The 144,179-nt window shown below is 39.1% G+C and overlaps 1 protein-coding gene and 1 long non-coding RNA gene across 3 annotated transcripts; one reads left to right on the top strand and one right to left on the bottom strand.

Annotated features, from left to right (window-relative positions):
* The first annotated feature begins 29,426 nt into the window (after positions 1 to 29,426).
* Positions 29,427 to 44,060, top strand: LOC134299555 (uncharacterized). The gene is made up of 2 exons (XR_010006774.1): positions 29,427 to 29,545; positions 41,692 to 44,060. It is a non-coding gene; the product is annotated as an uncharacterized LOC134299555 (long non-coding RNA).
* A 6,849-nt stretch (positions 44,061 to 50,909) lies between these two features.
* On the bottom strand, positions 50,910 to 136,485 carry LOC134299554 (uncharacterized). 2 transcript variants are annotated; one of them, XM_062982720.1, is made up of 5 exons: positions 135,985 to 136,485; positions 65,099 to 65,195; positions 63,218 to 63,402; positions 60,433 to 60,565; positions 50,910 to 54,291 (listed from the first exon to the last, which is right to left on the bottom strand). In XM_062982720.1, the coding sequence occupies exons 1-5, from the start codon at positions 136,070 to 136,072 to the stop codon at positions 54,285 to 54,287; spliced, it is 510 nt and encodes a 169-aa protein (XP_062838790.1). In that variant the 5' UTR covers positions 136,073 to 136,485; the 3' UTR covers positions 50,910 to 54,284. The 2 variants fall into 2 exon arrangements, with proteins under 2 accessions (XP_062838790.1, XP_062838789.1); XM_062982719.1 differs by lacking the exons at positions 50,910 to 54,291; positions 60,433 to 60,565 and having other exon boundaries at positions 61,518 to 63,402.
* Positions 136,486 to 144,179: the final 7,694 nt, after the last annotated feature.

Below are 144,179 nucleotides of genomic sequence, written 5' to 3'. Positions count from 1 at the left end.
TGGCGACAGGTCAGGTCTGCTGAGGGTTCTCGGCTGACCAAACCATTCCAGATGATCAGTAGAGCTTTAAGCTCCGTTCTCCCCATGGATCAAAGTGGGGGTAGTCGCAAAGCCGGCTATTTCCCTTTGAAGACCCCAAAGATCGCCATCCCTCAAGGGTGGGGGTTAGGAGGATCTGAAGGGTTGCAGCAAGCAACAGAATTGGAATGAACTAAGGACAACTTTATTAATTGTTATCCACTTAAATGTTTCTTGGTGGTGGTCAAAATGAATCCCCAGCTTCTCCTGGGTGAAACACCAAAGCCCCTGAGAGATACCAGAAGACTAGCTAGAGCAGTGGTTCTCAACCTGTGAGTCCCCAGATGTTTTGGCCTACAACAGCCAGTTTACCAGCTGTTAGGATTTCTAGGAGTTAAAGGCCAAAACGTCTGGGGATTGAGAACCACTGAGCTAAAGGGTATAATCCCCTAAACCTCATTGGCGCCTGGTGAGGGCAAAGACCCAGAAATCAGCCCCAAAGACAGGAGATTCTTCCCAATCCCCAGATTGCTCAATACTCAGCATATCCACAGGATCATTAATCATGTATTCATTTATCTATGTCTGACTAAATATGTCGTCTCAAGGCATTTTCTCAGTTCTCCAGCATGACTCTATAGTATTTGTGGCCAGAGTCCTTTTTTTCTTTTTTTCTTCTTCTTTTCTTTGTGTTCTGCTCTTTGCCTGCCCTGTCTGGCACATAGGACCTTATCACATTTGCCACCAAATGGAGGGGCAGTGGGACAAATCAGTCACTCTGTGTGCTGCTCCCTCACTGCAATGTTTCCCCATCACATGGGGGAAGCGTCGCTGAAGCTGTGCAGTAATGCTTCCACTCAGATTGTGGGTGGGGTCTCCACCAGACGTCCAGCCATGTCATATGTTGGGCAGCATGCCCATCCATCGCTGGACTGGCAGGGAAGGATTCTAGGATTCTAACCCCCCCCCCCAATGTGATGAAGTGATTGTTCAGCACGAAATGAACAGAATGCGTCAGCCTTCTTTACACCTCGTACTAGAAGTGGAAACATTTGCACTTCACCCTACCCCATTCCCTAAAATCTTTGCATTTCCTACAGGCTCTGTTTTTATGTGCAGGGGGATCCAAATACTTTTAAAAAGATGTCTAAATATGTTTAGTTGTTCTTTTAGACTCTCATGTAGATCAAATTCTTGCCCCATGAAATCCACTTTTCAGTGTTGATAATACAAACACAATTTTGAATGATGCAGAGGAGAAAATATTTGCATGTTAATAAGGCATCCTGACTCTCTGATGTATGGAATCTCCTGTGGTGAGAGTAACTGAGCAAGTTGGTCTATTAATCTTCATGAACAAACACAGAGGCCAAACAAACGTTTTGGATGCATTCATTATTCATCGGCCATGATCAATGCATTCCATCTGGGAAAAAGATTCTTGTTTTATCATAGTCACTTCCTTGTTGTACCTAAACCAAAGAACTTAAAATGTGCATGATGCATATGTATGATGAATTATAATTGCTCAGTTCATTGTTATATGGTTATCTCTCCATGGGAGATTATCTGAAACTGTCACTGAGGGTCACATTGTATCTCTAGCCAAATCCTTTTTTTCTCTCTTTCTTTTAAAAGAACAATTTTTCAATTTTGTTACTAGATGTAGTGATACATTTTTCTGAAAAGTATTTGTGTTTTGTTATGGAAGATATAGTTATTTACTATGTTGAATCAGTTTTTTCCAGGAAAGTTCATAGATTTGTGTAACTACAATCACAGTGAGCATCTATTGACAGTCTACTATGTGAAAGTGGACACTGGAATATCCATTGAACATTTATGGGAGAGACCAGTTTGCAAGTCCTGACCAGGTGCTGTAGGCTATATTTCAGAGGAAAATATTTTTGTGAGAGGAAACTTGCAAAACTATATTTAAGTAATTCTTGCCTAAAAAATTCAAATCTCTATGACATTCATGAGATCACCATCAACCAATAGGTGATTTGAACTTTTATTCAACTTTTCAAATCTATATGAAATGGAGATCTTCTGTATTTGAGGCAAAAGCTAGGCTTGTGCAATTCAACCAAAAGGCCAGCCATTTCGAGGTCCATTTTCAGCTATCCTCTCATTCTGTTTACTGGGACGTTATTCGAATTGGGAGGAGTGTTGCTATTTTCATTTGGCAAAAATTTGGCCCATTGGTTACAATGGAAAACTTCAAAGGCTCAGCCCTCAATCATAATTGTAAAACCTATCTACATGAAACCTACCTCAGTTTTAAACCCCATTTACAACTGCAGGCATGCCATGTTTCAGAACAATTCACCAATCTATTGATTTTTAAAGAATTATTTTAAGTTTTTACCATAGCATTTTTTAAAATACAACAAACTGCAAGAGAGAGTTCTGGGAATTATAGCTGCCAGTTGTGCCCATTCTCAGCCAATTAGAGTATGGATAAAACCAGGCCTTTTATTGGCTGAGATACAGAGAGAGAGAGAGAGAGAGAGAGAGAGAGAGAAACTTGGATATGGACCAAACCAGGATAAAACCAGGCCTTTTATTGGCTGAGATACAGAGAGAGAGAGAGAGAGAGAGAGAAACTTCAACTCCCATCATGCTCTTAGAGGAACTCAGATACTTTTCAATGCCCACCCCATGCAAGTGGTGCTGGGAAAACAAGTTCCCAGCACAGCCCTCTCTGGAGGAGGAGTCTAGGAAACATTTCCAAAAGAAATGGACATTTCGCTGCTGGGGAGGGAGAAAAGACACTGGAAGTAATCCCATCTTCTCCAGGAGCCCCACTGCAGACCCCTGCCTCAGGTATATTGCAGACTAAACTCCATCCTCTCCAGTAGCTGATAAATCCGGCTCTCTTGGTCCGTTTTTTCCAGCATTTTGGTTCCCTCCTCCCCATTCTATTTTCAGGGATTACACTTAATGGACCACCAAATATTACAAATCAATTGTGGTCAAACTGATCTCTGCCTAAGCCTAGTAAATGTGGTAAAGACAGCAACACTACACTTGAGAAATTACAAATGGCCATGGTTATTTTTCAGAAGTATAAGTTGACTCCAAATGGGCAGGTTAAGGAGTATATGAAAATATTCAGTTGTTCCAGTAATTCTTATACAGCAGTGTTGCACTGAATGCTTCAGAAGAGATTAGCCCAAGAGTTAAAGAAAAAGAAGGCACTTTAAACTACTAGAGTTTCTATTTAGAAGTTCATCAATTAAAAAGGATTAAAATAGAGTAAAATAGAATAAAAATAAGTCTTCCCAAAATAAAAAATATCCTTCTGAATTTTCTAAATTTAAAGGAAAGAACAGCACCAAAAATATATGTGCTAGTTTTGTTAATTATTTATTTTATGCAAAAGATGTCTCATTATATATTCATACCCATTTGTACACATGACAAAATAGACACATGTGCTTGTTATATGAGATAATAATAACATAATATCATTATACAAAAATACTATTAAAATTAGAATAAAAAAGTTTTATTAGCAAAATATATTTCTCTAAGAATTCTAGCATATTAATCATGTTACTCTTCCTCTCATTTTTATTTATGGCATGTTCTTCCCAGGGAATTATACCCAGAAAATTCTTGTTTTTTATGCGTAGTGGAATTCCATAAAGTACCAATATCGGTGATGTATTCCTAGTGCAAGAGTCTATCATATTTATATTGTTGATGGCAGTCTCAGTCAGTTTTATCAATTTTGATGAGATGCTGTTTTTATTTTCCCATAGTGATTTGTGTAGCCGGCCAAATTCTTGGATTAAAAAACTAATGTATCCAGCCTCCCAAAGGACAACAGAAGGCTTTTGAAAAACCTTCATGAAAGAATGAAACAAATTTGCAAATTTATTAAACAGTCAAGAACAAAAATGGAAAGCTCAAGATTTTGCGAGTGCAGAAATTAAGCAGACTAAATAAGTTAATGAAGGGCAGGAACCCGTGTTTCTGCCATGATCAACTCTTCCCTTTGCCTCCTGCAGCATGTACCCAATCTGAAATGCTATTGTATAGAGCTAGGAGAAAGTTTATTATTCCATGGGGGGTGTGCAACAAGGTGGTGGGGAGAAGGTTTCTGTTCCACTGGCAGTGGAAGCTGAAGCACTCCATTGAGTCATGATGAGCAGAAATATGCTGCAGACCAAAACCTTGTCATGTAGCTTGTTTTCAACAGTGGCAAATCAGATACCTACAGGAAACAAACAAGCAAGACATGAGGGCAGTAACCTTCACCTAGAATTCTTTTACATCAAATGGTATTAAAAAAACATTCTACTGCTGATTCTGAAGGTAGCATATAACCCTTTTGACTGATATTTCTAACCCAATTCTGAAGACATCTAAGTTGCCACTCCCATATATTATGCTAGGGAATTTCAGTGTAAAAGTACTTCTTTTTGCCCAGTAGAACACCTTTAAATGGTATGGGATGCTAATGCAACACAAGTATTATTCACAATTCAACTTCTTTGAATGAGGTTGGAACTCAGTATAATGCAAGAGAAAAAAGTATGGGCCTGTTTTTTGGGTCATCCTACCGTACATTAAACTCAAAGCCCACAGGCCAGGTCTGGGCACTATGTAAAGAAATTATAGTTGGCCCTCTGTATCCACTGATTCTCCATCCATGGATTCAACAGCCCTTTGAGGGCAACCTTAAGGCTGATTTGGCCCTCAATGAAAGTCAGTTTGACACCCCTGGATTTCCCCCTCCCTCTCCCCTCCCTCCCTTCCTCTCTCTCTCTTTGCAGATCCGCAACGCTGCCTTTTCTCTGCCGACCGCGGTTAAACATGTCTGCTGCACATATTTGTTGACAGTTTCAATAAGATACTAAAGAATTATTGTTGTAAAATCCATGAAGATATTCCGCAAGGTTTGCTGTTCTGTATATTTGATATTGGAAAGTGTTTTCTATCAGTTTTTGGAACAAAAATTAAATGTAAAATCCTGCAGTCCACCTGGTTCTTGTTTTTTTAAAAAAAAAACCCCCTAGTGATCTATTTGCTGCTTTCCAGTCCTTTGATACAAAAACCACCAGAACAAGTAACTTCTTTGTTAGAAAATCAGGAATTTCACATATGAGTTCATTTAAGAATTATTTCATGAATATTGTTTGATGAGATGGGATTTTTTTTTCATTTATTGCTAAGGTCTATACCATGTCACTACTGTTTGCCTCAGTTTAGACTCTCTTCTCTGAAAATATATATCATAAGCTCATATACTTATCCTTATTTCTCAGTCAAGAAAGATACAACAAATTCAAAAAGTTGTTCTGCAACTTCCTTATTCTCCTTTGTCACACCTTTAACTAACTGTTTTCCAGGCAGTTTGCAATTGTTGATGTATTTGTAAGATTGATATTGTTAGTATTTTTACAAAGCTGGTGGTGCTGAACAAAGCTGTCTGGCCTACTGTAGCTTCCTTGACTCTGCACATTAACCACGATTGATTGTACATGCTATTTGTAAGAAGTATGCATGAACCATTGCTGTCCCTTTATACTGAAGACTCTGTAAACCCCATTTTCTCCCTTCACTGAGGCAACAGTCATCTTTTTTTACTTTTCATCTAGGCAAGCAGAGACCACATCATTTTTCATACTGGGAGCCATAGAAACATTTCTTCTCTCTATCATATAGTCCATTCCAATTTAGAGACATAACAATGTTTTTCTTGAAGTTTCTAGATAAAAAAGAAAAATTAAAGTGAAGTATGGTCAACTTTAATCTGCAGTGGATGACTTGAGAGTGCCAATACAAATGATTTATCTCAAGGAAAACATTTCTAGTTGGGTGGAGCTTTCACATTCAGATTGGTCAGGGCAAGCTGCTTTTATGAAATATAGGTTTCTTTTAGAACTTAACTGACAACAACAAAAAATAGGTAATAGCTGGATCTTCAGCTATTTGTTAATTTTGATGTTATGCTGCCACTTAGATAAAATTGAGGAAATAAGAGGCGCAGTGGTTTTAAGGGCTATTCATTCATAATCATTGCCTTCATTTCATATTCAAACAATTGATTGTATGATTGATTTGACTTAACAGTTAGATATGACCATATCTATTTATATATGGGGAACACACATTTACACCATGGTATTCCCAACTACGAATAATGTTCCTTCATTAATACAAGTTCAATTAAAGCCATTCTAATTTAAAGAAAAGTATAAATGGAAGCTATTCATTTGTCCAGTATCTCATCCCAGATTCTGAATTTTCAAACCCAAAAACTGAGACCTTGAAGCAGACCCTGAACAAAGCATCTAGTCCAACCCAATTCAAAAGGTTAAAAATTGAAAATTGAAAAAAAAATCAAAATTAAAAATCCTACAAATGTGGCAACTTTCATTCTGAAATCTGTATTTTTTGAAAGTTCAAAGTCATCTGAAGCTGAGAGAGTGTGACTTGCCCAAGGTGTTTAAATTGAAAAAAATCCTAAAAATCAGTGAGTGACCAAATCTTTCTGAAACTTTGCAGGAATTATCCCCTATTATTGTTTTATTACTGTGGAGAAATACAAAAGTATACCTTTTTTGTTTTTTTAAAAATATATTTGTAAACAATTAAAAAGTTTCTTTAAAATCATTGGATGAATGAAACATTCTGAAATTTGGCGAGCTAACAGTCATAAATATTTGCTACATTTGTCCCCAGTTTCAGCCTAATAGCCATAAAAATGATGGAGAAATGAGCCTATAAAGTTTCTCCATTGCCACCAATGGAACAAAACTAACGAAACAATAACAAAACTTCAGAAATTCAGATTCAAAATAATTCCCCCCTTCCCATTTTTCAAATTGAAACAGGAGCCATCAAAATTTCAAAACAAAATTTGAAATATTTCTGCCATTTATCACATCCTAGTGTGTGTGTACACACACATACACACACACACACATGTACTAGGGGTATGTGAAACAGCAATACTAGGTATGTATCTTGCCTACATATTTCCTAGCGTCATCTTGTTATTCAAAAAGTAGCCACAGTAGGTAACCAGTCAAGCACACCATACATTAATTTACAATCACTTTGAAATTGTTACCAAAGTAAATGGAATGACATCATTTACAATTGATTTCTGGGAGTTATCTGATGTTTAAATTCCAACAAAATTCCAACAGAAAATCAAAAAGTGATCTATTGTATTAGATGCTACACATCCAACTACTCAAAAAGCAATATTATTAAAAGAACCATATGATATTTATTCAAATCAAGAGAAAACATTAGTTCTACAACATATAATATTTAATAGTTTATAAACAAACACTAATTATAATGAAATAAGATTGTACAGGGCAACATAAACAGGATCCTTATATAGACCTCATAAATGAAAGCCAGATTCTGAAAAAATCCTCTGTTTTAAAATATTTGACAGAGAAAACCTTATATAATTGGGCTAACATTTGTTTTTCCTTTGGGAAGTGGTGGTGGTTATAGATATGCAACCAAGTTTACATGAGGTGAAGTCCGCAATATGAGGAATACTGTATACTGTCCTCCATTGTTAGAATGGTATGAGTGCAATGGAAAAATTTCACCTTAGGCAGAAAATCATTTCTTATGGAACAAGGGGACAATTAGGACATAAGGTGGTTTCAAGACCCTCCAAGTGCTATGAAAAAGCAGGACTAACAACACTCTACAATAGTGTTTCTCAAACTCATTTGATATTTATTTATTATTTATTGTTTTATTTGATATTTATTTAATAAACCAACTAAAAAGAAATATATTTTTAAAATAGTTTAAAAACCACACACAGTTAAATCATCATTAGACATTACTAGTAAAAGTAGCTGTATCAAGCTTTAATGCATATTGGTTCAGTGTCAGTATCTGGCTGTTTAACAAGTCTCAATTCATTGTTGATACTTCACATTTCATATTTGGAGTCTGAAGATTTAATTCTTGGCTCTAGCTTTATGCATTTATCAAGAGTATGCAACATGCTAAATCCGTTTTATAATCCTCCAACTAATTATTGTTTAAACCAGAAAGTACAGTTATGATACTATTGTAGTGGAATTTATTCTGAATACAAATATTCCATTTCTCAAAGGAAGAAAAAATCCAATGAAATTGGCTTGAAAAATTCATGCTAATGTAGAATGTGATATGGGACAGAGAGAGCCAATATGTTGTGATGCTCTCTAGGGGTCTGCAATGAGCACTGCTGAGTAACAGTATCTCACCAATATCAGTATGGAGTCTCACCCTCCACTTCCCTAAACAGTGGGTTCTTAAGTTCAGAACTATACTTTCTCACACAATGGTAAACACTGGGATGCTTCAGAATCTAGTATTGTGAACAGAATTTGATTATCCCATGCCACTATTTTCCTCTGCGGCTCCAAAGCTCTCTAAATGAATGTTTTATCATGAAATTTGATGCATGCATTTTGCATTTCAAAGGAGCTCCCAGCAAGACAGTTTAATAGGGGGCCAGTGTACATCATTTAGTAAGACATTCCAGCATTCCAGCACTACAGTAGAAAAAGCCCAGACACATTACTTTTCCAAACAAAAACTACAAGTCAGCAAAAGGTTACTAGATCTGAGCCTGGATCGTCTGTGTTCTTTAAAAAGGAACTAGTAGTTACCATTTTAGTAGCACTTCTTAAATTGTAAGGCTTTACATTCTTGATTCACAAAAGTAATTAGAGCAGTTATTTTTAGTTAGTTAATAACACACTATTAAATGCTACAAGGTGCTGATCTGTGATTCAAACCATAGTCTTCATCTTCTCAGTGCCAATGATGGGTCATGAGTCAGTAAAATGAGACATATTACAACATGAGTGAGTTCTTCAGCTTTGTGACAATCATCCTCCATCATATGTGGCAGCTCCATCTCCACTGAAATAATTTTTGTGACAGTCCTCCACCATTTCTGCTGTCTGAAATCATATTTGAAATATACATAGACTAATGGGATGCAGTAAAGAATTTCAGAGGCAAATCAGCCTATGCTTTATAGATATGACTCCATTTCATTGTGTAGATCAGTGTGGTCCAACCTTTAGTTACCCAAAGGCCAATCAAACTTTAGTATAGGAATGTGAGGGCCAGATACATTCCAGCAAGAAAATGAATTAAATTTTGTAAATCAGTAAGAAGAGTAAATGATTCTTTTCCAAATGTTAAATTAAAATATTTTTTCCAGTAAGAAGGGCAAGGATCAACAAAAGTGAATTGGTGAGCTGCAGGTCGGACCACACTGGTGCAGATCATAACAAAAAACCTATGGGTTGCTCTTAAAGAAATAGAAATTTATTTTCTTTATGTATGGCTTATAGTCTGGAGAAGAAAATGCTGTCAGGATGGAATATATAAAATACCCAAAATGGTTTCCAGTTAACAAGGGATTTAGACAAGGCTAAAATTGGAGAAAGGAAAATCAATGTTTCAAGATGTATTGATGACATTATATTACTAGGGGATAAGAAAGAAAATTAAGAAAGAAATAGCAACTGAATATTGAGAGAACAAAAACAACCTGAGTGAATTAGTGAGTAATTATTGAATAAGTCAGTGAAATAGTGAAAGATTCCAAGTTTTAGCAGGGATTTTCTAGTTATTTTCAGGATTTCACCCATATTATAACCATATAGCACATGAAAGTGTGACAGAAGGTATATCAGTATCTACACTTAACTTAATGCAATTTGAAGGCAGCTTGACAGTGTGGTTATACATCTATATATAAAAGAGTGATGGCATCAGGGCAGCGGACAAAACAACAAAACTACAGGCCCCCCAACCTCGAAATTTGACAACACAACCCATCACCCATGGCTCTAGGTTGATACAACAAAAAGAAAAGAAAAATAAAGTCATAATTAGAGGGAGAGGAATAATTGTTTTTATCCAATTGCTGTCAGTTAGAGGGCTAAGCTCCGCCCACTTGGTCTCCTAGCAACGCACTCAGCCCAGGGGACAGGCACAAGAGTTTGGAGAGACCCCTAGGGGCCATCCAGCCCAAACCTTTCTACTATGCAGCAGGACACAATCCAAGCATTCACAACACATGGACAACGTATAAATACTATACAGTACTACACAGGGACATAGACCCCCTCTACCCTCATCACTTTCACAGTATAGAAACAACCAAATGCATACTAAACATAAAGGCAACCATACAACAGACATTCAATACCACCACTATCTCAACAAGTTCTCACCAACACCACCAGACAACGCCACAGCAACGCGTGGCCAGGCATAGCTAGTGCTTTATAATATACTGTAGATCCTGAAACATTTCAAGGCCAGTCTCTGCAGTGTATATAAGTACCATCTAGGCCTCATACTGGTTCCAAAGTGTGCTTCCTTTTCATTTTTACATTGACCTAAATGGTGAATGTAGATATACCCTGAATCTTCAGTCTATTAACCCACAGCTAGTAAACTGTGAAAAGGTTCAATTGACCTCCAAAGATGAGCACTTAATTAGGTTTTATTTCAGATACTATTGAATGTATGCTTAATATTTTTGGCATAAAAGAGGAATAAATAAGTTTCTGATGATTGCTTTAGTGCTTTTTTTCGTAGAAACATCTGTGCAGAGGGACATTTCAAAGTTCTGAGTGGGGGAGCAATTTTGGCAGTTATGGTCAATTTCCAAGTAGAGCAATAAATAAAGAAATGAAAATAAGTGCAGCTTAAGTGGTTGCTTGCTGTTTGGTTTTCTCTGTAACTAATCAGAAAACACTTTATCAGAGCACCTGTGTTCCGTGGTTCATTTTTCTATTTTTCTCCTTTCCTAATAGAAATATTTATATAAAGAAATATTTGCAATTTCTTATTAGTGTCCCTCCACCTTGATCAGATTTAAACTTGTGTATATGGAATTCATGATCCCTATTGCCTAATATCAAGTCTGTGTAGTTCTGCTGGCTGTATGCTTGCTTGGAAAGTGTATCCATCTCAGCCTATTGGGCAGATCCATTTCATTCTCGAATTTTTCTTCAGAGACATCCTGTTGTCTAATTGTGGTCTTTTAAATTTTGGTGGTCCGTTACTAAAGCATATCAAAAGGTCCATAACCCAAAGAAACATTCAGAGAGGAGAACATAAAGGAGAAATACTATCTACTAGATTTCTCTTTCTCACTGATCACTCTATAAAAGCATTGAGTTCTCATTGCGTTGATGAATATTCAGAATCAGTCCCTACAAAACTGCTCTCCATACCTAGAATAGCCCCAGTGATACTTCTGGGCGGTATCCCTAGGTCTGCAGAATTACTCAGGAGGATGAAGGAGCCAGACAAGTTATGGGTCATGAGAGGAAGTTTTTCTCCATTCCCACCCATTTCTACACACTTCAAAGATGGATTCCCATGGAGCTCATTAAACAACACAGGGCTGCTTCTGGTGGTTATTCATAGGACTCTGTTTCTATAGCATGTAGAAATGGGAGAATTTCAAATAAGGGCAGAAATCAATTCCACTTCTTTCCTTGCATATAGAAACACTTAAAATGAGATATTTTTTTCTTTGTGATGGGAAGTGGTGGATTAGTCTGATTACTTTATAACATTCATTGTGGGTGTTTGCTGTTCATGTGGGTGATCTGTTAATGATCCGTCTGTTTCCATTTAAAGATGGTGTGGGTCCCATTGATAAAGGGGTTTTTTTTTTTTAAAAAAAAGTGTGTATGTCTCCTTTAGTGTAAGGGTTTAAGGGGAATGATCCCATGGAAAGTGGTGTTTCAAAAAGAAAAGAATGCCTGTCTCATTTAATGTACGAGCTTAAGGGGAATAATCCTATGGAAAGTGGTGTTTAAAAAAATAATGCTTGTTTTAAAAAGTGAGCTGGTATTCTTGAAATGGTTGAGTTAAAAAGTGGAGGAGGCAATCCTGTATGATGCAGGGGGATAAATTCTATTTCTTCTAAAAGACGGAACCCCATGAAATGCTACAGAAAGAAGATGATTCCACCCACTCCCCCCCCCTTGTTTGATGAATCCTAAGTCTCTCTGGAAGAAATTGAGAGACCCATCTGTTCTATTAAGTAATCATTTATTGGTCAGGTCATGGGAGGGGTTAGTTTGCTGATCTTCAATACAATTACCTTCCTTTTTGTTTACTGTTACACGTTTTGTTATGAGTTTCCAATTCTTTTCTTGCCGAGAATAGAGCACCTGAGGAGAGTTAGCTCAGGGAACAGAACAGTCATTTTTGGCTATTCAACTAGAATATTATCTGTTGAACAGTGTTTTTTATTTACATGGGAAGTATGATACACGCAATATGGAATCTACCTTGTTCGTAACTCAGGGACTTTCTGTTGTTCAGACTCTAGTGAGAGTTGTATATTGTACAGTGTTAAATTCAAGGCATTAAGTGTTTGGCAAAAAAAAACCTCTTACTGTATGGTAGCTATTTTTGCAATTATGAATTTCAGAACAGTTTCATAACATGCAGTAAAATGAAGCACTTCATATTTTTATTCTGTTTTACTCTTTGATCTCAATATTCATCCCTATTGTATTGCCTTTCATTTTCAGACACAGAGTCAGGCAGATCAAATCATACAGAAATGAGCTACAAAAGGCTTGCCAGCATTGTCTGCACATTGCAGTATATATATTTTGGCTACATAAACTGATTTTTCAAACGATTTCATGTAAAACTGAGCTTACATGAATCAGTTAATGACTGCACCGTTATTGTTGTCAAGTTCAAAGTCTTTCAGTGTTTGATAGATGCTGATGTCAGTATTTTAAACAAAGCATTTACAATGGAATTTAACAGAATAATTTCAGATGGCATGTGCCCTGAATTTATGGAAAATTTCACTTGGTTGAGAATCAAATACATAGGTCTTTCTAAGATAATGCACATATATACACATAGAAATGCAGTTGTCATTTTGTGGTCAGGACCTGTACAGTTCGCCTTCACTGACGTGACTGCATCAATATTTTAAGTGTTCTCTCCCGTTACAGTGATGAACTACTCATTATTTCCATGTGGGTAGGGCAATGTTCCAATGAGCCCTGTTGCTGCTGTTGTTGTCCCATCAATTCTTATTCAACCTATGGTGACTCTATGCATGAAGAACCTGCAAAGCCATGAGTCAGAACTAGCCCTACTCATGTCTTGCAAACTCAGGCCTGTGGCTTCCTTGATCAACTCAAACCATCTTTAATGTGGTTTTCCTACTGTATTCTATTTTTCCTAGCATTATCATCATCTTTTCATCTCATGATATGTGCAAAGTATGATACTTTCAGTTTGGTCCTTTTGGCTTTGAGTGAGAAGTAGAACATGATTTGTTTTCACAACCATTAGTTGGCTTGTTGGTGTAATTCACCATATCTATAAAACTGCAATCCTTCATTACTACATTTTACGTGAGTAAATCTATCTCCAGACAGCTTTCTTTTTTAAATGTTTTTTTTATTGTAAACACGGGTAGAATAATATCAAAATCCATCACCATTTCAATATACATATCGAATGATATATTCTTAGTAACATTATCCTTGCTAATTCCACCTTTATCTCCCACTTGTGACTTTTGGTTTCCCCCGCCCCCCTGGGAACAGTACTTTCTTTCATTTAGATTTTATTTTAATTGATCAATTTAAAAAAGAGAATGGTTCAGTTCTTTATATTTTCCTTTTCCTTTGACTTTATCTATCAATCTTCCCCATTTCAGATCCCATTTCTTTTTTATTCGGCCTGATGTAATCCTGGAGCATAAAATCAGCTAGGTATCCATTTTTAACTTCCCACTTTCTTTGTTCTTTTCAACCCAAGGCAACAGTTGCTTGAGTGGCCACTATCATGTATTTTATAATTTCCCCCCAATCTTTAGTGTTTTCTTTCTTGTCTAATTCACTGGTGAAGAAGTCTTTATTTTTCAATACCAATTTGTATCCTATTAAATCTTCAATTTCCTTCTTTACCTTGTTATAAAATTTTACTTTTCACATTCCCACCACATATGCATATATGAGCTAATTTTTCCACATCCATGTCAACACAATTTTGTGGTTGATTTAGTTATATGAGCTAATTGAATTGGGGTTCTAAACCATTTAGTCAATATTTTCCTTTGTGTTTCTCTAATCCTTATGCGTTTGATTTTTTTAATTGAATTGATCCAGTATTCAGTGTCTGAGTCATTGATATTCAAGTCCTCTTTCCATATCTCAGACAATGTTTGTTTCAATTTATATTGTTTTTCAATTAATTTCTTATATATAAAACCCATCAGGCCTTTCTCCTTTTCTAATTTCCACTTTAAAATTTGGTCAAAACCTGTTTCTGGACCTTCCTTTTTCTTCCAGTTCATAATCCTTTGTTTCAGTCCATTTCAAAGAAGCCAGTTACTTTGACCACAATTGTCTTTTATTGTTTCCCAATCCTTAATTGTCCCATTTGGGGTTAGGAGATCTCTTATCAATTTCATTCCATTTTGTTTTAAATTTGTTATCACTTTACGAAATATCTGTTCTTTTTTATTGTCTAATAATCCTATTGGGAGCAAATCTACTTTATTTATTGGTAATTTACCTTGCCATTTTTCCAGCACTCCATGGATGAGATCATTGGTCCCCTCTTGATTTCTTTTAGAGTTTTATTGTCCACACATCCTTTTAAACATAGACAATTATGCTGTCTGTTTATTGTTTTTTTCAATTCTGGCCCATTTTCTTGAGTCATCAAAATCTAATTCTAACTATCTTGTTAATTGGCAGGCTTCAAAATTATCTTGTAGATTAGGTGCTCCCCATCTTCCATTTTGTTCTGGGGAGTAAAATACTGAATTGGCAATTTTATTTTTATTTCCTCCTGCTATCCAAGTTTTTATTGAATTGTCCCTTTTCATAATTATGTTGCTGGGGATACTATACAGAAGGACTTGGAACAGGAATAAATTTTTTGGGAGAACCATCATTTTGACTATCTTAATTTTGTTTGACATGTCCCTGTTCCAATTATTTCAATTGTGCATTTGATTATTTACTTTTTTCCATAAGTGGTTATAATTTGATTGAATTATATTGTTTAAAATTTTGGGAATATAAACACCTAAATATTTTAACTTTTTCTCACCTAATTTTATCCCAGAAATGATGTGTATTTCTTTTAACTCTTTCAAAGTTAGATTTTTATGTGAAATATCTGATATTTGAATGTTAATGACCAACCCTGATAGATTATCAAATTTTAATGGTATGAATAACTTCTTTTATAGTGTCCTTTGGTGATTCCATTAGAACCATGGCATCATCCGCAAATAAATTAATTTTGATTAATTCCCTGCCAATTTTAAAGCCTTTAATTTTGTCATTATTCCTAATAAAATTTGCTAAAGGTTCTATTGCCAATGCAAACAGGATAGGGGTGAGTGGGCAACCTTGTTTAGTCCCACTTTTAATCTTAATTGTTCTTGTTCTGGTTCCATTGATAAGTAATTGCACTTGATTATCTTTATAAAGTTCCTTAATTACTTCACAGAACTCTCTCCCCAAATTACATTCTTCAAACACTTGATGGAGATATTGATAGTTGACTATGTCAAATGCTTTGTAAACATCCAATTTTAATAACATTAGATTTTCTTTTTCTCTTGTAGCTTGATTAATTGCATTGAGTATAATTCTGATTGGGTCTGCAAGTCTTCTATTTTTAATAATACCGTATTGGTCTTCCCTTATTAATTTTGGGATTATTTCTGTTAATCCAGTCAGCTTTCTTCATTGCCCAGCATTCACAAACATTTGTTCATATTGGGAATATTATTACATAAATGAACCTTTGATATTTAATGATCTATTAAAAATTTTAAAAATATATCATTCAATGTGTTCTGGTTGAAGCAATATATCACCTGGTCTTCTAGAAATATTTATACAAATAACAACAATAGAAGTTACTTTTTTGGATCACAGTTCCCTGAACCACCCCTCCCCCTTTTGATGGCCCTGTTTCTTGAGGACCAACAACAAATTTCCTTTCATTCTTCCTTCATAACATTAAATGGATTTGTACCAGAGTTTAGATATGTCTGCTTTTTTATGCTATTAGGCAATGAATGCCTGACAGAAGTATATAAATGTTGAACATCCCTCATTTGGAATTCCAAAATTTGAAATGTTTCAAAATTCCAAAGTGTCCATATGGGGTGACATTGTGACAACTTTGTTTTCTGCTGGTTCAATGTACACAAGGTTTATTTCGTGCAATGCACAAAATTATTTAAAATTATTGTGCATAAAACTACCTTCAGGTTATGCATATAAGAAATATAAAATATTTTTTTCTTTAGATTTGGATCCTGTCTCCAAGGTATCTTATTGCAGGTACTTCAAAAACTAATAATAATAATAATAATAATAATAATAATAATAATAATAATATGAAATACAAAACATTTCTGGTCACAAGTATTTCAGATAAAGGATACTCAACCTGTATTCAGATTTTGTAGCACTGCGTTTATAGCAAAATAAGCATGTCTGGGCCTATTAATGTCATGCATCATTCAGACAAATTTCTCAATTTCTGATAGAGAAAGATTTATAGAAATTTCTTGTTCAGAAGTTCTAGGTAATAGAGATAATAGGTAATAGAAGTAATAGAGAGGAGAAGCATAACAACTATTGGCATATATATTATGAAGGAGCTCAGCTTTTGCTTATAATTTTTATTGTCTGATGCTATACCAATGGCCATGGAAGGTTCTCAGATAAAGAAATTCAGGAAATCTGTTCAGGTATGGAGTCAGCACCTTGAAGTTCCTTTTCAAGTTTAGACTAAAATCCTGAGTGGATTCTCTTCTACACTGACATGAAAACCACTAGCAAATTTTATCTTTTAAAATTTGAAACATAAAAAATAAGGAATGTTGCTATTTTAGTAGGCGCAGGAAATATAGTTTCTCCATGGTCCAAATTCATAAGCAGCATTCTAATTCTATCTGGTTTACATTCAACTGGTTACCAGAAAACTTTGTTCAAATTAAAAAATACAAAAAATAATAAAATATTTTTAAAAGGATAATTATTGAAATGAAATAATGTAAAAGAAGATTATAAACTTCCCATTGGTTCAGTTTGATTTGGCTAGGGTTCTGGATCCAAAGGAGGCACTAGTAGGAGTTGTAGTCCAGAAATGTTCACATGATCTGTTCCAGACTAAAGCTGGACAACTGTTTGCTAAACATCCAAAGATGGTTCGCTTTGTATGGCTTCTTTGCCTTTTTCACAGTATCTCTGTCTAGTCACCTCCATTCTGCTTCTTCTTTCAATCATTCCGCTTCCAAACTTGTTTGCCTCCTAGTTTTTTCTATCTTCCTGCCCACGTTCTCATTCCAACTATTCTTGGGACATCTTTAATCAGAAGACCCAGCATGAACTTAACTATGTCCCCAGTTTGACCCTCACATTCATATATAATCATACACTTTCTAGCTGACAATATTCACATTTCAACTCCTCATGTGCTTAGTATAATACCTCCCAGAGCCGAAATTAACACAAAAGAAAATACATGACAGTTCAAAAAACTAAGGTAATTTTCAGTGTCAAACAAATTGCACATTCCTAGATTTAACATATACAAAGCAATGGGAAATAAAATGGGAAAGGAAGCCTTGGGAAAGATACATGGCTAGATCTTGAAACATATTCCATTACAACAATAATGACAGATACCTTTTAACATGAAATGCCAGCTGGGAATAGAATTTCCAATTACATATTTAATTCAGATCAATTTTTGTAGCCTTACCAAGCTAAAACAAGTCAATAAATCTTTCTGAATTTTGACCCTTTCAGGTTGCTGTCTAATCATGCAAGAAAAAGTGTCTACACTAAAATGCAATTACAGGGTCACCTCATTCTTCTGTTAAGCTCAGAGGGAATTAAAATCCCTGAAAAGTACCATTAAGCAATCAATTATTTAGGCAAAGGATGACACTCAGCAAGTATTTATTATTTTATAAGTGTCTGTAAACTAAAGGGCAACTGCAGAAATTATCATGATAGTATCTATTTTTCTCTCTCTCTGACAATACCATGCTGGATCTGAATTTAAAGCGAGATTTTATTCCTGTAAACTTACACTTTGTAATTGCTAATTCTTTAGCATGGTTTCTTACTCTTTTGGTTTTCAAAATATGCTGTGGTGTTCCTACTGTCTAAATGGCTGTCATCGCATTTATTTTGTTTTGTTTTACATATCACCTTTCTTCCAGTATGAGATTCAAGATGGCATACACCTTAAAAGCACAATACAGCTCTGTATATGAATATTAAACTACAATTTGACTGGGTTAAAACACAACTTAAAAGCACAATTTAAACAGTAGTAAAAGGTGTTTAGACACCAACACTAAAAACAACACTGTCATCATCAGATGTCTTCTCAAATAAACATGTTTTCACCTGCTGATGGAAAGAGAGCAGGGAGAGGGCCAAGCAGATCTCTCATTGAAATGAGTTCCATAGCCTGGGAACAGATACATAGAAGACTCAGTATGAAGCATTCACAAACCACAACTGTGAAGGTGGTAGGCTTGGGAGAAAGCAACATAGTATGACACAGCAAACAAGATAGATATGCTGGATTTCGTATCACAAAACACAAGTCGAACATTTCCCAAGCGTTTAGGACTGTGTGATGTATTTTTGGATGATGCGCACAGATCCCAGTAGGGTGGCCTTTTGCAGTTGGCAGATTGTAATTTTGTCAATGTCTATTGTTTCCAAATGCCGGCTGAGATCTTTAGGCACAGCACCCAATATGCCGATCACCACCGGGACCACCTGTACTGGTTCCTGCCAGAGTCTTTGAAATTCAATCTTGGGGTCCTGATAGCGGCTGAGTTTTTCCTGTTGTTTTTCATCAATATTGATTTTTTTTGTCTGCTGTGCTTTATTATTACTGTACTTAGAGAAAGTTGTAGTAGTCCAAATGGGCTGTAATCTATGGATGTCTCCCTGTAACCAGATCTGATGTTTTAATGCAGTGATGTTCCTCCAGGTTTTTTGGATTTCAGCTCCCAGAAATCCAAATCAGTTTAGCTGCTGTTAGGAAGTGTGGGAGCTGAAGTCCAAAACATCTGGAGGAGCACAGTGAGAAACTCTGTCTTAAAGAAAACCTGGTGTACATGTTTTAACTGTGAAAATGCGCTCCTGAACACAGGTAAAATTTGGGCATCCATGCTCAGATGTGAGTCCAGGAGCACACTTGAGCTTTGAGCCTGTGATTCTAGAAAGAGTATGACTCCATCCAGGATAACATTAATTTCTCCCAGCTTTGTCCACTTGGGGTTTTTGTGAAGCACCAGGTAAGTTCTGGAGGGAGGAAGACTTGCAGTGGTCTGTCAGAATTCTCTCTCCTCAGCAGGTGCCCTGTCTCACAATCTGCTAGGTTTGAATATGTATACTTAAACGTGGGTAATCAGGACACTCGGGATTCTTTTGGTGTACTGTTACTCCTGTTGCTCAGTAATGTGCCTTTCTGAGCTGGCTGACTGGTTTTAGTGGAGGCATTAAACTCTTTTTGTCTCGCTATAAGACTTGAAGACTTCAAAGTGGAGAGTGTGATGTCTCCACTTGGCACTCCAGGATCTTGAGCTTATTCAGATTACCATCTTGATAACTATAGGAAAACCCAACCAATGCTTGCATTCAGTCCACAATCAAAAACCTCATATGTGCCAACCTGAAAAATCAGCTTTGGTTCATTTAGTTAAATGTTCAAAAAGTAACTGTTGTGGAAGCATAGCAAAATGTGAATCCTTCATAAAAGTGAATATCACCCTAATCTGTGGTAGTGACTGATATACAGGTCATCTGACCACGAGGAGGAAGCTTTCAATGATCTGTTTCATAGTTACTGTGGGTACAGTAGTTGTTGATTAAACTTTAGGGGCAGAGGCTAGTAGTGTTTTTTTCTAGCATAAGCTACTTCTGTTGGCATTCAGTCTCTTGTATGACCTAAAAGTCCTGTGGTGGGTTCTGGAAATCAATCTAGAATAGGTTTTGACAAAACCAAGTGAAGGAACTGGGAAGAAAGTCTTGCCACTACACCTAGCATCACATTTTATTTGGCCCGAGCTATTTCTAGGGAAAGTGCAGTCTAAATAACTACACTCTATAAATGGGTTTTGTCTGATATTGATAGCTTTTACAATTACAAGAGTATCCTTTTTCTAAAATTTAAAGGAATTCAATGCACATGCTGCCTGGGAGGAAACAAGATGCATGAGAAGTCTTACCAGGCAATCAATCCTCTACTTCGGTTTAGATCATCATGTGCATGCACACATGGAGAGAGAAAGACTGTGAATGTGATTTTTAATGATCAGAAGTCAATAGCTTAAGCATAAGGATCGTGACCAGACTGTGAGGAGGTCAAAGCAGCTAACCCCTGCTGACAAGAAGTTTGCAGCTCTTTAGAGGAACCCGTATGCAATGTTTTTTCCCAGCTAGTGACAGGAAACACATCTAAGTCTGAAAGGATCAACAGTTAAGATTTCTGAGACACCATGGGTTAAAATTAAAGATTTCATGGAAAAGCAGATAATGATCAAAACAGGTAGTTTTAAAAAAATTAAACATGATATGTCAAAAATATTTGCTGACAAACCAGATAAATAAAGAGACCAAACAACGGTCAGTAGGGGCAATTTTTATTGATTAGCTACCTATTTGTGCTGTTTCTTGAGGATAGTCAAGTGAAATAAACTTCACACATCTGTGTGTATAGCAACAAAATGAAGAGCAGAGCAAACAACAATTTTAAAAGCCCCATCTTTGTTGCTATTATTCTGCATGTTGAATCCACATCCATTTACCCCTCAATTTTTTCCCCTTTCTAACAAAGAGACCATTATTTTTTGGAAATTACTTTTTGATTTGCTATCCATTCTCTTCTTGCAAGCTTGGTTTTTCTGTTGAACTATAGTGACAAGGGGTCCTCTGGTAACACAGTGGGTTAAACTACCTGAACTCTGACTAGAAACAAAGATAGTTAGGATGCCAAACCTTGTACATATCATAAGATGACATCACTTCCTGGAAAAAATAACAATGCTTGCTAAAGTGGAAGGCTGCTGAATTTGCTGACCAAAAGGTCGGTGGTTTGAATCCAGGGAGCAGTGTGAGCTGCCGCTGTTAGCCCCAGCATCTTCCAACCTAGCAGTTTGAAAACATGTAAATGTGAGTAGAATAATAGGTACCGCTCCAGCAAAAGAGAATGGCACTCCATACAGTCATGACAGCCACATGACCTTGGAGGTGTTTACAGACAACACCGGCTCTTAAGGCTTAGAGATTAGCACCAATCCCTAGAGTCAGACATGACTAGACTTAATGTCAGGGGAAAACCTTTACCTTTTCTAAAGTTTCAAGTGTGACAATTAAGTGGGGTGGCCAAACTGGAGAACAAAAATGAGACTGTAAATTCACACTTTTTTCAGTATTTTCACATTGTGTGGTTTAAAAGAACTTATTTCCCTAAATTCTACACCCATTCTTCTCAAAAGGTGTGTATGTATTTGCCTTGGAACACAAGTGTGATGTGCGTCATTTCCATACGAATTTCCATAGTACTGAGGGGGGGTGGGGGGAAGCAAATCATCCACCTCCTATAAGTTTTTTTTAACTTCTTTTCCAAATAAAGTATTAACCTAATATTTCTGAACTTTTTACAGTTTTCTGCTTAGGGCTACTTCGAGGTTGTCCATCATTTTCTGAATAAATGGTCCTCAAGGAACCTGGGGAGAAAAGTGAGGCATTTCAGAGGAGTGGGAAATAGCTTCCTGATATGAAGGCTGCTCTTGAACAAACATCCCTGAAGCTATGCATCTGAAAGTTGGCAGTGTTGATTTCTCTGAAGAAAAAACAATGCCTACCCATTCCTTCCATTTCTGCCAAGCTTTTTTTTTTAAAATACATTTTGGCAGTCCTTTTTTTAGTTTACAAAGAAAAATTACAAAGCATGTAGCAACTTCCTCCTTGTACTTTTATTTTGCCCCCAGTTTAGCAGTTGTAAATTCGCCCAATTGTGCCTGCAAATTTTATCCAGGTCTGACAAACAGGGGAAAAAGTATAAACAGTTATTTGATGTTTAGCCTGCATCCAAAGAAATTTTGGATTTCTCAAGTTTTTTTTTCCAGGTTCAAAACATCAACTGAACAGGCAGCCTTTGAATGAGTCCTGGATGTACTGCAGCCATTTCAAGTGCCTGATCCAAATCCAACTTTAACATGGTAGTGCACTCCCCTTAATTTTTCAGTATGCAGTTAGCCTAGACCATGATAGGATTAGAAAATTACTGGTAATTAAATCCACCCAATGTAATTGTTGAGGCAAAGTTCATAGGGAAGTTTTTCTTTTCTGCTGGTGTTTGAACCTAGGAAAAGCTGTCTCTTGCCTTGCTTTTTGCCCCCTCTTTTTTTCTGTGGCATTGACTGAATACTCCCAGCTGCTTGCCTCTTCTGCCTTTTATCTTAGGAAAGAGGAAGCTTTCAGGGAACCTGTTGCTTGATCAGAGCACATTTCCTCCTCTGGGTCATGTGTAGAAGTAGGTGTCACACTGCTTTTGTAAACATTCTAGTGAAGTCATCGGGGATGCTAGAAACAGACTGGGCTGCTGCAGCTGTTTCTTCTACAATTGTTGTTTCTTTGATATTTCCAGCTTGAGTGCCAAGAGGTTTGCTTTGAGTATTGACCAAACTTCTTTATGCTCTGCTTCAGCTACAACCTGAAATGAAACAGCTCTAGGTCATGGCTGATGATATGTATAACACTATCATTTTCTTTTAGTCCTATTTATAATTACAAATATATATCATTTTCACCCAAAATAAGTTCCTTGGTTCTTTACTTCCCACTTTTCATAAGACAAAGGATGCAATATTTACAGAGCAAAATAACTGTTTGAATTCCCATCATGAAATAAAGAGACGAAATACAAAATGTGGACTAAAGGGCCATTTCTTGACCTATTTATTGATTTGTTAGAACATCTGTGAGAACCTGTAAACTGAGTTCACTATTTGTTGTCAGCCACCTGGGGAAATGTCCTTTGGCCAGATGTCATCTCATTTGACCATGTCAAAGGACCATCCTTGTACTAGCAGCAAGATGCCAAGGGTTACCCCACATTCTGTGGCTGCATACCTTGGCCCATCTTAAGTGGAAGGCCATATTGAGGATGTTCCTTACCAAACCTCAAAGTTTTTTTTATATATAGTGATAAGCCCTCATTCCAGACCCACTCACAAAGGTGGGTGCCATGGTGCTTACCAGTACTATGGAACGTTTAAAATTCTGTGACAGTCTATTTAAATGATCCACCCTAAGCCAATTACCACACCCAGCCTAAACAGTTTGGGTAGATGAAAAAACCTATAAGGAATACTGGTATGTGTGTGTGTGGGGGGGGGGGGGATTCTTACCTGGCCCTAAAGCAACTAGTTTGCACTCACACTGTCCACAAATGGAGTGAAGGAAGGTACTGGCCTTATATAGGCTCAGCTCTTCCTCATGCCATGTGATTGGGGCTGGCAAATGTTAGATAGAAATGGCACAGCATTTCTAGTAATAGAAAAGTACTTTTTGGTGGGCATGTGGAATATTGGAAGGACCTGGGTAATGACTGTGAATGTCATGATGCAATACCTAGGAGTTTGTGGTAATGGCTGAGTCATAACCATATGAGGCATTCCTTTTTGATGCAGGTGACTATATAAGAGGAAAGAAAGGTTCCATCTTTCTCTTTCCTGCATGACTCATTGTGAGTATTGGTTTATTCTGTGCATGACTCTCTGAGGTTCTGTTTGTTTGCAAGGAAAAGCCTGAAAGTGGATCTGCGTATTCTGATTGCACATTTGTATATATTGCAATGGTGAAGATTAAAGCCTCCAGATATTTTGGATGAAAACCTGAATCTGTGAGTTACTAAACAGTGTGTAGATAAGGTCAGATGCTTGCAGCTGGATTCAGCTGATAGATGGGCTAAAGCATGTTTTGCTGTGAAAGGACTCGGCTGTATTTTGCTTGCTTCTGGGACACTTGCTATCCGGAGTGCAGCGGTTCAGGGTGGTCATGATTTGTAAACTATAAATAATTTCACGAACCCACCCTGCAACAGTGAAGCTAACCAGCCATAACCAAAACTGGCCTCCTTCATGGGGTGCTTCAACTGCCCCCTCCCTGGTGCCTCATGGGCTTGCCCTTTGGCAGTGGGTGGGGTTTATGTCTACACCTTGAATGTGGCCATAAAATTCCTTTACACACTGCCCACCTCAAAATATATCAGAGGCTTCCTGAAACTGAAATGCATGCTTCCTTGTAATAGAAATGATCATCCTGCAATTAAAATCAGACAGAAGAAAAATACAACCAATGTGCTTGTCCTGCAGAGTAATGTAGGAGAAATAAAGAGCTTCAAATCAGCAGGCTTTCTCAAAAGTACACTGTTTCTAGCCTTCCTGCCAAACTAACAAGTTTACAAGATTTCCCCCCTCATTTATTATTTTTAATTTTGTTTATTTGATTATATTAGGTTATCTTATGAACATAGATCATTATTAAAACTATACTAATGTTTTTAATAATGTATAGGCGCTCTTAAACTAACTGCTCAAGACAGGTCATGGGGAGAGAAAACTATTTAAAATTCAGTAACAACAAAAAGAGTGAAAGTTGTGGGAAGTTGTTTTGTTTACTTGTTCATTTTAGAAAAACAGATTCACTTTAAGTCTCATCTATATGGCCTGGAAAAAGTAAAAAATAGTTCTTCTGACCTCAAAAACATTAAATATTTACCAGATGAATAAACAAGTTGGATACTCTGACGCTAAATCACTAATGGCCTTAAAAGTCAGAAAGAGTCAGTGTTAAAGCAACTGGTCACAAATGAAAGTCTGCCATAAGAAATGAAGTGGTTATTTTCAGTAGATGAATATATTATTAATATGGGCGGCAACCAGGCAGAAACCCATATAACATAGTAGCAGGTGCACAAGGATAACAAATGTAATCATGTATAAGTCAACTTCATGTATAACTTGAAGGCAAAATTTAGGGCCAAAATTATGCATTTTGATATGATTCATGAGTAAGTTGAGTCATTCTGTGAAGAGGGGAAAGCACCAATAGTGATTCAAGGGTCAAACCTCTGGCCACAGCTCCCACCATATCCTCAATTGATCTCAAGCCCATAATTGAACTATGCTGATTTACCACGTTATCACACTGGGGCTTTAACGTGGGCAGCCCCATTCTTCCACTGCCTTCAGAATTCTGGGAAATGTAGTTTAGACCACGGCTTTTTAAAATTCACATCTATAGAGGTCCTTGCCTTCCCAAAGTACATTTCCCAGAATTCTGCAGGCGGCAGAAGAATGGAGCTGCCTGTGTTAAAGCCCTAGTGTGATAATGTAGTAAGACAGATTCAGAAGAATTGAAGGGAAATGTCAATTTAATTAAAGTGGGATTTCTTCCAAGCAGAGCAGATCTGAATTTGTACATTGTTATCAGTTAAGATTTTTAAATATAATAAACAGCCTGATAAATTGGCAGATTTGTTCATCGACACTCCATACTAAAAACAAATATAAGGTTGCTTACAATATTGAGATTAGCTATAACTTCTAACCACTGTGAGTAGAAGTTTCTCCAGCATTACTGGAAGAGAGATGCTGGGCCAGTAAATTGTTTTTACAACTTTTGTATGCCAAGAAGCGAAAGGTTGTAGGATTAGCATTTTGCTTGGAAATTGCCTGATGTTCCAGTACTTTTAGCTCTATTGCTCTACATGTCACTGCTACTATTTATTCTATCTTGTTATACTTCCTGTGACTCAGTTGTCAACTGATCCAAACCAAGTCATCAACATATTGTACTCAATCATAAAAATCCACTGGGTGACCCTGGACATGACACACACTGTAAGCCCGAAAAGTCTTGTTATAGGTTCATTTTAGCATTGCCATATGCTAGAAACAATTTGAAGGCCACAACAACTCCTAGTTCCTATACCTATCCTTCTTCAGTTGTCAAGAACTCTTGCCTTGGGGTACCTTTATAACACATACCTATTTTCTACAAAATTATAAAAGGAGAAAGGATAAAGAGAGCAGAAGGAAAGGGAAATCCCCCACTAGACAATTTTTTTCTACTTCAAACCTATAGCTATCTCTATGAAAAAAGTCATGTGTTTTGACTAGAGTTGCTATACATTTGTTTTCAAAGCCATTTTCAGATAAAATGCTTACAAAATCCAAGAAAGATAAATGCATTCTCATTGGAAACTGCCAATTTGCAGCAACTATTCTGCAAATTGCTCCCTTACAATGGATAATTGCCAGAGACAATTACATCCAGTTCCATGACAATTTTTAAAATGAGAATTTTTTCTTTGAACAAAATTTGAAAAAAGGATCTATTCATGTGCGATATGCTGTCTTAATCTCCTTATAAAGAACACCTAGGCCTGTACATTTATTTCAGTTATGGCAGTCAGAAACAAATGTTATAACAATTTGCTGATTCCTAAAAATAATTAACAAGGAATATGAACTAGGAGAGATTTCAATTTCTAAACTGAAATTTAGAATTGGATCAATGTTGAATTCATGGCTTCCAAATCAAATTTTCAAATGAAATCATGCAATTTTCTGGTTTATCAGGCTGCAAATCAGGCTGCAAATCAGTTTTTGTGATTGGTGTTAACTGTTTGGATTTCTTCACACGCACCGCCGGAATCATTGAGATCCCGGCAGCACCAGTGTCTTGCTCCAACCCGGCACCCTCCCTGCCTCATCATATGAAGGGAAGCCTTCTTTAGCTGGATTGACCCATTTTTCCTAATGGAAAGACGGGAAGCTTCCTGTCAACAACCGCTGGCAATTTTGCAGCGGCAGGGTGTTTGCAGTAGTTCAGCCACAGAGCTGCCCCATAAGTACTTTTCCAGGATGTGATGGGAGTCATTGGGCTCAGTGGCTGAAGTAAAAAAAAAAAAGCAGCTGCCAAATTTTGGATCATGTGAAGAGGTCCCTAGATTACAATATGAGAGGTGTAGGAGAACAAGTGGAGTCACATTTGACAGGCAATTTCAAGGACAGCTTAGGACATTATTTTCTTAATCTATATATATAAATTTCGGCCTAGGACAAAACAACAAAACTACACATCCCAGAAACACTACACTTGGCAGCGCAACCCGTCATCCATGCCTCTATGTTCATACAACAAAAAGAAAACAAAAATAAAGTCCTAATTAGAAGGAGAAGAGTAATTGTTTTTATGCAATTGCTGCCAGTTAGAAGGCTAAGTTCCGCCCACTAGGTCTCCTAGCAACCCACTCAGCCCAGGGGACAGGCAGAGTTAGGCCTCACTTAGGCCTCTTCCACACTAGCTATAAAATACAGATTATCTGATTTTAACTGGATTATATGGCAGTGTAGACTCAAGGCCCTTCCACACAGCTATATAACCCATTTATAATGGACTTAATGTAAGGTAAAACCTTTACCCTTTACCTTAACTACCACCAATTCCTCAATAGTTTATTTCCCATACCACCATACTTCGCCACTGCAACGCGTGGCCGTGCACAGTTAGTGTTCTATAAATATAAAGTCCACAGCCAGCCTAACCAGGAGATACTGATTGCCCACCAGTTCTTACACTCAAAACACATCGCCAAACTCTTGACTGAAATCAACCATCAATTTCCTCCATCAGAACTCCAATTAGCATTACCATGCCCCTCTTATAATAATGGCCCCATTCCCTTACTTCCCGTTTTCTCTTTTGCTCTGCTGAATTTCAAGATGGTTTTCAAGCAGTTCCTTTGAAAAGCAGTTTGACATGTCTTGCATTGTGGTAACCATTAAAAGATGTGTATGTGTGGCAGGGAATGGGGCAGGATGTACATGACCTGCTGTGCATGATAATTTAGTTGTGTACCTCCCTTGCAATTCTATACATTTATTTGTGTTCTGTACAAAGATTTTCAGTTTCAATGCTATTTGTAGAGGTGCAGAAGACAGTAGCATTTATACAATTAATTTTCAAACTATGTGCAAGTATTTCAGAATAGTCTTTCAAATACAGATTGAAACTTGAAATGTATTTTCTTTTAAACAATACTACATTCATCTCACTCCCAACCTTTGTTTCATGACTAGAATGGAGACTGAAATACTAATGTTCTTCCAGCAGATTTATCATTCCTTCGCTTTTAAAATATTTTTTCATTTTTAGAAGGGGAGGGGGACTAATATCTAGAGCATCATATTAAAGTACATGGATAATCTTTTTTTTTGTTAAAAACCATGGAGGTAAACATTCTTCATCAATGATTGACACCAGTGTAAACCTATTTCTAAAACAGAATCACACAAAGAAGCAGCCTGTTTTTTTGTTTTTTTTGTTTTTGCAGTTTCCAAATATTCACTGCAGCACTTAGAAACAAAACAGATTTGACAACAAAATGCATGAAATATTTTCTTTTAAATAAAGATTCATTAAAACAAATAGCAGGTGTTTTATTTCCTCCTACTTCTCAAGCAATTTGAGCAACTAACCTTTGGTTCATAAAATTTGCATGAATATGAATTGAATTTCTATCTATACAGTAAATTGACTCCAAGCTTAAGAGTAACCTAACTGCAAGAGCAGCAGGAAAGTACGGGGGTGGGGTGGTGCACAAGTTATCAAATACAATTCAGCGCTAAGTGCACACCTTTTAAAAAAGAGATTGACCCCTTCAGGGGTTGTTAAATACCTTATCAAAATATATTTATGATTATCACCTATTTTTTCCATTCTTGAAAATTGGTACTGAGCCAATTAATCCATTTTCATGTTTGCTTTGTTGACAGTCCCTTGTTGCCATATGGAATTTTAATGCACTTTTCCAGGACTACACCTTTGTTGAGTCTGGTAGCGCTGGGAAGAATACTAAAGTTGGAAGAGATTCAACTCCAATTGGTTTTAACCAGTGAATATATTTATGTGGTGCTATGTCAGGGATTGGTAATCTGTTAAAAGTCCACTTAGAGCTTATTCACATCACATAATTATAGTAGTCATATAGCACTTTAACTGTCATGGCTCCATTCTAGCATATCCCAAAATACGAAGCTTGGTGGGGTGCTCAGAATCCTTAGCTGGAAAATTCTAATGCTGTACTTTAAAGATATGGAACAAGGAAAGTGCACAACATGCTTTTCTGAATCTTTGGGTTTGTTTTCAGTAATAAATTGTTCTGAGAAATAAAAAAGAGATGTAGAACAGAACAATGGTTCTTATTCTATCCAATAGGACTTCGCATTCCAGAATCCTTGACCATTCCCAATCTGATAAGAGCTTCTAGGAAGTTCACTGGGAGATCCTACTGAACTGATCACAATGCCTCAGAAACACCTCAGCTTGGGCTCAGCCAAGCACATACGATTGATTTGTGAGGTCACATTAATCAATTAAAGGTCAGAAATCAGAATCGCCAGCAGTTACAAGATCATGAGTATATATCTCACAAGTACTGAATGGGGTGCCAGACTATATTTTTAAAGTAATTTTTGAAATGAGGTATCATCAAAGGTATAAGAGAAAGATCATTCCAGTACAATTGCTTTATCAAAATCATATTAACTAAGGATAATTTCAGCTGAAATTACTCCATCATCATCAAGGGGGATCACTCATGGCCAAGTACGATTGTCTTCCAGAGGTGGAGTCTTGGTTGTGTATCCATAAATGACTGAAGAACTATTCTAGATTCCCAGTGTCTTTCACGTTAAGGACTTAGATTTCCAAATGGAAAGTGGTCATGACAAAGATTTGCTTGATGTGTCTTCCCCTTGGCATGTTTCTCCCCTTGGCCCTCTATTCATGCCTTTTCAAACTTCATAACACCATTGGTAAGCTGATCTCTAGTTCTAATAGTTGAAGTGCCAAGGCTTCCCAATTCTTGGTGTAGTTTATAGCACTTAAAAAAGTTTTGAGTCCATCTTTAAATCTCTTTTGTTGTCCACTGACATTCTATTTTCCATTCTTAAGTTGAGAATAAAGTATTTGCTTTGGGAGTTAGTTATTGGACATTGAGATAATGTGGCCAGTCCAGCGAATTTGACAGGAGAGAATCATTATTTCATTTCTGGTGGTCTTTTTTTCTTTCAGAATGCTGATATTTGTTCTTATCTTTAGAAACATAGAAATATAGAGTTGAAAGAGGCTACAGGGGCTCTGCAGTACAACTCCCTGCCATGCAGGAATCAAAACACTCCTGATAGTTATCTGATGAAAGATCTCCAAAGATGGAGACTTCACCATACTCCAAGACAACATATTCCATAACTGAATAGGTCTTAGGTGATGTTTCTCTGACATGCATTCTACAATCTTACTTTTTGCCTCATATAAGCCTCTATAAAATGTTAATGGGCTAGTCTAATGCTTAATCATTTTTCTATTTATCCATCTAAATATTTCCCATTTGGAAATATTGAGATACAATTTCCTCTTACACAGTTACAGTTTCAATATAGCATGGCAGTAAATTTTGCTTTTTTATTGAAATACCTTTACTATGTAGGCAAAAGAAGAATTGTTATAGCTATAATTCTGCCTGGAATAATAACATATGAAAATTGACTGCAAGCATTCTGATATCAATTCTGAATTCATAATTGTCATGACAGAATGTGAATACAGTAATTCATAATGCAAAAGAATTATTATAATATTTTAACTATATCAGAAAATGGAAAATTTATCATTAGTCTGCTTAAGAACATTTAACTTGTGCAACCACTGGTGTGTTTTAGTTTTTCTGCCAGCACTTTCTGTTTAAAATGATCCTAGTTGGGCCAATTTTTTGTCAAATGCTTAATGATCATGCAAGACAATTTTGCTGCTCTTATCAATACTAAATCTTTATTACCCATCTCTTTAATCTCTGAACAATTCCATTTCCATAAAGCCACTGCAAATTGTTATTACCTTTTAAAAAGAATAATTAGATTTAAACCTGTTAGAAAAGAGGTGTACTTTGCTAAAGGGGTCTTTCTTTCATGCTGCGGCATTTTAGATTTTTTTCAAATCATATTGTCCCCCAACTTCCAAAATAACAAGACCACACAACAGTATGGGATAAATATGGGCAACTTTTATTAATGTTACCTATTTAACTTTTGTAACCTGCAAACCAATTCTAAATGGTATGATCGTAATGTGTTATAAACTGTGTCAGTGGACATCTAAGACCTGTACCTCAGCTAACTTGTACAAGACACCTGGGTCCCCAGATATAGTAAACTGTTTCCAAGGCAACTAATCAGGAAAATGGCATGGAGAGTTCTTCCCCAACTCCTGGAGATTTATCAAGGCCAGAACTCTCCCTGCTCCAAGGATATTTCTGTTCACCCTCACTTTGGTTGTTTAAACCACAGGTGGGTTTTCCGTTCCTGTCCTACATCACAAAAGGGTGCCTTAGGTGTACACCAAGATGTGAGCCCATCCCTGTTTCCTGCATGATGGCCTATTTAAACAACCCACAAACCAAATCAGCCCATATAGAAACAGTATAGGGTAGGCGAAAAAAATCCCCTAGAACATAGAGGGGGAAATTCCTACCCAGTTCTGAAGGTGACCCAAAAAGGATACTGTTAAGTGGGCAGGAGAGTGGGTCACCATCAAAATCAGAATGAATTCTTGAGGCAGACAGCAATCTTGAGCAGGCCCTGCCCCTGAAAATTGTTCCATTCAAATCTATTTTCAGAATGGTCTCACTCATTGGAGGTGGCAAATGCCTTCCAGCCCCAGTAAGTGAAGGTGGAAAGCTGATTAATTTTTTTGATAGCAACCCCACATATTGTATGGGAATGTTAGAAGTTGATGTCCAGAAAAGTAACTTTTCCAAGCACTAGGGTCATCACCTGGATTGGGTTGTTAGGAAATTTCCTGTACTGTTTTTCATACGAATGTATAGGATATATATGTAGAACAGAAGTTACTGCTGAACATCACAATGATTCACTGTGATATCCCCACAGGGTCATCATCACACCATACTTACACCACACCAGAATTAATTTTAGTTGCTTTTTCAATAGGATTCACAAATATCAATGTGTGGAATGTGATTCTTGTTACAAAAAATCTAAAATGTCATAGGAAAAAAATTCCCTTCAGCAAAGTACTCTTCTTTTCTAGCTGGTTCAAATTTAATGAGCCTTTAAAGAAATAACCTGCATTAAATAAATGGAAATGCAATTGGCCAAAGCTGGGAATGATGACTAGTACAGATTTGATATTGATAAGGGCAGAAAAAAATTGCCTTGAGTGATCATTAGTCTTTAAGCATTTGACGAGAAAGTGGCCCAGCTAGGAGCATTTTAGGTAGAAAGCAGTGACAGATTTAGGATTTTAAATCCATTGTTAAAGTATACAACCGCAGCAGAGCAATTGTTGTACATGTTAACTATCCCTAAGCAAACTAATGAGCAATTTTCAAATAGAGTTAGAATAATTCCTTGACATTATGAGTCAATATCTTTTCGTTCTGCCATTACAATTCTGAATTCTGAATTGATATCTGAATGCTCGCAGTCAATTTTCATATATTGCTATTCCAGACAGAACTACAGCCTTGACAATTCTCCTTTGGCCCCTGTTGTAAATGCATTTCAATAAGAAATGCAATATTCTACTGCTATGTCATACTGAATCTCTAACTGTGAATCATTTATTCCTTATAGAAAATGTTTAACATTCAAGTCATGAATTTGTGTTAGTTAATATAGCAGTTAATATATGCTGATTTTCTCTATCCAGTAAAAAAATTGCTTTGGAGAACTTTTTTTTTCCACTATGGGTTCACCATAGTTGGTTAGCTTGAATACAATAGAATTTAAATTTATCGCAGTTTAGGAGATATAAGGAACTCAGGAATATGACTTTTACACAATCAAATCATTGGCATTTCCAGCCAATATTCTTCCAGGAAAAATTATTTCCTAGCTGTACCAGGCAATCTTCACAATTCCCTTATGATTACCCACTGAAGGGCAAACTAGGGCTGACTCTGCTTGACTTCTACAAGTAAAATAAGATGGTATTCGGTTTAGTATGGTAAGGTATTTTGATAGATGTACTGACGAACTACAGTTACCTTATATTGGGCAATTTCCATTGCGTTCCTCTTTTCTTGTGTACAACAGTGGAGGGGATAGGCAGCAATGCATGTGACCGAGGGCAAGAGTCAGTCAGTCAGTCATTCAACCTTTCTGAAGGAAATGACTTTGCTTTGGAAAGAAGGAAGGAAGGAAGGAGGGAGGGAAAGAGGAGCACCAGGAGAAGTATTAATTACCACGTAAAAAAGAGACAACTGAAATCCAATCCTCACAATAAGATTGCCCTATGTACTACTTTGGAAGCGATATAAACAAGGCTGTGAAGTCTTGGCTCTGCCTTTCCTCTAACTGGAGCAAATTACAGGGCGCATTCTACTCCCCTGTTCAAGGAGCTCCATTGGCTGCCGTTTATTTTCTGAGTCCAATTCAAGGTGCAGGTCATTACCTACAAAGCCCTAAACGGTTTGGGACCGTATTTCCCCCTATGAACCTGCACAATCTCTTTGCTCATCGGGAGAGGCCCTCCTCTCGCTCCCACCAGCCTTGCAGTCGTGGTTGGTGGGGACGAGGGAGAGGGCCTTCTCCGTCGTGGCCCCCCAGCTCTGGAACTTGCTTCCCAGGGAGATCAGGCAGGCCGCTACCCTCCTCTCCTTTCAGAAGAGCCTGAAAACATGGCTCTTCCAGCAGGCCTTCGATAACTGATCCAGTAAGTCTGACCTGTTGCATTTCCAATAATAGTCCTGTATTTACGCCTCTTCCAGCACCTTGAAGGTGACAACAATTTGGATAATCCAGCCCTTCCTGATGATTTTGACAAACTAGCACTTTGGCCCAGGTTCCTCCAGATTTTATCCAAGATTTTATCTTTTGTCCTTGTATGTGATTTTTTATGACTTGTTTTTATTGTTATTTGATCTGTTTTATTGCTTTGTTTTATTGTTATGGACTGGGCCTGGCCCCATGTAAGCCGCCCCGAGTCCCTTCGGGGAGATGGGGTGGGGTATAAAAATAAAATTATTATTATTATTATTATTATTATTATTATTATTATTATTATTATCATTATTAGTTCAGTCCATTTGCCTCACAGAGCCTTCTTGCTAGGCCTTCCTTTCTTTCTGTATTAGAGCTACAGAGTTTGAGGCCTGGATATTGTCTGGAATTTTTAGGCCCCAGCAATTCAAACGGGCATTCTTACCACATACAGTACACACTGCATATACTACCAGTCCCAGTGACACCAGAAACTTGTAGCTAGTCCAAGTTTCACAAAGAGGAGACCAAGTCCTTTGCATCAGAGATTTCCAGAATCCCAGAAAGATGACTGCATTCAACAAATTCTCCATTTGTAATGTATTGTTTTAAGTTATCTTTCCATAGTCCTGGGTGGAATTAGCCCTTTCATCTTTCTACTTCCAGTAAACTTGTTTTGGTTAACTTTCATCCTGCCTAAAGTGCCTTTATGTTAAGGGACCTGATCTCAACAGAAGGTATTCAGATAGCCCCCGAGTAAAACCATACACCATAGTTCTCTCAAAGGCTCGGGCGTGCCATCACAAAGGCTGTCCCTCCTTTTTGTTCTTTGCATTATGTTTTCCACAGTGGCTTCTGAAACTTACATCAACTGTTCTCACTTTGGGTTTTGTTTGGCCATTTCAGACAGGTACTGATAAGCATTTTGGCGGTATGCAGTATGCTTCAAAGTTGGATGGAAACCCAGTTACCTAAGTCTCTGTAGAAAACTGAAGAGAGGAGCTGGACAATGTTTTCTATGGCTTTTTACTGGATATAAATGCCAGTTTGGATTACAGGAACCACAGATGTGAGACACTGGCCTTCTCCTCCCCTCCCACTTCACACATTAGGGAGTAGATCCAAGTTACACATGTATTCCTCATTTAGTCCAGGAACGCATTCAGCTGTACTCTTCCTAAAATGTCACATGAGTGTGTTGATTTCGCATCATTATTGGAGTGAATTTTCTAGCATTAGATTTCTCCAGTCAAGAGTTTTAACAGTCTTCTCCCATTAACTCAAATGCTTTTTGTCAGTGAATAGATCATTGATGATAATAAAAGTGCTATACATTCTACTATTAGCATTTTATAAGAATGTGTATGTGTGTTTCCAGAAGAAATGTATCCATTTATTCCCAGAGGGCCATATTTTTCAGTGGACTGAGAGCAAGGGGGATACTAACTGACATAACATTATAATATATTGCAATAACCTCTGTAGTTTCCTTGGTTTCTTTTGTGTTCTACCAAGAGTTTGTGGGTAATGTTTGGTACACTCCCTTTGGAGATCACAGATCATATATTTTCATTTCCTTGACATTTTATTCATTATATTTTTCTCCTTGCTCCATTGCAGGTTTATATATTTGCAAATAAACTTTTTGAAAAATGATGAATAAAAACTAAAGAAAAGCCATGCAATACAAAGGAACAGCTACTTGAATTCGAGGTCACACACCAGAAATGTACTTCATGTATCAAACTGATGATCCTACCCCCATAAAAATGATAAAAATAAAAATAGAGTTCATTTTTCAGCAAGTAGAACTCTAAAAAATTGTGCAAAATTGTCCAGCTGGTTTATATTCAATGAAGTCTACCTTGTTTGCCCAAGCTCATTGAACCCTTATACCTATCTATGTGCTTAGGTTCTTTCCCCATATTTATCCAACAAAACGTTGAGACAAAATCTTAAGCAGTCACTGACCATGAATGTTATCCTTACTGTCCTAAAATTTGCTGGGTTTTTTTTTCCCTTTCCCCTACTTTCTTTACATGTAGACATTTACCTAATGTTTGAGAGGAACTCTACTCTTCTTATAATATGGCATGAGGATTTTCTGCCTTTAATCCTTTGGTCTCTTCTATTTTGTTTTATTACTACTGTAGTTCCCAATAATCAGAAATTTTGAGCCATACACACACTCCACCCTTTTTGCCCACAGAGATCATTTATCTCTAATCAGGTGTTCCAACAGATCTGCAGATATGCAAAAAAGAGAAGTATTACAGCTCCGATCCCCCTTATTGTTGCTTGTGCGACTCTTCTTGTCTGAATAATCTCTGAGGAGGAGAGCTCTTTCTGTGCATGGAGATTATCTATGAAATAAAAATACTGATATTCCAGTGTTCTGACTCATGCAGAGAGTGTTCAGAAATAAAGTGTTTCTTGTTATACAAAGACCAACAAGCTTAAGACATCATGGAAGTACCCCCAGTCAAAGCATTGGCACCTCTTAGACTGCATAATTATATGTGCCAGAGACTGCCGCGATGTGCTTCTCACAAGAGCCACGACTGGTGCTGATAACTCCTGTACAGACCACAGGTTAATTTGATCCATGAAGGCCATCAAGATCGCCCCCAATTGCAGACTCCAAGGAAGAAAGATAAGGCATAAAATGAACACCCAAGCCCTTCAAGAGCCCTCCAAACGAGCCCTTCTTCAGATAACACTAAAGTATCATCTACCCATAGAACACCATGAAAATGTTGAGGAACATTGAAATAAAGACCTCCATCATCACAGCCTTGGAAGAAACCATTGGATGCCAAACTAAAAAACATCAAGACTGGTTTGATAAAAATGATAATGAGATCCAACAGTTAATTGATAAGAAAAGGAAAGCCTTCCAAATATGACAGAGAGACACCAACTGTACTGCTAAGAAAATGTTCTATGCCAGTGTAAAAGCCGAGGCCCAAAGAAGCACCAGAGAATTCAAGAACATCTGATAGACAAAAAAGGCTCAAGAAATCCAACATTCTGCATGTGTCCATGATGCACAGGGATTCTTTAACATCACAAATGTTATCCATGGCCTAGCAAATCATGGAATACACCATCTACATTTATCAGATGGAATCAAACTTCTGAAAGATAAATCAATTGCACTACATTGGAAAGAGCACTGCCATAACCTCCTTAACCACGGCTCCCACTTGGCCAAAGATGTTCTCTTGCAAATCCTACCAAAAAAAAAAAAAGGATGAGTTTGCAGCACTGCCTAGTTTGAAGAAAGTCAGCAAAGCCATCAGCCAACTAAAAATTAAAAAGCCAGTGAATCTGATGGGATCCCTGCTGAAATATTTAAAGAGAGTGGACCTACACTGACACAACAACCCCACCAGCTCATTGAAAAAGTGTGGGCAATTGAGAAAATCCCAGCAGATTTCAAGGATACCACCATCATTACCCTTTTCAAAAAGGGGAACAGAACACACTGTGGAAACTATGGAGGTATCTCCCTTCTAACCTCTGCTGGGAAAATTCTGGCAAGAATCCTTGCAAACCTCCTTCTACCTATCTCAGAAGACACCCTCCCAGAATCCCAGAATGGCTTCCACCCCTCCAGAGGAACAGTAGATATGATCTTCACTGCGCAACAGCTCCAAGAAAAATGCGGGGTACAAAATCAACCTCTGTATATGGCATTCATTGACCTTGCAAAGGCATTTGACACAGTGAATCACAGTGCTTTTTGAACCATCCTCCAAAATATCAGATGCCCTGACGAATTTGTGAACATCCTGTGGCTCCTCCATGATGACATAATGGCAACAGTCTTGGACAGTAATGGCTTCCAAAGTGGCCTATTTAAGGTGGAATAAGTTGTCAAACAGGTGTGTTATTGCCCCAACCTTATTCTACATCTTCATCGCTATGATACTGCACATTGTTGATGGGAAGCTACCCACTAGTGTAGAAAACATTTATCGGACAGATGGCAAACCATTTACGTTCAGCAGACTGAAAGCTAAAACCAAGGTCACAACAACATCTGTTATAGAACTCCAATATGCTGATGATAATGTAGTCTATGTTCATTCAGAAGAAGACCTACAAGCCACTCTAAACACCTTTGCAGAAGCATACAAAAAGCTTGATTTCTTACTGTACATTGGGAAAACCGAAGTGCTCTTTCAGCAGGCACCAGCCAATTCCTCTACAATGTCAAAAATACAGCATAATGGCATAACATTATAAAAATTTGACCATTTCTGCTACCTTGGCAGCTACTTCTCCCCAAAAGTCAACATCGACACTGAAATACAGCACCGTCTGAGCTCTCCAAGTGCAGCATTTTTCCAAATGAAGCAGAAAAAGTTTGAGGATTGGGACATTTGTAGCGATACCAAGATGCTTGTTTATAAAGCTATTTTCCTCCCAATCCTGTTATGCAGCTGTGAAACGTGGACCATCTACAGTTGTCACACTCAATTTTTGGAACAATTCCACCAGCTTTGCCTCTGAAAAATCCTGCAAATCTCTTGGGAAGGCAAGCGGACAAATGTCAACATTCTGGAATAAGCAAAGACCACCAGCATTGAAGCAATGATCCTTGATGATATACTTCGGACTGTCCAAGTGGTCCAAATGCCCGATCACTGTCTCCCAAAGCAGTTACTATACTCAACTCAAGAAGAGACAATGGAATGTTGGCGGACAGAAAAAGAGATTTAAAGATGGCTTAAAGCTAACCTTAAAAACTGTAGCATAGACATCAAGAACTGGGAAGTCCTGGCCCTTGAGTGTTCTAATGGAGGTCAGCTGTTACCAACAGTGCTGTAGTCATGAATGGAAGGTGAAACATTTCAAGAGGAAGGCATATCAAGCCAATCCTGACCGGGACCACCTTCCACCTGGAAACCAGTGACCTCACTGTGGAAGAACATGCAGATCAAGAATAGGTCTCTACAGTGATCTACGGACCCTTCACTTGGAAGGCAATCATAGTCACGAGGGATTGCTGATGATGAATGGGTGCATCAGTGGTGCCCATTTGTTGGTATAAGGATAGGATATGATATTTTTCCCTGCATATTCAATATTTTGTTATATTGGTGCAAAGGATTTATACAAACCACCCTATTTGTCCAAACAGGCATAACTCTGGCTCTGATTACACAGCCAGATTTTTCAATTTTGTATTATGTAAAACTTCTCTCTCTCTCTCTCTCTCTCTCTGTTGTGCAAATGGTTAGGTTAAGGAAGGTCATGTGGTATAATGACAGTTTTCTGATCTTAAATAATCCAGACAATTTGTTTTAACAGTAACAAATGAAGCTGACAATATCCTAGGTATTAATTCACCTTTTCATAGTTTCCAGGACTTCTCCTTTGCTTAACTAGGACCATTTGTTCACAGGTAATGACAGAGAACTGACAAATGTTAAGTGACAGACACATGGTACAAGTTAAAAGAATTAAGATGTATGCCTCTTCATTAATCATTTCACATCTTTCCAGCTACAGAATGTATATGTCAGAAGATATCACACACACTCACATGCACACATGCACGCGAACACACAGAAAGAAAACAGGCTGTCACATTTACCAAATTATTTGCTTTTTCATATAGAAGAAAATCTTAGGAAAGCATTTCACCATCATATTTCTCTGTCCAATTGAGTTCAGTTATAAAGCTGAAACTGAGTTGAAACTTGATAGTGCAGGTCAAGGAAAGTAATTAATTCATATTTTATTTTATTTTATTGTAGTAAAAACAACCCAAAAAACAGCAACCTCAACAGCCAGTATTGTTTAAAAGCTCTAAAGAAGGAATAAGTTCAGTCCTCCAACTGTTAGATGATAATGGCTGAAAATTTTCACCAGTGTCTATGATTTCTGTAGCTGCTAGGAATTACAATTAAATTACATCTGGAAACCTGAAATTTGACCACTCCTAAACTGATGAAGCATTATTATTATTATTTTATTATGACACAGCAAACAAGATAGATCCGCTGGATTTCGTTTCACAAAATCACAAGTTGAACACTTCCCAAGTGTCTAGGACTGTGTGATGTATTTTCGGATGATGCACGCAGATCCCAGTAGGGTGGCCTTTTGCAGTTGGCAGATCGTAATTTTGTCAATGTCTATTGTTTCCAAATGCCGGCTGAGATCTTTTGGCACGGCACCCAATGTGCCGATCACCACCGGGACCACCTGCACTGGTTTCTGCCAGAGTCTTTGAAGTTCAATCTTGAGGTCCTGAGTTTTTCCTGCTGTTTTTTGTAAATAATAATAATAATAATAATAATAATAATAATAATATCTGTTTCTTTAACTCTGACATTTTGAATTTTCCTTTAAAACTAGTTTAAATTGGTTGTCCTCCAGCATCATATTAGGAACCTTTCAGTTGTTGCAATTGCAGTATAGCAACGTGAACAATATTGGCATTCGTCTGAGGTCTGCCAGGGATCATGTGACAGAAGACTAATCTTCATTTCCCACATTACACCAACCTAATCTGGCTGGATTCTATCATGTTCAACAGCTCCATGTGTGATTCGCCCACATACATTTACTGCACATACAATAACTGTATGTTAATTTGCAGCTTGATTATGTCCTGTAGTCAGGATGTGACCTTGTGTGCCTGTCTTTCAGGCATTCATAACATGACGGAATTGATGGAGGTTCCTCTTACTATGCACGCCATTATGACTGTGGTGGCTTGTTTCTCCCGCCATGCCCCTTCAGGAAAGGACCTAGGCATTCTACTCTACTCTACTTACCTGTCTTCCTCTCTACTGCACCACAGAGAAGTGCTATATTTACTGTGGATTCTCATAAGAGCTGGCTATGTAGCAATATAATTATCTTCCAAAAAAGGTTCCCTACTGGAAGGGAAGTGACCTTCAGGTAAACATAAAATATTGCTTTGATACCTCAAGGTCAGCTGCTTGACGCACCTGTATGATCTTTTGCAATTCATTGAAAATGCCACAATTATGGCTAGTGCCAAATTTGCATTTTTCTGTGACACATGATAGTCTGATCCCATTCCCACAACTGTGTAACTCCAGAAAAACCTCAGACTTTAATACTGTACTCCATCAGTACATCTAATTGAGTGGATTGAAATCCATGGAAGCTCATGCTAAAATAAATCAGGGAAAGGTGTTACAAGATACCTTCTCCCTTCCTTTTCCTTTTATGCTGAATTGTTGCGATAAACTTTGATGACAAAGTCAACACTTACCTTGAAATTTAATTGGTGCTGGTGGTAGCTATCTCATAGCTTTTTGTGAAGAATTTCTAATGTTATGAGTCATGTATCCACTCCTGCACACATGAAAATTAAATATACAAAGAAGGTTCTCAGTAGGAAAGGAAAGGAATTAAAACTAAATGTTATTGGTAAGCCTTGCATTATTTTGATTAAGCTTTCACCTATCTTCCATCTTTCTGGGCTGCTATCATAGATCGATATATTTAAAATGAGGATTCTTTGGAGATATGTTAGTGGCCTAAAGCAACCTAGAAAGGTAAAAGTACTACATTTCTGAATATACTATGTATATACTATGTATATTTACATTTAAAACTCACATTTGTTAATTCTTGCAATAAATGTGCAGATGGACTATGCTGGCTGCTTTGACACAATTATCTGTCTTTCATCTATTTTTTAACTTGGTTTTCTTAAGATGAATTCTAATTGGGGATCTCTCTACTTATTACAGGCATGATCTGCCTGGATGAATCTGCTAACAATAGGCATCAACTGGAAGAAGCTTTCAGCATTTGAACCCAAATAAGGAACACCTGCTGGTGTCTGTTATTTTTTTTTTTAATCCAGTGATACAAAAGGAAATCCATTTAAAAAAAACCAAATACCATATTTTACACTACAATATAACAGCAGGGTTTTATTAAACTGAAGGTCACAATAGGGTTGTTATTAATCATAGCAGTGCAATTTAAAGAAACTTTATATTTCCAGATGTTACTGTTTGCCATATAATGTTCAAAACAGACCTCTGCCTGGTAAAGCAAGAACTAGCAGAATCTCACAATCATAATGGGGCCAGAGCAAACAGGGGAAGCTGGGAAAACATTTCCATCTTTTCTTCTGTGCCATCAGCTGGAGGCCCCTCCTCCAGTGACACGCTATGCCCGGCCACACGTTGTATGGTGGTATGGGAAATAAAGTATTGAGGAATTGGTGGTAGTTAAGGTTTTCTCCTGACATTAAGTCCATTATAAATGGGTTATATAGCTGTGTGGAAGGGCCTTGAATCTACACTGCCATATAATCCAGTGCAAATTAGATAATCTGTGAAAGAGACCTAAGTGAGGCCTAACTCGGCCTGTCCCCTGGGCTGAGTGGGTTGCTAGGAGACCAAGTGGGCAGAGATTAGTCCTCTAACTGGCAGCAATTGGATAAAAACAATTATTCCTTTCCCTCTAATTAGGACTTTACTTTTCTTTTCTTTTTGTTGTATCAACCTAGAGGCGTGGATGATGGGTTGTGTTGTCAAATTTCGAGGTTGGGGGGCCTGTTGTTTTGTTGTTTTGTTGGTCACCGTGATGCCATCACTCATTTATATATATAGATTTGTTATTTATAAATTACATTTTCTTATTTTAAAACATGTGACAAAAATTGAGGAGGTTCAGAGGCTAGAATGGATTAATAGCTTTTCAATGCATTCAGTTCAAAATTTGCATTGAGATAAAAGCAATTTGAGTTAAGAGCTCAGTCACAGAATGAAGTGAATTCTTAACTCAAGGTATCACTGTACTTTGTGTTCATCAACTTTCATTACTTTCTTATATTTATGTAATTTCTATGCTATCATTCTTGGAAATGACCAACAGCCTTAGTCATTTTGACCTGGGCTTGCATTGCTGTCCTTTTGTCTTACCCTTTAATCAAGGGAGAGATTATTATTGTTAGTAAAGATGATAGTGGTAGTATTGTTTATATTCTTAGAAAAACCAATTTTAATTAGAGCTTCATTCAACCCAAGACAAGCACATCCACAATGAGAAGGGAGATCAATATCAGAAGTCAATTCATAGAAGATCTGCTCAAAGCACCCAGAAAAATAGTACAGAAAATATGATATAGAAGAAATGAAGGATTTTTTTAAAAAAAGTAATTAAGTTTATGTAATGAAACTGTTGACATTATAATGTATTTAATATAATGATTAAAAAGTGTGATATAATTTTCATGATATGTATTAGGTATTAAAATAATGTAAATGTGAAGAAATATAACATTTGAATAGGAAATACTTGAGAGCAGCCTTGGGTCTCACTTTAGGATAAAGGTGGCATAGTAAATAAAAACATAAATTAACTAACTATAATGACTCCCCTGAATTGTCAGTCAATTAAGGGAAGTATAGTCAATGCTAGCAAAAAACTTAAGCAGGTAAGGTAGTGAAATGTGATCTGTCACATTTCACTATCTGTGTTTAATATCAGCCAGTCACATTGCAATAGAAAGCTGACTTGTAGCTGACATGATCACAGTTCAAAATAACCCACAGCTAACTTCAGGTCAGTGAAAACCAGCTGCTTGATAAGAATTTTTTGATAAGAAGTCATTCAGTTTGCTGAAACTATGGCAGGGTTGCCATAGGTAAACAGGTGAAGTAAATGTTTTGATCCATACATTAAACAACGTTGTGGCATATTTTATCATTTTAGAAGAACTCAAAAACCGATGTCTGATTTTGGACTATTATAGGATGTGTGTGTGTGTGTGTGACTGAGTGTGTGTTTGAATGGGTATTATTTATCTTCTTCTTCACCAGAAATAATAATATAATAATAACTTTATTCTTATAACCCGCCTCCATCTGTCTGAAGGGACTTGGGGTGGCTTACATTGGGACCAAGCCCAGTAAACAAGAAATACATGGTACAAAATTAAAACATATTACAAAATCAGCATAATTAAAATAATTAAAACCAAGACAATAAAAACATCATAAAATACATCAATCAGCCTCACAGAACCAAAAATGAGCCTACTGAGAATTGCAAATGAGGGGAAGGACAGGGCTTGTGCAAAAACGCAGAACATTAGAACCAAGACTGGGAGTAAAGTGCTAGAAACTGGAGCAATAAATAAGTTAGGACTGGGCAGAGATTGTTACAACTAACATGTTATTTGAAGACACATAGAAACACCTATGTTTTCATGTCTTTATGGAGTGTAGCCAAGGTGAGGGTTAATGTGATTTCCCTGGGGAGAGAGTTCCAAAGCCATCGCCGAGAAGGCCCTCTCCTTCGTCCCCACCAACCGTGTTTGTGATCTCAGAGCCTGTGTTGGTTCGTAGGGAGAGATGCGGTGGCAAAGATAAGGAGGACATGAACTGAAAGAAGTTATTTGAACAAATGTATCAATTTTATGTGTCTCACCAAAAATCTTTGTCTACATGTATATTTGCATTTTATAGGGAGCAAATCCTGTATCAAATAATATCGGGAAGATTCTGAACATGTCCATTTTCAGACTTTCTGATGTCCCATATTGTAAGCTATTTGCTTCCAATGGAAACAAATGTCTACTAAGTTGTAAAAATATTGGCTTTAGTCTGAACATTGAATGGTCTGTTATACATATTTAGGGTATGGGATTAGCACTTTCAAAAGCTTCTTTCAAATTTGTACTAAACATGAGAACAGATTCTTCACTATTCATTTATGGAAGGCACCACTCACCATTGCAAATTTCTTCCCCAGAGCTACATTATACAAATTACATCTGTATATTTGCTGGTTGTGGCAAGAGATTAGATTGGCTGAGTGTTGTGCTGATCCTATGTTCTTGTGAAAATTAAAAGCAAATTTTGGCCTGAGATTTAAAATAGCTTTAATAATAATATAAAGTTTTCCCTGTTAACATTTGTTCTTATATTTCAGAAAATGAGAAAGCAATTAATTCAATTACAGCATACATTATTTTTAAATTTAAAGTCTTATGGATATCATCCACCCATATTTGTCATATGATAAATTAAAACAATAACCTCATCATTTTATCCAAGATAATAAAAACTGAAGGCTAGATTTGTCTGGATTGTTTTAATTGTGTATTCTGCATGGCAGTGGTTTGTATAGTATGGCCCTGGTGATCTCTTCGAACTCTGTGATTCTATGATTCTTTCATCTCCCCGTCTCAGAATCAACAATTAAAGAGTTTGAAAGCATTTACTGTTCGTTTTAATAGAGCCATTATGAATTGAAAGGACAATTAACTGAAATAAATTGAAGAAGATGATCCAGTTATCACATGAACAAGCCAGGATATGATATGTTCCTCTAAGTCAGTGATTCCCAAAGTGGGCACTACCGCCCCCTGGTGGGCACTGCAGCAATCCAGGGGAGCAGTGATGGCCACAGGTACATTTATCTTTCTGTTTAATTGCTATTAAAATTAAAAAAAAATAATTTCCAGAACACTGAGTAATATTTTTTCTGGAAAGGGGGCAGTAGGCCAAAGAAGTTTGGGAACCACTGCTCTAAGTGTTAGACCACCTCATCCCAGTCACATTAAACAGGTGTTTCTAACAAGAGTTGCATTATCTTTCCAACTAGTTTTCTGAACTTCTCAATAGGAATGAGGTGATCTAGTATGTTTAGTTTTTACTTTGTTATTTTCCTTCCCTTGACAATATAAATATTTAACCACAGTACTTATGTGCTTCTGTATTTATGCTGGAAGAAAATTGCAAACCTCTTTCTCTGGCAGTATTTTGAACTTTCATAGGCTAAGTTGTGATAATCAGATGAGAGGTTGGTTGGAGGAAACAGTTAAACATTGCACTTAGAGAATACTGTTGGCAGTTGCCATCGGTCCCCCCCCCCCCCCCCGAAAGGAATATAATTAGAGATACTGGTAGTAATGTCTAATTTCAGGAACAGGAAGCCAATTTCCATCCTTTCCTAACAGCCAAAAGAGGGGCAGTAAATATTTAATATTTTAATTTTTAAACATTGTATTTATTTTTCACATTTTGAACTGACATAGAGATTGGTTTTGTTTCTCACTTTAACATTTTACTTCCACTCTGTGTTAGATATAATGTGAGCCAAAATGAAACAATAAACCCATAAAACAATCTTTAATTAAAACATTGTTTTCAAATGCAGTTAGTAATGTGGATATAATGAGCAATATTACTTGAGATCAGGTTTCTCTCAAATGCATTTTTAAAAGACGAATCAACAGAGAAAAGTGCAGTAATGAGCAGTATCTTGGTGTCCTCATGCTTGCGGAACACATCAGATTTGGAAACAAGTATGTGAAATGCGGCCACATGAACCTGGAACAAAACTAGGACTATGTGATGGGGAAAAGCCAACTGCTATTTCAGAGCTGTTATGAAAATGTGCAGAATTGGCCCACCTAGCCACTATCAGGACTACTCACAAGTGCCAGTAACCTGGACAATATCTTTTGGACAGGTCACAAAAGCACTAAAAGGATATAGTAAGCCATTGTCTGAGTGTGTCACGGTGTGCTAGCCTGGGACATGTTCCTCAGAGATGTCATTTTTATCTCTCTCCAAATGCATTCATTCCCAAATAGTTGTGTTTTTATAATTAATCATCCTTTTGTATCAAGATAAAAAGCAACCATATGAACTTCCTTTCCCTTTTTCTGCTGTGAAAATTTGTGCCCAAGAAAGAAGGAGAGAAAGAAATTCAACTATAATATTGACTGCTTGGTTTTCGCTGATAAATGTGAAGTGCAACAGAATCTTAGTAATCTAATAACATCTATGGAAAAAAAACATAAGTGATATCCATGCTTGGACAGTTTTCTTCATTAAAATTTTCATGAGCATGGAGCCAAATTCAGGTATTAGAGACAATAAGCAGATACTGTAAATGTGCAGGAATAAAATAGTCCTCATATCTACACAAACTGAAAGTTTTGCAGACTGACAGTTATTGGCATGCCTTACACTATATTTAAGTTTTTCTTGTTTGGAACTAAATTAACTTTCTCTGGAACATGATTAATTTCATTACATGCTTTAGATTTGTGACATTTACAAGCAATTCCACCTCAAGCAACACATTTATCAACTCATTTGCTCAGTTGCATCACATTCCATTAATTGCAATTTGCATTTGTTAGTAATGTTTCCAAGTAAGGAGTTTGATAAGATTTGCTATAAGCAATGTTTAAATCAGTACAAGAAGTTTTTTCAAAAACCAGAAAAGATATAGACTGGCATCCTTAGTAGCACTCAGGTAAATCTTCATTCCTGTATCGGCTGTCCATATGGGACAAGGAAGGGCATTTTTCCAAGTTAGAAGTCCCAAGGTAGTCATCCCTATTTGCAAAAGTGAGGATAAAATGTAGCTCATGACTGAAGATATTAGTGGAGATTTATTTCCTTGCATCATGTATTTCTCTCTTGTCTTGTGAGGTTTGCTGGAGTCAATAAGAAGCAGTATTATATCAAGCACTTTACTGCAACCCTTCATGGACCAGCTCCTGTCTACGCATAAACTTGGAGCATGTGCTTCTCCTGCTTCTTTTGGTAGGGTCTCAAGAGTCTAATTTGTCAGTGTTCTGGAAGAAGCAAAGACCATCAGCATTGAAGTGATGATCCTCCAACATCAACTTTGCTGGACTAACCATGCAAACCATGTTGTCTGAATTCTCAATCACCATCTCCCAAAGCAGTTACTATATTCTCAACTCAAGAACAGAAAATGGAATGTTGATGGACAGAAAAAGAGAGATTTACCACCTTGTCACATGGATCATTTTTGCCCCATTTTTCTGCCTTGTTGCACGGCAAGCATGGGGCCTGCTGTGTACCATCACACGACACATGGCAGGCCCCACACACATTCCCCCCAAAATGGGGTGGAAGTGCCGAAATATCCAGGGCTGTTCTCAAGAATGCTTTACTCTCAAGCCTTTCACCTCATGCAGACAGTCTCAGCCTCCAATTTGGGCAAATCTTTATTTGAATGAGATGATAAATAATTAATAGAGATGACGAAGCAGAATCAAAACAGGTAGTAGCTGATACCTGTACTGCTGTTCTTTCAGAAACCAGGCCTGCTTTTATATACTGTATTTGTTATTTTTATTGTTTATACTGTGATATAGTTTTTGCTTATTTAACATTGATTGTCAAATGATAAGTCAGTGCTTTGTTTGCTCCCATTTTTTCCATGCATCTTCTCTAATTAGGATTAGCAGTTTACTTTGTGTCATAGAATGCATTTATGTCCTTCTTTATAATTTCCAGAATTAATATGTGTGTCTTTGATCAACCAGTTTGAAGCAGTTTGTTCTTCAATAACTGCATTAATTGATACTTTGATGACATTCCTTCTTTCCTCTCTTGTTCTCAAGGCCTGGTATTCTGAGGAAAAGTCTCCTATCTGCTAAAAACTTACATAACTTAACTTTTTAAATGTCCTAAAAGTTTAATTTCCTTCTCAGCCAGGGTTGGTTGAATTTTTAAATGATTATAAATAAACAAGCTGCAGAAATTACACTGGTTGACACACTGAACTAATTTGAAAACAAAATACTATTCCACATTGAAGTATTTTAAAATTCAAGGCTGTTTAAAGTGTACTAAATTAAAGGTGCATGATTACAAAAGAATAATTTAGCAAAACCAATATAAACTAGCAACAAAAATGAATAGCGTAAACAATATTGTGTAAAGCTTCACTGTCAATCTTGTGAGACAAGGCTGAAAGAAATGGCAGAAAAAGGGAAAAGGATAAATAAATATTGCAATGTGGTATGTGGTCTTGAGTGTTCTTGACACATCCCAACAATAGCAAAAATGTTCAGAAGTACCCTCCACATTGGTGTGTGGCAGGCACTTTCAGAATAAATTTGAATTTTTATTTAGGATACAACATGTTGTCTTGATTTGAGGAAAATATGTTTTATTTCATTCACCATAGACAGCCATGGGAAACATGTTATATTTAGGTTCTCAAATACAAATATTTCTTTTATTTACTTAAATTCTATAAATTACGGTAATGGATCAATGGAATACCTGCTGATGCAGAGTTTGAATGATTTGCGAGCCATATGTTGAGGTCAAAGCAAGTTGATACAGCAATGCTACCGAAGAAGAGCAGTGTAATATCCCCTTTTTTTCTCCATTATATGTAAATAAAACGTATGATCTCACAAACTTGCTTCTTTCACTTCAGTTACTTTTAGTGGTAGAAAATTATAAGTGTAATAAAAGGAGTATAAATCTATTATCTTAGAAGCTGATAAATCATGTAGGGAAGCTTTCTTTCAATTCCCCTGTTCCACAAGAAGCTGTTACAATGTGATCCAAATAATTGTATAGATCACTCAGGCAGTTTTGGGGGTGGACGGATGGCTGCAAGGAAAGTGGGAAAACAGTGCTCTCCAAGTTTAGCTGACTGTGAAACAAGCATGTTGGAGTTGGGGGATTATGCCACTTTCTATTAGTGAAGAAGGGATAAGGAGGACATATAATGTAGAGTTGGATTCAGGGAATGGGGAAGGCAGGATTGCAACACTGGCCTATGTGAACAGCAGGGGCTGTTCCAAATAAGTTGCAAATGTGAGGTTGCTCTGGGGCTTCATGCAAGTTACTGAGTAGTCCTTGACTTTCCTTAACATGGAGCACAATCATATTAAGCAGCTATGCCTCATATTAGGGGCATGGTAGCTTCATACATCATATTAATGCCACAAAATTTATTCTCACCAACTTTGTGATATAGTATCCATGTAGATGAACCATTGTTTCTGTTCTAAAATAAAGGCATTACTTTAGTAAAGATTTTTATGAATAAATCTCCAGAAATGTCTAATTCTAGGCTTTGTTTATCTCTGGCAAGTCAAGTAGAAGTGATGAACTCAGAAATATACTGAAACACTCATCTCTTGGAGCAAGATTGAGCCCAGTGCCATCAACTATCACTTATAATATCACAAGGCCACAATTCATCATAGAGATATTTGAACTTTTGACAGCCTCTGGATCATGCTCACAAGTTGATATTGTAGACATGTTATCTTGTATCACCAAAAAGAATCATAATGGAAACAAAAACAATTGCAAAGTCATTTCACTGGTATACTGTGAAGGGGAGTGTTTATTTGTGCCATAAATAAGAGATGGGGGAATGGGGGTGGGGGTGGGGGAATGGGGGGTGGGGGGAGAAGAGAAGGGATCTACGTTAATTGCTGCAATAACATTTCATGCGTATGTTTATGTTTGATGTTTTTATAGTTTTAATGGTTTAATCTACAGTTATATGTTTTTGATTTAGATATGTGGTATATTTTTATACATATGTGAGGCATTGAATTTTGCCATTCATTAAGTTGTAAACTGCTTTGAGTCCCCCCAGGGGTGAGAAAAGCAGTATAGAAATGCAGATAATCATCATCATCATCATCATCTAAATGTTTTCATCCACATAGTGAGGTGGTATAGTTGAATTGTTAACAGCATGGAAACAGCTACCAATAGAGTTGAATGTTTTGGGTTTGGAAGGTGTTTATCACAAAAAGTTCCTTCTTAGTTTATTTATTTTTTGGACGTAACTCAAGTAAACAAATTGAATATGTCTATGTTTGAGAAAGGGGCACATAAAATTGGATTTGAGATTTGGAAAGAGCTTGAATAAGTTGTTTTGTTTTTTAAATACAATTCCCAGAAACCTCACGTGAGTTTTGGAGCCTGTCCCTTGAGCATTGTGGCATGTTAGGCTTCCACTTTGATTTTAAAAAGCCTACTTTATAAATTTGCTTACAGTTTTGCTATGTGTAGATCCTAGTCTTTAGCTTTCATTTGGTTATCAAGAATTCAACCACTGGATGTTTTAAGATCTTTTGTTTTACTACAGATAGTCTAGAACAATCATAAAATACAAAGATTTTTCTCATCCTACATACCAAACTTGGAATGCAGACATGAGCCCATTAGAGGTTAATTTCCATCATCTGGTTTATTTTTGTGAATAATTACATGTAAAGCATTTTTACACAGTTCCAACTATTCCTAATGAAAAATAAACTAACATATTGTCTGAATGGCTTTTAGCTTCATTTCTGTGTTATCTATAATGCATTACTTTTCTCCAACAAATTTGCCGGATAATATTTTGCCAAATATATATTTTAGGAAGAAATCAGTTAGTGTAATCTTAAAATCATTCCTTAAAAAGATCTCTAGTATTTATTTTACTAAAAACAAATGACCAATGTACTAGTAAAATGTTATATTTAATTAAGTGCCTACAACATTGTAATAATAATTATTCTCCTTTGGGTTCTGGTATTAGCTTTTATTACAGTCCTAACTTTTATTCCATTTCCCCATCATTACCGGAGGATTTAGCTGAATCATGTCTATACAGACTGGGCTTCTTATATTAGACAGGTGTTTACAATTTTATTCTTTATGTGCTTTTTGTAATGATATGAAAGGATGTGCCTAGATTCTACATGGTGTTCAAGCATGGATATTGAGGAAGGAAGAAGTAAAGGGATGTCCATCACAAAATTGTTAGCCAAGAAAACACAATAATATAAAAAATCTGGAATCAGGGGCCAGGCTGGTTAGTTTACACTTGGGCCCCTTCCACACAGCTTTATAAAATCCATATTAAACTGGAATATATGAATAGAATAGCTTTATTTGTCATTGTGCTATTCCACAACAAAATTACATGCCTTCCCGCACACACATCACAAAACAACACATCCATCCCTCTATAAACTCACCACCACTACATAGCCCCCAATACTATATCAATGTAAAACCACAGAATTAAACATAGCAACAGCTGTAGGATAAAAAACTATCCTTTGGTCTGTTTGTCCTTGTCTTTGTCACCCTGTACGATCTGTCAGATGGCAATCATTCAAAAACAGAATATGCCGGGTGAGATGGATCCCCAAGAATGTTCTGAGCTTTCTTAAGGCAGTGGGAATTATAAAGTTATTCCAAAGAGGAAAGAGGTCAACCAATGATTCGCTGTGCAGAAGTGGTGACTCTTTGGAGCGCCGTCAATGTGCAGCTACCTAGCCATGCACAGATGCAGTAGGTTAGGACACTCTATAGTGCAGTAGTAGAAAGTCATCAGCAGTTTTTCATTTAGTTGGTGATTCTTTAGGAGTCTCAGGTAGTACAGTCTCTGCTGGGCCCTCTTAATTAATGATGCCATATGGGTGCCCCAGGTCGGATCCTCCTTCTCAGTGACATCCAGAAACTTAAAACTGGCAACCTGCTCCACTTAGTCTCCATTTATGACCAAGGGCTGGATGTCGGGTCTGTTCTTCCTATAATCTACTATGAGCTCCTTGGTCTTGTTGACATTAAAAACTAGATGATTGTCCCTGGACTACGAGAGCAGCCACAATGGCAATGTGGACTCATATAACCCAGTTCAAAACAGATATTGTAGATTATCTGCCTTGATATTCTGGATTATATGGCTGTGTAGAAGGGCTCTTGCATATGTACTTCTATGTATGCTGGTCAGAGAGGTATCAATTACCTCCTTGCACTATGTTCCTCCCCCCCCCCCAAAACACAGCATGAACCTACTACGGTGTGACCACTTTGTGGTCAAGAGTGTGAGAAGATTTGACAGGCCCTGTGTTCAGGGTTACAATCTAAATAAGGCATTATTCACAAGGAAAAAAAGATGGCATTAGGGGATTGGGTTTAATTAATCTTATGTTAAGATCTTATAAAATAAAATGATCCTTTGGTTACAACTGAGGTTTGTTTTAGGATTCCCCATGGATACCAAAATCCATGGATGCTTGAGTTCCAATATATACAGTGGCATAGTAAAATGGTATTCTTTGTATAAAATGGTAAAATCAACATTTGCTTTTTGGTTAAAAAATAGAATATTTTCAAGTTGTGAGTGGTGGAATTTATAAGTATAGATGACTGACTGTATAAGGATAATAGGCTACAAAAGAGTGATGTCTTTATCTGGGTGTCATAGTTTTATGTAACTTGCAAAACTATGATTTCTCAGGTTGCACTATTACTCTACTCTTTTTACTGAAGCTGTGTGTTTTGCCCAGTGAAAACAATTTGAACTTTGTGGCTCAACTAACTTTGAACAGATTGATTAATGTTCAGGTTGTTTAATGAAACTAGAGAAACATCAATACTCAAATAGAACATACTTCATTAGAACATACAGAAATAAACTAAGGCCTTCTAAAAAAAATTCCCTTAGGTAAAGGGAGGGAGTACAAGTTTTTAAAAAACAGCTCACGATGTTCAGGTAATGATGGCATGGATAAAAGGCTGTATTTCCCTCTGGATGAACATAAAGAGCAAAAGGCTGAAATTCTCCATGATAATGTTTAAACAAGTCTCAGAGTTCATCTTTTCAGATTTGTGTAGAACGATTTTGAAAACTCATAGTTTAGAATTGCAGAACATGGTAATTTTCTGGCAAAGTAAGGCTTATTGGTAGTCCCAAATAGAATAAATGCATTGAATCGGTGAGATGAGCCAATGATTCAGTAGCTCTACCAGCTGAATCTAGACCAACATGTCTAGTATTTTATTGAGACTAAATTTACAGTTTTAGTATCTGGACCATAACCTTTTCAAATGTGATTCTGAAATCCATATTCACTCATATTTGGCTGGTAAAGTGTGTGGGGGAGGGTTAGTTTTAGGTCCGCCAGCATTTGCTTTTGATGTGCTAAATTTACTTTTTCTTCCATAGCCAAAGGGTAAGGTAGATGTGTTCTTTTCACACTTTAACGTACTGCTAATATATTATCATGTTCTGTTGGGAAAGAAGGAAGAAAAAAATCATATAAATTAATTTGAAACCTTGAGATTCAAAAGAAAGAGATATCAAGGGAAAGGAAAATCAGCAGAGAAGACATATTTCCTGTATGGTTCCTATTGGCATTTTAGTTGTTTATAACAGAAAAAGGTAGAAAGAAGGCAAAACAGATGTATGTCTGTTGCAATCTTTAAACCATGATAACAACTGAGGATGTGAAGAAAGAGATGCTTGCCTCTCAGATAAGAAACATCTGTCTTCGATTGCCGAGAAGGAGCTTGTATAAAGGCAACATATTAGTGAGACATGGACATTTATTATTTATGGCTTCCCAGTATTGAAAATAAGCGGTAAGTGAACTTTGAAACTTTTAAGCTGTCTCTGCATGACATCATATCAAAGTTGAAGTATTTCATGTATTCCCCCCCCTCTGAAATTTCAACAGGATCTGCTGTCAGGAGGCAATTTTGAACAACTTCAACTTCTGCAAGGCCAGACTTCATTTCCTGTTAAAATGAGAGAAAATAACAAGTTAATATAAAGTGGTCAAATAACATATGATGCTGTTGTTAAAGAATAGTGGTATTAGAGTGCTGTGGTGGTGAGGAGTTCAATTGTGTTTTGTCTTTGTCATTGCCTGGGAGTACTTCTCTTCACAATAAAGTTGAAGGTTCATAAATTTCACACTGTAAACAGTAAACAAAATACATTCATTCTGATATATACATATCTGAGAGATTTCTGTTTCCCTTGCCCATGAACTTAGAACTTCATCAGATGACCCAACTCCTGATAGGGGTCTTCTGGCCCCTTTTCCATGCACTTCCCATAAAAGTCCCACAGAGGTCATCAGATGACGTAAGAGCACTTCTGGTGGGACTCCGTGGTCCAAGCGCATGGAAACGGAACCAGAAGACCTCTATCAGAAGTCAGGTGTCAATCAACTCCTGATAGAGAAAGATTGTGCAAAGAAGAGGAAAGACAGGGAATACAGTGAAATGATGTGGGATGGATGGCTATTCCAGAAGATGGGGAAAAACATTAAACTCTGCTTTCCCCTCAATCGCCTGATAAAGTCTTTAGATGCATGACATTTAACCATTCCTCACGATCATTCACACTTGAAAAGGAAATATCAGCACTTGTCTCTTTAAAACCATATAGTGTTGAATGTTCATACAGTGATACCTTGAGTTAAGAGTTTAATTCATTCCATGACCAAACTCTTAACGCATATCGCTCTTATCTCAAAGTGAATTTTCTACTGAAATGCTATTAATCCATTTGCTCCCTATTTTTGTTATGTGTTTTAAAATAAGAAAATGCAGTTTATATATAACAAATAATGAATAAATAAATAAATGTGGCTGAAACAATAAAAAAACGAAGCACAAAGTTGTTGCAAGGAAGCACATTTGAGGCAACAAAATATGTGTTGGCCAGTGTAAAAGTAAGGCAAAACCTGCACATTCACATGGATCAATGAAAAAAGAAAATCAGCTTTCAAATGGTAGGAGCACAACGTTGTGGCAAGGAAGCACACAGCACAAAACAAAGAGGGAGAAGCATTATTTTCTTAATACTGTACTCATTCCAGCCTCCCTCCCTCTCTTGTTCTCTCCCTCTCTCTCTTCATAAAGCCAAACATATCAGGAATAAAAACACAAAATCAACCAACCCAAAGTTCCTTAAAGTGGTCAAGAGCAAAGTGGACAGCAATCTCCCAAAGTGGACAATAGCAAAGCAGACAGCAATCTCTCAAAGTGCACATGAGCATGAGGCATGGAGGCCCTAAAGCCCTGTACTCTTTCGCTAGCTTTCTCTCTGGGGCTAGCTCTTAACTAAAAACTGTGATTGTATGTCAATGTGGAACCCAGGCCAAGTGATAGCTCAACTCAAAATGCTCTTAAGTTGAGATGCTCTTGAGGTTTGACTGCAAATCATGAAGGCATTTTAAAGTAATCAGTAGTCCTATTTAGATATTCTAAAAGTAGGCCAAAGAAACATCTGAGGAAAGTAATTTTCTGAACGGAGCATCCTCCTGTATATGTAGAGAATATCCACATGATTTTAAACACTTTCATGTTCAATATGAAATGAGTAGACTCCATGGATGCAGGAAGTTCTCCTTTTCAAAAGGACCAGAGGGTACATACACAGAGGATGATGAAAGTGAAGAATGTGGTCTTGTTTACATGGAACAAATAAAGTGAATTCACCTTGGACCATCCACATGTTTTATGGCTGCTTCTGAAACAGTAGACCTGCTTCTGGCATAAAGGGTATCTGACACAGGGAGATCTACAAGTTGCTAGAGAGCTTCCAGAAAACTAAAAAGTTACATTTTGAAGTGTAGATAGTTGTATTGGGCTTTATTCTATGCATTCCAGTGTTCACATGTCAAAAAGACCCACAACTGAGTTGCTGGCCAGAAGCTGCTCCATGCTAGACCCTGGCAGAACTTTGATGGCAATGTCATTAAAGGTGATCACATGTTTGGGCTCCCTGCTGTGACCTCAGAAGTGACATTGCCAGAAAGGCTACCCAGATAGTGGTTTTTGGCAGGTGAAACAGGGCCCTTTCATTATTGGCAAAATCTGGATTTTGCCGAATTTTTGAGGCCACATCCAGGGTCAAACCCCTACCTCATTGCCAGGGTGGTGGTGGCCATACATCTTCACTGCACCAATGCATTCTTTGCATGGGTGGGCATGACCAGTACCACCCTCCCCTTCACGTGCTCCATTTTGTGCCCAAAAGAAAAGGGAAGCCTGCTTACTGTTCCTGGAGGCTTCACTATTGTTGTATATTGTTGTTGTTGTTGTTGTTGTTTATTTATACCCTGCTTCTTCTCTTCACTCAAGTATAGCACTCTGTGATTATACCACAGAAGGTATCTAAGCCTGAGGAATATGGGATGGCAGTGGAGATGCCTGCGGATGGAAGATCTGGATGTTTGCAAATATTTTGTTAACACAGGTTTAAATTGGATTAAATGGTTTACCCTGGGTTAACCCGCATTTGCCTGGGTGCTTCATTTGGACAGCCCAGACTAATATGCCACCTACACTGGATTATCTAGATCCCTACCCCATGGCCAAAGGAGGGCAGTGGCTAAGTAACCTTATCCTAGATAACTGGCATAGCATAAAATAACTGAACACTGGATGGATTTATTTCAACGACCGTGTTCCCACTGTGTGAAATGCAGCCACACAGAATATTTTGGTGGTCTTCACATGGAATATAGTTTAAATTTGCTCAAATAATTCTTGAGTAGTGGAAGAATTTACCTGTATCTGATGTTCCAGTAAAAGTGTCCCCTTGTGATAAAATGCCAACTTTGTACTTGAAAAACAATTTCATAATACAAACCTCAAAGGAGAGAGCTTAAAGCTCCCCCTTCCCCCAATTTGCATGCAACTATCAGAGAAGCTCAAGGTGTTAAGATGACTTGCCTCAGTAATCATTTGGGCCCTGTCCAAGTCTCAATCTATAATTATTCTGCATGTTTTATGCAAAACAGATTCTTTCTTCATATAATATGCGTGGTCAGGTAATTCTTTAGCATGACAGTGCTAACACTCTCAACGAGTTAACAATGAACTGAAGATAAATGAGTCTTTTCTCTCCTCCCTCCCTTTCTTACTCTGCTGCTAATTGGTGCAACAAGAGATAGCCCATTAATCTTTCAGTTTAATCCCCCAGTGGTTTTCATGTTCTCAATTCACAGAAAATGTATTCAAAATTGTAAGTGAATTTGTATTGACATGGTATGCATGAGCTCACTTGTGCTGAAAAAGACAATTTGCTTGTTGTAAGTAAAGCCATTATTGTGATGTTATTCCTATTGAACCTTCTATTTCTGTCATGCTAGAAGGTAAAGTTACAGCTTTTGTTTCCGTTGCTTATATTTTTCACCCAAAAGTCAACTGCATTGTTTTTGGAAAGATTGATTCAATTGTATTTCTCGCAATATATTGTGACTTGCATGATGGAGAGTTCAAATGCTCAAGCATTTAAAATCATACACAAGAAGAATGATAACGCACAAGCTGGGATTTTTAAAAAAAAGGTATTTGAAAAAACAGTGCATGGAATTTGTAACTCAAAATAACAGTTCTAGAATATCCAGAATGAATCACAAGAAATATTACACATAGCATTAGTACATTAAAAATGGTTGAGATAAAAAAGAAGTGGCCTGTTCATGCTTCTACTGGAAGCTGCTGTTCTCAGGTTTGTTGGACATTTGTTGGTCTTATAATGGATGAAGTTATTAAAACCATTGGATGAATAGTAACCGCTAATTATTCCCATTATGCTAATGGGAGAGTTTGAGTCAGTTCTCAGAGCTCAATTTATCTTCAAGTAGGGCTATACATTAATATTAAGAAAACAAAGAATAGACCCTCCTTCTCCCAGGTCACACAAGTGCCATTGCTGATGTCAGCAAAGGTGCCTAGTGACTTTGGAAGTGTGTTTTATTGGTATGTTTATATGTGGCATTGAATCTTCCCATAGTTTGTGAGTCATAGTTTGTGAGAAAGGCGGAGTATAAATGAAGTAAATAAATAAATAAATACCAGGGCAATAGCGTCAACACATCCCTTATTTATCCCCCTTTCCTGATGCTGTCAAGGGGATGGCAGTGCTGGCCCATATGGTTTTGTACTGGAGCCAATCTGCTGTTCACACTCTTTTGGGGAAACTCTGGAACATTCCCCAACTTTAGTTGATGGGGGCTAAAGTGATTCAGCATGCATTTATTTTAAGACACACACACACATGTAATGGATTTATCAAGTCTAAGTGGGGAAAACAATTCAGGTGAACTCTAAATACTTGAACCCTATCCTACTTCTGCCAGGTTCTTTAAAAAAATAAGCAAATGCAATGTATGAAGGGAAAAGATAAAAAAGATAGGTATCTAAACACTAATTTAAACATTGTAGCAGCCTGTAGAAATCTCTCTGCATCATATAAATTCTTAACATTTATTGCCCTGGTTCTACATTGAATAGTTCAGCAATATGCGTATTACTTAAAAGGAGCAGTAGTTTGATTAAGTTGTTTCTGTGAGTTATAATACTTGTGCCCAATGTTCTTACCTTTCAGAATCCAATTTAAAATGAGATAAATGACATATTTTTTCCAATTTGAATCTAGAATTCTTCATTTTATAGGTTTGCCTAAAAAATTATGCATGATATTGCTATGTCTCCATGGTGTCATTCACAAGGTTGGATGAATTAATCTGGAATAAATGCTATCTACATTTCTAGACTTGAAATCAATAATGAAGATTAAAAAACACTATACAGATTTCTCAAGGCCTTTAACATTTAACTATTCCCCAAGAGTCAGAGTAGTGAAATTGCAATAACATGATGGATTTTTTTCAGAGAAGGTTTATATTAATCTATGTTGTGTGTGTGTGTGTGTGTGTGTGTGTGTGTGTACTGATTTCCTCTTCACAAAAAATATGGCTATGTAGTAAAGCTCCACATCTTTTTAAATCTATGAATGTTGGGAAACTTGTACATTTTTATAAAATATATCAAATTTGGCAGGATGAGGTATATCTCCGTCATTTTAAATGTGTGAGGAAAGGACCCATTAAAGTGTTCTAAATTATATTATCCAGATTAAATAATTTTGCAAATAGCAAAACTGAATATTATTCTGCTCACAATAATGGCAGGAACGTGATGTTCTTCATGGCCAAATTCTATTGTTGTATTATACATATGTATATTTTATCTGATGGAAGGACTTCATTAAGAAGTGCTCTGAGTTCAATGTTGGAAGCAGAGTTGTGGATATGGATTTTCCTTGCACTTGGAAGGGGTGTTTTATATGTATATTTCCATATCTGTTTTCATAATAATACTGAAAACCAATTGGGATCATGGCCAAAACAATTATCCTTCCTATTAGGCAAAGAGAGGGACAGACCTTCAATGGGAAAGCTTGAGAAGTAGTGAAACATGCACAGGTACCCACTCACCACACACACACACACACACACACACACACACACACACACACACACATGAAAGGGAGTTACTTATCCAGAAAATGTTGCAAAGGCAATGTAACATTTCCAGAGTTGGCCAGGCATCTCACAATGCATACTAGGGGTGTGAAATTCAATTAAACCCCATTTGGTTTTCAGTATCCGGATTTATGTGAACCTCCAGATCCATTTTTTGGGAGCCTCCTGAATCCGTTTTTCCAATTGGCAGCTGAAAGATCCAGGAAGATCCATCCCATTGGCAGTAACGGGGAACTTACGAGGCTCCCCTTTCTGTCATTTTTAGGGCATCAAGCTTAAGAAACACTTTCTGGGATAGTTTCTCCTTATATCCTTCAATAAGAGCAGGGTTTAGGAGACACCAGGCTTAAGAAACCATTTTTTCAGGGATCCTTTTCTCTAATATCCTTCAACTAGACCTGTGGAGGAATTGAATTTTCCCCGTGGGGACTCAAGCGAGTCCGGCTATCCCCTCCCTTCAGTAAACCACCCCAATATTTAAACAAACACCCTCTTAAATGCCTTTTCATAGCCCATAAATGAAATTGCCAAAGGAAAAGATTGGGATTTAGTCCAAAAGCAAGATCCTAAGAGCAGCAAAGGCACTTACATAGAACACAGAGCCGGTAAGGGGCTTTCTTCTTCTGATTGGCCCAGGTAGACTGCAGGGCTCTCAGCCTCACAGGGAAACTCCGTGTATAGGTGTGGCTGCTTCTCTGCACTCCATGTATAGCTGGAAGAAACTGAAAGCAGAAGTTTTTGGCAGCCACATGGTCTGCCAAAAATGGTGGTGGTGCCCATGCCATTACACCTGGCCAAAAGAGCCAGAACAGCCAAAACAGGTGGAGTCCATCTGTGCACCACCCTAATGCATACTAATTCAAGCTGAGTTTCAAGTGAACCTTGAAACTATTTAATGAACTACAATATGATCTTAATTACAGAAAAATTAGGTGAAGCCCATTTCACTACCCACAGAAAGTACTGTATAAAGCAGGGGTCCCCAAACTAAGGCCCGGGGGCCGGATGCGGCCCTCCAAGGTCATTTACCTGGCCCCCGCCCTCAGTTTTATAATATAATATATTGTATTTACATATAATATTGATAATAATATTATAATGTAATACGATATAACACTAATAATAATACCATATAATAATATTAATTATATATTCTATATTACATATAATATTACTAATAATATTACAGTATAGTGGTATAGTTCAATATAGTAATATATAATGCTAATATTGTGCTATGCTAATAATATAATATATTATATGTACACATAATTTGTAAGCCACTCTGAGTCCCCTTTGGGGTGAGAAGGGTGTGATACAAATGTAGTAAATAAATGCAGTAAATAATAAATAAATAAATAAATAAATAAATAAATTTTAGACTTAGGTTCACCCAAAGTCTGAAATGACTTGAAGACAAACAACAACAACAACAACAACAACCCTAATTAACTTGACTATCTCATTGGCCAGAAGCAGGGCCACGCTTCCCATTGAAATCCTGATAAATGTATGTTGGTTAAAATTGTTTTTGTTTTTAAATATTGTATTGTTCTTTCATTGTTATTGTTCTTGTTGTTGTTGTTGTTGTTGTTTTTGCACTACAAATAAGACTTATGGAGTGTGCATCGGATTTGATTGTATTTTTTTCAAATGATAATCCGGCCCCTTAACAGTCTGAAATATTGTTTTTAAGCCCTCGGCTTAAAAAGTTTGGGGACCCCTGGTATAAAGTATGGATTTACATGTAAAAGCCCTCTTGGTGGGCTTGAAAAGAATTTACCTACATCTGTGAGAACAATGAGTGATATGGTTCATTTTAAGACAATTAAGTCCTGAAAATTATACTAACAACCTGACCCAATTCATGTAAACTTGGCCAAAAGGCACAGAGATCAATTGGATTTCCCCAAGTAGCCTGATATATAGCATAGGAGTTGTGTACATTTCCTTGGGAATGAGTGCCAGAAAGTTTACTCTTATGAGTAAATATGGTTAGAATAGGGCTATAAACTGATATAAATTTTCATACTTCAGGTGAAATGGGGATCAGGCTGAGAACTGTGAAATTGGTTTGAAACACACAACCAGCTTCAGTTCATTTCTGTTTAATAATGAATGCCCTCCCACTAGCTTTATTTTTTACTGATGGGGAAAGAGAGAGAGAGAACGCAAATGTGTTGAATTACTTTGTTGTGTCTGAGGTAGGAGTGGGGAAAGGAGGCAGGAGAGACTTAATAGAAAGTTGCTTGGTAATCTTGAATGAACAGAATACAATAATTTTCTCTGGGGATTTGTGGTCGTTTATTTAAATCATGGAGATTGTTTTTAATGTACAGATGTGAAACAACATCCACTAGAGACTTTGAATATAAACCATAAATTATGCCTTTAAGAGATGAAATCCACACCAAGATAAGGAAACCTTGTAGTTTATATGCTCAGTCACCTAGGCCCCAGGGAAGTAATATAACACAGTTTGTACTTTTTAAAGTTCATGTGGCTTCCATGAAATTTTCCTCGAGCATAGATTGCCCTCTCTTTAGAATGTTTTTCATAAGCCACATTAATAACAATAATAAAAATGCTAATCCTTTGAAACTTGCCTACAAAGGAAGCACAGAAAATAGAATCCATATCATTTAAGATCTAAAACATCTCCCAATTTCTTAGCATCTTGTCTCTAGACACGGCAAGTTCTTCCATTCAGGCAGAATAATCTTTGTTTTAGAACAATCCTTGTTTCTATAGTACTGTATAGTTTTATTGATTTCTAGAAGGACAAAGCCAGCAGCCAGAACAAATGGAGCATGTTACTACAGATATTGTCAAATACCTACAAATCAGAAACAGGTCAATGGCACCATATGTGTTGTAAGCTGATTACTGCAGGATAAATTGCAAACCTCCAGCAATCGGATTCAAAAGAGTGATAGTAGGTTTCCCACTGATCCGCCTAAAACAATGCTGTAATTTGCAGTCTTATGCATTGAATCATAGAATCATAGAATCGTAGAGTTGGAAGAGACCTCACGTGCCATCCAGTCCAACCCCCTGCAAGAAGCAGGAAAATCTCATTCAAAGCACCCCTGACAGATGGCCATCCAGCCTCTGCTTAAAAGCCTCCAAGGAAGGAGCCTCCACCACAGTCCGGGGGAGAGAGTTCCACTGTCGAACAGCCCTCACAGTGAGGAAGTTCTTCCTGATGTTCAGGTGGAATCTCCTTTCCTGTAGTTTGAAGCCATTGTTCAGCGTCCTAGTCTCCAGGGCAGCAGCAAACAAGCTTGCTCCCTCCTCCCTATGACTTCTCCTCACATATTTGTATATGGCTATCATGTCTCCTCTAAGCCTTCTCTTCTGCAGGCTAAACATACCCAGCTCTTTAAGCCGCTCCTCATAGGGTTTGTTCTCCAGACCCTTGATCATTTTAGTCGCCCTCCTCTGGACGTTTTCCAGCTTATCAACATCTCCCTTCAATTGTGGTGCCCAGAATTGGACACAGTATTCCAGGTGTGGCCTGACCAAGGCAGAATAGAGGGGTAGCATGACTTCCCTGGATCTTTTTGTGGGAAAAGAAAGAAAGTTGAAATGACAAAGTAATTCCAATCTGGCTAATAACTATAAATGTGTTGTAAGTTTTTAGAATAGATTTAATTAAAATAGGACAGGACAGTGGAAAACCCCAATGAAAGTCAAAGGAAGCCCCACCTGCAGCCCTGTGAAGATTAAGGCGTGGGGGGGGGGGATTTGAAAGCCCCCATGAAGGAGCCAGACTTAGTTGGGGCGGGCCCAACCACATGATAGGGGCAGAGCAGCAAGCGATCTGAGGCTGCTCCTTCCTCCCCCACCATCAGTCAGTCTGCTTCAGGCATGGTGAAGGTTAAATAGGCATGGTAGACACCATGGCAATCCCCCCCCCCCCCAGGTGGGTAAAATGTTGACTACCGCAACAGTTCCTATAAGTTTTCATAACATGGGAGTTTTCCTTGGGCTGGAATGAGGGTTCTCAGTCTTAAAAAAAAACTCTGAGTTTGGGAGGGAGTGCCTCAGGATGGTCTTCCACCTATGATTGGCTGAGAGGTGCAGCCAAAGAATTTTGGTTGGCTTCGGGATCCTTGATGCATGTATGTCCTTGGAGGTGGTTAGAAGGAGTGACATCTGGCCCAGAGACCAGGCTCACTTAATGGCAAATAACCCATGAGTTATGTTCAGCGGGTTAAACCACTGAGCAGCTGAACTTGCTGACTAAAAGGTTGGCGGTTTGAATCCAGGGAGTGGAGTGAGCTCCTTCTGTTAGCCCCAGCTACTGCCAACCTAGCAGTTCGAAAACATGCAAATGTGAGTAGATCAATAGGTATCACTTCTGTGGAAAGGTAACGGCACTCATGGCCACATGACCTAGGAGGTGTCTACGGACAACGCCAGCTCTTCAACTTAGAAATGAGCACCACCCCACAGAGTCGGACATGACTAGACTTAATGTCAAGGGAAAACCTTTACTTTTACTTACTAACCTATGATCAACAGATTGATTTCCTTTAACTGTCTTTTTTCCCTTTACAGGTTATTCCAAGTTCCTTTAATTAATAGGTCAGGAAATGGCCCTTTAGAACCATTTTTCATGTGTCTAGTCTCTTTATTTCATGGTGGGAGTTCAAAAGCTCATAATTTACTCACTTCCCTGACAGTCCTGGGAAATCTTTGCACTATCGCCTCATCCAGACCACAGCTGTGATTGGGGATGATAACTGACAGTAAAGTGAAGAGGCTATATTGTTACCTGTTTCAAGAAACAGAGGGCCTTACGCGGTCCCATTAGCAGCCAGGACTTGGAAGACATCTCACATGATGTCATGAAAATAGCTCATATGCTTTTTTAAAAAAAAGCAACAAGATGATATCTTATCTATTTTCACATCATGTGCACTGGTTTTAATCTACAGCAGTGAAATAAGACATATCACCACTTCCGTTCCCATGACACTTGGTAAGAATTGGGTTTTTTCACTCTCAGGCAATAAAAAAATTACTTTGAAACCTACTGAGGTCAGTGGGACCTTTTCCATCAACTCCAGAGACATTGAAATGGCTCTGTAAACCAGAAAACAACAACACCTCCAACATCATATCTCAGAATCTTGTGTCTTCACCAGTTTTAAATGTTATTTATCCAGGAAAAATACATTTTGGAGATACAATCTTCTCTTTATAGCTTGATGGAGGGAACTGTGGAAATAGACTCTAAGAATAATTACCTTGCTGAAAATAATTGGATTTTTGTCCCAGAAAGATTCCCTGGTAATGACAGCCCATTTCTCATGACATTGTCCACATCCCTCTGCAGTTCTGGAACTGAGCCATAATGATGGGAGGAAAAACAAAGAGAAAAGAACAAATGTGAAAATAACAGACATTGCCCAATGAGTATTTAAATCAGAAATAGGACAATCAACAAAATCAAAGCAGTTAAAAGAAACTTAGCTGTGTGTGCATACATGTGCAAACTTTCCATGCAGTAAAAAAATAAGTAGAAAAAATATAAGGTCTTAACACTATTCCAGAAACCCTTACAACTATATTAATTCTGGATGGATGCTGTAGTAACTTAGAAATGATTAGGGGTCACTGGATGTGGTGGGGCTAAAATAGCTGTCATTTTGAATCATCAGTTTATCTTTCTATCAAACTAAACCACTAGACAATAAGACATTCAGCCATACAACAGCTATACCAGGCATGTGCAAACTTTGGCCCTCCAGGTGTTTTGGACTTCAACTTCCAGAAATCCCAACCAACTTACCAACTGTTAGGAATTGTGGGAGTCCAAAACACCTGGAGGGCTGAAGTTTGTCCATGTCCAAGCTGTACAGAAACATAAAAACACAGTTACCATTAACAGTCTGACATACATGTTTTGTCATTCAATCATATGAATTGTTTAGAAACAATGAATCTTAGTTGCCCAAATTACTTATGTGACTTCCTCACATTTTATGCAGTATCTTCACAACTTGTTTGCATGAATCTAATTGTTAGTCCCAACTATGGAAGATACATCACATCAGTTATTAGTGAAGTTGACACTTATGCAAATCCCATTGATTCAATAAGGGAGTCTACTGTATGTCAGATTATAAATAAAATTCAGACCTCTGTGTTGCTAACTGGTGCCATTTTTGAATCACCAGGCCAAATATACAGTGATACCGTGATTTTAATTTGTTCCATGACCGAGCTCTTAACTCATATTGCTCTTATCTCAAAGTGAATTTTCCTATTGAAATGCTATTAATCCATTTGGCCCCCAGCCCCCACCCATTTTATGTTATGTGTTTTCAAATAAAAAATGTACTTCATTGTACTGTTTCAAGTTTACATATTGCACTGGTAAATTGCTAGCCAAAACCTTGGTCCCACAACCACATTTTTAGCTTTTTCCTGAAGGTCTGGAGGGAGGAGTCTGATCTAATTTCACTAGAGAGGGAGTTCCACAGCTGAGGGGCCACCACTGAGAAGGCCCTGTTTCTCTTTCCCAACAACCATGCCTGCAAAAGAGGTGGGACTGAGAGCAGGGCCTCCCCAGAAGATCTTAATCTCCTAGCTGGCTCATAGAGGGAGATACGTTCGGACAGGTAAGCTGGGCCACAACAGCTTAAAGTAATACTAGCTATTAATCTGAAAACCCACACTTATTTGAAAGTTTGGTTGTTCCCATGATTTAAAATCAGGTCTCAGAATGTGGTAAAAATTATAAATGTTACTTTCTATGTCTTAGGACAACCATACAACAAAGAATGTGCCAATTTATTTTTTGGTTTATCCTGCATGTTCACTTGGCCATCATTAGTCATATTGTACTATATAATGATGGGCAGATGGTTGTTTACTAGTTTTGAATCTGGATTCCTATGACTCAGAGGTCATTGCTGCTACTGAATCTAGAGAACTGCATCTATTTTTGCAGCAATTTGTTGTTCTTTTCTTCCTCTGTTTAATTTCAAGAATATGATGATTTTTTTCATTCTGAGCTACAAAATAATGAGGCATCTTTAATGATCACCATCATAATGATGCATATGGATTATAATTTTCAATCATTATCCATTTTTAAATGAACACCCTTGCCTTGAGAAATCAGTCATACAGCATAAATGTTCAGCTTGAGCATAGTTAATTAAAATGACTGATAGAGCACCAAAGAGCAAAAACTAAATCAGGCTAAATAGTTCTCACATCAAATTGCATTTCTGCTCCATAATACTTCTGTTTCTGGGGTAATTGGTCCCTTTGTAATTGCTGTACAAAGGACTTGTTCTCACAACATTGTCCTAAGCCTTAACGCTGCACTTACCCTCCTACCTCAGTTTTAAATTGTCCTTAATATTTTTGTGTATTTTCCCTTTACTTGGGCATTATAATAAAAATAATAAAACTTTATTTTTATTCTTCCCTATCTCCGAAGGGACTCAGGGTGGATTCTAGCAATAAAAAGGCAAACATTCAATGCCTGAGACAACAGTGAATAACAAAGACAATACTAACCCTGCCCCCCAAAACCCACAATAAACCAACATATACTGAAATAAACCCCCAAAATACCAAATTAAACCCACATATAAAACCAAGCTATAACATATTAAAATTATATTTAGCTTAAAAACATGAATCTTGATTTATAAATCCCCCCTGAGGTTCCATTTCAATTGCGTTAAAAATTACTGATGTTGCATTAGAAAGAAATTCCAGGGGCAGTGCTTCCTAGAATTGGTTTCCTTTGGAAGAGCATTCAGGAGATAAGATGTCTTTAAGTCAAAAACAAAAGCAAGAAGCCATACAAGGTAGGAGGATATTGACTTCAACACAACTTCAGAGTTGTGTTAAAGTTCATTCCTCCCCTGTTTTTTCTGTCATTTCACAAAGAATAGGTTATACAATAGTGGATAGGTTTAGTGCCAGCTTTCATGTTTGCAATATCAAGTTGACTTTGATTTTTAGTAACCCTTTTAATAAAAAGCATCCAAGGGCTGCTCTTTTCAGATCTTGCCTTTCTTATTGAAAACTATCCACCTTGTGTAACACTGTTTCCCTCATTTTCTAGTGCCTTCCAGTTTACCAAGTGTTATCATCTTTTCCAATATGTCATGTATGAAACTTCAGTTTAGTCACTACTCTTTGACTGACAGTTCAGGCTTAATTTGCTCTAAGACCCATTGATTGTGAGGTGGTGCTGGCAGGTGTCCCACAGTAAATATACCTTTAAAGCCCTACTACAGCATCGCATTTCAAATTAGTTGATTATCTTCTTGTCCACTTTCTTCACTGGTCAGTTTTCACACCTTTACATAGAAATCAGAAATGACTGGGTGCTTCTGATTTTGTTATGAAATGATAAATCTTTACACTTCAGGATCTTACCTAATTTCCTTCATAGTTGAAAGAAGTCTTCAAGTTGAAGAAAGGTGTCAAGTCTTAGGGCCCTTCCACAGGCCTATATCCAGGACCTGCCTTTTATTTACCTGAGGCATCCAAATGATGCCTCAGGATAAAGAAAATTAATCTGGAGAAAATTGGAATTTCTCTGTTTGCTCTGGATTAATAAAATACCTGGAAAGATCAGGACCTTGGGGCCCTGTAGGGATTCACTCACAGGACTGTTTCCACAACCTTGGGTGTCAATCCCCACAGCATCCCTAGTTCTTTGGACTCTAACAGCCTGAAGGAGCAGGATGGTGCCCCTTCCATCCCCCCCAGCCCCCCCCCCCAATGCACAAGAGGCCTGCCAGCAGTCCCCCCATATATGTTTTTTTGGGGAAATGGGGGCTGGGGCATGGCTGGTTGTCCCAGGAAGGCATGTAGTCCCCCCCCCAGGGAAAGTCCCAGTTTCTCCCAGGATTAAGGCCTGTCTGGAAGGGCCCTGAGTCTTTTCCCAATTTCTCAACAACAGTTCCCATGACTAAGCCATGATATAGGAAATCTTTGAGTCCTGTACTTCTGTGTCTTTATATATATTTCTGAAATTCATGGAGAATTCCAGTGTCCTCTCCCCTTTTAAAATAACTCAAACCTTCTAAAACCAGAGAATGTCATTTTGATTTCTCAATACAGTAATTTTCCATGACAGTACTTTTTAAAATCATTTTTTCTCACAAAAGATTACTTCAGTTTCACTCACACTAATGAAAAACCCCTAGAAAGCTCCAGGTTTGTTTCTGTTATTTCCAATTTTATGTTAAATACAAATACACATTGTGATCCCAGGACTATTTCTGCTAACTCCCAGTATGATCAATGGTGGAACATCAGATCCACTGGTTGGCTTATTTTAATCCAGTGAAATTGGAAAGAACAGGGACACAATCTGGGAGTTTTCGATCAGTATGGATGTGGCCATTATCTAGGATAAAAGTATGCTAACAATTGGGTGGCTACAAAATTCCTATCACAAGCTAGTTCTGTGTGTGTTTAGCAAGAAAACATGACTCTGGGGATCAAAATATCTTTCTGGTATTGACCAGCAAGATGTCAACTAAAAGGAATAGTTAGCTCACACCCATAATAATAATAATAACAGCCAGGATATGAGGCCATATTCCACAGTGCCTTGCAAAAATGGAAAGCCTCATCAAATACAAATATGAAGTGAACCTAAAGAAGATAATTGGTCAATTTATTGCTTGTTTTATCTGATTTCCCAGAAGTATGCTTATAATGTAAGTGTTCTTTTGTTATGGACAAATATTGAATCTCAAGCTGAATTGCACTGCTTCAAAGATATTTGGGTTTTTTAAGAAGCACTTGAGGTCTGAGACATTCCAAAACAATGTCTGGTACCAAAATTCTAGGGAACTCAAACACATTAAGACTGCATCTTTAAAATTATTTCATATAGGAGGCAAACATGAGTGTAGTTTTGTGACTAACCATTCCAATTCTATAATAGACAGTTACATCCACCATTGCAAAAAACAATCCACCCTCCATCTTTTAGATCTGCCTTTCTGAAGATTTTCTCTCTTGCATCAATATTTCACTGTAATAGTCCTCAACATTAATATTTTCCTTTCTGATATACTACTCAGAAAATTTTAGACCAAACATTTATCCCTAGCAGCATAGTAGACTGTGTTTAAAGAAAAAGAGGAGAAATAAAGAAGTGCAGTTAGCTAGATGATGCAGACAAAAATCTATTGATGATTCAGATTTTTAAAAAGTTCAATGTATTTATTATTGAGGAATTTAAACTATTTTAAAATATTGGACAGTGTGTGTACTCAGCATTCCTTTATTTAACTCATAGTTCCAAACTGGGATTTACATATTTTCAAACTAAATTTTTGAGGGGACCTGCTTCGAGGGAGAACATTTTGATTCACATGGCCAAAATAAAAAATAAAAAAATCATTTCACCCTATGTTGATATAGAATGTGGACACCTAGCTTCTGTGATCATTCTGTTTTCAAGATTTATATAATATAAGCCAATACTTTTAATATAAGGCCTCTAATAGAGGAACCCCCACAAAAAGAATCTGAGTAGAAATGAACAACTTTTAGTAGGATGTGATTTTTCATTTGCTCATATATACTGCTTCCAATTTATACACGATCACATATCTCATTTAATAAGTCATGATATGTCCAAATGAGTAAAAAGCCAAGTTTTAAATAGCTTAATCTTAGCTTTGTATGCTTTTTTTTCTTTTGGTAATGTTCCTTGTCCCTTTATCTTGTTACTTCACGAAGAAATTTGGATTTCTTGTTGTTCACACAACCTCTTAAGGAGGATATTATTTTCGAAATAATAGCTGCCTGTTATTTCTACACAGAAAAAAGGCTTTTATCAGAAAAAAATAACATAACCAGGACAAACTCTTCTAATATTTCAAATATTACAACACTAAGAAAAGCCTAATTACAAGGTCTCCTCGAAGTCAGAAATTTATAGAACGTCAGGGATGAAGAAAAAGGAGAGTACCAAAATGAAAAACATACAGTTCTTTGCATGATAAATATTGGTAACTCCATAATAGCTTAAATATCTGTTGCTACATCTATATATATTCCATGGTACCTTGGTCCAGTCGATGGTCAGAGTCCCTCCCTCTATTGCAGTTGTCACTACTATGGCCTCTTATGGAGAGACGATTAAGCCAAAATGTTTAATTCACCACTATCCCTTTTTACTTGGCTGTTCTGTCTTTTAAAATTGTAAACCTAAGAGCAGAGAACAGTCAAATTATCAGTTTCTAGTCTAGCCTGGAAACCATTTTGGCTGAAAATGGAGTATAAATATTCTAAATTAATTAATTAATTCAGGCAATCCAAGTTGCATGATCATTTAATATAATTCAGGTTGGAATAGAAATATCCTGAAAATATTTTTAATGGCCCGAATGTGATTCCCAAGTGTCAGGAACCCTAACAAGCAGAATCCTGTATTGATGAAAATAATTGCAGTTCTGTTGCCAACACAACATGGTTTGTTGTGCTCAGGAAATCCTATTTCCTATATGGAAAAGATTATTTTCTGTGCAAAAAAGTGTGAATTTTGCACAGAATAAGACACCAACTCCCAAAAGCCATGTGCATTTCTTTTTACATAATAAATTCTGAACTATGAATAGTCTTCAAAAGTGTGCAGTTTTTGAAGACTTTCTTGTAATAGGAAGAAACTTGCTAAAATGACTTACTGCTTTCTCAAAAAACAAAATGAGCAATGTCCTGAAATCTGAATTAGTAGGCCCTAGAAACAATAGTATCATTTGTTTATAGAACATTTGAGGGAACAGGATATGACTATGCATTTTACCCTGGCATCAGTGGCACTGCATAAAGTAACCAGCCACATGGACTTTTCATTTAGCTAACATCCCCAGACTGCACTGAGATGAGAATTTATATCCTTCATGCCCTTCCATAATGCTGGATAGTAGCTTGTCTTAATTCTTAAAATCATCAAATAGTTTATGATTGCATGTGAGATTTATATTTCAAAAAGTTAATCAATTACTTTTCCCTGGGAGTTAATTAGCCCCCTGTTGTCCAGGCATGCTCATGGGCAGTTTTCAGCAGTCATTTGGGATTCCTTACTGTGCTTCAGCAGGGGCCAGTATTTACAATGCCTCTCTTTTGTAGAGATAATTTCATCTTGGATCTGGAATATCCTTGGATCAGCTACAGTGCATTATATGGCATTCACCAGACTTTTTTAAATGTTCTGCTTTTGGTTTAATTCATGGAGCCCCTGGCGGCGCAGTGGGCTAAACTGATAGGACTGATGACTTGACATTTGGGTTGCTGACCTGAAGGTTGCCGGTTCGAATCCAACCCGGGGAGAGCGCAGATTAGCTCCCTCTATCAGCTCCAGCTCCATGCAGGGACATGAGAGAAGCCTCCCATCAGAATGGTAAAAACACCAAAACATCTGGGCATCCTCTGGGCAATGTCCTTGCAGGCAGCCAATTCTCTCACACCAAAAGCAGTTTCTCAAGTTGCTCCTGACACAAAAAAAAGTTTAATTCATGCTGCAGTGTGCATTGGTGGTGTGCATTTTGAGGCCACTGTGGTCTTGAGTAGGCTTTGAGCTTCAAAATATCTGTCTCTGTCAGTTGTAAAACTATAGATCCTTATCTAGGTAGAGTTCAGGACTTTTCTGTGGGAATTCCCATCCTGCCAGATCTGAAGAAAATATTAGGTATCTTTAAAAGCAAAGTGTGTCAACAGGAGCCAAACTGGATCACTTTACCTCTTTCCTGGAGAAATTATCCCTTTCAAATCAAGTCCCAAATAGATATATAATCAACTCCTTTCAGTTTAAGATTTCCCTTTTCATCAACTTAATTCAGTAATCTTCAGATTAAAAAATAAATGCTATGGTAATTGTGGAGACCATAAAAAAGCATTGCCTGATGAAGAAGACAATGAGCTTCAAAACCTATCATGATTTATGTTGTGCCTTCTGGTTGGCATAGTAAAGATAGCTTCACAATGCTTACTTTACTTTGAGAATAGTATTTAAGTGAACTTCTTTCTCCAGATAAACTAACAATGCTAGCTATTCGTATATAGTTTTATCAAATGGCAAGCATACCTCCATGTTTGTGTATAGACAATCTATCCATCTGGAACCATTCAATCCAGGTGACACCATTGGAAATTACAGAGACCTGAAAGATCTATGTATGCTCATCAAAATAAATTGCAGGGCATTTCTTCTTTCATTGTATTGCAAAAGAATATAGGCCAAATGTCACAATATTTAATGAACCGGAGTGTTTTGAATTATGACTGGGAAACTCATCAACAAGCACTAAAATACAGAAACATTATTAGCTTTGCAGCTATTTGATTAAAGTTTAATCAAAGAGGTTGCATCACAGGTAATGGATGACCTTGTTGTGTTTCTTTTCTTTTCTTTTTTTTTCCAAGGTTAAAATGTTTCCATAATGCTCAATTGTATGTTAATGTAATATTACATTCCTTTTATACTAATCAGCTATGACATTCCCAGAGGTATTATGGAGGAGAAAAGGAAATCTTTCATCAAAAGCAGTTTCCTGTTTCCTGAACTGTGATCCAGCTCCAAACATTTTTCCCCATATAATCAAGTTCAGTTAAATTTATGGTATGGAAAAAGTGAATGACACACATATAATAATGCCAGTTAGGTACAAACCTCTTTACATGGAAAGAAAATTAATAAATAGTGTTCACCATCTAGGTACCTAAATGTGGGTATTTATTAGGATCTTGGAAAAATCTCTTAAATTACAAAGCTGAAACCCAGTGCAAAATTCACATTATAGCAATAATGATCAAAATCAGTATTTCCTGTACATGAGTTGACCTCGTGCAAAGCATAAAGTTCAGAAAACAGAGCAAGAGGGAAGGTGAATTCACCTTGCAATGGAAATTATATTCTGCTCTAAAGTGGTCTCACTGAGTTCAACTTGAGTCCTTCAGAATTCCACTCCATAAAATTTAAATACCCATAACAATAAAAAGAGCATGCGACTTTGTATTATTTTTAGCTATGGCTTTCCCCCAAGCTTTTACTTATGTCACCTTTGGGGCCTAGAGTAAACTTCAAAACTGAAAAAAGAATTGCAAATCATTTGCTTTTAATTACTCCTGCAGGAAATCAGTCAAAGGAGCGCTCACCTTGGGTCATGTAAAAGTGCTATCACAAATCTTTTAAGTCATGAGCAGATTAAAGGAGAAAAGCCGCCTGACACATAAATGTGGTACTGCATCAACTTTTTCCCAGGAAAACCTCCTGCTAATTTATTAAATGAAGGAAAAGTTATGTCCAGGGGAAAAAGTTAGGTCACAATTTGTAATAGTCTTCTACTAAGATAGTACATGGTCTGAAACACAGAAGCCAGATCTGGAAGTTAACTTTTAAAAGCAATTTGTTCTATTACTTGTCACAATGGATTAAAAAGATCCATTACCATAACTGGTTACAAATCCATATCCTTTAACTGACATAATTGGGCAGGAAAGTCCCAATTAATTGTATGCCATTTGACTTTTTCAGTCGCTTTTGTAATGTCTCATTTTCTCTCTTGTGCTATTGCATTCCTCCTTGGTTCTCAGCTTACTTCAGTTGCTGCTAACTGAGTTTAAAATGATAAAGTTGTAGGCATTCAATTAACTCAGCAGAATGAGAGGCAGGTATAGAATAGTGGCATTCCTAGTAGGCTCAGTCAAAATGAAATCACTGCAACATAGTTTTATGTATTCTTCTTCATTAGTAATTTTTCCCATCTTTACCCCTTGTTTTCATGCACAAAATGTCAGACAATGTACAAGGAAAACAACAAATAACTCATTGGGGCCAGGCTGTGGCGCAGGCTGTTGAGAAGCTGCAATAAATCACTCTGACCATGAGGTCATGAGTTCGAGGCCAGCCCGTGGCGGGGTGAGCACCCGTCAATTAAAAATAAAAAATAGCCCCTGCTCGTTGCTGACCTAGCAACCCAAAAGATAGTTGCATCTATCAAGTAGGAAATAAGGTACCACTTATAAAGTGGGGAGGCAAGTTTAACTAATTTACAACCTGGAATGAGGAAGTGCCGTCAGAGTGGATGATGAAGCAGCTGCTCCCCCTGTGGCCAGAATCGAACATCCCCTCAGGAGAAGGTTAAATTGCCTCTGCGTCTGTCTGTCTCGGTCTCTGTTTGATGTGTTTATAGGCATTGAATGTTTGCCCTATGTGTGTATAATGTGATCCGCCCTGAGTCCCCTTCAGGGTGAGAAGGGTGGAATATAAATACTGTAAATAAATAAATAAATAAATTGCATTATTCACAAAACTGCATATTATTTTCTGGTTTTTTAGTAAAAATTATTTAGGAACAACAAAGATTATGCCATAAAACTTGAAAAAATCCTAATATATCTTGTTAAAGGCTCCTTTAAAAGTAACTTTTGAAAGTAACAAGAAAACTTTCTAAATTATATAAATATAAAAATATTGCTTTTAGCCATTATGTTATATTTGAAATCTGGTTTCATCACATCCTTATCACCATCATCATTACCATTCCCCCACCCCAAAATAAATAATTGCAGGTAGCTGTGTTACTTGAAATGTATTTCTTCCAAGTTCTGCACAGAAAAAATGCAGTTCATAGTTACAAGACTCTTGAAATCAAAAGGACTTGGGCACATTTAGCTATGTACTAGGTTGGATAAATTATCTTTCCTTTCTAATCAGTTCTGTGGAGCTGTTCCAAACTTATTTATTAACACTTATGGATGAGTAGATGGGGTGTGGGGAACAAAGAATATGTACGGCATCTTGTTTAAAATGCTTTATATAGACTTTAATATTTTCATATTGTTTCATATAATTACATTTTATTTCCCACAAATGAGGAGTACACGCTACGCTAGGGTAGAATTTTATGTGTGAGGAATTAAATTACACAAGTTAAGTACATTATTTATATAGGTCTAAGATCATAATGTTTTGCACATAGCCGCCTGGGGAGCTATTGCTGACAATATGTGAGACAGATTAAGATAACAGTTTTGCAACTGTGCCAAAGAGGTGGGAAAGCTTACAAAATAGATCTCCTTCTAGTTGGACCTTCTTTTATTGGCAAAAACACGCACACAAGATCAGAAGCATTATGTTAAAGATTCAGAGTACTTATTACTCTGCTATAGAAACAGAATAGAATCATAAATGAATCAAACTTTTGTTATGAAAGCTTTTTAGGTGTTATTGTAAACAGCACGATCAATCAATGCTGTCCAATCTTATTGGTTTTACTATTTCTTACATGTTTATTACTGTATATATATTGTATTCTTCTCCAAATACTTTCTCTCTGCCAGAAAGAGAAAGAGGAATTGAAAATGCATGTGGATGAGGGTTGTCTTTTCAGGCTGCATGCTCTGAAGAGTGATATAGGTATTCATTTGGACTGGCTCTGTTTTTCTTAACTGTGTAAGGGAGTTCAGAGGAGGAGGGGCTGTTTCTTTATATGCCCAAGGGCAGTTTGGATTTAATACAATTGTTTAATCAAGAGCAAGACATGGAAAAAAAGAAAGGATTGCTTCTATACACCAAACCAAAGCACCTATTTGCAGTGTGTGTGTGGCAGCCATGTTATCAACACCTTGTCTGTGTGCCCATGCAGCATAGTCCATTTAGGACTATGAAGTTCAGAGTTGAAGAGAACCAGAAAGCACCTTATTATATGGTATGTCACATATCTAAAAAGCGTCAGCAGGGTTTAGTCATTTGAACTCTGGACTATGACTTTGGAGACCAGAGTTTGAATCCCTGCTCAACCAAGGATTCCTGTTACCAAACTATGGCAACATCCTATGTAATTATGAAAGCTTTTTGTTGTTATTGCAAAAAACATGATCAATCAATCCTGTCCAATTTTTGAGGTTGACAAAGTTGTGGATTATTTCATGCACCTCTTTTGTCTGCCACTGTCATTTTAGAGGGAGTGAAATCTGTATATATCTGTTCAACCACTACCTTCAATTTAACGTGGAATAGGACTAATGTCCAAATTTGTATGTATGCAATTGTGATCATGCTAACTTTGCTAGGCTAGTGTGTATGCAATAGTACAACAGATATTAAGAAATAGAAAATATCAAAGGTATTTTTATCCTAACTACTTGTTCCCTGGAATACTTTTCATACTTCAAATAATTTGAGTTGTTTCCTTGGCACATGCTAAATTGGCCACAAGTCTTTTGATTATTTATGGACCCTCACCAGAGTTTCAACTACATGTGAATAGCCTCAAGGCATTAACTGTGTCTAAGATATGTTGTAACAACATGGCACAGTAGTGTGTTATTATTTTATATGCAGTTCCCATTTGACTGTTTTATGGCCTGGTATTTCATAACCAGCAGGAAACCTGGAATATGCTAACATCAACTAGAATCATTACACTTTCATAGGTATTTTTGGAATATGACATGGAAGGGAAACAGAATACATGCTTGTTGTGAATGGTTTGTGTTTGTGAACAGAGGTGAGCGGTGAAGGAGGATGATGTGAATGATGAATACTTTCTTCTAAGAATTTTTCAGAATTATATAAAATTTCAACACTCTTAAGAAAGCAAGTTTTATGGGAATCAGCTAACTTGCTTTACAGTAAATGCTGCTTATGTTAGTATAATAAATAGCTTGTTTTATTTTGAATTCATTTAAAGTGAACTTAGGGGAATTGATTTCTCCTCCCTCCTGAGGAAGCAGGAGACTAATACAAGTCAAGAATGACTGCAGAAATAAGTTCTCCATACTACTACCATCAACTGGAAAAAAATGGGGAAAATTAGAAATAGTCAAAGAAAGGTGAGTATTTTGAATAAATTATTAAATGAATGTCATATTAGCCCAGGGGTCCCCAAACTAAGGCCTGGGGGCCACATACAGCCCATTGAAGCCATTTATCCGGCCCCTGTGGTGGCGGCTCCCTCCCCCTCCGCCGAGGAAGGCGCATGCAGCACAAGGGAGGAGGGAAAGGTGCATGCCTTTCCCACCTCCTCCCTCGCCTGGTGTGTGCCTTCCAAAGCTTTACTTGTTTAGAATGGTATTTTAATTATTATTTTATTAATTATTAAGGGGTGCTTTGCTAGTGCTTTTGGTGCACAAAGGCAGAAGGGGGTTGGATTAAATGGCCCAAGGGTCTCTTCCAACCCTCTTTATTATTATTATTATTATTATTATTATTATTATTATTATTATTATTGACAAAAGGACACAGTATAACACAGCAAACGAGATATATATGCTGGATTTTGTATCACAAAATCACAAGTCAAATACTTCCCAAGCATTTAGGACTATGTGATATATCATCATCATCATCATCAACAACAACAACAACAACAACAACAACAACATTGAGGCTGGGTGACCATCTGTCAGGGATGCTTTGCTTGTGCTTTCGGTACACAAAGGTAGAAGGGGGTTGGACTAAATGGCCCAAGGGGTCTTTTCCAACCCTCTTTATTATTTTTATTATGATTATGATTATTATAAACATTGAGGCTGTATTTGTTCACATTTTGTTTGTTTTTTACTTCAAAATAAGATATGTGCAGTGTGCATGGGAATTTGTTCATAGCTTTTTTAAAAACTATAGTCCGGCCCTCCAATGGTCTGCAGGACCGTGAACTGCCCCCCTGTTTAAAAGGTTTGGGGACCTCTGTTTTAGCCATTCAGTTATAAAATGAAAATAAATATTCAAAAACTAAAAATAGCCATCGAACAAGAAATATTTTCATATTCCCAAGATCACACAACTTGGAAGGTAAGGAAGAGCACAAAAAAGACATAGAAAGGAGGATTTCTTGTTGTATGGGAACTGCCTAACAATTCCATAACCCAGTGTTAAAAACTTTGGAAAAAAGAAGCAATAGGGCTAAACCAAAGAAAAGCACAGATCTTCTCGTGGTTCTAAGAATACCCAACAGACTATATATACAACTTCCCAATTTTCAATAAACACTATGGAGAAAAACTAGCCCGATCTTTAGGGACCTCATGACATTGAGGCTGGAATTCACCATGCATTGTGGTGAACCCTGCATCTCTCGCCTTCCCTGTTACCTCATTCCACAGGGGAAGCGTCACCACATGGCTCCCCCCCCCCCCCGTTATTTCCTATGCTACACAGGAAGCCAATCATGTTGCCACCTCTGCCTCCTGAAACACTTCAACTTCACTTGAGGCCTGGAGCCCTGCTGAAAGTAGATTCACATTGTGTGATGGGAGCAGGTGTGCCTCAAGTGAAGTTGAAGTGTCATAGGACGGACAATTTTACTCGTCTGATGAGGTCATAGGCAAAGTAAGGCAATTATCTCAAAAAGTAAATAGTAGGAAGGGGCAGCAATGTATTGGAAATGAGAGCCCAGCATACACCATTAACTGCTTTCAGCATGATGGAGGTTAATGCCCTTCCAGTATGGAAATAAAGATTAACCTGTCATCCTGTTGGCTTTTGTATATGAAATAAAAAGGATTCCATCTTGTCCTTTGTCTCAGACAACATATTGCCTTTGGATGAACCTGCTTGGAAATGAGAAGGACTATGGCAAAAAGTAGAAAGCTAATGATTCAAAGCTGAGAAAGTCTCCAAAAGAGTTACAAAGCACGTTGGAACCATTAGCTTCCAGCTGTAATAAAGACACTTGCATGCCTTACTGATCTTTAGCTAGAACAAAATCTAATCACACTGCCTGCTACAATGCTGAATGAGCCCCATTCTTTAAAATAGCAACTCTTTGTAAGCTTCAGTTGTGATAATGGCCACTGAATGACTTTGCTGATTCCCTCTTTGCTGATTCCCTCCCTTCATGAGAAATGTATCACAGCAAGCATGCAGGGACAGCGTGAAAATGAAATAAGAAATGCAGAGGGAAAAATCACTGGGCTCATTATACTAATGTCAGTACCAATAAAAGAAAATGAAGTGTTTCGTTAAGATTGCTTTGTTGTATTGCCAAGCAAGCAGTGACGTTTGGTTGCTGCTGTATATCCCAGAGGAGGAACACTGGAAGTACAGAGGATCTAATTACATATCTACCCCAAATAATATATAATGAAGACAATAATTCATTTTTACAAAGAGAACATGGACCACCAAGGCAGGATACTAGTGGGCAGAGTGACCTCAGGAAATGTCTTCTGTTTCCATCCAGAGAATGAATGAAATAATTTTTAAAATGGCTAAATAGAGAGCGTCTCCTTTTAAAAAAACTTGCCTGACAGTAGTCGTACAACACAAGACCTGCATTAAATCCATTTGTTATTATTGTTGTTACTCCTGAGAGAGAGATAAACACAAACAGCTATTAGATGGAGTGGCACTGCAGTAATTCTATTTTTCCCTACTGAACCTAAGGTGGTACATTTAATGGTGAAATAAAGTATAATTACAGAAGATAATTTGTCCAATCACTACACAATAGCACTGATTCATGTTGTGATTTATTTTAAAGGTTCTATAAGAACCAAAGGTAAAAAATTGCAGTAACCAAAGTTAGCCCAAATCAAATGTAACAACAAAGACAGAAAGAACTTGAAGATACACGACTACATACCATTACAAGGAACCAGAAGGTGAAGGGAGATCCATAGTTAGAAGACTACACAGAAGCTGGGAGGCTTCTCTCATGTCCCCGCAAGCTAGAGCTGACAGATGGGAGTTCACCCCATCTCGTGGATTTGAACCAGCAATCTTCAGGTCAGCAACCCAACCTTCAGGCCAGCAGTCCAGCTGGCACAAGGGTTTAACCCACAGCACTGTTAAAATCACCCCCTTCCCAAGCTATGGATACCTACTCCTTATGTGCTTAGTGTCCATCTGCATCTCATCTATTCCCAAAACCTTGAACTCTGATATTTTATTACTTTTAAGTCAACATGATTTGAAGCCTCACCAAATTATATGGAAAATAAATTATTAAAATACAAAATATACATTTGTTTCATTTACTTTAGACAGGAGAATTTGGATGATCTTGGCACGGCATTGGATATTTTGGGGGCTGAATGTGTGAAAGCCTGATAGTTTTTAAAAAATAGTGTTTAATCCCTTTTATAAGGACAGAACATTTATTAACTCACTGGAAAAATGCAGTCCCTTCCTAAGTTTTATTTTTATATTCTGGACTAGTTAATATGGATTCAGAAACCAACCCAATGAAATAGTTCTGGAATAATGAAGGCCAAGACTATAAAGTAACACATCTAAAATCAAGTAGTTAATTTAGGATCATTAAATCACTCCATGTACCACCTGTTGTAGCTGTTATAGCCAATCACATGCATATGGGAGCATTAAAGGATTTGGCTGTGAAGTCACAAATTGGTCAAACCACATCCTTACCAAATGTGAAATCTTGGCAAAAATATAGTGTTTATGTTTTTGAACTGCAAAGAGCAGAAGATATACTGAGTGAGGAGCAAATGCTTTAAAAGTTTAAAGATTCTTAAACCTTCACAGGATCAGGGACGCTTGGTTATGGCATCCAAGTTCAGATGCTCAAGTATGAAATAATGTGCATTGTCTCAGTTATGAAGGTACACATGTAATAAATCAGAAGTTTTCCATTTACAATCACCATGTGTAAAAATGAGGAATGCTTTTCACATGTAGTGGCAGTGGGAAGGGATCATTAGATCAGTAACACTGTTACATGCTGACTCAAACAGGAGAAAGGTTCCTGTAATTATTACAGGAAGTTTCTTGGTGTATATTAACTACATGAAGAGTGGCTATGACATTATGAAAAAAATGTCATGGATCACATTATTGGTTTGATTGGAATAAAGGGGGAATTGGTTACTGCTGGGGCACATGACTTTCAAGTAGAAGGATCAATCTCTGGCTACTCCATTTAGGGTCTGGAAATACTCCAGGCCCATTACAATCTTGAGAGTTGTGGTCAGTCAATAATTGTCGATTGTAGACTAGGGACCTTGTTTCATGCCCCCCACCACCATTGGAGGGGGCAGGAGTACAGGGTGCAGAAATCCACTACTGTGGTGCACAAAAAAATTAAGAACAAGGGTTGACAGGACAGCCCTCCAAGGTTCCCTGAGTGCCCAATCAGAGCCGTCCCTAGGCAATTTTAAGCAGTAGGCAGAGAATTTTTGCGCCCCCCACCCAAATTCACATTGTGTGGCTCCCCCCACCACATTGCGCGATGTGGTGGGCGGAGCTGTGCAACGTTGTGGGCGGGACCGTATAACGTTGTGGGTGTGGCCAAGCTGTACGGGCCGGATGGCAGCCGCGGCATGGCCCAGATTGCAGCGAGAAGGGCCTTCTCGCCGCGGCCTGGCCCTCCTTTCTGCAAACTGGGCCCGCAGCTGCCATCCGGCCTGCACGGCTTGGCCCCACCCACCACGTCACGTGGCTCCGCCCACCATGTCAAGCGACGTGGTGGGCAGAGCCACACGCCGTGGTGGGTGGGCCGCGCAGCGTGGTGGGCAGGGCCAAGCTGTGCGGGCCGGATGGCCTAGATCGCAGCGAGAAGTGATGGGCAGAGCCATGCGGCATAGTCCTTCCTGCCGCAGCCTGGGCCTTGCTGCCATCCAGCCTGTGCAGCCCCGGGAAGGACCAGGCCGCGGCGGGAATGACCGGCCCCAAGCCGAAGGAGGTGGGGGTGGCGCCATCATCCTGGGGGGGCTCAAGGGCGCCCGCGGGACTATGGCGCGACAGGCAAATGCCTCCTTCGCCTGGCGGGTGGACCGCCTCTGTGCCCAATGTATCACCCTAACCGCTCCTGCCCTTCTTAAGATAGATGGACCAGCATTAAGACTTGACATGAAGCAACATCATATCTTCCACTGATATACATTATCTGCAGTGTATTTCTAAATCTTATGTTTACCTATTGAAAATGAAATAATAGATATAGAATTAAATTCAATTGCTGGGTCCAAGTAAATCTCCTTAATAAATTTCCCGATGGAAAAATAATAATCTATGTAAATTTCCTTGATGAGATAGATCTACTCTAGTTGAAGATTAGTCATTGGATTGAGCCCAAAGAACTGAAAGCCCACTTTAATTTGAAATATAAATTAGCTGTGGTATTTGAGCATGCAAATTGTAATCTTCATTTTCAGCACTCTAACCTTTCCACAAGCAACAATTCCATGATAATTTTGAATTAACCTTAGATTAAGTGCTTATTTTTAAATCTTGACTACTTCAGTTTTATTTCTTTTCAAGCTTCGTATTCATTGCTCACATATGAATTTCAGGCGTTTATATTTTTTTTTAGTTAGCAAAGCATATGACATTTAAAATATAGCAAGTTGTTTGTGAAATAATGAGGGAAAAGATATGCTGTATATTGTATTTATGTTTAAACAACAGTTATACAAGAACAAAACTGCATAGTACTTTTTCGATGGGAAAACTGTCCTGTAGACTGGAACAAAATTCTATAAAATGGGGAATCTCCATTGGATCTGATGAAGAGAAGAGAGTCTGAATGGATCAACTACCAAAGGAAAGCTGGTGGGTAGCAAACACAAGAGACTAAAATGAGATTTGTGCCATTAAAACACTAACTGGAACTAACATGAAAAGCAAAGTGGAATTGGAATATAGAAATGGTTCATTATACTGGTTTTAAATTTTTAAATTTTACACTATTAATAATTTCAATGATTAAATCCCATTTTATTTGCGTATTGCCAATGCCTAATTGTGTATTTTAGCTATGTTTAATTTTGTCCGATTCTAATATTATTTGATATTACTGTTTAATATGTTCTAGGCTGTTTATGATTGTTTATTGTTTTCCTGCACTTTACGGCATTGAATGTTTGTTGCTTTATGTTGTAAACCATCCTGAGTCCCCCTGGGGAGGGAGGGTGGGATAGAAATCAAGTTTTATTATTTTTATTATAACAGTAGAACCCCGGTTATCCGATTTAAATGGGCGGACCCAAACTCGGGTTACCCGGATTAATCGGATAACCCGATTGTAGGCCCAGGCGTCTAGCAGAGAGAGAAGTTTTCTCCCTTCGCCGGGTGCTTGGACCCAGGGTAGCAGGCCATGATCACAGGCCGCTTCCTCCTGCCCTCCCCTCTCCTCTTGCATGAGGAGAGGGAGAGGCCGGAGGAAGCAGCCTGCGATCGCTGCAGCAGCAGCGCTCGTGGCCTGCTTGCCTAGGCTGAGCCTTTGCCCCTTGGGAAGCAGCCCACGAGCACTGCTAGGCAGCGGCGCTCGTGGGCTCCTTCCAAGGGGTGAGGGTTCCTTTGGGAGTGGGAAGAGAGGGGGGGCCCGGCGGCCCCTTGGATAATCCAGTGGATCGGTTTACCGGGGCTCGGTTTACCGAGGTTTTATTGTATAACTATTGTGGTAAAATTTTAATTGCTAACATTCAGACTCTGCTAAAACATGGTGCTACTAACTAAGATGTCTTGTGGCCCTCTCACACTATACAGTTCCAACATTATGATTCCATTTTAATTTTTATGGTAATATCCTATGGAATCCTAGGGTTTGTAGTTTCAGGAGGGTGGAGAATGCTAAATATACCCTTAACTGTAAATCCCAGGATTTCACCAAGATGCTGCCATGGTAGTTAAAGTGGAATCATGTTTGTAAAATTGTGTAGTGTAAAGGGACCCTCAGAGTGTAAAATTAAACTGCTGACAAGGCCACTGTTTCTTGAGAGGGGGTTAGTTTTTAATTACATTCACTCATCAGTGAGTATTACATTGAATTACATTCACTCATCAGTATGCTTCTGCTCTGAAATCAACATGGTATTGGTGGCATTTAAAACATTAAGTGGCCTGTGGTCACAATACTTGGAGAAATGCCACTTCCTGTATGCATATCGTACATCTGTCTGTACTCCAAGAGATAGTGACAGGAAATCCTGCCCTTTCTATCTATCAGTAGGAAATGTTCCCTGCTGTGGCACTCTGATCATGATTTTCTGGGCTACTTTAGGCAACAAAAATGCTTGGATCAGCTCTACTTCCAAAACTATACTGCTAAAGATATCAGGCAGTGATCTTATCCTGCTTGCAGAAAACCACCATTATTGGCTCCAACTTTTGATGAATGTATAATCTCTGAACCAGGTCCTTTTCTCAAAGTTTGGATGTAATAGGTTACAAGATTATTATCTGTAACTAACTACTAGTGAAATGAATTACTAACTTTCTAAGCTCCACAGTTTTGTTCCTAGACCTATTGGTGGGGGGTAAGGATTTTTTTTTGTAATACAGGCTTGTGAAGAGATTTGTGATCAAAATGCTTTCTTGTATGACTTCTCCTTCTCTAACTCAAAGAGAATTTATTCAATGTTAGGGAGTCCTCCTGTGCTAAGCTGCCTTTTTGTGTCATCCCTGCTTTCTCTGCTACAGGAAATCCATTCTCTACTTCCCATGCTTCCTCCTGTTGGAAAAGAATGACCCCTAGAGATCTGTTCTCCCTCTTTTATCACCAAGCAACAATGTCAAGCAACTTCATTTCTCAAAGTTGGAGAAAAGAGAAGTAAATATGTCAGCTGAGTGGTTGTGATGCAGCAGCTTTCAATTCATTGCCTGGGGCAGTACAGCAGATATACACATACTCCACTTCCCTATGTCAAGATTCACATGCCACGGCCAGCTAAGTTATTTTGAACCATTAGGAAATAATCATTTTCTATTCCTGTCAGTAAAATAACACACTAAGTAATGTATAATACAAATGCCAGACCTGGATGTGCTTTAGCCTCATATTCATTAAGCAGAGTGCTCAGAGCATGTTCCCAGTACTTCAAGGCTTTTTTTTCAAATATGGCAGTTTCAGCTTTTCTGTTCTAGCTCTGAGAACTTGAAATGTCAATTGTTGCACTAAAAATAGCAATATTATCAATGGGAAACCTGTAAATCACACATGGACAGAGAAATCACTTGCTAGATTCTATGCACCAGGGCCTTAGGACTTCATCACATTCAATCACCCAACTCAAGTGACTGGGGGGAGGAGATTTCCCAGACAGCATAGTGAATGTAGCGAGCAGCAGGGGAATCTATTGCCCTGAATTACCCACAATGCCGCCTTCTTCATCCCACAGGAGAAAGCATCACTGCTCAGCTTCCCTTCGCACCTCCTGTATTCTTGGTGCTCTGTTGTATAACACTTTCACAACAGTTTGGGGACAGAGCCCCACTAGCAGTAGCTCTATATCATTTGATGGGACATGGCGGCTCTGTCCCCAAACTGTGGTGAAAGTGTCATACGACAGGTACATTTATCTATGTTAAACTCCTGGCTTTAATTATCTTTCAGTGGAAATTTATCATATCACAGCCCGGGCTGTGGCGCAGGCGGGAGAGCAAGCCAGCTGCAACCAACTGCCATGAATCACTCTGACCAAGAGGTCATGAGTTCGAGGCCCGCTCGGAGCCTATGTTTGTCTTGTCTTTGTTCTATGTTAAAAGACATTGAATGTTTGCCCATATGTGTAATGTGATCCGCCCTGAGTCTCCTTCGGGGTGAGAAGGGCGGAATATAAATGCTGTGAATAAATATTTTGGGAAATGTAAAATCCTTTCTTTGCAATGCATTCACCAAAGCATGTTATATAGGTCATATAACAATTAAAATAGCACATTTTCATTTCGAAAAACTGTAGAAAATATTATTTGCCCAACAAGGTAAATGACTACTACATAGGCCTTCATTAAAGGGTAGATGATGACAAAAGGGTCAATAAATCTCGTAGGCCAAGCATCACAATGTCCTAGTAGGACATCGATTAATAGGAAAGCTGAGTGTTCTCAACAGTACGTTCTGATTAGAAGTAGGAATATAATTTTGTATTTTAAACAAAACATTGACTAATTTTACCAGATATTTTTCCTGCTACAAGAAAGTGAAAAATGCAGATGCTTAGGGAACATTGTGCAGAAAACATTTTGGGTCCAGAAAATTACATTTTGGGCACAAAAATGCTTTTTACTACACAAAGTCCTGCTTACTGTGCAAGAAAACAATCCATATGCAGATTTTGCAGAGTAAGTTCTGAAGTGTGAACTTTCTCACCCATTCTGCATTTTCCTTACCACTCAACACACAAGAAACACTTTAAAAAAACTGTATTCTCGATATTTTCAATTATTCTGTTCATTCATAATGAAAATTCAGCTAAGGGTAATGTATAGGCACCAGAGGCTTAGTGCAAGACGAATCGGCATAAGATTGAAAATGTCACTAAGAATAATTGGTGGTTTTTGCTAAATTGTATCTCTTGTAAAATTAACTGTATATGTAACTGAGTCACATTTTCACTTTTTTAAAAAAGATAATAAGTGCTGTATTGCAAATGAAAACCATCCTGAATTGTGTGATAATAAATATTTCTTCTTATAAAGACTTCATAAGTTAGCTAAATATTTATGATGGCCTGATTTATGTTTTTAAATTGCAGGATCTAATTTAAGTTAAGTTATTTCTCAAACAGATGTAGACATATTTATACAATGAGTTCTTTCTCAATTTTCTAATTTAGTTGAACAGAAAGAACTCCTTTCCAGTCTTGAGGGAATATACTTCCGTATGCCAAAAGTATATAAGAGAAAAAGTTGTGCTTTCTTCACTAATACCTGCTATAGATTTAAGATCTGACCAATGTTTTGGACAAGCTACTACAAAAATGAAAACTCCTGGGGTCAGGGAGAGGGGCCACACAACCCTTTCATACTTTCCAAGAAATACTTCTAAGGAAATGCTATTGAAGCTTCCTGTGTATTGCCCTGTTCCTAAACTATTTCTCATTTTGAACAGTCTCTTGGCTCAAATGAACTGACGTTTCATTTAAGGCATTGCTAACAAGCCAATCCACAAATGTGATTACTTGCCAGATGGCTGCCTTCTAAATTTTAATCCAGGGGAGACCTCCCATCAATCACTCTGGTGCATATAAAATCATATTGGAGGAAGGGTCTGTTCCAAAGCTGTGCCAAAATGGCACTAGCCATTTCAATTCCGGACGTTTTTGAAAGCTTAACCAAGTCATTTCTAGGGTTACCTTTTGAACACTTGCAGTGCTGTCTGCTAATAGACCCGCACCTGTCAGCTGCAGAAAGCGGAACTTTTAAATTATCCTTCTCCTTCCACAGAAAGCTGGTGGACTAATATCACATAAAATAATTTGCAAATGTATTAGAAGCTTTCTGTTTATATGCCAGAAAGGCACATGAAATACCACAGAAAAATTGTGTGTATGCCTACAGGCCAAGGAGGAGCTCCACCCCTCCCATTATTTCATCACTGTTAACAGGATTCATAACAGAAGAGTTATGAATCATCTTTATCATGTCTGGTCTGTGTACCAATGACTCCTTCTCCTGGATATTTGTCCTCACACCAGGACTGAAGACTAAACATGGTGCAAATTTATTTATTGCAGTTAAAACAACCTGCAGTGTTAGCTAAGATGACATGCAAGATCAAGATTGTGCCAGGTGCTCAAATTTCAGGATCAAAATCTGAGGCCTAAGAATAACCAATTGAGTACAAGGCCTAGTGAGAATCCAAGGAGAGTCCAAGCCTTTAATGTTGTCCCTAAATATATATCTTAAACATTATCCACAATTGCATAGATTATGATATTGAAATAAACACAATCTAAAAATAAGGGTAAAATATATACACACTTTTCATGGAGGCACTCTCAGGCTGAGATTCCTTCTGCTCACTCTGAAGACTGGAGAAAAAGGAGTCCAACCCCAAGACTCAGAACAAAGTCTTGAGATTTGCGAAGCCTAGCTATGAAAGAAGAAATATTTCCCCAGTCAATCTATAGGAAGTAAAAGCACCCAGACCTGGATGGCAGAACTGTCAATTTCTAAATTCCTCCTTCTCCACAATTCGTTTTTTATTGTTGTTCATCAAATTCTTTAATATGAAGTGCTTTTTCATAGCCAAGATGTAAAGAAACAGATTATTTTCAAAAATTAGGAAAGAAGCTCAAGCTGAGATTTTAGGACCCTGGTTCCCAACAGGAGGCATGTTTTTAACACTGTATCCTGCTTGTTGATTTTAATGATTGTTTTTATTGATGTTGATGTTTTTACTGGGATAATTGTTTTATTGCTCTGTTACTGTTATTTGTTTGTTTTATCGGGCCAGGCCCCATGTAAGCCGCCCCGAGTCCCTTCGGGGAGATGGGGCGGGGTATAAAAATAAAGTTGTTATTATTATTATTATTATTATTATTATTATTATTATTATTATTATTATTATTATTATCATCATCATCATCATCATCATCATCATATGCCCCACAAGAGGACAATTTGATTTTTAAGGTGGGGAATTCGAGAATAAGTTATTAACATTGAATATTTTGCATTTCTTATCATTCTATGGGCTTGGCCTCATATACTGTATATAAGTATATTGTGACATACACATTTTTAAAATTAAAATGAGGATGTACAAGGTAATCAGCTGGTGACAATGGAAACAGGAAATGCCCGCTAACAGAGAGGAGCAGTGATAGCATAGAGTGAACTAGAGAACTCATGTGCACAGAAAAGTGAGGCAACATTCATTCCAAACACCCCACTCCTTCAAACATCCCCACTCCCATTACAAACTAAGATAGATAGATAGATAGATAGATAGATAGATAGATAGAGATGATAGATAGGTAGGGCCCTTTTATTCTGCATATGAATGAGGCAAGAAATCTGTGAAAAAATCCAAAACACAATTGTTACTTTCATAAGTAAGTCAAAATTTTTGCATGAAAAAAAAGATTATAAGATTAACATAAGTGAAGTTGGACACTTAAGTTACCCTGTATTCGTATTCCAACTGTCCTGAAGTTATTTTATTTTTCTCTTTCATGGGTGCCATGATCTTTGGAAGCTTGTTTAGACCAAGTTAATGGTCTTTGAGGTTTTCTCCACATCAATAAGAGTTCACTTTTTGAATCATAAGAATTCTTTGGGGGAGGCATCATGATTTTAGAGATGTTTAGGTGGGTCATGGACAAAAAAAGGTTGGGATCTACTAATTTAGGCAGAGAATTTTGAATGCATGGTCATCATGGGTATGAGTTTGAATCCTTGTATATATTTATTATATATGATGAATTAGTGTTGCCATCTCTCGTCCACCCCACGCTCCTCATATTTAAGAACTACATTCAACAGGCACAAAATGTCTTATCCATGCTATGAATAATTATATATATTTAATTTAGAGGTTCTAGAGGGTGGGAATATAGTTTCACATCATTTTGAAGAATTTTCCCAAAATTGTAATTTATTCATATCCGTAATGGAAAGAACTTGAGGTTTAAATTATATGAAGCTGAGACATTTCTCTAACCCTACCCTTTACTGCTTACTATATTGGCTTAAACAAAGCTTAGAAATGTTATTCTTTGAGATACCATTCTCAGAATGCCCTAGCTAATTGCTAGGGTAGTTTGGGATTTTGCAATCTTTAGTCCAAATAGTCAATGTTTATAGCGTGATTGGCATAATTAACTTTGTTTTTCTACAAACAATAACACTAATAACAGCCTCTGCCCTCACACTATAAAAAGTTTATATGCTGACACCTGAGGATGAAACAGATATATAGCCGTGTCATTTATGGCTTTTGCAATCCTTTCATTTGAGGATTGTCTTTATCAGCTTTATAATGAAAGCATAGTAGATTACTATAAATTTTATTTGGCTCCGAAGGGAGCAGAAAATCATTAGAATGGATTAACTTTAATTATTATAATATTACTTGCCCTTTAATTTTGTAGAATGAAACATGAACTACTAGCCATCTTGTTTCTCTTCAAATGTAATATATTTATTCAAATGAATGAAATATCAAAGGATAGTTGCTCTTAATATCTGCACATCATTTAGTGTATAAATTAAAGACTACAGAATATGATGACAGCTTAGAAAATCAGAGAGGAGAAGATAATATCATTTATAGACAGTGCAAGCCACAAGCTTAGAAGTTTTGCTAATTTTTAATAGATTTTCCTCCTCCACATTTACACTGATGGGGTCAGAAGAAGTGGCAGTGACTAACCAAGAAAGAGATCTTAGGGTCATGGCTGATAGCACAAAGAAAATGTCAACTTGGTGTCCAACAACTATGAAAGAAACAGTTTCCATCCTCAAGATGATTTTAAAAGGTTCTAAACATAAAACGTGCAATGTTATAATGTTTTTATACAAATTGTTCACACACACCAACACTTCTTTGTGTGTGCAGTTGGAGTGTTTCTTCTCAAAAAAGAAAGTAATTGAACTGGAAACAATAGAGAAAAAAGACTAGTCAAATGATGAATTGATGGACAAGCTTCCATCTGATTAAAAGATATACCATATGAATGTTTTTATTTTAGACAAAAATGAGAAAAGCCAGGGGAGGTTATAATATTAACAATTATAGTTTCCTCCAACATAAATTGAACATTAGGCTTGTGCAATTTGGCTGGAAAGCGATCTGTTTTTGCTATCAAAATTTTGATGGGCACACAGATCCATTTTTCAGGAGCCTCCCAAAAATCAGCTACTGAAAAAATCTGTTTTTGGCTAGGCAGCCAAAAGATCCGGGAAGATCTGGCCCATTGGTGGAAATGGCGAATTTACTGGACTCCCCTTTCCATTTCTGGGATTCTTTCCTTTCTTTTTTCAAGGGAGCCTCCTTCCTGGGACCCTTTTTTCCTTTCAAGGGAGTCTGGGTTTGAAGAACGAGGTTAGGGAAGCACCCTTCCTAGGACCCTTTTATTTCTTCCTTTCAAGGAAGTCTGGGTTTGAACAATGGGGTTAAAGAAGCAACGTGTTTAATGTGTAAGACACGTCATGACATTCTTCTATTCTGATTGGTCCAACAGGCAGGGCTCACAGGGAAACCCATGCGAGGAGCACACGACAGCCTCTCCATGCTGCGATCAGCTGCCATGTGGTCCTTACCATTATGGCCATCCAGCCAAGCCAAACAAGCCAGATTGGCAAAGGGAACCAACCACTCTGAATTCATGCACAAGCCTATTAAACATGTTATCACACAATGAAATAGATCAGCAAAAGGTTTAGAAATAATGAAACACAATATAGCTTATAATTAGCATTACATTACTGATTGGCATGACATCTTCTAGATCATGTGGTCCACATGTGCAGCCATCCTCTAAGCTTATAGATATCGTTACTGATCACTCAGACTACCCAAAGAGAGGTGAATGGTGTTTTCCTAGAATCCTTCAGGAAAAACAATTCACCTCTTTAATATATTGCATGTCCTTTTTGCATTGTTTAACATGTTTAAGTACCAGCTTTTATTCATTTTTATTCATTTTGGCAATCCTTGCAGAAGTCCAGGAAGCAGAAAAAACAGCTTTCTAGACCAGATTTAGTTGCCCACCCTCATCAAATTTGATTTCAAATTTGATTCCCCTGGACTGAATCCCAATAATAATAATAATAATAATAATAATAATAATAATAATAATAATAATAATAATAATAATAATAATACTTTATTTATATCCCACCACCATCTCCCATAAAGATTTGGGTGGCTTACAAAATAACACACAAAGATGCCATACATAAAACACATAATACATAAAATGAAATACATCAACATGAAAACAATACTAACATTACATAAACCAGATATATAAATGGGATAAAACACCTCTATTAAAATAGAATCAATTAAAAGATCCATGAAATCAATGTTACTGCCCAGCTGAATGCACAGAAATGTAGATATAAAGTGCTAAATGCTTGGCAATCAGTTCTCAAAACAGGGTTGTCCAAATTCTCCTTAAAGGCTTCCAGCAAGGGAGAAGAAAGCATATGTCTGTGTCTTTTAGTAGTTCTCTTGATATTTTTACTGTTCCAATGTTATTGGACTGCACATTTCAGAAGCTCTGGGCATTCTAGCCAAGGCTAAGGAATGCAGGGAGTTGAGGTTCTACAACAGCAACCCTTATTCTAGGCAGTTGTATCCGTTTTAGGAGTGCTGTTTCCACCAAACAGGACTGGTGCTGATGGATGAGGATAAGGACTCTGTCTTTGGCTGGATCTACACTGCCATATAATGCAGTTTGAAATACAATGAACTGCATTATATTGATCTACAAGGACCATATAATGCATTTTGAAACTGGTTATTGAGTAATAGAATCAAATGTAAGAAACCAGTAGTTTGTAACCTGTTGCTGCCAAGCTTGACCAATAAATGTATGTTCCCTGTTGTGAAGAATTCCGATACCAAGGCCAATTAAATTAGGCAAATTCTGCCCCAGCACAGCTGTTATTTTGTGGCAAATAGTGTAAATTAATGTTAACATTTTATGATAAGATCATTTTCCTACTGGAGATAATTTTCATAGAAAAATCTCACATTCAATAAGATTAGGGAAATAAAACTTCAAAAGGGATTTTGAATTCTCAGGAGGATTAATTAGTAAATTGGTCATTTCCATCTAAGTACAAATATCAAGACAACTATCCAAGCAAGGGATTAGCCAGGAAAACAATCTAATTAATGGTTTAGTCATCTAGGTATTTGCAACTGCAGAACCAAAACAGAACCAAGTCAGATCTGACAAAAGTTGCTTTTTTTGGATTACAGCTCCTGGAATCCATTTATCAGCATGGTCAAAGCAACGTTGTAACATTTCCAAGCTCTAAATCATCGTCTTGTTGCCAAAGATATAAAGGTTGGTTTAAAAACATGCTCAAGATGTAGTGATATCAGACACTGAATGCATCCATCTCTGAACAGGGGAAAGTGTGGTTGATTGTTTTTTTTAAAAAAAAAAATGCTTTAGTTTTATTTATTTATTTATTCATTTATTTACCCTATTTATACCCTGCCTTTCTCACCCCGAAGGGGACTCAAGGCGGCTTACATATGGCAACAATTTGATGCCTTTAAAAACATATAAAATATAAACTTAAAATATTTAAAATTTTAAATTTAAAACATATAGACATTTAAACATTACAATCAGTTAAAATCACACCATCCAAGAAATCGTAGTCTAAAGCCGTTCCGTGGTCATTATACATATTAGACATCTATTATTGCACTGCACAGTTATCCAAAAGCTTGATCCCAGAGCCAGGTTTTTACTTTCCTTCTGAAGGCCAGGATGGAGGGGACTGATCTTATATCACTAGGGAGGGAGTTCCGCAGCCAAGGGGCCACCACCAATAAGGCCCTGTCTCTCATCCCTGCCAGCCACGCTTGCGAAGCAGGCGGGACCGAGAGCAGGGCCCCCCAGATGATCTTAATCTTCAAAGTTGTTAATAAGGGGAGATATGTATGGACAGGTAAGCTGGGTCAGAACCATTTAGGGCTTTGTAGGCTAAAGCCAGCACTTTGAATTGTGCTTGGTAGCAGACTGGCAGCCAATGGAGCTGACACAACAGGGGAGTTGTGTGTTCCCTGTATGCTGCTCCAGTGACCAACCTGGCTGCCCCCCATTGGACCAATTGAAGCTTCCAAACAGTCTTCAAAGGCAGCCCCACATAGAACGAGTTGCAGTAATCTATTCAGGATGTAACCAGAGCATGGACCACTGTGGCCAAGTCAGGCTTCCCAAGATACAGGTGCAACTGGTGCACAAGTTTTAATTGTGCGAAAATTCCCCTGGCCACCACCAAGACCTGGGGTTCCAGGCTCAATGATGAATCCAGGTGAACCTCCAAGCTGCAAAACTGCATCTTCAGGGGAAATGTGACCCCATCTAACACAGGCTGTAACCCTATGCCCTGTTCAGCCTTGCGACTGACCACGAGGACCTCTGTCTTGTCTGGATTCAATTTCAATTTGTTCACCCTCATCCAGTCTGACACAGCTGCCATGCACCGGTTCAGTATCTGAACAGCCCCCTTAGTGACTGGTGGGAACGAGTGACAGAGTTGGACATCATCTTCGTACAGGTGACACCATACTCCAAAACTCCAGATGATCTCTCCCAACGGCTTCATGTAGATGATAAACAGCATGGGGGATAGTACTGACCCCTGTGGGACCCCACAAGACAATGGTTGTGGGGCCGAGCAGGTGTCCCCCAACAACACCTTATGAGAATGACACTCCAGGAAGGACCAGAGACACTGCAAAGCAATACCTCCGAGCCCCATACCCGCGAGGCATCCCAGAAGGATACTGTGGTCAATGGTATCAAAGGCTGCTGAAAGGTCCAGCAGAAGCAACAGGGACACACTCCCCCTGTCCAGTTCCCGGTGTAGATCATCTACTTTGTCACCCCTTCCCCTAAAAAAAAACCTAAAAAAAAAAACCTTTCAGACAGGATAATATTGTTGATTCATTACAATTCCTGGGTTCAGATTTCTTACAGTGGTGGGTCAGTTTAGACAACCATATTGCAAAATAAGCTTTATAGTTTCAGTGATACTTAGTGGGATAAAGCAGAATGGCAGGTTATAAACATTTAATTAATAAATTTTAAAGAATGGAGAGCTCCGTCAGAATTTAGCGTGTGATGGGATGCTCCTAAGGAAAGTATCTAGTCCTGAAGTGAGCTTAGGTAAATTTTCAAGGATGGTCTGTGAGGTTAGGTAAATTTTCAAGGATAGTTTGGTCAGGTACAATTGTATTTTTTTCAAGAATTCTTGTTGAGTCTTGTGATCAACCTGTCCTTATGAATTTCTGTATGACTTCTATATGATTTGATACAATGTTTTTTTTCCCTACCGGTTTTTAAGAAACAGTTTAGATGTTTAATTCCTCCCACCCCCATGATTATCAAAACCACACCTATCCCATTACCAGATCTGAAGCCACAGTAAAATGGATATAGATAAAAGCCATAAACCATCAAATTATATTTTTTTATTTTGGTTGGTTTTTCAAAATTCAGTGAGATTGCAGTTTAGTGTGACTCCACCTTGATTTTAATAGGATTTAATTACATTGAACTTTCCCTGGATTGCCTCCAACACAAGCTGTTGTACAAGTTGATTTATGTTTTTCGCCACTCTAGCCACAGGTTTTATAACCATCTTAACAAATAATGATGCTTCTTACAGTCTAAACTATAAATCTTCCCTGAGGGAGATGCTAACAGTTAATTATTTGGATTATCATGTAAATTAATGAAGTGTGGATTAATGGAGGCTTACTGTAATTAAAATTAGTTTTCCTTTAAGACAAAGAAAATCATTATTATATTATTTCCAAGACGAGTAAAGTCATTTCCTTAGGATAATTCCACATGACCTCACAAAATGTGGGGAGTAGATAATTGATTTAAAGGTTTGTCCTTTTGTCATCCCCAAAATGAAAGTGTGAATGCAGAATTTTATTTCTATGGGTTGTAAAAAAAATATATATAACCTATCCTCTGTTTTATGAACCAGCTGATTTACTGATATTATGATGTAAAACATAAGAATTTAGCCATCAAACACAAAGGCTTTGATGTGGTTGCTCCCAGGTGATAAAGGCATCATATACAAAGTCATACTAAACAGATTTAACCATTGTTTTATCTAGTCCACTATTATTACTCCTGAGTGGCTGCAGTAATCTAGAATTTCAGACAGAATATTTTTAACCCTAACTAGGAATATTTGGCATTTGAATCTGTAATCTTCATATCACTGAAGAATATCCTCTGTCCAAGTAAAATGTGCAGCATGCAACCTTTATAATTTCCCCAAAAATAAGACCATGTCTTATATTAATTTTTGCTCCAAAAGATGCATTAGGTTATATTTTCAGAGGATGTCTTATTTTTGCAGGTACCACAATCTACATTTATTCATTTATTTATGTACAAATATCTGTGTTTTCACCTATGTTGATGTTGGGCTTGTCCCCATGTAAACCTCCCCGAGTCCCTTCAGGGAGATGGAGGTGGGATATAAAAATAAAGTTATTATTAATATTATCTATATTTATTTGTGTACAAAAATCTACATCTATTCAAATACAATCATGCCATCTTCTTCTGGAACATCATCATAACTCTCCAAATCCTGGTCTATTTTTTTGTAATTTCATTTTCTGTAGAACATTGGCCACAATCTCTCAAGTTCTGCAATAGAGCCCTCCTTCAATGAGCACTTCTTGTCCATGTAGCCTGCTCCTAGTGCACTGGCAACACAGTTGTCAGAGATTAAGTACATCCGTTACAATACATGACATATTAAATTATGAAGTTTCATATTAGGCACAACCACCATTCATTATCAAGTGCTCATGTTATTCGTGCAATGTGTCTGTACTCCAATTGGGCATTCAACAATAACTCTCGAGTTCATCTGTTTACAAAGGCATTTAACTCTCATTTAAAGGTGCTTGCTTGAGTATTTACAAACACTTAATTATAATTTATATTATCATTTATTTTAAGTATTAATGTCAATATTATTTGTTTAAATTTAATTATATATTAATATTATTTTATAACTCAATACATCAGTCGTGTGTTGCAATGGATATACTAAATGTGTCAGTCTGGCCGATGATCTTAACTGGGGCTTATTTTTGGGGTAGAGCTTATTTTACAAGCATTCTGAAAAACATGCTAGGGCTTATTTTCTGGTTAGGTCTTATTTTGGAAAAATAGGGTAGCAGCAGGGTTTTTAAAAATAAAATATAAAAATTAGAGTGCATAGAGATTAAAGCTCTACCTGGAATTACACACACACACACACACACACACACACACATTACTTAAAGAAATTTCATTTGTTTGGGTTCGGGAGAACTAAAGTCCCATTTTTCATTCATCACAATCCCAATAATAATAATTTAAGGGGAAGGTAGGTAATCTCAAAATGAAAATGTCACACACTCGCCTTTTTAAAATGTGTTCCATAAAAAGACAAATACTTTCCAATCATTCTCATTTTCTTGGGGAAGAAAAAGCACTTGGAGCAAATTGTCAATAAGTGTAAGCTGTGGTAGGAATGTTAACACCAAATTGAAGACATGCTGCACAACTTCATTCTCTAGAGAATGAAGCAATGACCTTATGTTTCTATTGCAAAGAAGGAATGATTTTCTATACAAAACCTAGTACTGAAAGTGCTTCTTTTTATATATATATCAAGTAACAATTCTAACATAAGTATGTTTGTTAGAATGTATTGCAAACTACTTCTACCATAGGAAGATGGAAGAATACAATGTATTACCTCTTCTGCAAAGAAATATTTAGGGTCCATTGATATACACATTTCTTTCATGAGCACCCTCTTCTTACATAATTCAAGAACATGCCATCTTTCCTCTGTACTAAATTATTCAAATGCAAACTTTGTAATAATCTATAATAAACTGATGCCTATTTCACATAAGTCCAACTCCCCTCTAAATATAGTAATGTTGATGGAATTTTAGAATATACTTGTTTTGGGCTAATGAAGGAGGAAAGCCAATACTTAACAGTTCTGTTATGGGATAGGATATTGAATTATATTAGTTGTAAGAGTAGATCTACTGAATTTGTCATTCAATGGTAACCCTATACTTATGTAAATTATGTCCACTCAATAGGCTTCAGATTATTCGCTGTAACTAAACTCGATTTTCTCTTATGTAATTATTCATAAAACAAATAGGCCATCTTTAACTTGCCATGCAATGCATTGTTAAAGCAGTCTACTCCTCTAGTCTATAGCCTCTGAATAGACATCAGAAACATTATAGGTGTTGAGAAAGATGTACCAGTTTTATCATCCACCCCCCCCCCCCCAAGTCAATAAGTTTTGGATAGTTGAGATGGTCAGGTACTGAGGCGATTCAGACAACTGTTTCCTCAAGTGGAAGCAGATCCTTTACCCTCCAAATAATATTTCAGGATGCCAGCCAACTTCCCCTGCTTTCTCTTACGCATAAACCTATAGTGATTCTGTTGTAGGTTGTATGGAGCTAACTTAGCTTGCCTCTGCCTTCATACACACACACAATGTTCAGTTTCATACTGAAAAATATATTTTCAGAACAGTGGAATGTGTTTCATCTGTGATTATGTATTTTAGACCTGGGCCTTTTAATACAGCTCCAATAGATGCTTCAAGAGCATCCTCATATAATACCTATATGAGATATAAACAACAACTGTTGCACACAGTGATTGACTGGAGGTCAGTCAAACCATGCTTTTATAGAATTCCTACAAAACCATGTTGTGATAACAATCTTATTAGAATCATAGCATGCATACCAGAATCAGCATGGCACTGCTTCTATCTATCTATCTATCTATCTATCTATCTATCTATCTATCTATCTATCTATCTGTCTGTCTGTCTGTCTGTCATCTAATAGCACCTTTGAGTTTCTTCTCCACTTCTTCATACAATTTTTGGCAGGCCTTTTCCCTCCTCTCAACATTACTCTTCTTAACATTCACTTGGATATAGAAACTGTTCTCCTTACACTGCCATTTTCCCAAAACCCTAGAAGGGGAGGCAGTAGGAATGGTAGTTCCTATCAGTAGAAAAAGTAGTTACACTATCTTAAAATCAAAAGATCATGGGGATCATTGTATGAACTGAGATATACTCAATCAGCTTTTTATATTTATCATTTTTTTTGGTACATAAGCAATTGAAAATGATGGGAAAGTGTTTTTCTCTCTCACTCAAACATTAATCTAAGATTGACATTTTTCATAACTCTTTCTCATAGAGGGTAAGAAAAAATATGAATATTCTTTTTATTCCTAATGCACTCACACACACATCACACTCCTTTTTCACTTCTTTGGATTGTGTTGACAAGTACCATCTCAGATTTCTTAATCAATGCATGCATATTTCATACACTATTTAAATCATGCTTAACACATAAGTTGTATTATTTTAAGTCAAATTAGTAAATTTAGAAGCATTTCAACATGTTATAAAAAGTGCTTTTCAACTATACTGTGAAAAATGAGGAAGTTATGTTTGTAGACCTTTAACTTTGCCTGAAATTATCTTCCATGGATTTGTTACAAATTTGCTCTCAGGCTTCTATTTACTTTTACAATACCCATGATACTAGCAGACATTGGTGTCTAAAGATTGCTCCTGGGGTTAAGAAAACAGTAATGAGATTTTTTTATTAAACCTTCAGAAATATCTTATTGCCAAGGAAGCAATAAATGTTTTTGCATTATTGTTCAGACAGTAGAGAAAAATCTCCCATTATGCCTAGTGTAACAAATCATTTTTGGAAACTGCCTGGAACTGTGAAACCTGTAAAATTGAATGTCTTTGCATTCATCACTAGTTAATGAGCCATCCTCATGAAAGCTTTTCTGACCATCTTCTACAAATTTCTGTCTCAAAAAGTGAACCTATTTTAAAGTGTCAAATGTTGTATGTAGGTAGTGATAGTCACAAAATGGATTTTTCAGGTTCTTTTATCATCTTTCAAAGCCAGATTTGTTGCTATTGAGTGTGGGAAATGGCATTACTTCTTTCTTCCTTCTGTTTCAACAAGGAATTGACCCTATCATCATTCTACTCATCACCAAAAATGCAGACCTATGCATTTAAAATACGATGGGCCTTATTTTAAAGTAAAGACAATTGCTGTGGATTCTATTTCCCATTGAATGCAATGGTCGGAAGATAGTTGTGTCTACAGTTTCAGAAACGAGAAAATAAAATATGTTTAAATGTTAGCAATAACTTTGGAAATATGGACTAGAATTTTAGTCATCATATCCTTGACTAAGTACTTAACTAAGGAATTACCTTGGGTCTGACTCCCTGAAACCTGATAGAAGCATCATTCAGCAATGCTCTAATAATTCGCAAAAGGTGCCCGATAAATTGGGTTTGGCACAAATTATGATTGTGGCAATAGTATGAAAAGTATGACTAAGAAGTTATTGTGAATATGTAATAGCAATAATTAAGTAAGATGAGATATTACTTAGTTAAGTATAAGCTGATACAGGATTCCCGCCATAATTAAATTATATTCAAAAGTAGCTTCTCTGTTCTAAGAATTTGGAAAAATTTCAAATCTCCAACACAAAATTCATGGAAAGGTGAACAATAAGGTCAGGTATTTTATCAAACCATGTTTTATTTTTAATGTGATTTTATTATGTTTATTGATCTGTTTTTATATTGATGTGTTTTATTACAATGTTTGTAACCACCTGGGCTTGGCCCCATGTAAACCACCCCGAGTCCCTTCGGGGAGATGGAGGTGGGGTATAAAAATAAAGTTGTTGTTGTTGTTGTTGTTGTTGTTGTTGTTGTTATTTGTCTTGGAGGTGCAAATGAAGTCAGTTAGTATGCAAAAAGATAATTTCATCACATATATATTTAAGTCATCAGTAAGTTTGAATCTATCCTATAACTTTGAAGAAAAGGAAGTTTAATCTTTCACTCCTGTTCAGCCTGCTGTGTCAGCTATTAAGTTTCTTTACAATGTTCAAGCCAACTTACTAAAACCGATAAACATCATCCAGGGTAAACGATTTTCAATCATTATTACTGCTGTCTTCCAATACTGATATTTTTGGTAATATTCTTTGCTTTTAAAACAATTTTCAAGTTTGAGATGACATTTCAGCCAGAGTGTTTCAACTAGTGTGTAAGCCAGGCAGAGGAATTTTCTGTTTATCTTACACAACAGCAGGAAATCCCCAGTTGGGTTTTCTTCCAAATTTCTGAAAGTGATTTGAAAGACCTGTAACAAAGAATTCCTTTGGGCTCTCAAACTTAAAGACTTATTCTTGCTATATTTCCATATTAATTGCTTGAGCCATTACAAATAGCATTTCTAATTGGCTTTTGAAGACTTACTGAACTCTAGTAATTAAGTCCATAAGGCACTCTTTAAAATGCTGGCTCTAGCTCACAATCTACTTGTATGCTCACATGGTGAGCACTTCATGTAGAATTAAATGGCCTATATATTCCATCTCATCCTTCTCATTATATTCTTTGAAATGTATCTTTTTCCATTGACATGATATAAAAAGATATGCATGATATAAAAGATATTGAAACTGTGATTTTTATTAATGGATGATCTGCATGTTCTTATAACCATTGTAGGACATGGCCCAAGTGAGGAAGAAAGAGGTGGCTGGTGTCATCCCCTACACCACAAATCATCAGTGGTTTTGAAATAGTGGCAGTTTCATTATTAAGAGAGCAGATCTACATCTATCTTAGCAGAAGTAAATCCCATTAAGTCTAACAGAGTTTATTCTCATCAGAATATAACAACAATAACAACAACAACAACAACAACAACAACAACAACAACAACAGCACTTTATTTATATTCCACCATATCTCCCCAAGGGGACTCAGGGCAGATCACAGTACACATACACGGCAAACATTCAGTGCCGTTTGGACAGACAGGATAGAACAGAACAGACAGAAAGGAGGTATGTTGTCTCAAAGTATAGTTTTGATGCCTTGGAGGTTGAGTTTGGATTCAGTCATGGGGGGTGCTGTTGCTCCATTCTCTATGATAAAGAACCACCAGGACTTCTACCTTCCTTTTGGTCATCGCATTTCTGGTCTTGTTCTTTATGGTGTTGTAAAATACCTCCCCATTAATTAGTTGTACCTAATTCTTCTACAGCTCTAAACTGTTTTCGAACTGCTTAAGTAAATAGTGAGCTGAGCTTGACTGTTGAGTGCTCACCCCAACCAGGCTTCAAACTGGCCACCTTTTGGTTAGTAGATCTTATTACTGCTGGTGATTTACCAGCTATGTTAAAGCGCAGCCCTATAGGACTGAAACCTCATTCACTATATCTTGCAATCTTTATATGTGTTGCTAGAACTTATACATGAAATTGTGATTATTTTAACCAATAGAGTTGACAATTTTATGTAAAATAAGGACACATATTGATGAAATTATTCTGATGATTTTATTCTGATATCATGGTTTCCTATTCATAATTTGATTTTCTTTATTACTTATTGCACTTTAGGTAGGTAAAGGTTTCCCCTGATGTTAAGTCCAGTCATGTCTGACTCTGGGGGTTGTTGCTCATCTCCATTTCTAAGCCGAAGAGCTGGCATTGTCCTTAGCCACCTCCAAGGTCATGTGGCTGGCATGACTGCATGGAGCGCCATTACCTTCCCGCCAGATCTACTGATCTATTGATCTACTCACATTGGCATGTTTTCGAACTGCTAGGTTGGCAGAAGCTGGAGCAACAGTGGCTGCTCACTCCGCTCCCGGGATTTGAACCTGCGACCTTTCGGTCTGCAAGTTCAGCAGCTCAGTGCTTTAACACACTTCACCACTGGGCAATTTAAATTTAAAATTTAAAGAAAAAAGAAAGTGCAATTTAATTTTACAGGCTGTTAGATCCAATGCAGTAAAACACCTTTGCCCAGTGTGTAGGTTCCAGTCCCCACCAATTTGTAACAGCATATTTGAAAAGTGCCAATCTGAGGAAGTCAATTTGGGTTCATTTTTGAAGAAGCCAATAATAAATGTGCCACTAAGGGTACAACTTGATCATTCATATGACATTATCTGTATAACCTATTTTTTTTTTTTTAAAACCCATAAATGAAGTACTGACTATTTCAGGTGTCAATGGCAAGAAATTAAGATTCCTTTTTCGAACATTCAACACTAGTGAATGCAACCTAATCTTTCAAACTCTATCTCATTGTCCCCATCTGTTTGGAACAGATTTTGGACACCAAGCATATTACTTCTTCTCAACAATATTAAATCTGATCCTTGTCTGAATACACATCAGTATAAATCCCATCCACATTTCAGTTTTAGTCATAAGAATGATCTGTGGGGAGCATCTTGTATCTGATAATTGCAATGTTTGAGGCACCCAAGTGCATTCACACTCTTTCACATCTGTGTCTACCCAAGTCTCAATCCCAGTGAGCTATACATCAGTAACCTCAATAAAAAAGGAGTGTTGGGGGTTTCTGCCAGTAATGAGACACTCCCTGGCTGGAAATCAAACATCATCACATCCAGCTCAGGAGATGGATCCCTCCCAGATATGTATTGTTACATAATTCCCAGTTCCCTGTGAAGTGAGAACTTCCAGGGGGAGCTCTAGCAGGTTACATTTCATTTGGATGAGGGAAAGCACTGGAGACGCAGTGCACGACTGAAATGTCATTGCAATATATGTTTCATTGACAAATAGAGAAACAGACTGTACATGGAAGCAAACAGGCACTCCTACCAAGCAGATGATCCCCTCAGTGAAAAACCTGGGCAGTCATCCAGTGCTGCATGTCCAGTTTCAGTTCATTCCAGTTAGAAAAAAATGTTGGCTGTTTTAACTACAAAAACATCCAAAACCATCACATATATATCTGTCTCACCCCCCTCATCTGGAACCTAAGGATATATCAATCTCTTAATTTCATGGAAATTAGGGCCGCCAATGACTATTTTCAGAATGGTTTGTAAGAATTGTTAGTCAGTATATCTTTGGACATTAGGAGAAGACAAGATGGAAAATGCCTGTGTATTGCTAGCAGGTTTTGAACAAGCAATTTCCTATGGAAAGTTTTTATAGGCAATTGCGTGCACACTGTAAACATGTTAGACAAGATGGACCCTTGCTTTTATCCAATGGATTCATTGCACGTTTTTATGTTACATTTCACACACACACACACACACACACACACCCCGCATTCAAAGTGTTTGAATGCTCAAGCTTTTTTTCATCTTGCTGATGAAGACAAGTTCACCAGGTTCTTATCAAAAATGAAATTGAAAATAAAAATTCAAAGTCTGCATTGGCCAAATTCCAAAAGGACAGTTATCTTTATCATAGAGAGGACTATTTTGTGTTTTGATGTATGTCGTTATTAATAATAATCCAGTTAGATAGCAGAGGTAGGAACCCTCACTCAGCATGAGAAACATGACTGACTGCATAAGGATTCAAGATCAAAGCATATAAAGACTTCTACAAAAATGATAAATTTTATTTTCTTCCAAAGTCAGTTTTGCAAAAGGTAACTTTCATAAAACCTATGATGAATTTTCCAGATTTGGAGATGTTCTTTAAAAAAAACCCAGCTGGACAAAATTCCAACCCATTCCTGCTAGAAAGTTTCACACTATTATTAATTTGAAATTGCACATTATTGTTACAATTTTTAAAAGTAACTATTTGCAGTTTTAAACAGTAACTATTTACTTTTGGCATTTGTGAAAACTACATATTTCTCAAACACTTCTAGAAACTTTAAAAAAACCTCTCAGTGTGATACAAAACATATTCTCTTTCTGTGCATGCACCTTGTTGTTGCCTCTTAACTCCTACAACAGAGAACAGAAAAGTACCTGAGCATGGTGATATCCCTCCTCCACCATTTGCTGAGTTCACACTCTATAGCTATAAAAGTAACTAAAATTTGAAAGTATCCCTTGTTTATTGAAATGATACATTACTGATAAAAAAGAAAGAAAATGCACAGAAACTCCCAACTAAACCATCTTCTACCTACACATCATACAACCATCTTTTCAACATTAGTCTGCAAGCAGCCATAAGATTGTCATATTGTTTCCAAAGTAGATGTGGACAGAGTTGGTAACAAGGTCTTGTCGCTGTTACTATTCTGTTATGAGTAGTTATTTAAGTTTTGGAGGCTATCTGGAGGCCAAAAAATATAGACAGCCTCTGAATGCCAACCAACATAATGGTAATGGAGGATCAAGATCCTGCTACATACCTAGATGACAACTCTGCCCCCACATATGCCCTGGAAGCAATATTACAGTGACCAGTGATAATGACCCACAACAACAACAGAGGCACTTGAAGTGGTCAGCTACTGGTCAAAGGAAATTTAGCACAATGTCAATTTTTAAACTTTGTTTGTAGTTTTTAATGCATTATAACTGTATTCTCACTTCTCTTCTAACACAATAAATAAATACTCACAACATTAGGGGTGCATTTACTAGCTTTTCCTCCAGAGTGATATATGCTATTCTACGCCAGCAATGCCACTCCATATTCTGCACTGGACATGCAGGACAGTCTCTGTGTAAGAGGATTAATAGATACAATTATGACATTAAAAATGGTGATACCTAAAAACCAGTTGCAGAAAATTTCACTTTTCCAGGACATACAGTAAAGGATTTCCAGGTTGCAGTCTTTGAACAAGGACACAAGGGAAGGCTAAACAACTGAATTGAATTTTACTCAAAAAATTCCAATTCATTAGCAGACAAAGAAAATGGTTTAATCACAAACTACATATTAATGCAAGAGTCCTCCCTACTGTACATATAACAAAAGTATTTTCTGAGAGCGTTTTGAATACAGGGACATTGCCTTTTCATAAGCAGTTTTATTGCTATCACACATCTACACTAACTGATCACTGTAAAGATCTGAGAAACCTGCATCATTTCACTCAAACATTTCAAAACATAGAGCAAAGCTACATAATTGCATATTTTGGATCCTATTGCATTTGATCTCTCTCTCAGAACTAAATAAATTTCATACCAAAGGCCTTCATGTCACTCAGTAGTACTGCATCTGAAGAAGTAGGTTTATATCCATGCTAAAATAAAAACCTGTTAGTCTTAAAGGTGTTGCCAAGCAAGAAACTAACTTCTTTGAAAACTTTGTTGTGTGCATGAGAGAGTCAGAACAGGGGTAGAAGTCCTTGAAGCAAAAGAATGAAGAAAGATAAGATGGGGGAATTGTGTTCTTCTCAAGTTCTCATTATTTAATGTACACCCTAACCCACATTTTAGAAATGTACCAAGGAAACAATAAATATGGATGATCTTATATCATATCCACATCTGTCCTTACTTTTTCACTGAGATGTAATGTTTCTAATTCTCCAAACTACAACTGGTACCTAAAGTATTGCTAGCAGTGTTCTGCTTATGCATGGGGTTTTTAGACCGTTATTTACTCCCTTTAGCAGTCCTGATGCCGACAATCACACTCTCCACACAGTCAGTGGACCAAAGAGAAGCAACTTATTAGGCACTGACCAGAACACATTAATCACACAGACACAAAAATGGTCAGAGATGGGTGCTGCATATATATTTTTAAAGGTTGGGATAATGTCTTCCTCCCGTTAACAGTCTTGTCTGGTGATTAGGATAAAACGTGTATTCACAATGATTAGGTATTTTACTATTCAGATTTTTAGGCAACTTTCCCTGCAACCAATTAACATAGCTACCTTATTTTTTTCAAGAAGAGAGGCGCTGGCAGGCCTTTTAAAAATATCTCTGTCTCCAACATTTCTGCAATTCCCAAATGGAGGAAACATTGAGCAATATGAATATGTGATGAGCATAAATATAAGACAAGTTCAGACCAATTAGGAGAAAAAATCACAAAATTTACAGTTGATTATCAATTAATGTACATTCTAGTTTTGTTCATAGCACCCATATAAAGTCTTTTAATCTTTTAGAGCACTTCATTGAGAAAGACTGGTATTCATGTGGATGCAGTCAAAATATTTTTTTTATTAAAACATTTTTGCTTCCAGAAATGTGCAAATCATATTCATTGCTAATCAAGTTACATCATAAATTGAAGATAGAGGTGACAGTGCTGGAGCCTTAAAAGTCTTCAGAATATTCCCATAATTAGGTAACTGGCATAAAGGTTTTTCCCTTAAATGTCAGGATGATTTCTCATTAGTTCTATCTCTGATTTTTTAAACCAAAAAATAAACAATATTTTTATCTGAAAAAAGAAAGGAAGTATTATGATATTGGATGCAGCCTTTGCAACTAGTTTATCAAAGTAAAAAAAACAACTGATAAACAAATGGGTTTCAAAAATTGGCATGATGCATTTTGTGTGGTTGGCCACATAAAAACATTGCCACAATCTATATGTTGTATTTTGTTTTATGATTAATATGTCTACTCTTGATTTTTTTTAAAAAAAAAATCAAAGCAAAGAAGAAACAACAACACATACATAGGTTTCTTCTGGTGTATGGAATAGAAAAAAAAAACAAATAAAGATTTAAATCAAGGTCCATATCAGCAGAATTTGGGTTCTCAGATGTGAAGCCAAAACACATGCTTTGTGTCCAGTAGACCCATTTGGACATAAACATGAAAAAATCAGTGCTTGGAAGACCTATCTTTCAGATGTCTTTCATGTCATCTTGTTCTGGGACTTGATTTTATAAATGTTTGTGCACTGCAACATATGGCAAAGTTATCCAGTTTGACACTTATTTACATGCTTTGCCTGTCCAAAATCCTACCATTATTTCCATACCTGACTTATTAGTGAAAACTAGACACCGCTTCTATATCTTTCTAGTTGTGTTGAAAAAAGGATTTCCCTTTTCTACATAACTATTAAAAATAAAGGTGTCCCCAGTTGTCACTCTGGCAACTATGCCCACTCTTCCTATAAGTGTCCTATGCCTCACTAAGCAAGTGACCCAGGATTCAAATGGCTGGAGTGAAATAGCTCTAGGGTATTTAATCCATCCAGGTCAGCTACAAGTTATCCAGTGAGATGAAGGGAGAAACAAGAGGATTGTCATCAGCCAATCCAGAAGTCATTTCAGCAAGTCCAAAACAAAGTCATAAATCAAAGTTAGTCCAAAGGGTGATAAATAATGCCAGTCACTGAGACAAAACAATTGCAAGTATCAAATACACCAGGGGGTCATTGAAAGACTCATAGGCAGCTGTCTGTATCTCTTATTTAAAAGCCACTGGGATTGCATATCTCTCCCTTGATCTTCAAAGAATATCAGTGCATCCTTAGCAGCTGTGACCACCTGCTGGGAGTGGCCCCTCAAAGTGTTATCAGAAGACATAAAATTCTGAAAATCTAATTTCTTTATGTCTGATCCTTCCAACTTCAGAAAGTGAGTTATGACAACAAGGGGGCCTTGAGCCTCGCAATAGAAAGAAGCAGACTCAGACTGTTGTTATTATTTATTTAGAGACTCAAAGGAGTGAGTCTACAATGGGTGCTAGATTCTCAGTCAAATCAGAGCAGAAATGTGGTAAACTGGCCTACTGACCAGATCAGAGTTTCTCAAACTGTGCTCCTCCAGATGTTTTTGACTTCAACTCTCACAATTCCTAGCAACAGGTAAGCTGGCTGGGATTTCTGAGAGCTGAAGTCCAAAACACCTGGAGGAGTACAGTTTGAGAAACACTGGTCTAGATGGTTCAGCTGGACTGAGACTGTCACTTCACCTTCTAAACACAGGGGGGAAAATGATCGTGCTGGTGTTCCATCTGAACAGAAGACCTATCCAAATTGAACAAGATTCAGTTGTCTGGACTGTCCTGAAGCTGCAGGGCACTCTGAAGTTTCCAGCAGATTATGTAACCCCTGACTTTGCTGAAAGCAGGACAAAAATGGTTTAACACTATGTGGAAGAGTTCTGTTTGTTTGCTCACCTGCAGCACTGCCTCAGCTGTTCCTAGCTTTTTGACATCAGAAGGAAAAGCAAACCAATTGCTGGCTCAATTAAGGTTTCTAAGAGGTCAGGGCCATGAAGCAAATAAAACACCAGCAAACTCTGGAGGGAGACTGGAAGGCAGATGTTGCATGACAGGAAATGGGCTGCAAGTATCTTCTTTGGATCTGAGTGCTGGAAGTGTGAAGAGTTTTAGAAAAGGGTGTGAGGCCCTTCCACACACCCATATATCCCAGAACATCAAGGCAGATAGTCCACAATATCTGTTTAGAACTGAATTATCTGAGTCCACACTGCCATATAATCCAGTTCAATGTGGATTTTATACAGCTGTGGAAGGGGCCTGAGTCTCAAGTAGACTGAAGGTTTTCTGGGAAGAGAATTGTGACCCCAGAGAGAGACCTGGAGGGGAATGAGGCTCCCTACTAGGCTTGCTCAAATAATTCGTTTTCCCCGTTTTCCGTTATTGATTCGTTTTTTTCGTTTATTTTGAAGCAATATTGAACCTTGGTTGTCCACACGCCTGGATATCGCGGTTTCGAACCGCGATTGGCCGTTTTCCGTAATGGCGCCTTTTTTTTCGTTTTTAAAAAATGCTTTGGCAAATCATCCAAACTTGTTTAAGTCCACTGGGGCAATCTAGTGTGTTGTTTGCACCTTGTAGCCAATCAGAGAGCACGTTTAACCAGGGGGAGGGGCTGGTAGGACGTCCTTAATGAAAACAGCGTGCACACGCCTCGTGGCTCAGTCGCACTGGGAATTTTGGAGAGGGTGGAAGGGAGGTTTTGGTGCAGGCAGGCAGGAAAGATTGCTGCGTCACAGCATGGCTGTGTGAAGACCAGGAGAAAAGGTGTGGGGTGGCTGGCTGTCTGTGGCTGAGTTTGGTGGTGTGGGTCTTTCTATTTCTTTTGCAAAGGGCTGTCCTGTGGGTGTTTTTTGATAATAAACGCTTTCTGATAATAATCCTAAGCCAAGTTTGGGAAAGAGTTGCATATCCCATATTTCCCTGTGCAGAGGGTGGAAGGGAGATTTTGGTGCAGGCAGGCAGGCAGGAAAGATTGCTGCGTCACAGCATGGCTGTGTGAAGACCAGGAGAAAAGGTGTGGGGTGGCTGGCTGTCTGTGGCTGAGTTTGGTGGTGTGGGTCTTTCTATTTCTTTTGCAAAGGGCTGTCCTGTGGTTTTTTTTTTTTGATAATAAACGCTTTCTGATAATAATCCTAAGCCAAGTTTGGGAAAGAGTTGCATATCCCATATTTCCCTGTGCAGAGGGTGGAAGGGAGATTTTGGTGCAGGCAGGCAGGCAGGAAAGATTGCTGCGTCACAGCATGGCTGTGTGAAGACCAGGAGAAAAGGTGTGGGGTGGCTAGCTGTCTGTGGCTGAGTTTGGTGGTGTGGGTCTTTCTATTTCTTTTGCAAAGGGCTGTCCTGTGGGTGTTTTTTGATAATAAACGCTTTCTGATAATAATCCTAAGCCAAGTTTGGGAAAGAGTTGCATATCCCATATTTCCCTGTGCAGAGGGTGGAAGGGAGATTTTGGTGCAGGCAGGCAGGCAGGAAAGATTGCTGCGTCACAGCATGGCTGTGTGAAGACCAGGAGAAAAGGTGTGGGGTGGCTGGCTGTCTGTGGCTGAGTTTGGTGGTGTGGGTCTTTCTATTTCTTTTGCAAAGGGCTGTCCTGTGGTTTTTTTTTTTGATAATAAACGCTTTCTGATAATAATCCTAAGCCAAGTTTGGGAAAGAGTTGCATATCCCATATTTCCCTGTGCAGAGGGTGGAAGGGAGATTTTGGTGCAGGCAGGCAGGCAGGAAAGATTGCTGCGTCACAGCATGGCTGTGTGAAGACCAGGAGAAAAGGTGTGGGGTGGCTGGCTGTCTGTGGCTGAGTTTGGTGGTGTGGGTCTTTCTATTTCTTTTGCAAAGGGCTGTCCTGTGGGTGTTTTTTGATAATAAACGCTTTCTGATAATAATCCTAAGCCAAGTTTGGGAAAGAGTTGCATATCCCATATTTCCCTGTGCAGAGGGTGGAAGGGAGATTTTGGTGCAGGCAGGCAGGCAGGAAAGATTGCTGCGTCACAGCATGGCTGTGTGAAGACCAGGAGAAAAGGTGTGGGGTGGCTGGCTGTCTGTGGCTGAGTTTGGTGGTGTGGGTCTTTCTATTTCTTTTGCAAAGGGCTGTCCTGTGGTTTTTTTTTTTGATAATAAACGCTTTCTGATAATAATCCTAAGCCAAGTTTGGGAAAGAGTTGCATATCCCATATTTCCCTGTACAAAATACAACTCCTTTGGGGGAAAGAAGAGGGTGCCTTTGTCCCTTACCCAGTCTCTAACACCAGCGGGGCTGTTTGTGTCTCAGCCGGGGACGCTTCCTGATAATCCCCTACACCAAGTTTGGGAAAGAGTTGCATATCCCATATTTCCCTGTACAAAATACAACTCCTTTGGGGGAAAGAAGAGGGTGCCTTTGTCCCTTACCCAGTCTCTAACACCAGCGGGGCTGTTTGTGTCTCAGCCGGGGACGCTTCCTGATAATCCCCTACACCAAGTTTGGGAAAGAGTTGCATATCCCATATTTCCCTGTACAAAATACAACTCCTTTGGGGGAAAGAAGAGGGTGCCTTTGTCCCTTACCCAGTCTCTAACACCAGCGGGGCTGTTTGTGTCTCAGCCGGGGACGCTTCCTGATAATCCCCTACACCAAGTTTGGGAAAGAGTTGCATATCCCATATTTCCCAGTACAAAATACAACTCCTTTGGGGGAAAGAAGAGGGTGCCTTTGTCCCTTACCCAGTCTCTAACACCAGCGGGGCTGTTTGTGTCTCAGCCGGGGACGCTTCCTGATAATCCCCTACACCAAGTTTGGGAAAGAGTTGCATATCCCATATTTCCCAGTACAAAATACAACTCCTTTGGGGGAAAGAAGAGGGTGCCTTTGTCCCTTACCCAGTCTCTAACACCAGCGGGGCTGTTTGTGTCTCAGCCGGGGACGCTTCCTGATAATCCCCTACACCAAGTTTGGGAAAGAGTTGCATATCCCATATTTCCCTGTACAAAATACAACTCCTTTGGGGGAAAGAAGAGGGTGCCTTTCTCCCTTACCCAGTCTCTAACACCAGCGGGGCTGTTTGTGTCTCAGCCGGGGACGCTTCCTGATAATCCCCTACACCAAGTTTGGGAAAGAGTTGCATATCCCATACTTCCCTGTACAAAATACAACTCCTTTGGGGGAAAGAAGAGGGTGCCTTTGTCCCTTACCCAGTCTCTAACACCAGCGGGGCTGTTTGTGTCTCAGCCGGGGACGCTTCCTGATAATCCCCTACACCAAGTTTGGGAAAGAGTTGCATATCCCATATTTCCCTGTACAAAATACAACTCCTTTGGGGGAAAGAAGAGGGTGCCTTTGTCCCTTACCCAGTCTCTAACACCAGCGGGGCTGTTTGTGTCTCAGCCGGGGACGCTTCCTGATAATCCCCTACACCAAGTTTGGGAAAGAGTTGCATATCCCATATTTCCCTGTACAAAATACAACTCCTTTGGGGGAAAGAAGAGGGTGCCTTTGTCCCTTACCCAGTCTCTAACACCAGCGGGGCTGTTTGTGTCTCAGCCGGGGACGCTTCCTGATAAATCCCTACACCAAGTTTGGGAAAGAGTTGCATATCCCATATTTCCCTGTACAAAATACAACTCCTTTGGGGGAAAGAAGAGGGCGCCTTTGTCCCTTACCCAGTCTCTAACACCAGCGGGGCTGTTTGTGTCTCAGCCGGGGACGCTTCCTGATAATCCCCTACACCAAGTTTGGGAAAGAGTTGCATATCCCATATTTCCCAGTACAAAATACAACTCCTTTGGGGGAAAGAAGAGGGTGCCTTTGTCCCTTACCCAGTCTCTAACACCAGCGGGGCTGTTTGTGTCTCAGCCGGGGATGCTTCCTGATAATCCCCTACACCAAGTTTGGGAAAGAGTTGCATATCCCATATTTCCCTGTACAAAATACAACTCCTTTGGGGGAAAGAAGAGGGTGCCTTTGTCCCTTACCCAGTCTCTAACACCAGCGGGGCTGTTTGTGTCTCAGCCGGGGACGCTTCCTGATAATCCCCTACACCAAGTTTGGGAAAGAGTTGCATATCCCATACTTCCCTGTACAAAATACAACTCCTTTGGGGGAAAGAAGAGGGTGCCTTTGTCCCTTACCCAGTCTCTAACACCAGCGGGGCTGTTTGTGTCTCAGCCGGGGACGCTTCCTGATAATCCCCTACACCAAGTTTGGGAAAGAGTTGCATATCCCATATTTCCCTGTACAAAATACAACTCCTTTGGGGGAAAGAAGAGGGTGCCTTTGTCCCTTACCCAGTCTCTAACACCAGCGGGGCTGTTTGTGTCTCAGCCGGGGACGCTTCCTGATAATCCCCTACACCAAGTTTGGGAAAGAGTTGCATATCCCATACTTCCCTGTACAAAATACAACTCCTTTGGGGGAAAGAAGAGGGTGCCTTTGTCCCTTACCCAGTCTCTAACACCAGCGGGGCTGTTTGTGTCTCAGCCGGGGACGCTTCCTGATAATCCCCTACACCAAGTTTGGGAAAGAGTTGCATATCCCATACTTCCCTGTACAAAATACAACTCCTTTGGGGGAAAGAAGAGGGTGCCTTTGTCCCTTACCCAGTCTCTAACACCAGCGGGGCTGTTTGTGTCTCAGCCGGGGACGCTTCCTGATAATCCCCTACACCAAGTTTGGGAAAGAGTTGCATATCCCATACTTCCCTGTACAAAATACAACTCCTTACCATCATCCCTTCTGTTACCTGAAAACTCTCCCCTTGTCATGAAGCGCACAGCTGTACGCGGGTCTGGGGGAGCAAGTCCTGCTAGTGGTCAAGCCACAGCCAGGACACTGTGGGGGGCCAAAAAAGTTAAGGTGGGTCCCATCCGTCTAGAACGCCGAACTATGGGAGTGGGTGGACTTGAAGAAGAAGCTGGCTGTTCGAATGCAGAAAGTTCACAGGCATCCACCCGGAGCCGGTTGTCGTATGGAGCTGAGACAACTGGACGATCAATGGAACATACCGGTGTTGCCGTCATGGAACTACAGGTGGTGGATAGTGAGGATATAGATAACCCCACCCCTCCACCCGCTACTGACAGTGAGGAGGAGGTAGAGGAGGTACTACCATCAAAACGTAGACTTTCTCATGCTGCTGAAAGGGTGCCCACGACTCCCATCTCTGAGGGCGTCGCCACAGTGGCTGTGGGGAGGCCAAGGTCATTTATTTGGGACCATTTCCATGTCCACTCTCAGAGTGCTACTTTGGCAGTTTGTAGACACTGTGGGGCAAATATCAGCAGAGGCAGAGACACAAGACATCTTGCGACCTCGGGGTTGAGCTCTCACATGAAGCGACACCATCCCTCAATTTCGCTAGGAGGGGGAACTGCAAGCCCTTCCAGTGGCAGCCTTAGCACGCAAAGCTCTCCTGGTGAAGATGGTGGAAGCGGACACAGTCCACCTTGGAGGATTGGGCCATTCCATTACCCAGAAAGAAAACGGGGGAAACATTACTCACACCCCAGCAGATAACCCAAACTGTGGGAGAGATGATTGCCCTAGATCACCATCCCTTCCGCCTGGTAGAACAAGAAGGCTTCGTACGCCTTATGAAACGACTGTGCCCCCGCTACAAAATCCCCTCCCGTCACACCTTTTCCAGAAAAGTAATCCCCGGCTTGTACGAGGGCTGTAAGGAACGCATTATCCAGATGTTGCGTACCGCCATGGGAGGACACATCCATTTTACCTCTGATATTTGGTCAAGCTTGGGAGGAGGCCACTCCTACCTCTCTCTCACGGCACATTGGTGGGAGAAGGAAGGCACTATGGATACATCCCATCGTTGGGCACTCCTCGCATTGGAGGTAGTTGATCGTGATCACAAGGCAGAGACCATCTGCAACTATCTGGAAAACATGATGGGGGAATGGATGCAGTGTAGGCCGGAAGAAATGAGGAGGGGCTTTATGGTGACGGACGCTGGGAAAAATATGATCAAAGCGGTTGAAAGTGCCGGGTTTCAGAATGTGTCCTGCATGGCCCACTTGCTTCACAATACCGTCAAGGAAGGTTTAAAGAGCCAGGAAGAGCAGTCGGCCAGCAACACAAACATCTCCCTGCTGATCGAGCGCTGTAGAAAGATCGCGGGCTACTTCCACCGGAGCATCAAGGCAGCCCGGCAGCTGAGAGACAGGCAGAGCCTTGAAGGCCTCCCGCAGCACAAGCTGCTCCAGGACATCTCGACTCGGTGGAATTCAACCTTAAAAATGCTCGAACGCATGGTCGAGCAGCAGAAGGCGGTACACGGCATCTCCCTCACTTTGGTTGCGCCTGTTAGCAAGCTTGTTCCAACTAAGCAAGAGTGGGACACCATCTCCCAGCTAGTAGACGTACTAAAGCCATTCAAACATGCCACTGAGACACTTTCGGAATCAAAAGCCCTTCTGAGCCAGGCAGTGCCCATGGTCTTGAGGCTAAGGAGGCACCTAGAAAGGCTTGGGGCCGGTCGAACACTGGACTCCCTGGCTGGACCGCTGACACCGCCGGTCCAGGAGGTGGTGAGGAGGTTGTCCTTTGCTGTACGGAAACGCCTAGAGCCACTTCTTTCCAGCAAGGTCCATATGCTGGCGGCCTTGTGTGATCCACGGCTAAAGTACAACGTCTGCCCAAAAGACTTTACCATGTGGAAGGCCCAACTTGTTGACCTTGTGAGGGAGGTCTTTGCTGCCAGGGTGGAGGAAACGGGCACAGCGGCCCCTCTTCCAGAAATGCCTGTCACCCCAAGCACTAGCGCTAGTGGCGAGACGGAAAGTCCCGCGGAGCCGGTAGGGGGTTGCCGTAGGGATACGGATCTCCAGCCGCGAACAGGAAACGTTTTCTTTGCAGAGACGGTGGCCATACTTGCCTGCTCTGAAGAATCCTCTTTGCTGGCTTCTGCTCAAAAGGTAGACTCGGCCGAATGCTCGGTCAACAGGTACTTTGAGGAGCCTCCTGAGATAATTTCTTGTGATCCATTGTCCTATTGGGCTTCACGCGAACACATGTGGCCGGATCTGTCGCACGTAGCCCGCCAGTTCCTCAGCTGTCCTCCCACCAGCGTCCAGAGCGAAAGGGTCTTCAGCATAGCGGGAGATGTAGTCACGCCCCACCGCAGCTTGCTGGACCCTCAAACAGTTGAGAAACTTGTTTTCCTGAAGGCCAACCTTCCTGTGTTGAATTTCCCAGATTTGGATTTTGAGACCGACTGCTCCTAGAGCAACAGTTCTCCTCCTTTAACCAACTCTGCTTCAGAGTAACTTTGGCCAATTTTTTGGGCGTCCGGGCGGGGGGGTGGCCCCTTTGGACTCTGTCCAACAACTCTCTCCTCTATCCTACAATGCTTTCCTCTCTCTTTTCCCTTCCTTTCTCCTCTTTTTCATCACTCAACGTTGCCCCACTGTCGTTTTTGGGTTCATCCATCTCAAGGGGCCGTTTCACGAATCATGTAATCATGGAATCATAGAAAAGTAGAGTTGGAATAGAACTCATGGGCCATCGAGTTCTCCCCCAAGACAGACGCAGGAAGTTTCATTCAAAGCATCCCCGACAGATGGCCATCGAGCCTATGCTTAAAAGCTTCAAAAGAAGGGGCCTCCAACACAGTCCGGGGGAGACAGTTCCACTCCCGAACAACCATCGCGGAGAGAAGTACTATCTTTCATTTGTCCCTGTTGAACTTAATATACTTTTGGCCCATCTCTGTATTCGGAAGTTACAAAACGTTTTCTCTCATGTAATACTGGCTCTGTAGAGGTAGAAGGATATTCTGTGGAAAATTAGACCATAAAAGCCAAGGTAGATAATGCTTCCTCTTTGTGTTCTGTTCGGATTTCATTCAATTCCCTTTTTATTGGGGGGGGGGGGGGAAATATTACCATCACGAGCCATGACTGTTTGGTCTTCTACAGATCCTCGCAGTTCCTGTACAGAAAGAGCACTGTTATATTTGATGTGGATACTTCAGATAATCATTTCAGGTGTAGGAATACGCCAGACTCTCACTTTACAGAGGTATACTATCTGTCCATCTGAACCTTTGAGGATGTCTTTATCCACTGGAATTACTACACCTCGACTTTGGCCAGAACTTCTCTAAATTGTCATCTTTCAGTGTCCCATCGTCTAGAGCGGGTGTGGTTGCCGCAGTGGTCATGGGACGGCCGCCTTTGGGTCCCCTAGCCCTCTGCCCGCTTACGCGGAGGGTGCCTTTATAACTCGGAGGGGGGAATCATCAAAGACAGTGGTACTCCTCCGCCTTTGCCAGCATTTCTCCAAATGGTTGTCTAGTGTCCCTTCTCCTTTATATGCCGTGGTCTACGCTGTGGTCGTTAAACGGCCGCTTTTGGGTCCCCTCCCCCTTTGACCTGGCACGCAGAGGGTGCCGTTCCCCCTTCAGGACGTGTGCCTTGCGGCTGCTTTCGATGTTTTGGCGCAGGTTACACCGAGTGGGAATTGCCTTTTGCTGGCTTGTTGGTAAAATGATAGAAGAGGTACACGGCCTTCCCCTTGGGTGGTGGGGTGTTGGTGTGGGTAGAGGCTTAATTCGCAAAAACAAAAAACTTTGTGGGAGGGCCATGCCAAACTCTCCAGGATGCATGCCGGCCAACTGTGGCCGGCTCAGGGTGGGGTCTTTGCTGCCCTTTGTTTTTTTTCCTTACTTTTCTTTTCTTTTTGCTGCCTCTCGGACTACGTGACGCCAGACTCTAGAGGTATATGCCCTTCCCCCTTCAGGGCGTGTTCCTTTGCGGCTGCTTGCAATGTGTGGGCGCAGGTTACCCAGAGTGGGAACTTCAGTTTGCTGGCTTGTTGGTAAAATGATAGAAGAGGTACACGGCCTTCCCCTTGGGTGGTGGGGTGTTGGTGTGGGTAGAGGCTTAAGTCGCAAAAACAAAAAACTTTGTGGGAGGGCCGTGCCGAATTCTCCGGGATGCATGCCGGCCAACTGTGGCCGGCTCAGGGTGGGGTCTTTGCTGCCCTTTGTTTTTTTCCCTTACTTTTCTTTTCTTTTTGCTGCCTCGGACTACGTGACGCCAGACTCTAGAGGTATATGCCCTTCCCCCTTCAGGGCGTGTTCCTTTGCGGCTGCTTGCAATGTGTGGGCGCAGGTTACCCAGAGTGGGAACTTCAGTTTGCTGGCTTGTTGGTAAAATGATAGAAGAGGTACACGGCCTTCCCCTTGGGTGGTGGGGTGTTGGTGTGGGTAGAGGCTTAAGTCGCAAAAACAAAAAACTTTGTGGGAGGGCCGTGCCGAATTCTCCGGGATGCATGCCGGCCAACTGTGGCTGGCTCAGGGTGGGGTCTTTGCTGCCCTTTTTTTTTCCTTACTTTTCTTTTCTTTTTGCTGCCTCGGACTACGTGACGCCAGACTCTAGAGGTATATGCCCTTCCCCCTTCAGGGCGTGTTCCTTTGCGGCTGCTTGCAATGTGTGGGCACAGGTTACCCAGAGTGGGAACTTCAGTTTGCTGGCTTGTTGGCAGGACGATAGAAGAGGTACACGGCCTTCCCCTGGGGTGGTGGGATGTTGGTGTGGGTAGAGGCTTAAGTCGCAAAAAACAAAAAACTTTGTGGGAGGGCCGTGCCGAACTCTCCGGGATGCATGCCGGCCAACTGTGGCCGGCTCTGGGTGGGGTCTTTGCTGCCCTTTGTTTTTTTTCCTTACTTTTCTTTTCTTTTTGCTGCCTCTCGGACTACGTGACGCCAGACTCTAGAGGTATATGCCCTTCCCCCTTCAGGGCGTGTGCCTTTGCGGCTGCTTGCAATGTGTGGGCGCAGGTTACGCCGACTGTGAACTGCCTTTTGCCGGCCTTTGGGTAAAACGATAGAAGAGGGTGGAACGATCAAAGACAGTGGGACAGTCTCCCATCACCCTGAGAGGCTGTGATTGACGCTGTTGCTGCGGAACGGCCGCCTTTGGTTCCCCTTGCCCACTGTCCGCGCACGCGGACGTTGCCGATTGCCCGTCAGGGCGTGTGCCTTTGCGGCTGCTTTCGAGGTGTTGGCAGAACGTTTCGCCGAGTGGTAACTGTTTTTTGCTGGCCTGTGGGTAAAACAATAGAAGAGGGTGGAATGATCAAAGACAGTGGTACAGTCTCCCATCACCCTGAGAGGCTGTGATTGACGCTGTTGCTGCGGAACGGCCGCCTTTGGTTCCCCTTGCCCACTGTCCGCGCACACGGACGTTGCCGATTGCCCGTCAGGGCGTGTGCCTTTGCGGCTGCTTTCAAGGAGTGGGCGCAAGTTCCGTCTCGTGGAAACTGTTTCTTGCTGGTCTGTTGGTAATAACGAGGGTGGAGTGATCACAGACTGTGGGACAGTGTCCCATTCACCTTAAAAGGAAGTGTACTCAACGATGTGGCGGCAGAACGGCCGCCTTTGGTTCCCCTCGCCCTCTGGCCGCGCACGCGGAATCACTGAAAGAAGTGGGACACCTTGGCCTTTACCACTTCTCAAAATTGTCTTCTTTTACTGTACCATTGCCTTGAGCGGGTGTAGTCGAGAGCATGTGATGATAATCTTACGCAGAGTAAGAAGTAGAGAATCAATCCACTCAGAAACTCTTTTGCTATTAAAAACAATTACTTAATTATGCCTTCATGTTTCCTTTGGAATCAACATTTCTGCTTTGTTTCTACTTTGAATTCATTTCTACTCCATTACACACAATATCTTTCATAATTGTACTTCCTCAAGTTTACTTAAACTGTATACCAACTGAAGTCATTTCCCTCTATCCAGGTCATCTGCAGGAGAACTTTAATAACCCCTGAAGAACACACTAGTCTTCCCTGCAGTGCAACTCCATGGAAACATGAGCCTAACATCAGAGCCTTAAAACCTTCCTCTTCCAAAAAGCATTATAGGTCTGTGTGGTCGTTTGTAGCCTATTTAAGAATAGGTTGCCAGGCCAATAGTATTTCGCACTGTATAGTTTTTTAACTGTCAAACTACCTCCTCTTCAGTCCTCGGACTAGAGCCGTGTTTTTACACCACTGTTTTTTAAGCTGGTAATGCTGTATGCTGACTGTGACTTCAGTTATATCTTATGTCTTATTGACCCAACATGAACACAGAAGTGTCTCACTGATCAAAGCCGAACGGGCCTACCAGAGCTGAAATAAGCAAATTTCTTGGATTGGACTTGTTGAAGAAAAGCATATAACACATCATATCAGGTTATTATTTTCCAAATAAAGCACCATAAATGCATGTTATACAACCAAGGAGACATAAGAAGTCGTTCTATATGCTGAAATGATATGTTGCTATTGCTTACTTTATGAATTTAGCTGCAAAATATCACAATATAATGGAATCATTGACTACAGAAATGGCTAGATTTTTCCAGAGGCTTGACGGTTTGCTGTTATGGAGTGTATCTTTGTGTCATGGGTTGTGGTGTGTGGGCGTGGGGCCGGCCAACGGTGGCCGGCCCCCCGGGTCTGAGGGGCTTGGGCCCACATTTTGCAAGCAGACGTGAAGAAAGCATGCCCTTCCCCCTGTGGGTTCAGCGGTGTGGGCGTGGGGCCGGCCAACGGTGGCCGGCCCCCCGGGTCTGAGGGGCTTGGGCCCACATTTTGCAAGCAGACGTGAAGAAAGCATGCCCTTCCCCCTGTGGGTTCAGCGGTGTGGGCGTGGGGCCGGCCAACGGTGGCCGGCCCCCCGGGTCTGAGGGGCTTGGGCCCACATTTTGCAAGCAGACGTGAAGAAAGCATGCCCTTCCCCCTGTGGGTTCAGCGGTGTGGGCGTGGGGCCGGCCAACGGTGGCCGGCCCCCCGGGTCTGAGGGGCTTGGGCCCACATTTTGCAAGCAGACGTGAAGAAAGCATGCCCTTCCCCCTGTGGGTTCAGCGGTGTGGGCGTGGGGCCGGCCAACGGTGGCCGGCCCCCCGGGTCTGAGGGGCTTGGGCCCACATTTTGAAAGCAGACGTTAAGAAAGCCTGCCCTTCCCCGTGGGTTCCGGTGTGTGGGCGTGGGGCCGGCCAACGGTGGCCGGCCCCCCGGGTCTGAGGGGCTTGGGCCCACATTTCCTTTTTTTTTTCTTCTCTCTCTTTCTCTGGGAAGCGTGCCGGCCAACGGTGGCCGGCCTAGTATTTTAAAGTGTGGGCCTTTTCGGCGGTGGCTTTTTCTGTCTTTTCTTTGGTCTTTGCTGCCTCTCGGCCTACGTGGCCGAGTTTTCCCCGATGCACTGCCTCTCTCTTCTCTCTCGGCTGTCGTTCCTTACCCCTTTATGCGAGTTTGCACCGAAGCCTCCTTTGGGGCGGCGGCCCCTCTTTCTTCCTGTCTGGGAAGCGTGCCGGCCAACGGTGGCCGGCCTAGTATTTTAAAGTGTGGGCCTTTTCGGCGGTGGCTTTTTCTGTCTTTTCTTTGGTCTTTGCTGCCTCTCGGCCTACGTGGCCGAGTTTCCCCTGATGTACCGCATCTCTCTTCTCTCGCCGGCTGTCGTTCTTTAGCCCTTTCTGCGATTTTGCACAGAAGCCTCCTTTGGGGCGGTGTCCTCTGGTTTTTTTTCTCTCTCTCTCTCTCAGGGATGCGTGCCGGCAAACAGTGGCCGGCCCGGCTTAATGTATGGGCCTTGTCGCCTGTGGCTTTTTTCTTTCTTTTCTTTTCTTTTCTTTTTGCTGCCTCTCGGCCTACGTGGTCGAGTTTCCCACGATGCACCGCATCTCTCTTCTCTCGCCGGCTGTCGTTCTTTACCCCTTTGTGCGATTTTGCACAGAAGCCTCCTTTGGGGCGGCGGCCCCTCTTTCTTCCTCACAGGGAAGCGTGCGGGCCAACGGTGGCAGTATTTGAAATTGTGGGCCTTTTTGGCCTACGTGGTGGACATGTTTCCCACTATGCACCGCTTCCCTTTCCTCTTCTTTCACGGCTGTCGTTCTTTACCCCTTTATGCGATTTTGCACAGAAGCCTCCTTTGGGGCAGCGGTCCCTCTTTCTTCCTCACAGGGAAGCGTGCCGGCCAACTGTGGCCGGCCTAGTATTTCAACGTGTGGGCCTTGTCGGCCTACGTGGTCGACGTGGTTCCCACGATGCACCGCCTCTCTCTTCTCTCGCGGCTGTTGTTCTTTACCCCTTTGTGCAATCTTGCACAGAAGCCTTCTTTGGGGCGGCGGCCCCTATTTCTTCCTGTCAGGGAAGCTTGCCGGCCAACGATGACCGGCCTAGTATTTCAGTGTGTGGGCCTTGCCGGATGTGGCTTATTCTTTCTTTTCTTTTCTTTTCATGAAATCAGCGGGGAGGATGGGCGGGTTGTGTTTCCACAGAACACAACTCAAAGAAACAGTTAGAGGTATCCTATACTGTTCTAAATTGCTCGACAACAAAATGATAGAATCATAGAAACATGGCACCAAACATCATATAATCATAAATCTAGAAGAGACCATCCAGTCCAACGCCATTCTGCCATGCAAAAACAATATACAGTAGAGTCTCACTTATCCAACACTCGCTTTTCCAATGTTCTGGATTATCCAACTTATTTTTGTAGTCAATGTTTTCAATATATTGTGATATTTTGGTGCTAAATTCGTAATTACTACGTAATATTACTGCGTATTGAACTACCTTTTCTGTCTAATTTGCTGTTAAACATGATTTTTTGGGGCTTAATTTGTAAAATAACCTAATTTGATGTTCAATAGGCTTTTCCTAAATGTCTCCTTATCATCCAACATATTTGCTTATCCAACGTTCTGCTGGCCCGTTAATGTTGGATAAGTGAGACTCTACTGTATCCAGAAATATCTGATGCTGTAACCGATATATCATTTACCGTCCCGGAATACTAGCCAGATGGCCCATGAATGGTCACAAAAGTCATAGAAATATGGTCACAGAAGTCATGGAATAATAGAAACATGGTCCCTAAAGTCATAGACTCAAAGAACGAAGTCACAGAATCATCCCAAAAGTTCTAGAATCCTAAAATGATAGAATCATAGAATCATGGGGCCAAACATCATAGAATCATAAAGCTAGAAGAGACCATCCAGTCCAATGCTATTCTGCCATGCAAAAGCAATATAACACTCTTGCAGGCTTCATCATTACTGGATCCGTCCTTCAGGACTTTGGCAAACGTTGGATGTGCAATGTTGCTATTTCATCCAAGGCAGAAATTCAACTCATTCTTGGATGGACAAACAGAACCACAACTGCTAACGTTCCCTTAAGGCAGTGTTTCTCAACCTGTGGATCTCCAGGTGTTTTGACCTACAAGTCCCAGAAATCCCAGCCATTTTACCAGCTGTTCGGATTTCTGGGAGTTGAAGGCCAAAACATCTGGGGACCCACAAGTCGAGAACCACTGCCTCAAGGGAGAAACTGTGGCATTACCTCCGAAGTGAAAAAATTGGAAAAACCCAACTCTTCCTTGAAAACCTGTGATTGTCTAGACATGTGTGGGTTAAATCTAGGGCAAAGGAGGGTAAAAATAGATGGGAGGGTCCAATGTGAAAGGTTTGGAACCCCTCCCCTTATATATAAAACAAAGACTCCGCCTCCAATATGTGGCATTCAGTGTGTGTCCACACCAGGGTAGAATTGGCACCATGCTCTCCAGATCAGCCATGCACGTGCCACATTATGCCCCTTCCATGTTCAGGGAGTTTGACAGATGGAAGGACTGAGCCTTGCGAAAGTGGTTACGGAGATCATCGCGGAATGCAAGAAGGTCCCATTTCCATCTCAGAGTTGGGACACAATGGACTACGACATGCAGCTAGTCCTCAACGAGGACAACTTTGAAACAGCATCACAATGGGTTAATGGAAGCAGTTCCAGCAGCAAGAGCTCCAAAGGTAGTGCCAATGGCCAGGCTTCCCAAAACAAGGAGATTTGCAATTTCTGCAAACACAACACGGAATCCAAGCAGGTCTATTCGTCCCACCGGCTGAAGGGGATGGACGGCACCGTGGAGTGCCCCATCTTGCGCAAATACACCTGTCCGCTCAGCGGTGCCACGGGCGAAAAGGCCCATACTTTAAAATACTGCCCACTGAGCCAAGGGAAGAGGTCGCTGTATCGCAAGTGCGGACGCAACTCGGCTGGACGCAAGGTGAGGAGATAAGAAGATCAGGAGAAGACCAAAGCATTTATTCTTAGTTTTAGTTTGACTTTGTAAAAGAACAACATTTGATTTTGAGCATCATTAACACTCTTTACATTTCCTCCCACTTTGTTTCAGGTTTTGAGAATGGAAGCCCAATTCTCTTAGACTACATTTGTGAGTCCAGAAATGTTTTTTTATGTATATTGTTGCCTTCTTTCACATTTGTTGTACCTAGGTTAATTATATTGTGTTTCTTTTAGATGTGTCAGTTGCCTAGTGTGATGACTCATGGGCCCTGCAGTCCTATTCCTGACAGTATTGTGGCAGATGAGGAGGAAAATATGGAGTTTTCCCCAGATTTCCGGTCGGAGTCAGAGCCTTGGCAGCTGCCTGAAGTTCTAGTCCAAGAACCAATTAAACCTGACCTTGGTGGGAACTCTCCCCCTTATGGGAGAAAACAGGCTTACACGACTGATAGAGGATCGAGAGAAAAATTTAGAAGTAGTGCTCGCCTTGCTGCCAAATATGCCACTGATTAGAAGTATTTCCCCTGAGAAAATACGGGGAGTCTTGCACCTGCAAGCTGGTTTCCTTCGCTCCCTGTTCTCTAGGGAAAGTGATTGTTGTTTGGGGAAACGAGACCCAATATAGGGAAATTGCGCGAAGGATTCCTTGCGGAATCAATTCGTCAGCTCCTGGAGAGAGGTCGTGTGTGTGGACTTCGAATCCTGTTCCTTGCCTCCTGAATCTAGTTCCAAGCCTTGTCCTCGTCTCACGGATTTACCACAGATCTTGTTCCATGCTTCAAGTTGCTTTGCCTTTAGCCACAGCTCCAGCCACGTTCCAAGTTACTTACAGCCTTGTGTCAAGCTTCATTGGATTCAAGACTTTTGCTGTTTTCCCAACGCTTTGCTTGGCAAAGCGTGTGTTGCGGTTATTGGATTATAATCTTTGGACTCTAATATTTCATATTGGACAATAATCTGCTGGACTATATTTGGCCTCATTTGAAAGGTCTGCTTCTGAACTTTATTCTACACTTGTTTTTATTGACTTTATATATTCCTTTAATAAAGATATTAGATAGAATCTGGCCTCAGTGTATGGTTATTGGTGCCCAGCAGCCTAGATCCTGACACCTTGTATCATGCTTTTTTATACATATATGTTTTTTACATATGTAATATCACGTTCCTTTTACATCTGTAATTGCCTTATATCATATTTTATATTGTGTTTTATATATGCAGTTACTTTACATGTTTCTTTTATGTATGGATGTATAATTTTTACATGTTTAATTATATTATTTGCAACTATAATTGCCTAATATCATGCTTCTTTTATATATGCAATGACATCATGTTTATTTAACGTATATAAGTGCCTTATATCATGTCCGGGTTATCATGTGTGTCTCCAGAGGGATGCAGCCCTATCCTTTGCTGGGAAAATATAGAAATATCTTCTAAATGGGTACTGTCTAGAATTTTGTTTTGTAAACAAAGGAAAAGTTTATATGCTATTGGAAAGAAAGATACTATTTTATGTGTATATTTTGGAAAGGAATAGAATTGGTTATTATTACTGTGGTCTAACCTTCAATTTTTTGCAAGTTGTTCTAAAGTTTGGATCGTAGAGTTTAATAAACAGAGTTTATGGTTTTTGCATCAAAACTGTTCATGTTGTGCTTAAATGGGATTGAATTTACTTTAATTTGTGGCCCATAATAGGCTGGTTATAAGCCTGATCTGGAAGGCAGCCAAGGCAAAGACCATTGAGCTGCTGAACTTGCAGACCGAAAAGTCCCAGGTTCAAATCCCGGGAGCAGAGTGAGCGCCCGCTGTTAGCTCCAGCTTCTGCCAACCTAGCAGCTTGAAAACATGCCAATGTGAGTAGATGAATAGGTACCGCTCTGGCGGGAAGGTAATGGCACTCCATGTAGTCATGCCGGCCACATGACCTTGGAGGTGTCTATGGACAACACTGGCTCTTGGGCTTAGAAATGGAGGTGAGCACAACCCCCAGAGTCAGACATGACTGAACTTAACGTCAAGGGATACCTTTACACACACACATATGCAGGGACTACACCAATTTAACAAAGTTTCAGCCACAAAAACAAAGTTTCTGAAGTAGAGCAATGACTTTCACAGTAAAGACAACCCAATTTAACAGGAAATAAGACTTTCAAACCAGGAACAGATTTCTGCAATTATTAAAAAATGGTTTATTATAAAAGCTATGAAAATTTGCCAAAAATCAGAGGATAAGGGAAACGTTCCACATTTTGGTGAGCTATCAGTGTTAAATGTGTTCTACCACTGTACCAAGTTTGAAGAAGATCACTCAAAAAATGAGGGAGGGAGAGCCCCCTAAGTCCCCCCCGGGGCTGTTTTTGGGTGACCGCGCATGCGCGTCCGCCATTAACGAATTAATTTCGAAAATAACGAATTTTCGTTAATTTCGAAAAATTTTGGGGGCCAAATTCGTAATTAGCAACAAAAACGAAAAACTGCCCCCTCTAGTTTTGAAACGAGTTTAGAATCAAATTTTTCATGGATCGATCAAGCCTACTCCCTACCAATGAACCAGTAGACCGGGGTGAGCCAAAGTGAAGAACCTTTTGTGCAGATATATTATTGGGATAAAATTGGGTTATTTCTGTAACCACATAGGATAAGCTTGAAAAGAGACTGTATTCTGAACATACTAACTGGGGACTATACTTTTGGCAAAGTCAGACAATGCTCAATGTTGAATGATCAGTGCAGAGAAAGGGGATGGCTCATGCCTCTGTCCTTGCCTTTCACCACCAACACACTTCCTAGCTGGCCATGGAGCTCTGTCTGAGTTTCTGGCCATCGTAGTCACATATACATCTCACAATGGGGCATCCACATAACCAGCAAGAAGGGGAGATTGATTCCTCTAAAATATATTCCTGTCCTATCCAATTTGCAGTTGATCCACTCCTTTGGGCTTCACACAAATCTACCATTTGCCAAAATATACGTTCCTGTGCCTTTCTTTTCCATTTCTGGCCGAATAGCTTAACCATTGGTTTGTCCCATAGAGTACAGGGTCTGCCCAAGGGTCACTTGTGGTCTCTTGGTATAAAATATATTATTACATATTATCAATGAATAATTAAGTTAGTCTGAGCAAACAAACAGATTTAAAAACAGAAAAATAATTAGCAAGGATTTGATCCCAATTTCTGTTGTACCCCACCCTCCAGTCCTCCTCTGCAATCTCCAGCATAAATAATGTTTCCCATTCACCTCTAGTGAATGCTCAGTAATACACTGATTTTCTTGTATTTATCAGGTTGTTGTAGTACTGTGTGTGTGCCTATAGACTTATGGTGGTCTCATGAATTTCATAGTGTTTCAAGAGACAGTTTTGAATCTGAGTTTTAGTATCATTTGGTGCCGATAGGTCATGACAGAAGTAAACTCATTCTACAAAGTTGCTGTCTTAAATAAGTTCAGTCTCCAGAGCTAACAGAACCAATGTGGAGGTTTTTCATAAAGATTTATGTGCTTCAACTTTTTCATGAATGACGATATCCCTTTTGCAGAAAATCCTCATTCTGTTGCTTTGTTCTTTTCAGTGTGGAGACTCTTGATATGGCACAAATGTCAGAGGTTTTGTTGCAGTGTGGATAAACATAGGAAATATAGGCTATTGTTATGGTTGAGCCTTCTGGCTCCGATACTAGGAGACGAGGTCGTAAGACTCCTCGAGAGTCAGACTCTTTTGAGGAGCGCGAAAGGGACTTATTTGCAGAACCAACAGACGAAGACTCCTTTGAGGGTTTTACCGAGGGAATGGAGGAAGAGATGGTTAGCTCAGAGGAGGATGACATGGAATGGACTCGTGTGAGGGAGGATTTGGGTGTCACCGGCAATAATAGCATGGGAGGCGACTGGCGGGTTGCAGGATCGGACCCATGGACGGGCTGGAGGGATGGAGCGGGATCCACAGCTGGGGATGCTGTGGGGCATAGTCAAAGGTGTTTTAGCTCTGATGAGGATGATGATGAGGAGGCACCTGGAGTTGGGATGGCAGCTGACAGCGATGAGGAGTTATGAACTGGCATAAAATGGGGTTTAGAATCAAGGGCTAATTGCGTTGGGCAAGGTAATCTGGACGAACGCTTGGGCTCTTGTTGGGGAACTTCCTGAAGACGGGTGTGATTCGTTGCTGAATACGTAAGTTACTAAGGACACTGGGCATAGACGGCGGGAGGAACTGTGTGGGCTTTTTCTGTGCAACTTGTGTTTAATCTTGATAGCTTGGACCTCCGTTTTCTTTTTGACGGACATTAATTGCCTACTCTGGATTGACGCTGGACTGACTGACTGACTACGACCTCGGACTATCCCTTCTGTGGCTATCGGTGGAACTTGTGGAACTTAAGATGTCTGCACCTGGCTTTCGACCTCGGACCGGATTGGGACCCTGCTGACCGTTGTTATCCTGATTGATGTGCCTGGACCCGGATTTCGCTCGTTGCACGGAGGAGTAACAGCCTGAGTTGCTCAATTGTAGCTTTTGAGTAGCAGAGAGGAATCTGCTGCCAGTTATTTGTGTTATATTGAGTCCCTGTTTACCAACTTTTGTTTGTTTAAATTGCCAGGCTGAAGTAAGCATTTTTGATTTAACCCGGATTAAACTCCTGTTTAATCCGGTTTATCTTTTGAACCGTTTTTTAGACTAGCGGAGTCTTTTCTGTTACTTTTCACATTGAAGGCAAGTGTTTGCCTAGTCCTTTGTTTCTTACGGGCATTTTTTAGTTCTGTAACTTTAATAAACTGTGTTGAACTCTATTTGGTGGCGTTCTGTCTGTGACAGCTATAACCATAATTCTGTTATGTTTTTGTAAATAGACTTATTTATGTGGGAATTACAATTGTACAATTGTGTAATATTAACATCCAGTAGTGGGCTACTGTGATGTTACTACAGATCAGAATGCATAATGATAATTGGTGCCCAAAGCACATCAGGACTGATGTGCATCAGTCTCGGTTCATATTACATTGGTTCTGATGTGCCTCTTATCAGTCCTGGTGTACATTGAGCACCAATGCACATCAGACACTCCTGCTGATATCTCATGATGCAGTTTCACAATTCAGTAACTTGGTATATACAAGATTATGTAATGTAGCAGGTCATGTAAGATTCTGCCATATAATATGCACATTAGCCTTTAATCAGGCAACTAGACCTTCTAAATAGTATTAAAACCTACTGATATAAATGTACAGCATTAGAAAGAAATAGTGGTGGATATCTGTAGAAACCAGATATCTACCACTGGCAAAGCCTGTTTTCATTAATCTTCTCATTTAGGAATGTAGAGGAATATATGCTTTTTCAGCAAAGGTGTAGTGAAAGAACACAACACACCAAGCCTGTATAATTTATTTTTTCCAAGTTACTTTAATCCTGTGATCATAGAAAAGCCTATTTCTAAGTATCAATGAACATGCAACCATGCTTGTTCAAATATTTAATCCATATTAATTGAAGATAGCTTTAAAATGCACTAAAGAAAGCTTAATGAAACAAGTTTTAAACCTGTGATTCAGTTCTATTTTTCTATCCTTTACTAATCACTCATAAATTGTATATTCTCAGCATTCTTTTATCTTCTTTTCTCTGTCCAGTCAAAATAAGCAAGAACTTTAATTATGAAAGCTGCAAGCAACCCAATCATGCCTTGATGGAGAAAGAAAAGCAAGTGACATTTGTATAATCATATGAAATGTGCTATGATCAAGGCTGAATCATAAGTGAAACATGAAACTGATTTACCCAATGTGGGTTAAGTGGAATGTGACAGACAGGAATGCTTTAATGCCTGTAAAGACTTTGAATGCATTCCTAACTAACTTAGAAAGAAAAGTTTACTTCAAGATAAATTATTTTTCCCTGGTGGAACACTGAAAATTAGAGAAAATATGTATGTTTCCCTTATCATGTAAAAAAAAAGTCTCAATAGTAAAGAAAGTGAGCTGAGGATGTTTACATGGAAATCTGTGTATAGGAGCCACTACATCAGTGGTCCAAGTGAAATTTTTGACCAATCTCCATCTATCAGCAAAGGCAGTTTTCCAGAAACATATGGTTTGTTCATTTTGAAAGAGAAAGAGAACAAAAATATTCATTTCCAGTACAAATAAACCAAAGCAAGTGTTATATGAGCATGACAATCTTGGCAAATGTTCCATTTTTGATCATAGCAATCATGATTATTTTTTTCTTTAAAGAAAATCTGAAAATATAAGTTTGCAGAATGCCTACTTGTCAGTGCTTGACTCAAATTTTCCAGTAATTGTTCAAGACATCTCAAGAGCTCACTATATAACAGGATGAGTAATCCCTTGACTCATTATATGTGATTTAATAGTTTGGTCTGGTCACCTTGTTATTCTGTATGATACATTCAGCCATTTTATTCCATATATTTCTATATAATGTGAAAATCTCAGCAAATCATATAATGATATTTGATCCAAATTTAAACCACAGCATTAACTGTGCAAAAACCAACCCTTCAAACCCTGATACAATAAGACCATCTTACATTAGGCTAGACCTGGGGAAAAGTCATGTCTAGCTCAGTCTGAGGCTTTCATTGGCACAAAGCCTTGATGATCATAACCATTCCTCTCTCCAAATTCAAAAATACAAAATTATTATCATAAAATGGACTGCACATAAATATCATGCTGCTGCAGTATTCACAATACTAAATCAGTTGGGAAATGTATTTAATCTTGTGTCTACCTTTAGGTATTCTACAGGACTAGGAGGGGTGTGCTATGTTAACATTAATTATAATGAAAATAAACAGACCTCTTTAGTGAACACTTTTGGTTATTGTTATAGACAAATAAATAGGGTCTGAATTGCAAGATTATACTTTACAGCTCATAAATGATGATTATATTGTTGTGTACTCTCCTTTCCTCAAGCTTTGAAAAAGGCAAGGCAACCCAGAGCTGATTAGAGCTGAATACAATCATTGGATTTAGGATCAAATGTGTGGTGTTATGTTTGCTTAATTTGAAAAGATTCAGGCATTATATGCAATGAAGCAAAGAACAGACATTCATATAGGGTGACAAACCTGTCATCCTAGATTAGAACTCCAGAGAGGGGCCTTGTATCTCCAAAATGCCTTCAACCAACATACAGGACTCATTTGCATGTCTGCATATCTGTTCTCTATCATTCTCCTCCCATGCCACTTTGAACACTGCATCTAAGGTTTTTGCACACCTACAAAAATATGTTGTTGTTTTGTTTTGTTTTTTTGGTAATGATTAGTTTTACAAATTCCTGATGGGTTTCACATACAAATACATGCATCCAACAATTATTATTACCCAACTTGATTGTTATTAAAGGTGATGAAAGTATCCCTATACCTGATGTGACGTCATCCCATAGTTCCAACCTGACAGGTGGTGACAGACCAGAGAGCAGAAGGTCTGTCCAACATGTGTAATCAACCAATCACAAATGGTGGAAAGTTGAGGAAAATGGATGATGGGGAAAATAAAAGAATCCATTTACTCTATACCTTCACATTAAATCAGGGCAAAAGCTACTGGGTTTATATTTTGTCTGGTTTTATTAGTAATGAATGGCCGTGAAATGAACCAGAGATCTACCCTAACAAATAGCTCTATATCAGCACTCAGAATCTGATTATTTTTAACATGCAAGGAAGAAAAGAGCACAGTTATTTACACTGCTCCTCTATGCACTGCCTGAAGGAGGGTCCCTCCTCTGTCCATGTAGACCAGGCCTTTATAATCTGTGGCCCTCCTTAAGGAGATGTGAATGTTTAAAGATCCAGCACTATGAAATAAGGAATCAAATTTAGACACAGCTTTTGACTTTGTTTATTAAGTTAGTGTAATTTATTATTATTGTTTTCATGTGACCTGCTTTATTGTCGAATGCTCTGTTTTGTCTGTTTTGAATTGTTTTGTCTATTGTTGTATTTTACGACATTGAATGTTTGCCTTTTATGTTGTGAACCACACTGAGTCCCCATGGGGTGATACAGGATAGAAATAAAGTTTTACTTTACTTACTTACTCCAGGTGTTTTGGACTTCAGCTCCTAGAATTCCTGACAATTGGACAAGCTGGCTAGGGCATCTGGGAGTTGAAACCCCAAACACCTGGAGGATCACAGCTTGTTCAGGCCTGGAGTAGACTCACCACAGAATTATGAATGCTAATTTTACACCCTTCTTTATCTCATGGAGAACCTTCACTGATAAGAGATGGAACTTACCTTCAAAATATTTTCTTTCACATATATGGAGAAATGTGGGGCAAAGCTCCAATCTAGAATTAGCTTCATGTTACTTTAGAAGAGTCTGTGGCATAAAGACATCAGGCTTTACGCCACAGTGTTATCACAATAGAACCTCCTTCAATTTTTCTTTTACAAAATAAGTCATAGAGAAGTTCCCAGACATTAAAACAGATTGGATGGGACACATTTTAGAGATGAAGAGTTCTTGACCTTTCACTGCAACACTACATACCTGTTCTCTTTAACAAGCAAATATGGTTTCCAAGTACTTTTTAAGGAGGATTTTCTATAACTTGTATGTTTTTTCCTTTCTCAGATTTCTTAAGCCACCAACCAACCATTTCAATCTGTCAATTGCCAAAGATCTCACTATTTTTTTTCTTTAAATAAAAAATCTTAAAAGGAGAAAAGCTCATTGCCAAAACATTTGACAAGTTCCAGGTCTTCATAGAGAACTGATCATTTTAATGGATTCTTCTTATTATTTTTCTTCAGTGTTTGTCCCATTTGATGGCAGGGTCCACTTTACTGGTTTGTTGGCACGATTTCACCTGGTTGTGCACCTAGTCAGGATGTATGCTAGCAGTCTTCAGATCATAGCACATTGTTTCAATTAAAATATTATTTTAAGAGACTATAAGAGGTATCCTTTCAAATTGTGACACAGTGAGAACAAATTGTGAGACACAGTTATAAATTTCAAAACAATCAGTCTATCCACTTATTTTAATTTTTTTTCCAATTTATGCATGTGTGATTAACCTACACTGGGGCTTTAATGTGGGCAGCCCCATTCTTCTGTCGCAAGCAAAATTCTGGGAAATGTAGTTTAGGGTGGGGCCTTTTAAATATTCTACTACGGAGATCCTTGCTTTCCCACACTACATTTCCCAGAACTCTGTTTGTGCCAGAGGAATGGGGCTGCAGTTTGGGATTGGATATAATTTCAACAGAGGAAGGTTATGGGCTGGATATATGAAAGGACAGAAACAAATTATCAAGATGCTGTAATAAGTTTAAGTTTTAAGAAATACAGAGAAACAGAATGGTGTTCCAAGTAACATGTCTTATCTTTCTCTTCTGCAAACACCACACTACAAAGGGAAGACGCTGGGTGGCATACACACACACACACGCACGCACACACACATACATATATATAAGACCAGTTTTGCAGAAAGTCACAAGATTTGGCTTTCTTCTTCTGATTAGCTGATGAGGAAAAAACAGCATGCAGCTGCCCTCTCCCACCTCAACCCCCACCTCCTCCAACCCCAGATAATTACAGGTGACGGGGCAACAGAGTATGTTACATTAAAAAAAAAGCTCTGAAGCAACACATCTTTTACACATCTCACAGAAAGTTTTGGAGACTCGTGTTTTGGTTCACAAATGCTTCAGAGGGTTGTTTTCTGGTTAGTAATTTGGAGGTTTGTATTTAAGAGTCATCCAAATCTCCATACTATGAAACAGAGCTCCGAAGCTTTGCACACACCTAATGATCAATTTGTCTGATACTGTGACCTATCTGGAATACTTGACTCAAAACCATGTCTGCATTAGAAACAGAGAGATCAGGTTGCATGAGTTAGGGCACAAGGATCAATTCAGGAAGTTACAGTCTAAAAATGTAACTTTTCAGGCGTTATCATTAGTTTGGATAGCAAGACTCACCTCAATGAATAGTTGCAGTGGGTTCCAAAGGACAATAAATGTTGGTACACTTTTATTATTGCAGCAAATGTGCAGCATTTGTATCTTCATGTGAAAATGGTCCTTGCTATTATTCCAGTTGCTGTACTTAATTTGTTTCTATTTCAAACTTAAAAGATTTTCTGTATACAGTTCACAGTTTATAGATAACTTATTTCTTTAAAGTTCTCTTTTGATTTGAGAAAAAAATTATTCCTACCAAAAGGCAGGAAATGAAAGCAGACAGCTTCCAACAGTAGACACCTGATAGCAGATAGGTCATTTAAATGCAACATTCTTGCTTCTTTTATCTGTGATTTTAGAAGACATCAAAACACATGCATGATGCTCAGAGATACGAAATGACAATTTAGCCATATGATCCTGAAAGCTGATCAGCTTGTTATTCAAAATCTTAGGAGAATGTGTATAGTTCTAACAGCAAGACATCTTCTACAGACATAGTTTATGTTTAACAATTTTCAGAATACACAAATGGGAATTAGATGTTGAACAGAGCTTTCTCTTTCCTAAAGAGGGACTGCAATGAAGTACACTGTGTAAGCAAATATTTGGAAATTTTGAATCACTGCCATGGCTTCTTCCAACAGTGCGATGCGTCTTTCAGTTGTCCCATAAAGTAACAAGGAATATATTACTCTTGCAAGCAATCCATCTTTTTCCAAAATAAAGACCTTTAACATTGGTTTAAAAAATTCTATCTAAGATGCTATAAGATTAATAGGAAGATTACCTAAGGAAAGTGCAGGATTAGTTTTCTCTAAAGATTTACCATAGTAACTGAATCACAGTTCTTAAAGTAGTCATATGTTATCATTGACATCCTCTTTTCCTAAAGGAAAAGTTAAGGTGACTTTGGTGGCTGCTCCTCAGGCAAAGCATCAAGACATTTTAAGGAAAGGTTAAAGTGTTGTGATAAAAGTAGTAAAATACTTCAGTGGAGTTTTAGAAAACAGCTCCAAGCTAAATTTTATTCAAGGGAAATTTGAAGTTTCTTGCTAGGATTCAACAACTGCAGAATTCAATGAAACCTACAATGTTTTGACAAGAGCAATGGAATATATCATAGGAGTTCCACATAACCTTGGTCACATACCTTCTCCCAACAGCCCATACACTAATAATTGAACTGCATCTCTCTCCCCACCAAACCTTCCATTTACAACCTAGCTCAAGGTCACTTTGTAATAAAACCTCAGAGTCTCTTTTCTCGAGCTTTAAATGTTTTCTAGTTTAACAACAGGACTAGTCAGAGACTATCTGCCATCTGCCACATCTACAGAAAGGCAAATAGTATATCTAGAAACTTGTTCTACTCTAGGGCTGTGCACATTTCCATTTTTGAAAATGGGCTCCAGATAGTTCGGAGGATTTGGCTGCCAAATCGATGAAAACAAGCCAGGTGGGGGGCAGCCCAAGCATTAGCCAGAAAAAATAGCAGAAGGTGGATCTCAATTGCAATGTAATTGTATATTTAGGAAACTACAGCCATATTTTTCTCAAGAGCAGATGTTTTATTAGACTCACCTCTTAAAAACAGTTCTAAGATCATTGCCAAAGAAGAGAAGACTAGCCAAGATGGGCTCACTGCTCCTATCCCCTTGCTTTCCTGCATCTTCTTTTTCACCTTTTCCTGATAAAGATATGAAAGTAAAAGTAAAATTATTTCCCCCCTCTCACTGGAGAAGAAAGAAACCCATTTGTTGAGTAGCAAAAAGCGCTCCAAAATTTAACAGAACATTTAAGAATATTTTACTCTAAGTAAGAAGGATTACATCAGGATTCTGGATATCATGCCTTGAAACATCCTTCTCCATGTACTGGTATAGCATAAAACATTGCAAAGTTACAGAAACAGATTTCAAGGACTCCTTGAAACTGATAACCACACAGGGAAACACAACAAAAATCTCCTATGCCCGCTAAATAAATAGCCCCTTCCCATTTACAGCAAAGTAGATAATCTGTTCTCTGGTTTTCATATGGATAAGAACTTGGTGACAGCATTGTCATTCTGGGGCATGAACTCCCCCCCCCACACACACACACACCCTCATCACCCAGACTTTCTTTTTCCTTCACCTTCCTTACTTCCAGAACCCTATTTCCCTCCCACCACTTTGATTGTGCTTTTACTACATGGTAGAAGGGGGTTGGACTGAATGGTACCTGGGAACTTCCACTAAAATACTGTTAAGTTTATGTTGGTTAAAATTGTTCTCCATTTTAAATATTGTATTGTTATTACTTTCTTTTTTTATTACAAACAAGATGTGTACAGTGTGCATAGGAATTTGTTCATGTTCTTTTCAATTAGTTCACACAAACACTCTCCATCCATCTGCCTCTGACTCGACCCATCTGTCAAATTTTAAAATGCAATGCAGCCACTGGGTCCAAAAGTTTGCCTATTCCTGTATATATTGATTATAATATAAAAACATTTCTTGGAGCTCCACAATAGATTTTTGCTTCAAAAGGACTCCATGGCTGAAAAGATTTGAAACCCCTGGTATAGAATAACATGAGAATAAAGACATTAATATTTTTTTATACCTAAGATATCCAATCTAAATGATTTTAGCATATTTATATTCACATGAAATTTGACTGGGAAAGAATATCTCCCCTGATCATATGTAACCCTTTCCATCCTAAGTAGTAAATTAACACTAGTCAGATATATCTTGGCTCATAGTGCATTATCATACCAATAGAACTGGATTTTCTTTTTTAAGTAGGACAGAGTCAATGAACTTCACTTTGCCAAGACCCACCTTGAGTTAATACTCAGGTGTGTGGATAATCTATAGCATCAAGATGAAGACATTTAGTTAAAATGTTTATTATCTTACAGTCCCAGTATGTAACCCCAGTTCTACACATCTGTTTTCTGATAGGTTTCTTTTGGTGGGGGCAGAGAGAGGGAGAGATGTATGAAATCTAAGTAGTTAAGTTCAATATAGTTCACTGATAAGAAGAACTGCTTGGTTAACTCTCTTGACACCAGGGTATCCATAATTTTGAATCTTAATAGAAAAATGTTCCAGTTACAGTCATTGTCAAAAAGATATTTTTTGCAGATATCATGCTGCCATGTATTATGTGCAATTTTGTATGATTTAATCTTTTGATTCTCAAATGATATTCTAGCCTTTTCCCACTTGTGTTAATAGGACTGAGAACCAATGAATGAATAGTTCTGGATTTCTTTCTTAAACATCTCTTACCAAAGATACTTCCGAGACATTCAATTACTCTTGATTAGTGATGACCAAGTTCTCTTTGGGACTTTTCAGAATCAGAACAGTAACTTATGATCATGAGCATTACTGAATAGTAATATTTTGAAAATGCTTGTGTTAGTTAACCATTTGATGTTATTTCTCTCGAGCTTTCTTTAATCTTTCTTATAGTTCTCTTGGTGACAGCCTTTCTTAATTTATGTGACAGCCCGCTGCCAACTTAATTGGCCTATTCAAAGTTGTGAACTTTCATCCATTTCATCTGCTTTGCAACTTTGTCTGTAACCAAAGTCACAGTTCAATTTTGTATTATGGATACTGTTGCTTTAAGTTTTATATCCATTGTTTTAGCAACATGATTTTTTTCTTGAGCCTTTAAGTCTTTTATCAATTTCTCAAATGTTTCTTATTTTTTCTTGTTGTTTTCTTGATTATAGCATTTATTTGAATTACATATCCTCTGATGTAAGCTTTTAAAGCATCCCATATTATTTGTAGATCTGTTTCTTTATCTTTGTTTATTTTGAAATATTCCTTAATTTTTTGTTGTATGAATTCTCTATTTTTCATCTTGCAACAATATGTCATTTTGTCTCCATGTTGCAGATTTGTTCCCATTATAAAGGATCATTACTATTGGATTATGATCTGACAAAATTCGAGGACTATAACTTCTATCTTCAATACCAATCTTTTAATGATTTTATAACTGAAAACATATCCAATCTTGCAAGTCAGTTATGGCTTTGGGAATAAAAGATAAATTCTGTATGCCTTGATTTGCTTGGTAATTTATGATCCTGGTGTGGGGAAATAACTGGATTCCAATCGCCTATCATAATTCAGTTTTAAAAAGATAAAAGTACTAATTTCTTCAACAATAGTTCATAGAAGTCTTTCTTATTTTGTAGTGGTCCATAGAATCATAGAATCATAGAATAGTAGAGTTGGAAGAGACCACATGGGCCATCTAGTCCAACCCCCTGCTAAGAAGCAGGAAATCACATTCAAAGCACCCCCGACAGATGGCCATCCAGCCTCTGCTTAAAAGCCTCCAAGGAAGGAGCCTCCACCACGGCCCCGGGAAGAGAGTTCCACTGTCGAACAACTCTCACAGTGAGGAAGTTCTTCCTGATGTTCAGGTGGAATCTCCTTTCCTGTAGTTTGAAGCCATTGTTCCATGTCCTAGTCTGCAGGGCAGCAGAAAACAAGCTTGCTCCCTCTTCCCTATGACTTCCCTTCACATATTTGTACATGGCTATCATGTCTCCTCTCAGCCTTCTCTTCTGCAGGCTAAACATGCCCAGCTCTTTAAGCCGCTCCTCATAGGGCTTGTTCTCCAGACCCTTAATCATTTTAGTCGCCCTCCTCTGGACGCTTTCCAGCTTGTCAACATCTCCCTTCAACTGTGGTGCCCAAAATTGGACACAGTATTCCAGGTGTGGTCTGACCAAGGCAGAATAGAGGGGGAGCATAACTTCCCTGGATCTAGACGCTATTCCCCTATTGATGCAGGCCAGAATCCCATTGGCTTTTTTAGCAGCCGCATCACATTGTTGGCTCATGTTTAACTTGTTGTCCACGAGGACTCCAAGGTCTTTTTTGCACACACTGCTGTCAAGCCAGGCGTCCCCCATTCTGTATCTTTGATTTCCATTTTTTCTGCCGAAGTGAAGTATCTTGCATTTGTCCCTGTTGAACTTCATTTTGTTAGTTTTGGCCCATCTCTCTAGTCTGTCAAGATCGTTTTGAATTCTGCTCCTGTCTTCTGGAGTGTTAGCTATCCCTCCCAGTTTTGTGTCGTCTGCAAACTTGATGATCGTGCCTTCTAACCCTTCGTCTAAGTCGTTAATAAAGATGTTGAACAGAACCGGGCCCAGGACGGAGCCCTGCGGCACTCCACTTGTCACTTCTTTCCATGATGAAGACGACGCATTGGTGAGCACCCTTTGGGTTCGTTCGCTTAGCCAATTACAGATCCACCTAACCGTAGTTTTGTCTAGCCCACATTTTACTAGTTTGTTTGCCAGAAGGTCGTGGGGGACTTTGTCGAAGGCCTTACTGAAATCCAGGTACGCTACATCCACAGCATTCCCTGTATCGACCCAACTCGTAACTCTATCGAAAAAAGAGATCAGATTAGTCTGGCATGACTTGTTTTTGGTAAATCCGTGTTGACTATTAGCAATGACCGCATTTGTTTCTAAGTGTTCGCAGACCACTTCCTTAATGATCTTTTCCAGAATTTTGCCTGGTATTGATGTGAGGCTGACCGGACGGTAATTGTTTGGGTCGTTCTTTTTTCCCTTCTTGAAGATAGGGACCACATTCGCCCTCCTCCAATCTGCTGGGACTTCTCCCGTTCTCCAAGAACTCTCGAAGATAATTGCCAGTGGTTCTGAAATAACTTCCGCTAGTTCCTTCAGTACTCTTAGGTGTAGCTGATCTGGCCCTGGGGACTTGAATTCGTTTAGAGAGGCCAACTGTTCCTGGACAACTTGTTTCCCTATTTGGGGTTGGATTTCCCCCAATCCTTCGTCCATTCCGTGTTGCTGAGGTTGAAGATGGCTTTCTTTTTCTGAGAAGACCGAGGCAAAGAAGGCATTAAGTAGTTCTGCCTTTTCCCTGTCCCCTGTCGCCATCACCCCATCTTCTCCTTGCAATGGCCCTATCGCCTCCTTTTTCTTCCTTTTTCTACCAACGTAAGCAAAAAAGCCTTTTTTGTTGTTTTTTATGTCCCTGGCAAGCCTGAGCTCATTTTGCGCTTTAGCCTTGTGAACCTTTTCCCTACAGGTGTTGGCTATACGTTTGAATTCTTCTTTGGTGATTTCTCCCCTTTTCCACTTCTTGTGCATGTCACTTTTGAGCTTTAGCTCCGTTAGAAGTTCTTTGGACATCCATTCTGGCTTCTTTGCACTTGTCTTATTTTTCTTCTTTGTTGGCACTGTTTGCATTTGCGCCTTGAGTATTTCACTTTTGAAAAACTCCCATCCATCCTTAACTCCTTTGTTTTTTTAATATCGGTGTCCATGGAATGCCGCTCAGTAATTCCTTCATTTTTTGGAAGTCAGCTCTCTTAAAGTCCAGAATGCGTGTTTGACTTGTCTTAGTTTCAGCATTCCTTTGTATTGCAAAATGCAGGAGCACATGGTCACTTGCCCCTAAGGATCCAACCACTTCAACTGTATTGATCAGGTCTTCCACATTTGTTAAGATTAGATCAAGAGTTGCTGATCCCCTTCTGTCACGACCCAGGCTGCAGAGCACCAATAACCATACACAGAGGCCAGAATCTATCTAATATCTTTATTGTAGGAATATATAAAGTTAATAAAAACAAGTGTAGAAAATAGTCCAGAATTAGACCTTTCAGGAAAGGTCAGAATTAGTCCAAAAAAGCAATGTCCAATAAGAAATATTAAGGTCCAAAGTTGTAATCCAATAACCGAAACACTCACTTTGCCAAGCAAAGTGAGGGGAGATGACAAGGTCCTTTAGTCCATGAAACTTGAGCGAGGCTAGGAAATAACTTGATACTTGAAACAAGGCTTGAACGTGGAACAAGGTAACTAAGAACAAGAACAAGGTCCGTGGAATAACTTGATAAATCCGTGGAACAAGGCAAGGATTGATCCTGGGAAACAAGGCAAAGTCCGTAGATAAACAAAGGCTGGGAAGCAAGGCGAAGGCTGGATAGCAAGGCAAGGCTTGAGCAGGAGCGAGGCTTGAACCGGAGCGCGCTGTCCAGACACAACTCGCTCCGTAGGCTGACGAATTGACTCCGCGAAGTTACTACGCGGGTAAAACACCTAAATAGAGTCTAGCTTCCCGCCGAAGCAGTTCTCTGGGAATCAGAACCGAAAGCTAACTCTGAGACCAGATGTGAGACTCCCCAAAGATTCTCACGAGAAGCAGTCTTAATTGGCCACATTCTTAGCTGCAATCCTCGCACTCCTGCGCGAAGCTGAATCTAAACTTCTCTGTTGTTTACAAAACTCCCGGCGCAAGAATACGGGAGAAGTAGGCTCTGGGCTTGTTTGACATACTTCTGGGAGACAACTTTCTTGCAGGTGCAAGGTTCCCAGATCTGCCTGGGAAAGATCTGGCTGAGAGGAATCCAGTTCAGACTGGGAAGGTAAAAAACCCAAGTTTTCATCTTCATCAGGAATTACAATGTCCTGAGCAGGACTACAAGGCCCATGAGTCATCACACTATCCCCCTCCTCAAGGCCCCTCCCAAACTGGGGCCCTCTCCCCGAGGCGCGAGGTCGCGGCTTGGCGGGATAGGTCTGATGAAAGCGACGGGTTAGATCAGGAGCATGGACTGTGGAGGCGTCTTCCCAAGAGCGTTCTTCAGGGCCAAAACCCACCCAGTCAATGAGATATTGTAGGCGGCGGCGGTGAAAGCGAGAATCCAAAATGTCCTCAACCTCGAACTCCTCCTCCCCATTCATCAAAACAGGAGGGGGGGCCGGTTGGTCTGTATCAGGACGCACACCATCCGCCGGAAGGAGCAGGGAACGGTGAAACACTGGGTGAATGCGCATTGAACGCGGAAGTTGGAGTTTGAAAGTCACGGGGTTTAATTGCGCCACCACTGGATAGGGGCCAATGAAACGGGCATCTAACTTCCGGCAAGGGCGGTGGGAGGGCAGAAAGCGAGTGGACAGGAAAACCCGATCTCCTACCTTGATTTCGGGGCCCGGCTGGCGATGTTTGTCAGCGTGGCGTTTATAGTCCTCCTTGGCTTGGTCCAGTTGCTGGAGCAAAAGTTGTTGCACCGCTGTGAGTTCCTGCAGCCAATCCTCTGCTGCGGGAACCTCTGAAGTTTCAATGACAGGGGGAAAGAAACGTGGATGGAAGCCGTAGTTTGCAAAGAACGGCGTTTCTTTTGTAGAAGCTTGAACTCCATTGTTGTAGGCAAACTCAGACAGTGGTAACAGAGAAGCCCAATTGTCCTGTTGATAGTTTACATAACAGCGAAGATACTGCTCCAAAGTGGCATTGGTGCGCTCCGTTTGCCCATCTGTTTGGGGATGATGAGCTGAAGATAAGCGAGAGTCTATGCCCAATAGTTTTTGTAGTGCCTTCCAAAAACGAGAGGTGAATTGAGATCCACGGTCTGTGACTAAACTCTTGGGCAATCCATGTAGTCTGAAGACATGTTGAAGAAATAAATCCGCAGTTTCCTTGGCCGTGGGGAGGCCTTCGCAGGGAATGAAATGGGCTAACTTGGTGAATAGGTCCACCACCACTAAGATCGTGGTGAACCCACAGGAAGGTGGTAGGTCAGTGATGAAATCCGCGGAAATTATTTCCCATGGGCGAGATGGTGTAGGAAGGGGGTGTAAAAGCCCTGAGGGCTTCTCCCTTCGTATCTTGGAGCGCTGGCATACTGGGCAGGTGTTGACATATTTTTCCACATCCTTGCGGATCTTGGGCCACCAAAAATCCCTTAGGATCAGATGCATAGTTTTAAATAGTCCGAAGTGTCCTGCTGGTTTGCAGTCATGACACAGACGAAGCGCCTTTTCCCTGCCCGGTCCGGGTGGGATATAGACATGATTTCTATAGCAGAGCAGCCCATCTTTAAGCGAAAAGGGAAAATGCAGACCTTGGCGAAGTTGGTCCTGCGCCCAGGCATCTGCTTGCTGACTAGCCCTGATTTCTTGAGCACAGATGGGTCCTGGAGTAGGGGAAGTTGAACCAATGGGAATGGATTTGGTGTTCCCCACCGTGAGCGTGGCAAAGTTCTCAGGTTGTAGCAGTTGGGATTCAAAGGTCTCCTTGCGTCCTGCAGCGTATTCCGGTTTACGTGACAGGGCGTCTGCTTGCTTGGTTTGGGCTGGGGTCACATAATGGATCTGGAAGTTGAAACGTTCAAAGAATAAAGCCCAACGTTGCTGCCTCTGATTTAGTTTGCGGGCAGTTCTTAGATGTTCTAGATTACGATGATCAGTGTGGACTTCAATGGGAAATTTGGCCCCTTCTAGCCAATGTCTCCAAGTTTCAAAGGCTGCCTTTATGGCCAGTAGTTCTTTTTCCCAAATGGTGTAATTCCTCTCTGGTGTGGTTAGTTGACGAGAATAAAAGGCACAGGGGTGGAGGTGATCTCCCACCGGTTGTAAGAGTACAGCCCCAATTGCCACATCAGAGGCGTCCGCTTGCACCACAAAAGGGGTTCCAGGATTTGGGTGCTGTAGAATTGGCTGGGAGGTGAATAGTTTCTTTAGTTGCTGGAACCCTTTCTCTGCTTGATCAGTCCAGCGGAAAGGCTGCTTTCCACGGATGCAGCTAGTGATGGGGTCGGACCAGCGGGCAAAATCTGGAATGAACTTGCGGTAGTAGTTCGCGAACCCCAAGAAACGCTGCACCTCTTTCTTGTTAGTTGGCGCCCGCCATTCCAATACTGCTGAAACTTTGGCTGGATCCATGGAAAGCCCTAGAGGCGAGATGCGGTAACCAAGGAAATCTACC

Source organism: Anolis carolinensis, chromosome 5, assembly GCF_035594765.1.
Source record: "Anolis carolinensis isolate JA03-04 chromosome 5, rAnoCar3.1.pri, whole genome shotgun sequence".
In the NCBI taxonomy this organism is placed as follows: Eukaryota; Metazoa; Chordata; class Lepidosauria; order Squamata; family Dactyloidae; genus Anolis; species Anolis carolinensis.
The sequence above is the reverse complement of the archived record's forward strand: the minus strand, read 5'-3'. Positions and strand labels throughout refer to the sequence as shown.

Coding starts and splice junctions, on each gene's coding strand:
- LOC134299554 (XM_062982719.1), bottom strand. CDS start 136,072: ATGCAGGAAAGCAAGGGGATAGGAGCAGTGAGCCCATCTTGGCTAGTC. Junction 65,196..135,984: donor CTTAGAACTGTTTTTAAGAG/GTGAGTCTAATA, acceptor ATTATGGCTCAG/TTCCAGAACTGCAGAGGGAT. Junction 63,403..65,098: donor ATCCAATTATTTTCAGCAAG/GTAATTATTCTT, acceptor TCCCACAAAAAG/ATCCAGGGAAGTCATGCTAC.